This window comes from Dicentrarchus labrax, unplaced genomic scaffold (genome assembly GCF_905237075.1).
Source record: "Dicentrarchus labrax unplaced genomic scaffold, dlabrax2021, whole genome shotgun sequence".
In the NCBI taxonomy this organism is placed as follows: Eukaryota; Metazoa; Chordata; class Actinopteri; family Moronidae; genus Dicentrarchus; species Dicentrarchus labrax.
Window position 1 is genome coordinate 18536473 of NW_026136709.1, and position 121896 is coordinate 18658368.

The following is a 121896-nucleotide window of genomic DNA, read 5'->3' on the forward strand; positions in this document are numbered from 1 at the left end:
TGAATATCTGCAAAACATTCACTGTCAAACGTTTTCATTTGTTTTTCCACAATATCTGCTCTTGGAAACCAAAGCTTGGTTAACCAACCATATATTTAGTAAACTCACAGCAGTTGCTTAAATCTGTTAGCGGAAGTGGAATATAATAATTATAGTTATGTTTTCACTTGTGTATAAATAAATAAAAAATGTTTTTCTCATTTCTTAAAAATGTTTCATTAACTTAGAATGAGTTGTTTTTATTTGTATTGGTCATTTTCCACGGAGGTCACTATGTTGTTCAACGGGCATGTTTCTACAGTAGCAGAGAACGGACAAACCAAACACTCCTCTAAATAGGGCCCCTGGAACTAGTGGTTGAGGCAAGGGCATTTTAAGGACCACACAGTTGTTTGTTTTTTTGAAATAAAAATACAATACATGACAATGTGAAGACATTGTGATAATGTGAAAGGGTTCACTCTTAGTGATGAACCTACAGTGAATTTTCAGCTGCAGCTCCCCTCTACTTTATGGGGATTTATAGCGAGTTACACCTCGCTACTTATTTGCAGCTTTATTGTTTTGGTTCACTCTCATCACTCTCATATTTGATTTAATGAAAAAGCTCTAAAAGCCAACCGAACACTACCTGCTCAGCACCAAACAGTCGACATACATAGTTAGCATCTAGCTGGTGAACATAAGGTAACATTTAGTACCTGAAGTAAATATTTTTCTTAGTAGGTTTTGAAGAGCAAACACATTCATCAGGTGGCTGAAGTGCCCAAAAGCTCATGATGGGTCGTGTTGACTCTTCCAAAATTACAATGTTTCCCAAATCTTATAACAATCTACACAAGAACTTTGGATCCCAACCCTTCACTTAGACCTCCACCATATGTTTCCTTTGTCTATATAAACATGTTTTGTAGGAGATAAGATTTCCCTATTCTCAGGATGTGACATTTTAAGTTACTAAGTTAAAATGGACAACTAAAAAACAAATCTCCTTTTTATACAACCCATCATGCAGCTTAAAGTTCAGCTTGCATTGTTAGATTTCTGCTTTTATTAGAGAATAAATCTATATATATATATATACTGTATAGCATAAACGCTCTCTGTGATTAAACTGCATTTTTTTCTAGACTGGCGGCTGCAAAATTTGTCAAAGCACAGGATTGTTGGCCAGGGCACTTACAGTTCTTGCAGAAAAACTATGAAGGAGTACGTTCAAACCTGTTGTGGTCAGTAAATCCGAAACTGGCTTACTGTAGAGACAAATCAAAGGGGAGTGTTGATGCATTGTAGGAAAACAGGTGAAGTAAGGAATCTGCAGTAAAGTTGCTTACAGCCTCAAATGTGTGTAGATTATTCCCTGGCTCCTCTCCAGACTGTCACTCAGCTCTTTGTTGACTTACCCCGCTGTAATGAGAAACACTCAGCCATGGCCACCCTGTGAGTCCAGTTAGCATTTTGATTTATTGAAATCCACTGCTGGCCTGTGCTGAGTCACCAGCTCTGTGGTGAAAGCCAGACTGATACTTCACAGTTCCTGTCCCTGCTTTCACTCTACTTGGTATCATCACATTGTCAGACATTTTTTCTTTGCCTCTGCTGTAGCAAAGGGGATAGTCATTTATCCAGAGAAGCTACAATTGACAGGGGATACTTTAGTTGGGCAGCTGATGCATAAACCTGAGACATTATTATGCTTATAAATCCACTTCTTTTTCTGGCTTTAGAGAATACACCAGCAGTATCAGCCAACCATATACATATATAGTTCTTTATTATTTAATGCAGAAATCCAAAGTTGTTTTTGAAGTCACTGCGAAAGTAATTTTCCACCAATTTATTTAATGTAGCACAGTTGTTAATAGTAATAATTTCTCATCATAAAGCATTGGATGCCATTAGTCCAGCTGGCTCTGGTCATTCCACAGAACACATCACGCAGCAATAATTCAGGCTTGTCTGGAGTCTTTTGTAAAGTCATTCAGAGGCATTATTTTAAAATAGTGTGCAAATGGCAGTGGAATATAGCTAAATATGCATAGCACAGACAAAAGGCAGTGCAACAAGACCTGCAGAATTAATGAATTTCAGCAGATAAAAAAGACATGAATATATAAAGTTATCTAAACATAACTATAAATATGTCAATTATGGTGCAAGATTATATTATTTCAAAATAAATAGAACAATATTCTTAAAATAAATGAAAAGAGTCTGTATTTTTTTTTCTTTATTATGACAGCACCCGGTGAAGCCTCATGCAATTTCTGACACACTTCACTCACCAAAATGTCTTTGACTGACATTTCTGATAAATCTGTCATTTAGCATTATTTTCCTTTAAATGGGTGCTACTTGTGATCATTCTTAAAGGTATTTAAATTTCAAAAGGAGAAGGAAAATTGTTTATAAAATTGTTTATAACTCATCAATATCAACCCACTCCCAAAATATTTTCAATAGTTATAAATAGAATAAGATCTTAAAGACACCACAGTCTCATAAATGCTGAAAAACTGGATTCTCCTTCCTGCTTAATCCCATTAATTTCATTTTCTGCATTTCTGAAATGGTCCTAAACACTTGTTTATACTTTAATTCGTGTGGTGGTTTAAGTCTTAATAGCTGGAATGGTGATATTGATGCTTCTATTATGTTATGGCAGAAAGAATAAAAGCATGATTATTTCCATAGCTTATCTTTTCTTGTCTGTTATGATTCAGTTTTCACCACAGTGTAAGTCCTGGCAAAGACTTATACGTTTAGAAGCCTTATCAGAGCTTCCTTTCAGCCCTACTAAGCCTTTGTAGAAAAATCTCTCTCTGCAGTTGCCTCTTTCACTCGCTCCATCTTCCTTTAGGCTGCATCTCTGGAACATTGATGATAATCGCTAAAACCTTAGACATATGCCAGCACCATCACAATCTCCGGACATCCTGTTTTTCCATGATGACCACATAAGCATCTCCCCACCGTCCTGTTGATTTGCTTATACACAAGTTGTCAAGTTGTTATTAATTGCTTTTAGACGAGATACTTCAAAGTCCTCATTTGTTAACCTTCATTTGTCATAGACTCCCTAAGCTGATCCCAGGCAATTACTCATTGTTGAAGATGGGAAGATGAGCAGTTCATAATCAAGCAGCTGAGAGTTAAGAAACTCTTTGTGATTGATAGCGAGTTGTCATTAATGGCAAAATAATAATGGCGCAGCGTGCCACGGGGATGCCTGACAGGCAATGGAATTGAGAAAAGATGAATTAATTTCACATCTTCTCACTGAATCAGTCTATGGACCACATTGCCTCTACTCAGTCATGTTAAGAGTTTCCTTTTTGTCCTTGAAAAAGTTTCCTTTTCAAGTGTCACTGCCTGCGGTGACTCATGCCTCAGAGAGAGTACTGTTTGACACACATTCAGATATTGTGTTAGGGTTCCTTTTCAACCTTCTTAAATTGATTCTTTAAGCATGAAAACAAAAGCAAAATCAAACTTTGAATTTTCTGTTATAAGACAAAATGGTACCCAGCATACTAAAACTAACATACCACGTCTGTAATGGAATAAAATACATGATCTTTAAATACACTGAACACACACTGCTTTGTTTTTCTGACATATCACAATGAAAGAAAGGATAATAATAAGAGGAAATTTCTTCCAAATAAACCCACTGCCAGAGAACACTGTTCTCTATCTTTTTAATTTCTCATAATCACTCCTCAAAAGTGTCTTTTGGGGAAAGAATGACATAAACAAACACAGAGATTTCTGCACCATGCTGCATTAACTGTCAGTGTTGTGATTTTCTCAGGCGGAGGCGTTGGAGGAAACAGATAATTAAAATCTGAGTGCACACTGAAACATAAAAGAGATATCACCTTATGTCCTTCAATAAGACAATCGGTGAGCACGGGACTGGTTGCCTGGAGGGCTGCACTGCGAATGTCAAAACATGTAAAGTCAGACTGGGAATTTTTCAAAAATTGAATCCCACAAGAGCTCAAAATACTGGACAGCAAACTCTTTCTTTTCTTACAAATATTTTTTTTTTACTGGACAGTCTGTCTACTCTATATACAGACTACAACTGCACAAGAAGGATCCCTCTGCCGCAGTCTGCTCTTCCTGTCAAAATGTTTTTGTTTAATTGTTGGTTATTTATGTTTATGGAGGTTATTTTCTTATCCAGAATTTTATATTTTTTGTTACGTTTCCACAAAATATTTAATAAATCTTATGTTGTTTTTGGTGTTGCAAAAAAAAGCTAAATTAGTATAGATATATTGTGTCAGAGTGAACATAAAGGCTCAGTGTTGGCTCATTTTTGTTTGTTTGTTTGTTTACATAGATCCACAGCAAGATACACTTATGGACTATGGAGTCTAAATAATCCAAATAAAGTTTATTGTCTTAAACAAACCCGTTAAACTGGACAAGAAAGCTGAAAGAACATGTTGTTTGTCGATACTCCAATTTCCCCTTATGTTACGTAAAGATTGTCCAAAATCTGCAGTAAATGCTTTTGTAAATATTTTTCTGATAGAATTATCAACTTAAAAAGACATACAATTTAATGCCCTTTGCTTACAGGTAAATAATATTTGATGTTGTCAGGAAAAGTCTGTCAAGGTCAGCTATTCTAGGATGCATTTTCATTTTCATCACAGTTCATGACTGATGCTTCTCATCATTCTGTAAGTCTAAAAAACAACTGGCTTATAATAATTGGCTGTGAAGTGGAGACACATAACAAAGCCTTAATATATTTCAAAATTATGTTTCATTGTTTGCCGATAGATGTATTATAGTGAATGCCCTATCCTACAAGAGACCCACTAATGAGCAGTGTGGGTTTCCAAAAGCTTAGAATTTCCCCCTCAAAAAATGTCAAATGTAAATGACAACGGGTGTACACGTAGTTCAGCATGTGCCTTTCATCGTTGTATGACAAACAACTGAGGCACAGCAGGGGGTAAAACAAATAGTAATGTGTATGCCAGGAGGAAGTGCTCTGAGGAATACAAACTAGGATGAGAGCAAAGACTTGTGAAAGGAAAGAGGTCGAAGGAAATCTGTTTCAATTATGTCGAGAAAGGTCAACTGTTGTGATGACAGATTATTAAACATGCAATGAAAGAGCGCATTATTAATAATCTCTACATCTATATAATGAACGTCCATGAATACTAATTGTTGAAATGAAACACACTTTATATGGCTTCTTTGGGACAACATCCATTTTTTTCCTGGATGTTTTTCCCTTGATGATTTCTATACTATGACACTGTAAAGCCCCGTGACTCTGTCACAAGGAGATACACCAATTATTTTGACTTGAGTCGACATGTAGGTCACAGATCTTGTCTCAAATAAGTACTGAACTTAGTGTTGTTGAGTCATGTTGGAAGACGTGAATGATGGGTAGAGTTTGGTTCTTTTAGAATGATTTGATGTGACTATTGTATATGAGCTGAATATTTATTCATGTAGCTATGATTCTGTCTTTTTTCTCTTTTTCCTGTTTTTTTTATCTCACATTTATGTTCATTTAAGATTATCTTTGAGTCATTTTAATTTTCTTTTTTTATTTGTTATTTGTTTGTTTGTTTTTGGTCTTTGTTGTTAGTCCATAAGAAATAAAAAATACCAAAATTATCTAGGCAAGACAATTCTGATTGCTAATTGTCTTTCACCTGGTTCAGATGATAATTATTAGGGACAAAACTTGACCATCTTTAATGTATGGTGTTCCACAAGGCTCAGTTCTTGGTCTACTCCTGTTTTCTGTGTGCCTGCCCCATTTTAAATCAAAATCATTCAAAATGCAATAAAAATTTTGTTTTTTTCACCCACTTCTTGTGAGCAATGTGCTTAACTACTGCATTTTTATAAAGTTGTGAGACTACATAATTTTCACAAAAAAACAAAAAAACAAAAACAATAATGAATTCAGTGCAACAGGAACTGAGATATCTTGATTTTCTTTCGCAAAAAAACGTTACGGATACTACACTTCCAGTTTGTAACACAGGCTTTCCTCTAAGACATAGTTAGTCTCCAAGCATAAGCCGAGATAAACTTGATGTTTTTTACTAGCTCACTTAGCTGGTTGCTTTGAGTAAAAGTGAATAAAATGGCCAAAAACAAAACTAATTAACAAAAGTGGCCCCACAGCACAGCAGTAAGATGACATACAGGCCTAATTATCAGCTTATTGGGATGTGATCTCGACACTGTGCTTCTCACATTTATCAGTTGCCTTTATCTCTTCTCTAGAAGCTGTAATTAAGCAAAGCTTTGTGTATGTTTTGTCTAACAGTCATGTGAATGATGAAAATGAGCTGTACAGTTTTATATAAATCCCAGTTTTGCAGCAGTAAGTGTAAATGTTAAAGTTAAACCTGGTGTAAATGGAAATATATAGCTGAGAGATGATTACAGGAATCAAGTGAAAATCTTTCTTTAACCCTGATTATGTTTGGGATTATTTCACAGGTATGGCACTGAGAGTTAACTGGTCTGAATCTGCCTTTAGAACAATATATTAAAAACTGATTTCAGATTGGTTGAAGGAGCACATGTTCCTCCATGGGTTCAGAAATGTTGTACCTCATACGGTTGGTTCATAAAACCATTTCAAAACCTATTCAACAGTGTAAAAAAATAAATCATTTTCTCCAACCTTTCATCAAGGCTGTTTTTCTTTTCTCCTTCTCTTTATACTAGTGCAAGGTTCACAACAGTGTGGTAAAAAGAAAGGGGGGAAAAAAGCCTTCTAGATGGTAATGTTTATTTCATCAAAACATGGACAATGATAATAATAATAATAATTTTGCTTGAAGACTTTAGAAGACTGTAAGTTAGCTGGTAAAATGATTAAATACATCACCTGACAAAACATCTTAAAAACACAAAAGAAAGATAGATAATTGGCAGAGGAAATGCATTAGACCATAAACAAACAAAAGAACATCTGACATATGAAGGTTGTCAGCCTGTAAACTTGTAGTTTCATTCATCAGTAGGTTCTCCAAGGCAAACTGATCCTACCTGTGGATGGGATAAATAAATCATCATCACTTTCCTCCTGTATAACGTTGCACAGGAGCAGGATTTCTAACAAGTAACATATAAACAAGGTTTTAAATTTAGCTTTTTACATTTCTCCCTGATCTGCTTTCATTATCAGATTTAATTTTAAAACAAATGTGAATAAAATTTGACTCATCCAAGGGGCTTGAGAATTAAGCTGAAAGCGATAATGAGATGCAGGCTAAGCCTCTTGTGTGAGGCATATAGTTTGAAAGCATAATTAATATTCATGTAGTTAGTGTATAAGCTACAAATCCCTGTTGAGTAAGTGCGGCGTTCTTGTCACAACTGGCTGTTTATGCGGAGAAACGAGTGGGAAAAACAGCCACAGTCAGCATCTGCTCTTCATTCTAGTGCTTAAAATACAAAACTCAAATTATGAGCAGCTAGTTATCTCTAAACAGAGTGAGGGTAGGTTAGAAATTGTCTCTCAGAAGATTTTGTTGTTTTCTAATGCTGCCAATCAGCTCAAGGATAAACAAAAGGAACATTAGTTTTATCTGTTGAAGTCTACGTTGTATTTGAATTTGCACTGAGATGAAAACAAGGCTCGTCTCAACATCTTAGACAAGAAATATAAGTGGAAGAAGAGTGGCTGAAATGCATCTTGAAAGGTTTCCCGGTCTTAAAAGACAATCCATAATCAATCAATCAGTAATTTATGATTTAAACAACAGTTTCTGTATAGATGAGTTACTAAACTGTTTGTTTATCAGGGGAAGTTATAAAAACGAGCATTTTTTCCATTAAGAACCATCATTAATTAAAAGTTACACGGTTGAATGAAATTTGGTTAAAAATGAGTTTTGTTTCATTTTAACTTGTTTCTGTTTCCTCATTGAGTTAATGAAAGAGCCTGAGGTAACATTGCTGTAATAATTACATTTATGATTAATAATTGCATGAATAATTCATTCATTCAACTTGAGTTTTTTTAATTGCTTCAGAGAAATTGCTCCTACAAAGAGCAAAATAAAGAAATGTGTCCTTGAAGAAGTTTTTAATCATTATGTAACAGTGCTCAGGTGGGTGATATAAGCATTTAATCAACATGTGACTAAGATCAGGCAAGGTAAAGAGCCTGGAGTAGTGATCCAACATGTAAGTTTTCCTCAGAACATTGCCTGCTTTTAGTCTAGTGTATTATTCATGTTTTTCCTCAGTATTAAGCATGTTGTTCTATCAACAATTCAAGTACTTAAACGGTGTCACTATTAACATATAATTTCAGCAAGAAATAATGGCTCTTCAACCCCTAAACCTAAAATTTACTTTGCTTGAATTTGAGGCAGATGGATGCCAGATTTTAATTTTTTTTAAATGAAATAAAAAAATTACACAATAACACATTTAAGTGTGCTTTAAACATGTCCAAGCCAGTTTCTTTACACAGCCCATACTCTATATAATACTATAATAATTTGTCCAAGGCCACAAAACCTTTTCACAGAAATGGAAGTTACAAATTAGTCTTTTTTATTAGTAATTGAAAATAAATGATATAACATAGTGACATACAGTAAGCTACAAACTGCCATAGTAATGTCTACCAACAATAACAAAACACATAAAACTATCCTTCAATTTGTCCAACTTCAGTTTCTTAAAATACGTTCAAGTTTTCATTATTTTACCACATACTTTTTGCAAATGACCTACTGTAGTTTTCATTGCTCTTCTCGCTTCAATTTTCAAAGAATCTAACCTGAAATTATAGTTTTCAGAAAGTAATTTGTTTATATCTAAAAGTCCTCATGTCCTCCGATTTACAGGCTTTTTTCAAGCTTGCATTGACAACACATCCCCCCTTCTGTAATATCGAACCCACAGACCAAAACCAGCACACAGGGTATTCTTGCTACTATACAGCATTGGCCCTATTTTCTATACATTTTTTGTCAAACTAACTTTCCATTTTCTCACTTTTACAGAGCCTGTGATATTGCAGAATATTATTTTGACTGGCTACATGTTTTGAAATTTAAATCATGTCAGTATAACCTGATGATTGTTGCATGTCCAAGTGGCGTTGCAGCAAATGTGCAGCACTATGGGTAGTGCATTTTAAAGCCAAGAGGCTCGTGGCACGCAGATGAGGCTGGAAGCTAGTCAGCTAGCTGCGAGCATCACATGCCAAAAGCACCAGAAAAAGCCATTCACTACCACTGAAAGGTTCAATGGGAAAAAACAATAGCAGGCAAGCATCCTTTGACTCTCTCTTGCCCTCTGCTTTCAGGAGAATGTGTTAAAGGAAGACCTGCATGACTGCCAAAATACTACTGGCCTCTTTTCACTATCAGCTTCTGCAGAATCTGATTAAGAAGGATGTCCATGGCTTCTGCCATGACCGCTGGGAGCCCTCCTTCCAGAAGCACCTGTGCACCTGTGTGAAACCAAAAAGCAGTTTGGCTCAAATAAGAGACCATGTAGTAATGCTTGGAGATGTGCCTGCACACAAATAAAAACACTAACCACATCCCCCTCTTTACCCCCTTTGTGTTGGTCCACCATTGAAGTGCTCAGCAAGATCCTCAGTTCCTATTAGCCGTACCAAAACTAACCAAACTAACCTTTACTCCACATTAAGGGTTGCAAGTTAAAGAAAAAAACGGAACAATAACAGCCCTGAGCAGCCCTGTAAAATCACACCTAGCACAAAAGACATACTGAAAGAGGCTTTTTCAGCAATATAGCTCACCATGTATAACAGCTTTACATAATTGATTAACTTACCCTTACATTTCACCTTGACTTAATGAATGATCTCATTATGACTCTCCTTAGGGCTTGTTTTGCTAATAGATGAATCTAATGAATACAGTTGCATTAAAGGAAAAACCAATACATATAAAATATATAACTCTCTGTGTTATAGATGGTGAAACTCCGTAACGCAAAACATAAATGAAAGAATAACAGAATATTGTGGGGTTTTTTTGTGTTGTGTATTTCATAAGAAGCAGGGAGTATGATGAGTGGGACATGGCAGAAAAAGGAAGAAAATACAAAAGATTAAATTGTATATTGATGTATAAGAGACATGTGCTGTGCTTTAGCCCTCATCATTTCACACCAATCCTTTGATAAGCCCAACTGAAATTCAATAACAGATACGTATCGATTTAGCAAGACTAAAATGAGCTACGCTTTAAACAGAAACGGTTTGACCATAAAGACAAAATCTGAATGAGTCGGGGCACATAAACAAACATTCGGTATATCCATATCTGGTATACTGTACAGTATATACAGAGCAAGAAAGATATACTTCAAATGGATTCTTCAAAAACATAATTGGCTTCAGTGAAGCTCCACAAATTCAGAGTAGTCAGTCTAATGAAGCATTTTTGCTTTAGATTATGACTAGAGTATATACCATAGTGTCCTGTTTTGTCTTTATGTTTTAGCTTTCATTTATCAACATGTAGCTTGATAAAAACCCATCTAAATTTACCCAAACAAACAACTGGCCTTTGTTTTTACTACTTAATCAGCCAGCGCATGCTAGCTTGTGTGCTAATGATGACAGTGATCATTAGAGTAGCTTTAAACTAACAAACTGACATTAGCCACACATAAAATTGCTGAAACAGACTGTTTTTCACTGTGAAATGGTGTACATGCATTTATATGTGCCTTTAACTCTGACTACATGGGCACAATTCCTAACTCCTGTTTTCAGCCGAGTTAATTTTTCATCTTCAGCAACACAGAGGCATCAGAGGTAGCAAATCAGAGGTGACAAAGACTTATGCACAGGTCTTTAATATATCAAAATCAAAGCCATCCCAGGTGGGGGTTTTTTCCACACTGCAGGCAGACATAGAAATGGGAAACATACAGGGCTTGAATACCAAATCATTCTCTGTGCATTTCATAAATGGCCTTGAAAATCTTGAGGACAAATTGACAATTTCAGGTGATTTTTTTTCCTCACATCCACTGCTGACAAATAATGACACTAGCCATTACATAATCTTACTTTCTGCAGTGTGTTCAGTCATACCTAGCAGCTCCTTTGCTATTATGGGCACTCAGAAAATAGCAAAGGAGGGGAGGCAGCATTCACAACCATTAATACATATATTTTCACCATATTTTCTCATCTAAAAGTTGAATCCAATTATATTCTCTTATTCTATTATACATCCATTTGGAGTGAATGCTGTATATATTTATCAGAAATACTGTATCCTTTTCATGTTAAATTAGTTACAGACAGCTTTAAAGCCCTGGAAGATGTGTCTTTAAATATTTATAACTTCTGTAACATCAAATATTCATGACAAAATGAGCTATAATTAAAGTTTGGAAAACAACATCTTCCTATTTATTGGGTTTTTAACAGTTAAAAATTCACATTTTGTTTTAAATGATGCTAAACACTGATTGGTGCACATACAAATCACCAACTGAGACTAGCCCACTTCAAACCACTGAGAAGAGAACTGTCAAAACAAACCAAATACCGAAATCTCTCCTGTGAAATAAGCTGATGTAACTTTGACAGAAAATCTTGTGTTCATGTTGGACTCCATTGCTCACAATAAGAAGTTGCTCAAGAAAATAAGTTTTCATGACCTTTAAGACTTGAAAAAGACTAAACTGTTTTAGGTAAATTTGAGAAACAACCATCCACAAACTGGCACATGCAGAGTTTTTTTTTAAATAACACATTAAATGCCAGGTTTTACTGATATAGTTTTAACCACACGTAATTTAGTCCCAACAATCACAGTTGGACCAATTTCATGCTCCTGTGATTGAACAAAGTACTTAAATGGTTTAGCATCTGCAAAAAAAGTCCAATGAGGTGTCCATTACTGTTATCCAAAGCAATCCTGTCTGTATGAGCCACACATGTGCTCTAATGTGCAATGCAATAACGCCATGGAGAAAGAGCATGGCACATAGAAGAACAGAAACACTGCATGCAAACAAATTAACTGTCATGTACTTATGTTAATTAATTATCAAAAGGGCACGTGCAGTGCACAGCACAATCAGCCTGTCTCAGTCCCACAATGCTCCTGGCCGTGTAGTGGCCAGGAGAGTCCTGCTACTTTGTGGTGAAAAGGTCACCCTGCCTCAGTCTCTGCGGGCGCCTGTGGCAGTCACACTGCAATGGAAATATCCCTGTGTGATATGACAATTAATCTGACTGCTGTTAACAAGGTAAGTACATCAGATGTGTGCATCTGTTCAGAGGGACCTTTTTTCTTCCCTCTGTGTTTTTTTTTTTTTTTTGTTTCAGCTGGAATAGGGCTGTTGCACTGTTTACCTTCCTTTTCAAAGCCAATTATTTTGTTCATCAGGATGTAACGTTGCAAGCTATTTTTTCCAGCTCTTTGTCACTGACTGAGCACAGTTAATTCAATGCAGAGGCCAACATTTTCCTTAAGACTCCTCTTTCTCTAAACTTAATTGGAAGCGTAAATGCTTTGTAAGATGACACTGCAGCGCACTGTCAGTAAATTGGTGAACTTGAGTTTCGTGTCCGGGTGTGTGTCTACATATCTGGTTGGCTATTTGACTGTCTGTGTGTGTCTGAACCTTTGACCTGTCAATTCATACTTTTGTTTACCTCTCTTGACAAGACATCAAAATGAGAATTACTTGGAGGGGAAGGAAAACACAGTGTGAGTGAATACAGAACGCCTGTAATTGGGTCTTATTTCACAGCCAGACAACACAGAGGAGAGCGCCTTGGTTTGAATAAGAATTACAACAACTGTTGACTGTTATTTTGATGTGAACAACTTTGACTATTCAACTCCAGTGCATATGTAGTGAGCAAGCAAATAGACAAACAACCAAACGCAGTCCACAAGGGCATAGTTTGAAAAAAAAAATCTGGGCCTTTCAAAAGGAATATTAATTTGGTTTACTGATATCAGTGTTCTCTTTTGCATCCTAAAAACTTAATTGAACTCCAGTAGTGAAGCAGTGACAAATCCTTAAATGTAAAAATGAAAACTATATAGATGAAACTAAACAGAAAACTACAAGAAATTCTAAAATTGTTCAACCTGGGTCTTATTGGTGTGCTGACTATTAGGTGATGATACTTTTGTACTTGCTGCCTCCGTTGTATTGATTAGAAAGATTTGGGAAATGAGAAAAGTAAAGCTTTCCAATTCTGCAAATAATTTTACAAAGAGTTCGGTCTAGACCTGGTCTTTTTTGGAAAGTGTCCTGAGATAACTTCTGTTATGATTTGGCGCTTTACAAATAAAATTGAATTGGATTGAATTGAATTGAATTCCATTTTACATAAATCATTTCAAATGCTTTCAGTGCAAGCAATCTGGGAGAAGGATAGAAAAATCACTTCCAACTATTTATCCCGCTCATCAAGAGCACGTCACCAATTTAGCATTACACTCCTAAAACACTGTCAGACTCAGAATGGACAGTTTAAATAAAAGGAGCAAAACTGAGGCAGCAGCACCAGAGATATTTCCTTTTATTCCGCACATTCTTCTTCATTGTCAAAACCTAGCACCTACATTACCCAAGATGTAGCTCGTGTAGCAGCTAATGTAGCCTCATGCCACTAGCCTCAAGCAGAGGCGAGGAGCGGGCTGCAGAAGTCCGGTAAGCTCATGGCTTTCTAACTCCACACCCCCAGATCTTTTTTATCTTCAAACTTCAACCGACGCTGACTCAAGTGACAGTCATTAGAAATACGTCTACTATTAAACTCAGAATTCAATCTGATGGATATTAGATCACAGTATTAAGTACCTATACTTTGGGTTAATTCATATAGACATAGTAGGTATATTAAATGTATTAAGCTGAAAATATACAGAAGTATGACCTTCTGAATGTCAGGTTCAGTGTAACATAAAAAAATATCTTGCACTTGCATACTATAATATAAATCTTGATCTGTGAATATATCCCCTGAGATTTTTACTAATCAGCGTGATATAATATTACCACTGCCAAGTTCCACATAAAAGGCTTTACTCTGTTTACCTGACTTGAGGAAGAGGATCACAAGTTAGGAGCTTATGTATCGTATCTCCAAAGGCTGATACATCTATCTCAGTTTGTGACTTTGATCACACTGCTTCCTGTTGTGAAAGTCAAAAAGACACTTTATATCATTCAAACCCTCGTACTTGTTCTAACATCTGCTTTATTACTATATAGAGCCCATTCCAATGTATAAATAAAGCTTAAATGCCTAGAAAAATACGGTAGAGCTGCAGCACAAAATAAATAGATATGTCACAGTATTGTGTTATATAACAGTGTTATAATAAGAACATCCTCTTGTTATAATGAGATGCTTTCACAAGACTATAAGCACTGGATCTCATAAGCCACAGCTGAAGGTTAGACAGAGGAACAAAGATAGTGGAACATGCTGTCCCATAAAGAATAGTGCAGCTCTCAAATTTCACTTTGCTTCTCTCTCTGATAGAGTTGACAAAATCCTTTGTACTATCCGCATACTGATGACAATCCCATTAAATATTATATTGCTTAGTAGGAGCACAATCCCATTGTGTCTTAGCTCTGAAAGGAAGAAAGAGGGGAGAAGAGTTCATTAGTGGCCTCTTTCTGTTCTGTGCTGTATTGCATTTTAATCTGATCATGATACTGTAAATGCAGTATGGTGGAAACTGTTGCTGTTTATCTTGATTGTTGAACAGTTTGATTAGAGTTAGTATGATTTTACTGATGTTGTTATAACATTGCACATATTAGCTTCAGAGTTGTAATATATAGATACGATTCCAGATTGGTTTTGTGACAGTAAACACTCCTTGAGCAGCTACTTTTTTCAGAAATACAACAGAAGAATAACCTGTGCATGTGTTTACAGTGCAGCCAATCAAACTCAAACTCAACTTTATAAAGAAGTCAGTCAGTAATAACACAAGTCAATCAATTAAGCAATGAGTTAGTCAATAATGCCATGAGTCAGTCAATAATGCTACGAGTCAGTCAATAATGTCATGGACAGGTGCAATTTGATTTCATGCTGCACACACTGCATTAAGTTTTCAACTTAACAGCAGGCACAGTGGAGTTACATTTCCTGACCATTTGTCTCCTAATTAACTGAAGTAAACCTTCTACAATATTGCATCATACAATCTTAACTATAAGTTTTATATGGTGCCAGAGGCTGATGGTCTTTAGCATATATGTATATATATATCTGCAAGACCTCTAAGGGTCAAACATGAGGATTCTCTGCAGGGTGACTGCTATTCATGTCAGTAAGTCTTGCTCATGTCCCAACAGGCTGCTGTGGGTCAGTCAGCTCGGACAGAGTGCAGAGTCCATTGACAGGGACAAAGGGAAGCATGAACACATGGGGGATCCATTCAATTGAGCCTGATACCTAAAATGCATTGGTTGACATTTTTCTAACTGACCCAGCCCACACAAGCACATTTCCAACATTTAAAATATGCATAACGGTGATAAAAGCCTCCCCTGCAATGATTTTACTAAACCTGTATTCCAATGCTGATATTAGACAACACAGGCAATGCAAAAAAGGCTTTCAAGTGTATTTTCATTTTGAATTATTTGATATAATCCTTCCACCTCAAGCTCTAGATTTGTAAATGTAACCCATTTATTGTAATGAGCATTAAATCCCCTTACAGTTATGTGTGCACACTCCATTTATTTTTGATTAAAATATCCTGCACATTTTCTGCACACTCCTTGACAAAATGGTAATTAAAGAATACAAATCCTCTCATTGCTTTAATAAAGAAAATTAATTCAGTCCATAGTTTTTTTTTGTATTGTTACAAGATCCTGTGCACATCCCAATCCACACTGAAGTAGTCCTCAGCTTTGTGGGGGATGAGCTATACATTAGAGGAAGTTCATCCAATTTTAACTTATTGAAATGATTATATCCCCTCACAGAGGGCATTCTGTGATTTAATACTGAGAGGGGTCATGGACATTGGTCGTGCATACAGTATAACAGCTTAATATCACAAGAGGTAGCTATATAACTGAATTGCAATGGAAATCATTATTATGTGTTACGTTTTCTTCCCCTTATTTTCTATGTTGCTGCATGTTGCACTTGATTCTTGCCAATAAATAATGCACTAACACATATTGATTAATGCACCTCAAGAGGAAATACTTGGATGTGTGGAAAGGCCCAAAAGCCCACATGTTTTGAGCTTTGCCTCTGATTGGCTCTTTATGGCCAAAGGCAATGAGTGGTCCTTTCACATTGCTATACTAATGTGGATTTCACACCAGAGTTATGAATTATGATTCTATTTAGTTTTATACCTTACTTAATCTGCAAAACTACCAATGGCGAATACACTGAGATTCAGGTTAGTTCAGAAATGGAAAATGTGTGTCTTTGGCCGTGCAGGGGCTGCTTATCTTATACAATGAGCCCTGCCATGTCAAAAGGTTGAAATGATTGATATTTCTTATTTCAGATATTCATAAAGGGCATTCCTTTGACCTTGCAAGTCTCTTTCTGATGCACCAGCATGGCTGATAAACAGCGCAGACCTGAAACCTGACTGTGTATCGCAGTAAACATGACAGCATCTCCCGTGTTTATAGCCACATATGTATAAATCATGTCAGGTGAGACATAAATTCTTTATTTACCTGTATATCAACAACAACATCCATTAAAGTTATGCAGCATTAAACTAGGAGAAAGGTTGATTTTAAGCCAAATAACTGTTTATCAATAACGATGCCACGCATCAGTCATAGTTTATTATAGAGTGTGTTATTGGATTATAAGAAATTATGCTGGCTGCAGTTTAATTGCATCATTCTCTTTGTCAACTCTACTCTGCCCACATGCTGGCGCTTCTCTCAATCTTTTTACTATCCAAGTCTTAAGTTAGAACTCTGCAGCTTTATGAATCACCTCATTGACAGTGAGTTAGGTCATAAGCACCCCCAGGCATCGATAATTACGGTCTGACATGTCCTGCGCGGCAACACGCTGACCGTCAAGTTTAGTTAATTGCCACAAAGACCAATGTGCTATGACACTGATGACATATAACACCCAATGAGACAAAAAAACAGTGCAGTACAGTATGTTGCCAAAGCAACTTAACAAGCTTTGGTGGTTAAATTAAAAAAGAGGTAAATACACTTGGTGATAAGGTGCTAGATTTTGCTTCAAGGAAAGTTTGATCACCATTCTTAGACACCCAATGTATTCTTTTGTGACTGTAAAGCATTTTATATTGTGCCTCCCAAAGGCTTGGATGTGATCTGAAAAGTAAATTAAATTAGACAGTGCTTAAGGTGGAAACAGTGCACCAACCACGGTTATGATGAATGAATGGTGACAGTTGTCTCCAGCGCTGCGTGTTACATGAACTTGTACAGAATTTTGTCTGACAACTGCAGTCAGACGCTAATGCATCAATAACACATTATTACTTTCCTGTCTGGCACAATCAGCAATAACCTACATTTCTCAGGTGTATTTATTTAACAAATGAGAGGCAGAGAAGGAAGGATTTTGCAGGAAGCCATGTAGGTGCTATAAATCCAAAATGCCATTTAAAACTGCCACCAGAGTCACCTCTTTGGGTTCTGGGCCATGCATGAACACATTAATGCATTGTATATCGTTGATGCCTGAACAGTGTACAGAGTAAAAGATGCCCAGTTTCAGCGCTATTGACAGAGCTAGACAGCATTAAGAGTATGATACTGTTGTTTGTTTGTTTAGCATAACGATGCACATTCTTTCAGTTTCAGCACCATGTCCATGGCTAATATTGCTGTTTGTCCTAAATGTACTAAAGCCTCTCAGTTTCAGCACCATGGACAGGGCTTAGTGATTCTAAATGTGTGATACTGGTGGACATTTGTCCTAAATGTACTATTCTCCCTCAGTTTTAAGAGCTGGGTGATGTTAAGAAAATGCTACTATTGTTGGTTTGTTCTAAATTGTTCATGTTTAAGCACCATGGACAGGGCTGGAACAATATGTCATGTCCACTATTTACTATATAGTTATCTTCACAATTTTCAATGTTGTCCAAATGTCTAATAAAACTTACAGTGTATCTTGTATAGCAGACTCATAATATTCTATAGTGCAGTGACAACGGTGTTGTAGAATGAGTGGTCACACACCATGAAACAACTAGCATTATGCAAACAGAAAAAAAAAAATGTATATATATATATATATATATATAATATAATATAATAAATCCCCCCATGAAGTGCATATTGAAAGAAATTATACATTTCAGTCACAGCTTACTGTTGTGAGTTTATTTCTGTCTATTCCTCCAGTCTTCCATTGACAGGGCTAGGTGGGTTTAAGAATATGTCTTTGACTGAAATTATTCACCATTAAATATCACTTTATAGTATGTTCAGACTATCCCATAATATAATGCAGTATCTCACTAATTAACAACCAGCATCATTCATTGTGCAGACAGAATGAGATGTATATTTAAGTGTTTGCGATATTAAAGAAATTACCCCAGTAGTGTCTGAACCTTTTTTTTTTTTTAAATCCATCTGACATGTGTAGTCCCCTACATAGTGATCCTATGTGTAGTGTGAAGTGACTACATTAATCATTTTATAATTGGGAGTTGTTGAGAACATTTTCTTTGTTTGTTTGTTCTAAATATTTCTGCACTCCCTTACTTTCACACAAATAGTTTGCCTTCAATGTTTTGCACTCCCTCTGTTTCAGCAGCATGCACAGGGCTGGGAGAAGTTAAGAGTATAGTACTGTTTGTCCTAGATGTGCTACATTTCAGTTTCAGCACCATGGACAGGACTGCGTAATAATAAAAGTATAGCTGTGTCCATACTACATAGTAATTATATACAGTACTATGACACAAATTGTCTCAACATACGTAATCGTTTCATACTAACAGGCAATTATACAATATGTGCCGACAATGAATGTCAGTCAAACTGCGACTTCAGAGCCAATTACTTCCCTAACAGAGAGCAAAATGTTTTTTTCCAAAGACCTGATAATTATTTTGTTGTTGTTGTTGTTTTTAATCATTTTGTATCATCATCGGAAATGAGTTTGAATGTTTTCCAGCTGTGAGGTTCTCCTCCATTTTCTTGCATCAAAGGGAGATTCAAAATCATGCATTTTGAGCATGCATTCTGACTTGTTTGCGTGTACTTGATTAAAAATACTAAAACTTGCTTGGAATCATTAAGTAGAATGTAGTATGTAATGGGGACACAGCTACTGGCACCACTGTTTGTTCTGAACTGTACACTACAAGTACAGTTTCAGCACCATGGACAGAGCTGGGGAATATCAGATATGCTATACTGTTGCTTGATTGTCATGTTCGCCAGATTTCAGCACAACGGACAGCGCTGGCATGATACTGTGGTTTGTGTGTCCCGAACGTGCTCCTCTCCCTCGGTTTCAGCACCATGGACAGATCCGCGTGCTATTACGAGTATGATGCGGTTATCTTTTTTTTTTTTTTTTCCCCTAAATGTGCTACACCTACATACGTTGACCACCCCCACCGTAATAACCCGCACGCCTCTCCCCCTTCATTCCTCATAAGAGAACAGAAGCATGCGGTGTGTGAAAGCTTCTGCCGAATGAAATGAAAGCATGTCTGGATGCCGCCGTGGCGCTGACACCGAGTGAGCTCTGCATCTTTAAAACAGAAAAAAAAAAAAAAAAAAAAGCCAGGGGAAAACACACAACCAGCTCAGTCATAACTGTGGGATGATAAGGACTACCTCTTTTTACTTTTGGAGAGAGCCAAGCCGTTAGGAGAGCATTCAGCATCAGCTGTTCAACACTGGTCTCTCATTGCTGGAAGTCGGGGCTGAATCAGTCACATGACAGAACTGGAGGCAGAGATCTAGAGAAAAGGCACAGCATTTCGGCTTGCACCGCCATACTGTATTTTGAGCCATATCACATTTTTATTGCAACATTTTACTCCCGCTCGGTGAGTACATTTCCAATGGCTTTTTTGTAAGCATTTTTTGTCTTTTTAATTGCCCCCTTTTTTATTTTTCCTCCTTTTGCTGGTGTTTGAATTTGAGCATTGACATGGTGGTTTTGAGCGTTTTTCACATCCAGGCTTCAAGTTTTTAGCATGCAGTTATTCTGATCGAGAGTGCCAAGAGGGTAAACGGGTGCGATATCGGTCTTGAGAAAAGCCTTTACTTGCTTGCAGTTTTGTTTCGAGGGTCGAAACCAAGCAGCTTTTGTCAGTATTGAGATTTTTCAAACATTTATTGGTGGTTTTGAAACATTTTTATTTTTTGTTTCTGTCGACTTTTGCTGTTGCTATGCTTTGGTTTGCATTTTGCAGTGTTGTTTGTTGCCTTCGAGTTTTGTGATTTTGATGTCTCGGTGGATCTCACCGATCAAACCCTTTGCTTTTACTTTGTTTCCTCTTTTCTTTATAAAAAGGGAATCATTTTTAAAGCCCGGTGACATTTTAACGTGCTACTTTTCTTGCAGCTGAGCTCACAGGTTTGTTGTTTTTGTGTTTCTCTCTTTTTTCGATTTCATTATACTTTTGCTGGTGGCAGTGTCAAGTATTTTTGGATGTTATCATTTTTTTTGACTAGATGATGCTGGGTGGACGAGGGGAGTTTTGATTCTTGGGGGAGTTCAATGCGTTTTTGTTTTCTGTATCAACGAGGATGAACAGACATTTTCCCCTTTGCAGGTATATAATGAGTGGATGAGTGACACGTTTTTGTATTTACAATAAAGAATAAGGTGACAGAAATATGCACCTGTGGCTGACGTGTTATTTCGTAAGGCTGGCCAAATTGCTCATTAGAGAAGGCATTTCTTTATCAATGTTATCTGAAGGTTACCTGATCTGATCGAACTGTCCGTTTTGCCTCATAAAAAAAACAAAAACAAAACAAAACAAAAAAAGCAAGTGACGTGACCAACAATGCAAGACCAAGGATTTGGAAATCACACGCAGGTCGTTTGATCCCAATGATTTCTCTGTTTTTGAGTTCAACAATCTTCACGCCGTCGCAGCAGCTGAGGAATAAATGTAAGTAGCTGCATTCAGGTCCCTTTGGAAGGATGCACTGTAAGGACTGTAATGATCTCCCACAGATAAACTATCAAAAACTCCATCCATGTATCGACTTGGAGGAGCTGTGGCAACTATTTCCATTTTGCTGCAGCTGGCGTTTCTTTAAACTGCAGTGAGCTATGCCACCAAGTTGGGTTAAAATAATTAGGATATCCACAGTTTGCACTACAGTGTGTCATGGGCAAAGTACAGCTACACTTAAGTGCCCTCCTTATTGCTGGACAAACTCAAATCGGCTTTTTGTAGGCCTAGATTAATAAATACTCTTGGATTTGTCACATCTGATTTTGCAGGAAATGAATAGAGCCACTGACAGGACTAAAAGAGGACTTAGAGTGAATTAATCCTTCAAGAGGCAGGTTTAACTTCAGATTATTGGTGTGCTGCAGCGGGAAATGCAAACATGAGTAAATAGATGTCATGTAGTCTTCTTAGGAGAGAGGGCATGTATTGCAACCAGTACTGGAATTATTTTCCTGTGTTTTGTAGGCTACAGTACTGCTGTATCTTCTGTGACGAGATGTTTGAGCTTCTGTTACATCACTGTCTTGTCTATGAACCTTCCTCCAAGTGTTTTTTTAGGAGATGAGTCCATAGTCAAGGAGTACTGGTTCTTAACAGAAATTCATAAACCTTACTTGACTTGTTTTGGACTACTCCTGGACTAATATAACTATTTTTTTTTTTTTTAAAAAGTGTTGGTTTTAGTAATGGCTTTCAATTGTAAGAAAGAAGTTCAGCCACATGTGCATCAGAACTCATCAATTTACTCGTTTTTGATCCATATGCATTAAGTTTAGCAGATCACGGGTTTTGTCAGTGTAATATTGTAGGCCTATAAAATATATGAGAGTGGACAATTAAGTCTGAGTATGGACCATTAAGTCCCAGTGTCATTAAACAAGCCGGATCAGGATCACTACAGTTTAATGTGGCGAAATGCAATACTGATAATTATGAAAACACTCAGGTAAACTTACATTTTCAATAAGGCAAACTGATCAGGGCAATTAAGATAATACATTTCATTATGTATTGAAAAGCTGTTATCGTGCATTGATTTCCGAGAGCTGAGAGCCACAGGGAGATTTTAATGATTTTTAAGTTGTGAGACAATTTAGAAGCAGTAGTCCAATCAGGAAGACTTCTCTTATAGTCTTTGCGTACCGTTTGGTTGTATCACAGGCCCCTCAGAGACCGTCATTAGACCAGTTCAAATGTGTGAATTTACCAGCAAGCCTGGAAGTTATTGAGAGGACGGATGTACCAATTCAATCCAATGGTTCGCAATGATTGAATGCATCATCAAGTCTCATCTTTTGCCCATGATTAGATCTCATTCTACAACAAAGCTCTACAAATCTACAAAGTTGTTAAGCTGATTCAGTCATCAATAGTTACACGTTCAAGTCTTAGACAAAGTCACTAGTTAAAAGAATGACTTTAATTGTCAAGGTCTTTATTTGTAGCTTCAAACCAGCATCTCATTGTGATGATGTTTTCAGCAACTTGTTCAGGGCAACGCACTCTCCCTCCTGTTTATCTCTGCAGAATGGCGCCCCAAAATTTGCTCAATTCAATCAAGCTGAGGGTTTTACAAAACGTGTCACTGTGTAAACAGTCGTTTGTTGGCAGCATTGAAATACAAACTCCTTCAGTGGCATAACTTAAATTTTAACTTTAAATAGATTCCGATTGACTAAACATTTCAAATCTTGGCTTTCAAACCTCGAATCGCAGCATCATAACACATCGACATTTCTTCACCCTCCTAGATGAGAGGTGTTTCTGCCATGTCGCCACAGTACGAGCTCCTGGACATCTCTCCTGCTAAGCATTATGATAGCTTCTATTACGTCCTGCGGTGTTGTGTCTCCCCTCCAGGCAGGTTTCCTGTTATCTAGGCCAAGCCAGACCTGCACAGGAGACTTGCAGAGAAATATGATAGCTCATGAATGGATATAACTCTGATACCATGAATAAAACATCACGCAAGAGAAACTTGTACACACTAAGCATGTGCTTAACTATGGGATGTATGTGCATCTGCATGCATGCTTGTTGGTCTGAATGTGAGTGAAAGAACAGTTTCAGCGTGACAGAGGTGGACAAATAGAAACATAATCAGTATGCTGTGCGTTGCATCTTTTCACATGGTGTATAATTATTGTGGGGTGTTGGATTCAGTAGCACATGTTATGACCAATTATGTTACAAATGCATCTTTTGTTGTATTTTTAACAAGCATTGCTTTTGCTCAGCTTGTTTAGTCTCAGTTTTAGTACACATACACTGCAGACAATCTAAATGTCAACTATCTGACTGAAGAATATGTAGAAAAGAATCCAACTCTAAGGTTTGCTGTTTTTACATTTAATCAATGCTTCAGTTCAGACTTTTGTTTTTTTTCAGTCACTGTAAGATGTTGAAAGGAAGTCTGAAAGTTGTATAAGAAACAGCAGTGGAGCTTTAGTGGGTTTATTGGCTTTCTTCTTCAATAAATTCATACAAGTTTCATTGTGAATTCCCTGTTATGACCTAACATAATGTGCTACCTGCTAAGTCAATCTAAAGTTTACACTCATACTTATTTATTACTTATTTCTTTTGACTTGTTTTGAGTCGGAAACCACTCCGACATTGCTCAGATGTAACTAATATCTAAGGGAGTAGGTTTATACTGAGACCCATCAAAAATAATGCTGCATTTGCATCTTTACAGCAAAGAGCACTGTCCTTATTAGAATACTGTTAATTATAAATAAAAACAGATTAAATGATAGATTTTCTTCTTTTTTCTAAGACAAATACAGAAGAGGTGGAATGTTTTTTTTAGCCATAACAACCTCCATCAAGAAAAAATGGTCGCTTTATGTGTCCTGAAACACAAAATCTGGGGCAAAAAGTAAAACTAAATGACTCGTTGCTGCTCTTAAAGCACACCGTATTAGGCAACTCAAACGAGCATATCAACATTTTTATCAACTCAGAGCTTTTTTCATCGGAAATTTGGCAGCTGGATAGCCTCACCCATATCTCTATGACCTGGAGTATCAAACTAAAACTGACATGCACATCATGTTTTAGTCTCTCAATGAGGCATTCTTTTCCTGCTCCCCCCTTTAACAGATAAACAGCTTACCTTTGGCATGACTCATTCTGCTGAAACGAGTGTTAAGTACTTTACTGTCCTTTTCTGAGCTGTTAATTTGATAAGTGAGGGGATCTCACACTTCATATTCTGGGCAATTAAACCCATATCTGAAGAATAGGGTCAGGCTGAATGACTTTCCAGTGTCTATTATGGGAACCATTTGAGTTATAGTGCATCACATTAATGAGCCGTCTGCACCGACATGCTAAGACCTGATTGTACTTTTAGAATTTTAGATAAAAGCTACATTTTGTTATATTTAATTAACATTTGGTCATGGGTGTGTCATTCCTTGTAACTTGATAATGCTAATAGAAACATCAAAGAAGTTAGAAAGCAGTGATTCTTTTAACTAAAATTATTTTCTCTAACCTTTTTATTTGATTAGAATTTAGAAAACAAGACACAGAGTGAGAGCTGGTGTGTGTGTGCATGTGTTTGGGTAAACAAAGTATAAATGCAGTTTAAATATAATCAGTTAAGCAGCAATACTTTCAATTTCTCAGAGGAATATTACTTTTTCTATTTTTAGAAAGAAATGAGGTCCATGCAGTCTAATAAGGAGTATAAAGAGAAAGTGTTTATGCTGTTGTCCATCAGTGTGCAGATATCGACCCAGCCAAGCTGATAGCTTCCAGGTCACATCTGTTTCAAGTCCACATATTCAATAGAATTTGTAATCACATTGTTCATCAGTTTACATTCAGCAGCATCAAAACATTCATAGTTTTCAGATTACATATAGATTCAGCATCACTGCCCCCAATACCTACATGTATTGTTTTTCTTATCAGACGGGAATAAATCAAAATTCACCTCCTGACATTTTCTGCAGCAACGTATTTTTCCTCCAATGCCCCATTATTAAACTGTAATTTTAGTCATTGTTCGTACACAAGCTTGTTTCATGCTTTAACTTTTTTTTACATTCGTCTGTGGCGCATCATCATTAAAGTTTAACCCACAGGCAGGAAGAGGACCGTACTAAAGATGATTCGCCAGTTTTCTGCTCAAGTCTGTCTTTTCTGAAAATAATGGAAAGTCCCCTCTTGGGTCTATATAGAAATATGGAAATATGGCAATAATATTTTGGCAGAATGCAACAGTGTTGCTCCATAAATCATTATGAATATAATGCATACATATACACCAAATCACACTTATGTACATACAAATTATTAGAAAAAAAACAGGAGAATGAAACAGAGGTAAATCAATCGAAAGCAGTAAGTAACTAGTAAGAGTAAGTCATTTAGTACAGTAAGTGGAGTAGTAGAAACGTGATGCCACGTGAAAAGGCAAGCTGAAGTTAGAGATAGAAAATTACTTTTTTACTCTCCCACCAGAGTGAAAATTTTCTTTATTTTACTCAAACATAAAAAAAAACACTAAACATAGAACAGAGCAGAGCAAATAATAGTAACAGAGCACCACCAAACAAAGGGCACTATAAAAAATGTTAAAAGCAGCATTAAGGAGATAATTAATACAAATATAAAACATAAATATAACATAGAAAAGGTCTTACAGGTCGGTTTCTTGTGTTTAAAATTCTGATTGCACTTGGAATAAAACGCAAAAAAACATTCTTGGTTGCCAAAGGCATTATTAATTTAACATTAAGATGCAAAAGCGAGTACTACTGGCAATTTAGAAATGACCCGGGCATGAATATAATAAGTGTAGAAACATCATGCATGGGAAATATCTAATTGGGGAAATCATTTTTGTATACTACATAAGTAGTAGAGCATTCCCCATGGCAGCTAGGGCAGAAGAGTGCTTTATTATTTATTGGTCATATCAGGACACAGTGGCTTCAGTGAGGAGACTAAGGTTCAGACAAACAGAGATGGCCACTTGATCCATAGTTCTCAGGCACATATCTGATGTGTCTGTGTGATGTTCGCTGAGTCCGGGCGAGAAAAGTAAACAAACAAACGTAAAATAAAAAAGGGGCAGAGGAGCGACGTGAGGCCTTCAAGAGCAGGTGGCGGAGCCCTCCAGATGCTGCAGAGAAGCAGCGAAGCAGATAATGTCCTGCCTAGATTACCTCAGGGACCCCGATTACAGTGGAGCGTCCTCATCTGGGTCAGCTCCAAGCTGGTTCTGCAGGGATCAGCTGTTCTCGCTGTCATCCTGCTGGCCTCAGCTGTCTCTCACCTGCTTGTGACCAGTTGTGGATTGCATTGACACACTGAAAACCACAGTCACAGACCTGATATACTGTGCTGTACTGCATAGTGGCAGCCATATTTGCAACTTATTGACAGTGTGGATTTTGTTTTACTTCATCTGCATAAAGACACTATTGATAAGCATGAGAGGATTACTGAACAGGCCTACTGGGCTCCATGACCCCTAAGGCCCCTGGGAAAAACCCTCTGTTTAAAGTGACAGTGAGTCATCTGATCGGAAAGTCAATCAGATGACTCCACGATAATTGACCACAAATAGATCCAAACTGACTACAAAGAGACACAAAATGACTGTAAAAGGAAACAAACAACTGCAAAGAGACACAAACTTACCCCAAAGAGACAGCCACCAACTACAGAGTCCCAAAATGACCACAAAGAGACACAAACCGACCTCAAACAGACACAAAGGGACTGCTACGAGACGCCAACCAACCACAAAGACATGCCAAAATCTACAGTGCTGCCACATGGCGGAGAACAGTAAAACATTTTATGGGGGGTTGTGGTCTGGACAGACCTCTTGTTACTACTGCCGTTAAGGAGACTGTTAGGATTGCCAAAAGCACGGGTGTATCCTGTTTGTATTTCATATATAAGATATACATATATTAATACAGATATATAACTGCAGATAGACGCCATACTGCTGTATAAAATCTACATTATACCAAGAAGACGTAGACAATCGGATATATAAGATAACAGTGAATTGTGCCAAAAGTGGCTGCAAATTCACACAAAGAGCATATCCCTTATACTGTATTGGTATGTACTTATAATAGGGAGAAGGTTTGTGTGTAGAAATATCCTAAATTGATATTTCAAGGATATGTACCCTGAAACAGAGAGAGAGAAAAAGAGATATTTCAACACAGAGGCATCCTGACTCACTTACTCACGAGGATCATGACCTCAATTTTCAGTGTCTGCCACTAGGAAAGCACAGGTGCACTCAAGGAGAGACGGCTAGCTAGCTAGCTAGCTATTGAGTTTGTGTACCCCTGAGGGCAAAAACATGTCCACCGAGCAAACCTTTTATGTTTCCCTCAACAGGGAATCCTTAACTGACTATAGAATATGTACAGACTTGGGCCTTTTCATTCTGATAGGTTCACATAGTTATTTAAGTGTTGTCTGTTGTTGCTTTATTCTGCAGAACCTTTACTAACTAGAAGAAATTAATGCAGAATTCTTTACATTTCTTTATTACACTTCCCAGCTCTTAGTATGGGACACAGAGTGCACCCAACCCATATGTGATAATCCCAGTTGTGTGTTTGTGTACGTGCACACGTCCCTGCAATTATGCATCCCAAACAGGATTGTATGCTTGCCGGATTGAGATTAAGAATGGCAAATGTCTGATTACACTCAGGGTGCAGAGGCCCTCTGAGCTCAATCTGAGTTTAAAAACAAAAAAAAAAAGACAAAAACATCTGTCTGGCTAAAATGCAGTTCTACTCACCAGTGTGTTTATGGGTAAATATAGGACTCCCATCATTTAATTCCCCACTTAGCCTCAAAAAGCAATCTTCCCCTGAAACATTAATAGCTTGTTGACATCAGTGAGCCACAGTCTATCAGGTGGCGTGTGTAAATAAGGCTTCATTCTTCATATTGATTTTTCCTCCAGGTTTTGACATCAGAGGAAATCAAGGAGCTCATTGCTGTGTGTTCTCGCAGATACCGGTGGCTATTACAGCCTTTCCTTCGGTTTCCATCCACTTTCTCTAATAAACATTATGAGCATACACTTCACACTTCGTCTTTGCAAAGACCTGGTTTTGTTTTGTTTTTTCTCATTTATTGTAAATCAAAAAAAACAAAAGATCTTCTATTCAAAGCGCCTGTATCACTCTGATCTAGCATTATTAGAGGATATCAATTTTTACTTAGTTATGAATTCCCCTCCCATTGTTTCTCAAGCTATGTTAATTACTCATTTTGGTGCCAGGTTAGTGTTCACAGTGCATTGCAGAAAAACCTTTTTTCAGTTTGTATACACACATTTTGCCATTGTGATCCCTTAAACTGAAAAGAAATCTACTTGTGACCAATCATCACTGGTAACAGGAGTTATGAACAGGTCCCCTGTTTTATTTGAATCAAATTTAGAGGCCTAGAGAATTCAAATTAGCCAGTGAATCACAAAGATTATAAGAAAGTCTTCAATGAACATCTTGTGTAGTATAAATGTTTTGTTCTTGGCTTCCTATCCTGTTAATAGTCTCAGTGGGTCTCAAACACCTAGTTTGGAACCATTGCCATAAACAAAAACAAAAATATTTTTTATCAGCAGGGCAGGATAAACCTTCTGGGGCCCATTCAGTCCCCCAAAGAAGTTTGGTTAAAGTTGATTTAAGGACCAGTGTGTAGGAGTGGCATCTAGTGTTGAAGTTGCATATTGCAACCAACTGAGTACAGCTCAGCCTTCCAAATGTGTAGGAGCCAGTGTTTGGTTTGTCCATTCTGGACTACTGTAAAAACCTGCTGGTTCAACATGGCGAAATGAAGAAGTTTCTCATTTTGAGGTGATTACCCAGTAATGAAAACCTACCTATGGAATATTCCATTTCTGCCAATAGAGCCTCCTAAATGTTACACACTGGACCTTTAAAGGCTAATCTCTTTAAGAATATGATACAATAGAAAGTGTACAAGCAGGACCTTATCAGCTAAAATATTAGTGCCTCTGTTTAAATTTACATTAATCAACAAGTCAGAGTAACTGCCACACAGTGGGCATGGGGCCTTTGGGGACCCTGAAAGTCTGAAGCTACAGGGCAGTTGTTTCCTTTCTGTATTCCAGCCTTGTCCATCATGTGGCAAACCTGTCTCCTAGAAATCCTTCGCGTATGTACATCTAATTGGTTTTGCCAAGTCTGGAAAAATGTAATTGTTTTCATTTTGTAAACATTTTTGAGTGATGTAAATGCACATATTAGCAGCTATAGGGAGGTGGTTGGGATATATCAGCATACAAAGGGCAGGATTCTGATACTGACAGCAAACATTTTAATGATATGTTTTGTATCAATATTTTTGCAAATTGCGTGGGCTAATTAACAACATTTCCTCATTAATTTAATCTGGCTCGCTTGAAGTTTCTTTCAAACCTGCTGTTGCAGAGGAGACAGGGAGGTTAAATCTGTAGCTAGAGCCAACAGCTGATGTGCTTAGTTTAACATCAACAAACAACAAACAGCTAGCCTGGCTCCATCCAAACAAAATCCACTAGTGCCACTACTAATATTATGTAATATCTTGTTTGATACATCCATTCAAAAACTGAAATAGAAACAAAAAAATATATTTTATGGAGGGTTCAAATTGTTAACTAGCTTAAATAATTCAATTGGTAACACACAAATGATTCAAGTGTTTTTTAAATCAAGTTAAATTAACACATTTGCTTGTATTATAGTATTTTCTTAAGTTGGTCCAACAAGACTCTTTTTTCATTGAGGCAGGACTATATCTTAACCGTATAAATGTATCTATAAAGGACAGATGAGTGTGGTATTGTCATCAAACTCTCTGCAACAAAGAAAAGGCTTTTTTTGAAAACGCTAAACTACTCCTTTCAAGAGCATGTTGTTCCCAGTGGAAGAGGAAAGGTTTACTGCACTGCATTGCTCGACTCACCCTTATTTTAACTTAAAACGTATGAATAATTTGAGCTCTTTTTAATTCTACATTTTTCTAGAACAAGTGAAACTGCATCACAAGAGGCCTCAACTGCAGCCAATATTTTCACTATATACTAAAACTAATGAATTTAAACAATATTTCTTAAATACCAAAACACCTACCACCTCCATCTTTAATTCAATTCAATTCAGTTTTATTTGTATAGTGCCAAACAGAAGTTCTCTCGGGACACTTTTCAAATAGAGCAGGTCTCCTTATAAAATTAAAGGGCACTTTGTCCTGAGTCTTTGATAAAACAATAGTTCAAAGTTATGAAAAGATAACAAAAATATGCGACAGATCTGTTGTTTACATTATTTCATTTCATTTCTCTTTTTTTTCATTCGTTAGAGCCATAGGGAACTAACTGCAAGGAAAATCCATGTCTGTCAGTTTCTGACAAGTCAGTGGATGACAGTGAATATGTTTGTCAGGGGTAGATGTAAAGTCGTTGCAAGCCACAGGAGCTCGACAGCTCTGTAATTCAGGTAGAGCCACAGTTTCTGTATGTGCCGCAACATCCGTATGAGTTGAATGAACTAAGACATCTGCTCGGCTCTCTTCTTATTTTACAATACTGTAAAAGACACCTGTCAGTGACATCATCAGGGAATACAAACATAATTAAGTAATCAAGCAGACACATTACATATGTAAATGACATTAATTGCAGACATGGGTTTGAAATATTCATTCAAATTAGTCACATCATTTAGGCAGAGATCTCTTCCCAGTGAGTGCAATCATTGAACTAATTAGGTCAGTCAATGCAAGTTGAAACAATTTGAAAAGCAATTTCAGTTTCCAATTAATTCTTGACTAAGAGAATGAAAGTAATATGGGATGCAAGTATGTGAAGCAGTAGTAAGAATAGAAATACCTCTTCAGAAATCAACACGCCACCGTGAGCAGACCTGCAGAAACAAACTGAGAGAAATTTCACCTTCAAGCTTGAACCTCAGCTGTTATTACTTTTCAAGATGTATGGGTCAAAATGTGTGTTTGTCAAGCTGACAGCGTGTATGGATTTTGGAAGTATCTCAGGAACACTATTCAGTGCCTTAGCGCTGTAGTAAATAGTGTCAGATGAAAGCCAAACACTCTTTCACCTTTCTGATACAAAAGAAACCACTTAGAAGAGTTCATAACCAGCTGGAGAGTGTGCACCTTGTTCAGAAACACACAAAACAAATAGACCTGATGCTCTCGCTGGTGTGACACATGGTACTGGAGCACAGTTTGATATTATGACAGTTCTGTAAATCTGAATCAAGAATAACGATTAAGGTAAAAGCTCTGAGTTTGTTGGAAAAAATGAAACCTTAAAAATTCCAGTTAAAATAAAATTCTCCACCAGGATTCTTTAGGATCCAAACAAATATGAAAACAACATTCGTACAGTTGAACAGATGATGCACTGCCCCTCCTCTCCCCACTGACCTGTCAGCCAACACAAACATCACATCACTTCTCGTCAAAGTTATAGCAGCCAAATTGAAACACACAGGATCTCACAGTGTTGCTAGAAGCTGTTAGTAGCCAAAGCAACATTTAGTTTTTCATGATGCAGATGTGCCAAAATATAAATAAATAGGATAAAAACAAGGGGGTGTGCACAGTTTAGTCATTTAGCAAGGTCCATCCTCAATAGCTTTTCTTTAGTTTTCACCAAATTTGTTGTTCAGTGCAGGCTCATGTTCCCCAGGTGTTATTTTTATCTGATCAGATACTGAAACTTGGTACGTTGTGTGGCTTTACAGCAGAAACTAATGATTTGAAGTTAGGGAATAATTATGCAACACGATGTAATGTAGACCACTTCCACTTCTGGTATAAATGCAGATATTTGTGTAACATAAACAGAGGCACACTCAGCAAATTTACAATAGTTGACTAGTGCTTCAGTTGTATTTGCAGAGCACCAAATCATAACAGCAAGTAATCTCAGGACACTTTTCATATAGAGTATTAGTTCCCGCCATGTGCAAGCACTTGGTGACAGTGGCAAGGAAAAACTTCCTTTTCTTCTGCCTTCCGTTCCTTCATTCTCAGTTTGCACCTCCCCATGGTGCTGGCCATCTCTCCATCTTCAAAGATCCCACCACAAGCTTTCAGAAAGACAGACGCTTTGTCCATTCATTCAGTAATTACATTCCACTGTCAGGTCTTTTCAGGCTGATTATTTAGCTGTCTGTCTCTTTCTCTCTATCTATTGGCAAGCCACTTCTACCGTGTTAGCTCTGATTCAGGCGCTCAGGACAGCAGCACATTCACAGATAAGACTCACATCCAGTAACACAATCCTGACTGCGTTAAACAATGAAAAGAGTTGAAAGTGATTGACCTGCCAGATTTAGGTTTATTTTAGCTCCCATTCACGGAGGAAAAACAATAATCGCTTCATCGCGAGTGACAAACAAATCCAAAGTGTTGGACATAATGAATTTATTAGAGCAATACAATATGGGAAGAATCTAAACAGTAACATATGGAGGATGCTTTTTGGAGAGATGAAGCAATTCATCAATTTATGTAGCCTATACAATCCCAACTGAGTGTGTTTACTATGAAAGCATGAGGTTAGTTCTTCGAAAAATGGGAACAAATGCCTTTGGGCTTTAATTCTCCCCTTTCTTTTTCTTGCTTGATTTTTGTTTTTATATCACAGCATCTCCAGCTGTTATTGCAGATGGGCAAAGCAGCAACTGATTTAACTCCATTTCTATGCAAGCACACAAGAAACTGTCTATAGTCTCTTCTGTCGCTGCCTGTCTTACTCACTTTCTGGCTTTTGCTGTCTCATCTAAGCTGATTTCCCACTCTTTTCTGTGGAGAACCCGGTCTTACCACTCTTTGATTTTGACTCACAGATTTGCCAACATCAGCCTTCAAGTGAGATTTTGAGCATTCAGTGGCACAAAGAATAGCTGTGAGGTGCTACAGGAGGTGTTGAAGGGGTTGAAAGAGTCTTGAAATGTTATTAAAGCAAGGTGTAGCGACAAGAGTTAATGGCAGGGAGGGGAAGTTGAAGGGGGATGCTGCTGTGATTCAAAAATTGCCCAGATCAATGTTTAAAGAACACATGGTGTAATTAGTGGGAGTCTATTGTGCTTGTAAAATCTCTTTTGACTCTTTTATGCATATTCTTCCAAAGTATGCATGGGCGTTAGACTAATTGCCCAAGGAATAACTACCAAACACCTTCACTATTATCAGACAGCTAGTGCATTAACCTGTCTAGTTACTTACTGCTGTGGTAATAATGAGAAACAGTGTGGGCACACCAGCATAGGGCTGAGCTCTCCAAATGTATAATTGGAAAAGGAAATAAGAAAGGCAAAAAAATATATATATTAACAGTCAGGCTCAATGTGTTGCCATATTTTTATTGTTTTCCTCACGTCACTGCTGCTGGTGGCACCTGATAAGTTCTGACTCACACACGTATAAAGTGCACGAGTGGGAGGAAGGGTACAAGGTTACTTTAATAATATTAGTACTGACTAAGTCCTTTTAGTACAAAAAATGCTGCAAACCCAATGACACTGACAGAGTTGTTTTAATCAGTTTCAATTCAGAGACACTACAGGACATCTCCACGCTGGCAGCCGATGGAAGGCCGTTGCTTGTGCTTTGCATAAGGAACAGAAAGTGTGACCATGAGCAGTGACAGGCTATCTGAGGGTCTGCATGAGGCACCAGTGTGTAGAAAGTCGTGATGCATTTATGGCGAAAGAGTTCCAAACCCTTTTTGTAGCATGGAGGGCAGCCTATATGGCACTGCATCATGTTTTCTCCATTGAAAGGGCATCCTGGAGGGCAATGCATCACATTTTCTCCACTGCTTTTTGGTCACTTTATCATGTAAAGAAGTTAGATACCCCTCTCATTCATTAAATATGATGCTCCTGCTAGCAGACAGTTGGCTTAGCTTAGCATAAACACTGGAAACAGGGGAAATACCTAGCCTGGCTCTGTGCAAAGGTAGCAACCAGTTTACCAGTGTAAAAAACACAATGTGTAAGTTTGTTTTTTGTACAGATTAAACAAATGAGATATAATATGTTAATCAATGAGCTTATGGGGTGTTGGTAGATGGATTGTGTTACCTTTTGGACAGAGTCAAGCCATCTGCGGTTATTTTTTCCCTCCCAAAATTTCACACTGTTCTAACTCTGTAGAGGATGATGAAAGTTTAAACAAGAACTGTATATTAGCTCCAAAAGTAAATCCTGACTAGAGTACAGGAAAAAAAACAAGTTCATATTGCTGTGACAGGAAAGCAGTGAAGTGAAAAAACAGTAATGCAAATTAGACAATGGGGGCAAAGGTTGAAACAAATTATTCTTTTCTGATTTTCTTTTGTGACCAATTCCATTATCATGTGGTCGTGAAAATCAGCTGAAAGCAAACATAGGGGTCTTAAGGCTGAAGAGCACTTTGAAGGAATAATTCACATCAACTGGAGGGTCATTACATTTTCTGAGTGGTGTGTGGATACTAAATAGGCTGTTATTTCACCCAGGGCAGTGTTATATAGCCAAGAGCAGGTCCAAAAATCTGCCAGAGGGGTTGTTGGGATTGGCTCTGCCTTCTAGACACCTACAGCCTCAAACTTTGAACTGAAATAAAGTAAATATTTTTTAATAGGGACTTTATACCATAGTGTTTTTTTATTTAGCTTTTCCCTGGAAGTATTATTTACTATTATTTATTTAAGATAAGAAGTTCCTCTATTAATTTCCCATAGGGGGAATTAAAATGTATATAATTACTTGACCTCCACATAACCTTAAAATAAGACTGAGAGAAATAGAGTTAATGTTAATGGACACTGGTATTAAAGGGGTATTGCATATTAATAATCTGGGTTATGAATAATCAAATTTGTTTGCTGTGTATTAATGTACTGTAGGTAAATAGACAATTATTACATTACATAGTACACACATTACATTATGTTTCTTCTGTTAATAGTGTGGTCATCCTGCTCCAACCTCTTCCATGATGTTCCTGGTGTTTAAGAATCCCACCGGTCACCAACATTGCAAAAAGTATTTGGTCATACCCATCCAGGATTTTAAAAATACTGAGACCTGAGTCACCTCCACACCACCACCACCACCCTCAGAAAAATTCTGACCAGAAATAAAGAATAAGATGTTTTCCTTCATTACTTATACTTTTCATATTTTATTTATTCAGTATATTCTATTCAGTTATGCATTATGTAAATTTTATTTCTCAACATGAAAGTCTAAATGTTGTTTCTATGGCTTTCCCACACTTCCAGGAATACAAATGTTCAGCAATATTTATTTCTTTTTTGGCCTAAAAGTCTATAAATACTGGAATCCATACCAACTAAGTCTAAGGTTTTTGTGTAGCTTATGAACCTCTTGTACACTTCTTGCAGGGTAGCGGACTAATTCTGCTTCACTGACTCATGATAGCTAGTCCACACACTGATTCAGACTCAACAGCAGCAGCACACCAGCTGCAAATAACAACACACACAACTAGATATTGTCTATCAGGATGATCAACATTATTATAAAGATGTTCAATTAAAATAGAATAATGGTGAATAAAGTCTTAAATTCATTGCACAAAGCAAAGCTATGGCAGTGAGGTGACACTTTCCTTCTATTATCTTTTAAAAATATTGGATTTTGTTAACAGGCTTGCCGACGAAGTTTAAAATATCTCTTCAGTGCATGTGGGGACATTATATTGTACGTCTCAGCTACAATATATAATGTAATTTAGGATTATGTCAGCAATATTTTGCACTGCCCCATGGTGGAAAATGTGTTTAAAGTTGCCCACTCAACATCTGTGAGTTTATCCCTTGTTCAACCTGTAACCAGGCCTGTAAACCATGTTTGTGCTCTACACAAAAAGCTTTAATCTGTTATATAACTTTAAAATATTGACCTCCACTTACTGTAGACTTATATACAGCGCCATCAACAGACAGAATAGGAATTCATTGCATATGTAGTGATGCATAGTTTACAGTTTTGATCAGAGATGGCAATTCTGCAGCCCACATTTGTAACTCAAGCAATGCCTCTTTCTTCCAAACTGTCTCAGAAGTGGGGCAAAAATGCAAAACATTTTCAACCAGTGTTGAATCATGCTGTCTCATATGGGAAACACATTAAAAGCAACAGAAATATGCCATGTAGACTCTCAAGATGGTTTTCCATCCTTGTTGTCCTTTCAAGTGTCTTCTTCCGCTTTGGATCCCTTCCAGTGTCATAGTAATGTGTCACAATGTGTCATCGTCTTATCCAGGCAACACTTTGCAGAGGAATCTGTTCAGGCCTCCCTGTTTCTGCAGGACTGGCAGAGTGCAGCACAGACACCATCAGGAGAATGTTTATTTTTAGACTACCCAACGCTGATTGTATTTTGAGTGATTTAATAAGTGTAGAGAAATGTGGAGAAACTTTGCCGGGTTTGAGACATCACCTCGGAAAGGTCAGCAGAAATTAGTGTAGTAGGAGGGAAACTTAACCTTTCCCTGGGTTGACTGACAGAAAGACAGAAGTGGCTTGATTGCAGCCACTGTGTACTCTTGTGTTTGATGATAATTACACATCCTGTTGTTTGCCCGGCTCCATAAATATTTCATGAGCTCGTATCATGGATTTAGAAAGACTAGATTTTTACTGTCCTACAGCAGAAAATGAGTATAATATATTGGTGAGGGGGGTGTTGCTATGGTTGTTATGCAACACTAATGACTTCTTCTGGTGCCCACATTTGTGGCTCTGTGCACTGACTCTTACCCATTTTAGAAAACTTGTGGCATGTTCTTTGTTGCACATCGAGCCTGTTAAAAGTTCAATGTTACTTAAGCACCCGTTATAAAAACTTCTCCAAATTATTGCTAATGAGAACCATTCTGTAGCCTCACAACGTAACATTACAGATGCACAATGTACTGCATTTTTAACATGTGTGTTTAAGATATGTGATTCTCCAGATATACTAGAATTTTACTGGTTGTTAAAAGAATAACTTTAAATTTTTGGAAATAAGACAGCATATTTTTTTTTCAAACTGTCACAGTATTCCTTTAAAACCAAACTACTGGTTCATTTTAAAGGTACATTTTAAGGTTTAGCGGTGTGTTTACAGAATATTGCAGAGATGGAATATAATGTGCATAATTAAATTTTCATAATCACCAGAAAAAAATAAATTAAAAAAAGCCTGCCATTTTGAACTACCATGTTTCTACACTAGCCCAGAACAGAGAAAACCAAACTGGCTGTAGATAGGACTTTTCATGTTTTTCTCTGCCACTTTAGTTTCCTCTTTGCACTTGCTTGAGTCAAGCAGTTTTAGTTGGTTGCAATCTGCAATCTCAGTACTATATGCCACTAAATCCTACAAACTGGTCCTATAAGAAAAAATGCATGTTCTTGCATTTTAACATCTCAGCCAGCCTTTAAATACCAATCCCTTTAAGGAGAAATTTCCACTTCAGTTGGAAAGTCTGGAGCATCTGAATTGACATGAAATACATGGAAAATGAATGCGGTGTAATTTGACATTTTAAACTTAATGCCTGCCCCTTTGGGAACAAGTGTCAGCACTGTGTTCCCAAAACATGTGCTGTGTTGCTGTAACGTCACCATATAGTATATGTGGACACATTGCAGTGCTTACTGAAACACTGAACCGCAGGATGGTTGCAGCAGCATCAGTTTCTGCCTGCTCTGTATTGTTCAAAGAGAATTCTTTACGCCAGCAACTGGAGATTTGTGTCTACTATATACACTGCATAGTAAACATGACCCAGCGGCACAAACCAGCATACTTCAGCGCTCATATTGATTACAGACAGAGGGATAAAGAATGTAGCATCTGGAGACACAGTTGGGTTTTGATAAACATACCCCCTTTGGACACTAGCTGGTAAAGTCAGCTAAAATTCATTCCTTTTCTGATGCACTTTACAGAACAATAGTGGAATCTTTTCAAAACATGCCTCCGAAGTACTTATTTAGTGACATCCATTTCTAATGAAAACCATTAATACCACTGATAAACTATAATTCAAGTGGTCAGACTGAAGAAAGGATGGGATAGTGCCAAATTAACAGAGACACGGAGGCTTGTTTTGGGGCATGCATATGCTTGATATATAATCACAAGTATTAGCTTTAATGTTTGCAGTGGCCAAGCTGATTGTTTTCTATCCACATCATGTCCTTGTGAGGGTAGTAAAGTAATTTAATTTGTACCAAATTGAGAAAAAAGAAACAAACAACACGGATTGCTTTTCATTATTCTTTTACTTTTGGGAGTCAGAACCTGTATTCCTCCCAAACAAAGGACCCAATATAATTTTTTAGATCATTAGTGTGAAAGAAATTCTGCCTTGTACTAGAACCTGTTCATGTCATGTTTTTACTGTGAATACTGTGAAGTTAATATGTTGTTTTCAGATAATGTGAATGACCTTTTACATTTACTGACTACATCTGATATCCATAATGTCAGGATGGATAAACTCCTATATGCTTATTGTACTACCATTGTACTACAGTTTTGTGTATTCCTGGTATTAAAGGCTGCATTATCCTAGTGTGACACATATTACTGAGCTTATAAGAGTGCTGTAAATGAAATGAATAATGAGGATGTTTATGAGCCCACCAGTGTCCTATTTATGAGTCATCCAGTTTTTAACATACACATGACATTATGTTCACATAGAACATAGAGTAACCTGGTTCTTCATCTGCCTGTTTCAACTATCATGTCCATACAGAGACAGAGATTGCACAACACTGGAAGATGAACACAATTTGGTTTGGATCTGCTTGAGAGAAGAAGGGAACCTTGACACTGAGGTATTTAGAAAACCCACACACATAGACCAGTACCTCAGAGACTCTCCCCATCCTTTTTGAGCACAAACTGGATGTAATCCAAACCTTTCATTATGAGACACCATTAACAGTAAACTCAAAATCGGAAAACCAAGAACAGAAGCACATACAGCAAAAGCTGAAAGCACACAGTTAACAGCCTGGGCCACAAGCAAGGTCGACCGGAAAAAAAAACATACCCAAATATATCTCAATATCACAAAAAAAGCGAAATCACACTTCCCTAATTGGCTGGAGTTTGAAAAGTATAAGGTAAGTGGGGATTGAGGTGGTTTTCAAACCAGGCAACAAACAAAAACAATAAAGGTTGCGTGACTTAACACCAGCAAAGCAACATTGTCTATGCTGTGAATATTTAATTGCAGAGGGGAGTGAAATCTATTAGATCCAGACTCAGCGGACCCATTTAAAGGCTAAGAAACATACTTTCAAGGATTATAATGATAACATTTTAGAATAAAAGAAGACAAAGTGCTAAAGAGTCCATATACTGTATGTCAGGCTGGTGGCTGAATGGATGCTGCAACAATAGTCTGCTGCTTACAACTCTGTTACAACTCTAACAACTGCCATAAAATCAATACCTTGGCATTTTTCCAACTCACCTACTGGCCTAGTCCGAGGAAAAGGGACATGACCTGGAAATGTGACATCACATGTAAAAGGTGAGGAATTGGAGGAGGTGTCCTCCACCATGACCTCATTCAGCTGCAGTCATGGGTCATGAATACAGTGGATTTTCCCGTCTGATGTCAGATGAAGCCATTCAGAAGACAACTGCTTCTGTTTGTTCTGATGTCTTGAGACTTCTCTACACGAGCTTATTGGACTATAAGCCTGTCCTGCATTGATAAATAATACCTGTTTGACTGACAATTTTCTCTAAATTTGTATGTAAGCCTATTTTATTGCAACCATTGGGAAAGGAATAAATCTTATAAATGTGTCTTTTGAAAAAGTGACCTTAAACCCATGTAGGCCTATCTGTGAGCCTTGTTTGAGTGTTAACAGCAAACACATCACATGTCCTTCACCAGAAATTCTATGATTCAGTTTGCATGCACATGGTAAATTGATTTTTTTAGAAGGTTAGAGTCTAGAGTATTCGAGTATATACTTTTTTCACTCCCAGTTGTGGACAAATATTCAAAAACTGTAAAACTTTGTATTTGTAGCCATGCTAGCAGCTAATGGATGGCAAAGTTATTCAGTCACTTTGGTGATTGCTTGACTTGTCCTATAGCACAAAAAGAAACTTTAATTTGTCCAATAATTTGTTTTTTTACCAACCTGCAAAGTTAGTCATTGTCAGCATATTAGCATGTTGATATTAGCCTGTAGCTCAAAGCACTGTTGAGTGCCTTACAGAACTGCAAGCATGGCCATAGACTCTTAAAGTGTGTTCTGACAGCCAGCAGAGCAGATTTTCACCTTGTGTCATTAATGCTAATTTGATCACTGCACAGTAAAGTCCATGTTTACTTGCCCTAAACAGCCAATGTACCAACTGCAGATGTTAGCCGTAAGACAGCTACACAACAGACCGACTCTGTCTATGGGAGAGTTTCTGTGGGTGTGTGTGTGTTCAGTTGAAACATTTTTAACTTCTACGGACACATATTTATATCAGTTCATGTCGCCCGGGGTATTCGCGTCTTTCCATTGATTTTGTTTCTAGTTGCGTCACTTCTAAAATATGCCTCGCGTTCTGTCTGAAAGCAGTGTTCTCAAACAAGCAGCGGCACTCTGGGGGGTCTTCACAAACCCATACTGTGTAGCCCAGAATCGTTCAAACCCACAGGCCTTTATTTCAAACTCTTGTGGAGATCCCAAAGTTTCCGAAGAAAACAAAAATTCCTGATTTAATTTTAAATGTGTATTTAAAATGATGTGCAAAACATCTCTAACGTTTTCTTTGGATAGAAAGGGGCAGCCATAAAAACTTAAGTCTTGGGTTTAAATACTTCACTCAATGTAAACGTCATATAGCTCCAATGAAGAGCTGGAACAAGCAGACACAAAATATATGCTGTCAAGCAGTGTGGAATAAGACGATGTATAAACCTTAAAGCTGCTTAAAGGGATGAAGTGGTTTGTGGACATCAAACGTCTCACAATGACATTATTTAGGTACAAAATGATTAGCTACATCATCATTAAGCTGTTAAATTTGACTTTATTAAGCCAATGGAATGGCTATGGCTTCAAGTATCATCACTTGTAAATGTTGTTTCAACATTGCCCTATAGGGGGTGCTCCGTTAAGTTGGCACCATATCAGGTTTCCCTCAGTGTGAGAAAAATTACACATGCATACAAATTTATAGCTGTCAAAACCAAAGTGGGCAAACTAAACTATTAATGGGAAAAGAAAAACACTTTTGCTTTGTTATTCATGTTGTTCTGAAAGTGACATTCAATTTCACTCAAAGTATTTTTCATCATATTCTCTTTCATCTCCCGTCTATTACACCCAAATACACTTTCATCAATAAGCTCCCGGGTGAGTCATTAGTTGTAGGAGAAAGTCATTACATGTCTTCTGCATACTGAATAATGGAGATGGTGCTGGTTGTCTTTGTCATTAAAATGTTCATAACCAAGATGTACCATTACCAAGTGGATTCAGCAAAGAAACACTTCACCCATGGCTGTCTTACATTTAGTTGTTTCATAACCAAAACAGAGACATTTAAACCGATTGAAATCCCGGTATTAGCAGTGAGGTTTTCAGACTTCCTTGCCAAAATGTATGCTCATATCAGATTTTTAATAGATGTCTTGTTCATATCTTCTTGAATGTGATGAATATTTGAAGTGACAGCAATTACAAAAAGACCCACAGGGAAATACTAACAACAATACACAATTGGTTTTGTAACTTCACTTGCTTGTTTTGGACAATGTTAGAATGTTCTCTCTATTTCTGTTGTTCTGACAAAAGCTTGCCACTATCTCAGGTAAGCAGTAATGAGATTTCCTTACAGTCACTGTTGACAGAGTCAGATATGTTGTACTGCGTATGCATGTGGTATATATCAGGGTTTGACAAAGTGCAGCCCTCACTTCTTTTTTCTCAACACTCATTAGAAAGCATCATATTTTTGTCACAAGAGAGGAAAAGTCTCTCATCTTCAGTTTTTGTGTGCTGTCACTGTCTTGTGAAATAACCAGCACGCTGCTGTCATGAATGATAGACTTGAAAATGTATGTCATGTAGCCAAGGACTTATGATGACTACCTTGGAAGACAGACAACAACCAAAACACTTCCCAAGCCAGTGAGCAATGGAGAATGTGCTGCAGTTCTATTCCTTCCTATTATTACTATTTTTCTTTAGGGGAGAGGCGTGGTTTTGATAAATATTTGTATATATTGGATATCATCCTGCTTCTATGGAACATATGGAATGAAAAACCAAACTTTTTTTTAAATATGATTTTTAGCTGACAGGTCAAAATATTCCTTATAAACTAACTGACTTGATTGTTACTTGATCTGGCTAAGTTGTCTTTGTTGTTAAATTATCAATTTGTGGTTCACTTGTGCTGCATTAAAAAATACTGCCAACACCAGATACCGGAAATACACTGTAATTCATTCTCTTAGAATTAGGAAACGTTATTGAGTATCAAGCTGACAAAATAATGTTAAGTATGCTGTTAACAAGGGTTTATAAGAGTTAAGTTTATGAGAAGTCACTGTCCATGGAAAAGCATGTATCTCTAAATTTGGTGATCCTGACTTTTTAAACTCAAGGCTTACATGTTGCTTTATGGGAAAATATAATTAAAATTTAAACTAAATAAACCATTTGGATCACAAAGCTGTTTTTCATGACAATGTTGATGCTTTGGAGCTTCACAGGACAGTAACATTAAGCTTTTGAAGCTGAAGTCTTGCCATTAATTCATTCAACAACAGCACTTTTCACTGGAGACCACATTGGGTGCTCCGGCACTGCACTGTATGCTGATTACCTTCTGTGAGACAAACCAAAACTCGCCGCAGTCAGATGGAGCTCATGGTATAGCGACGATGTGTAAGCTGGAGGAGGGGTGCAGTGCAGTAGGTATCAGCAGTGATTTAGCCTGAGTAGGAGCAGAGGTGATGGAGAGAAAAAACATCAGGCCTGTCTATGCAGTACGTCCGACCTCCTCTGAGAGATGTGAGGCAGTAAACACTAAGCCGCCTGCAGCTCTGTCATACATATTATTGGGTTAGCTATGAAGGGAACCCAGGCTTAATCCTCTTCAGCTCTGCAAGGCAAAGCAGGGAATCAGCACGCAGTGATTATCACATGACAGTGTTTGTAGTTTTATTAAAGTAAAATCCATAACTTTGCAACCAGGCACTAACACCAGCTGATAAGCGGGAATTTGATTTTTTAGCTGATTCATTTTGCGGTCATTACATGATTGTAAAACACTGCGTCAAGTGGCAAACAAGAGAATCCACAAGGGAAGCTTATTATTGTGTAATACTTGTTATTACTTCACCAGCACGACAAATTAACAGGATTCACTGTTCCATGAAAAAGCTGTTTATCTATGTATTTTAAACTCCCTGAGGTTGGTGTGGCGAGGCACAAACGCCCCGTCTGTCATTTATTCCCTCACGATTCTTTGATCATTTTGTGACCTCTCTCCACTCCTCCTCCGCCGCAGTGGTTTTATTCACATGACGATTCATCCGGCACTCTATCAGCATTAATAATGCAATCTGACAGATATTGTATAAGGCTGAGTATGAGGTGTCACTCACAGCAACAAACAAGTGAGGAAATGGATGATGTGATAAGGCTTGAGAGGGAGACAGAGACAGAGAGAGGAGGATCAAAGGTTTAGCAGTTCACTTCACCTTATTAGTTATTTTAGTATTTGACAGATATAGAGTCCCTAATCCTTGTGGATAAGATTCCATGTGTCACTGTTTTTTACCAGTGCGCAAACCAATTTTTTTTTTCATTATTTACAGATATTTTTAAAAAGTAAGTAATCTTTATTCAGAATGTGGCACACTGAAGATGGATTTCACTTTGAGAATGAGAAATAGTTGTCATGCTGACAGATGACGATTGACTTAGTGCAGCTGAAAAACAGTCTTGATGGTTTTTCCATTTAAAGCAACATACCCATCATAAGACCCTATGACATTTGAGTGTTTGACTTAATGTGTTGTTCTTACTGTAGAAAGAGCGTTCTTATGTGCTCTGGCTTTTGCACAGTGCTTTAAGGCCATGTGATCCAGGATGGAAATAAAGAGTTTCAGTCATTTCAGGCTCTTAAAATGTTTTTTAAGATGTAGTTATTGCTTCTAAAACAAATATGATTCTTTGCTCAGATATAAATAAATTCTCAGATATGATGTTTAAAAGCTTTTTTTTAGCAACTTCTGAGCCTCACTTTTGTGACAGCAATCAGTCAGAGAGTAGGTGTCATATTTATTTATTTTTCCACATGATTGATGTCTTATTTTGAAAAGAAACCCTTCAAATGCTGATGATGCCATTTTCTGAACCCCGCCTCTGAGCTGGTATTTTTCTAATGTCTATTTTTGTATATTGTTTGTTTTGTCTCATGCAAGTCATGCTTCTCAAGCTTGTGTTATGCATAAAGCCATATGGTGCATGCATTTTATTAAGAGGAGAAGAAGTGTTGAGGGCAGGAGACAGGCTCCATAAGCCTTTTTCTGCTACACAAAAGACAGCATGTGCTGTCAAACTGTCAAAACTTATACTTCAAGAATTGTGATCGGTCCGCCGCGTGAGGTTCTCCGTCGCTTTTATGTCTGCGGTGTTTGTGTACAAGCGTGTGTGTTCTGTACGAATGACTGTGCATGAGCTTGTGTGTGTGTGTGTGTTTTGACACCTGTGTTCACACATGTCCTTATGTTTGTGTATTTCATGAGTGCGTCCACATTTGAGCATTTGAGCATTTATGCATGTTGTGTGTGTATATTCAGTATATCTGCTTCTTTTTGACAAACCTTCGACTCTGATCCTTTTTGGAGAAGTCTGCAGCTCTTCTATTGCACGTCAGTAGACCTGATAAATGGAAATATGCCAGGGCAAGAAAAAAAAAACTGCTACACTTCATGAAGCACAGTGACGGCTTCATTGCCCAGGGAGGCCCTTGAGGGTTCCCTTGGGCTCCAACTAGCAAATGCTTTAAAAATCTGCAACTGTGCCCTCCAATTACTGGTTGGAGTAAGAGAGCTGTGGTTTGTCTAGTTGAGAATAGGTAGAATTAGCAGCAATTACTACCTGCTGCAACTGTGTTTGTATTGCACATTTGCAAGAGACACAAAAAGAAAGAGTAAGTGAGGTATCAGCCCTTTCATCAAGCTTATCTCCTTATCTATGCAGCTCTTAATTCTGAATTGTTTAGACATCTAGTGAAAAGAGTTAAAGAGTATGGCTGTCAGCAAATATTGAGATTGTTTTAATTGTACTTTACTGTTATACTGCAAACGCTGTGCAATTAAAGGGAAATAAAATGAGGGGGCAGGATGAAATGTCTATTTACAGATAGAGAGGGTGGGAGCCATTTTTAATGGAGACAGCACATGCAGCCAGACAATTAAATAAAGCTGTTGAACATTCAGTTTTGCTCACTAACTCACATTATTTATTTTTTTCTGTCTTCTGCATGGCACTATCAATACTTCCTTTGGATTTAAATTCACAGCATGCAGTGGTGAGGATATGAGATGTGTCATAGTCTCAGTAGTAGCAGTGTTGGTGGCTCTTCTGGGACTTGTGGGTTATTGAGATTCAGCCCTTAAATGCAAGACCTGCTAAGTCTCCTTTGATTCTTGGGAACTATGCCCTTCACTACAAGAGGCCCTTCACTGCAAGAGGCTACTTTGATATGCACATTTTAAATTGAGAGAAATCAATTGAATTGAACACCTAGTGAGCTCTGCTTTTGTCTTGACTTCATTCATGCTTGCAAAAAAAGTATTTGATTTCACACATACCTGTGTATTTTTCAGATCTATACAACCAAAGAGATTGTAAAGCAAGTGCATTGATTATCCTTGGGTTACAGGAAGCTACCAATAAATATACAAAAATGCACACAGTGTACTGTGTTTGACCTTCTGAACTTATTATCAACATGAATTCTGTATGTTTCTGCAAAGTGGCTCATATTTACTATCTGTTCTTTTAGAAGGGAGGAATGGAGGAGAGGATGGTACCTGTAATGAAAGTTGCATTAACCTTTACGACCATAGGAAAGCAACATTAATATCTCAGTTTCTGAGTGCATATTGCTCTGAAGTAAAGCCATTTCACCAGAGCTCACTGCTCAGAGTTGGGCAAATTGCAGTAATTGTAAAACCCTTAAGATTCTTCATATAAAACCTCTTTTTAATACTATTCAACAACAGTGTTTTTCAGCAATAGGCATTTGATGTATTTACATTCAGTGCCTCTCTATACAGTAAAAGCACTTTTTACATAGAGTGCATATCAAGTAGTTTTCATTGTGACAAGGGGAGTCTGCCATTTCTGCATTGGGAAAATGCAAAATGTGTACCCACTCACATTCACTGGATTCACAGAAAAATATACATGCAGGTACTGGATGCGATGAAGACAAAAGCCATATATTGCACGAAATTCATAAAATGCAGAACACAGTGTGCTTCATGCAAGAATCACTTGTATAAACATATCTGTTATTTTTCACATTCGCCATGTTTTCCTGTAATTAGAACTTCTCTTAGATATGAACGAAATTTGTGAGTGGTCCAGTTCTTCCGTACAACTCTTCATAGTGAAAAAATATTTGTTGGAATTTGAATGAATTTTTAGTTAAAATATGTTTATTTTTTAACAATATTAAAGAATACAATTAAATGTACAGAGTAAAACCAATATTCGGTTTACTGTATCAGTCTGATACGGCTTGCAAGGTTTTCTGACACCTTTCATTGTTATTTTATTCGGGTGTTGCCAAAATGACCATGACTGAATATATCTTTACTGTATTTGCATCAACCAGTTACTCACCACTAAAACAGACAGTCACAGAGAAGATGTTATTAGCTGTACTACCCTGCTACTAGAACAGAGCCTTTAAAGTTCTAACAACAACTAAAGTAGTTTAGTCAAAGAGTATTTGAGCCTCTTTTGGTCAAAGGATACATCTAGTATCAATTAGTAAGGGAATATTTATTGAACAGAGAGAAACTGTAGAAACGATATAACTTATTAAGTCTATATTTCACTTAACATCTCAGCAAACTTTCTTTCCACATAATTTCTTAAGATTACTGCGATAATCAAGGCAGCAAAGAGGTAAGATAGATCAACTGTAAGCTCCACAATGACTGGAATAAACCTCCAGGATCACCAATAATTCTCCAATTTACCTTAATGTCTGGCTTCAACCTCTAATGACAAATTCATTTGACTGGTGGCAGTGGTAATTACCAAATGTCTTCAGCCAGGGGCTTTGTATTTCACACAGGCGAGGGACAGACTTTGTCTCAATTAGCTTTCGGTTTTATCTCCTCTTCTTTTCTCTACACCTCACACCTCAGTGACGCTGACAAGGATGTTTGTACCTGCTATACACAGCGGCACTATCAGTTCAATCCTTGGCATGACTTTGAAGATTAGCCACCGAACCATGAAGAAGCTTTTGAAGTGTTGGGGATTCTTTGAAGTTTGCAGTGTGAGGGTGATTCTTTTTATTTTTTTTCCCTTGTCAATGCTTTACACAAAGTTTCTGCTACCTTTGAACATTTAGCCTGGCAATAAGAGGAGGGAGCAGTCACCAGCATAAACATAACATGATGGAGATTTGTATCATCAAAGTCCATCTGAGGGGTGTTTCAAACCGATGTCTTCGGCATGTGTATCCTACAGGTCCCTTCACGCAGAATTGTCAATGTGGTTTTCTATGATTAGCATCTCCTTCTTTGGGAGTCCGCAGGAAAGAGAACTATGTGGATCCAATATATTTACTTACTGTATGTCCACATATTGTCATTTTTAAGTTGCCCTCTTTGACCAACAAGTATTTTGAGAAACTCCAGTTGCATAAAATGACTTGCCCTCGGCCCTTAACAGCAATAGTACTGAGATGTTTATTCCTGTCATGTGGGGAGCGATGAATAACTAGAATAAACTTCTCATCCATTTTGCACTTGGCAGGCAAAATGATTATGAATAAAAATTAAACTGACATTGGAGACAGCAAAGCAGGAAACCTGCTTATTGAAGCCTGATGGCCACATAAAGGAGAGCCATGGCCAAATTTTCTTGGCCAACTCTGCATGTGTAGGCAGAGTTTCCCCGGCTGCTCACCTCAATATGAAATTAATGAATTTCCGGCAACTTGATTGATTGTGTTGCTTGCGGTGTGAGCGTGTGGTCTGGCCAGCTGCACTTCACAGTAGACAGAGAGCAAGACTTCTGCCTCTCTGTGCATCCGAGCCACCCCACCCTGCTTCACCACCAGCAGAAATGTGTACACAAACCCGAGGAGGGTGATGGGCAAGCACCTTCTCATGAAACGGTTTCGGCACCAGGCGGGGTGCTACAGGCAAGGGCAGCTGCTGCTGGACGAGGCCTTCGCTGACACATAGGTCGTGGCAAGGCTACAGATGGCCGACCAGCCCCTCTGTGCAACGCCACCAGAGAAGAGGCAATGCCAAATATGTCTTCACTATGACCTCTTGGAATTTTACTCAATAAGAGAACACAGTCAACATTCATATGCATAGCCCACAGTGCGAGCAAAGTGCATATAATTTGAAAAATTAGCTTATTTTGATGACATTATAGAGATAATACTCCTGCTTTTTTGCATAGTAATTCCATAAACGAAACCTGTGAATTTTAAGGTCATTTAAATTCCACTGAGCTGTTGCCAAGCCTTTGAAGCCAAAAAATTGCCTGTCATCCTCTTACAATACAGGCTATTGAGCACAGCGCGGCTCACAGGGGCGCCCATAAATAAGAAATATCCTTCTGCAAACTGTTAATTGTGGGGAGCTGAGAACAAGATTAAATGAAATGTCCCCTACCCTGACAATACATGCTGCTGTTTGGCTACATGACTCTTGTAGATACTGAAGCTTGGGCTCCAGTTTGTGTTTTCAGCACACTTTTTAAAGTGTAGATTAATGCTCCTAATGAAGAGTTGGGACTTTGTTTTACCTCTCCTGCAGAGTAGATGTTAACAAATGCTAATTTGCCCCCATTAAAAATTTGTCCCAGCTGCAGCTGCAACTTGGAGCGCTAATGATGACACATCCAGATTTAATTAGGAGAGCATAACGGTCAACGGCCAAATACATTAGACCCACCAAATCAAAGCATACCGCTACAATATTTTAGCATGTTTAAACACAATAGTTGCAGTTATGTCATTTTACATTTTTAGTGTAGTTTGCTGATCATTATTGGTTATAATGCAATTGCACCAGATAAGATATTCATTTACAGAATAGCAATAGTAAGCAATAGGAAAGAACTGACTACAATCAAAACTGCAGTGTCCCACCTCTCTAATTGTCCTGTTAACCTTTAATTAAATGCATGTGTGGTGTTTCCACAGTATGCCCAAAGTGACAAATCCAAAGTGCAACTAAAATCTTTCCTAAACATCTGTGTTTGCGTTCCTTTCAGGTCTTCCTGTAGTAATGACCCCATAGAAAATCATCCCTCTGCAGCTCCCCTCAGCTCTACACAGCTTTATAGTTCATTCTTTTTGTTTTCCGACCCATAACTTTATTGTTCTGGTTTTGGCAGCAGGCAGCTGTTCTCAGCAATAAAGCTCTAAAAGCCCAATGCACACTACCTGCCCAGCCCAGACAGCAGACAGACAAAGTTAGTGATAGTGTAATTAGAGATAATAATCTGTTATTGCAGGTTTAAAATGAACAAACACAGACTATTCAAGTTGGTATACAGAGTGTGATACGATGAATTTATTTTGTCATACCAACAATCAGATTGAAAGTAGTTACAGTTGCAGTCAACATTTTAGTTACTTAAATTGTGATACTGCTGTTGCCCTAAACAACTGTTTCTTATAGTAGAGTGAGATAAAATGAACCTCTCATTGTATCAGTCTTTGGGAGTAGTCACGCCTTACCATAGTTTCTGTTTTAAAATGTGTCAAAGTGAATGCAATAGGCATGAAAATGTAAGAAAATTGAGTTTAGAGTGTATGCACTTCTCTTAGGTATGAACGAAACCTCTGCACATGGAATCGTGCAGAGGTGAAACGTTTTAAGTATCTTTACACTTTATTCCCATGAGAGTGTACTTATATACACTCTGCACTGGTACTTTTCCATTTTTGTTTTGTGATGCTTCATTTACACTCCACATTTACACATCTGAGAGATAATCATTTTCATTCAAAACATGATAAGTGCATGAAACATGATGCATTGCTATAGTAACCAGCAGTATATGAAGTAGTTGGACCCAGTGCCTCCTAACCTTGAGAATGTGTCATTTGTTGTTTTGCCACTCGTACTAAACTGAAGGATTGCAACAATTTTCCATGAATGCCCAAGTGTCTTTATGTTGATTTTATCCTAAAAAGACATATGCTTGATGTGCTCATAAACACCCTGATTGTGCTTCTCAGAAACAGATGCTGTTTGTCTGCCTGCCCATTTGGAGAAAATGGGAATATTTCGCTGCACTGTGGAGAGAAAGCTTTTTAAATATCCTTTGGAGCTATGTTCCATAGTGGAGAGGAAGCTTTCAAAACAATCATGCAGAGTGGGTTTTATGCCATAAAACACCCTGGTGCTATCCTTACCAATCAAATTGGATTAAGAGCAGACAGAGATTGATCTATTCTGCGCTCAACAGCTCACTGTGTTTGACCAGATTAGTTTCAACTCTGTGCTGTATATGACGACAGAAAGAAATGAAATCTTGTCATTCCAGTTGAAGTGTCTCCCTGTCCATCACAAACAGCGGACTCCCCCTGGACAATAACAAATTCCTCTCGTATATCATCCCATGTCTGCCATGCCCCGGCACACAGCAGTCTCTCCCACCTCATTTTACCCGTTTCCCCACCGCAGGTGAACAAGGGCCAACTGAGAAATGGCTCCATTTGCATCTTAGCTAATTGTATCATTGCTCCGGGCTTTCTTATAGTTAATGAATTTTCTGAGAACAGAGTGTGGAAGGACGAAAACAAAAAGGTTGGAGCTGCAGAGCATACAGCCACTATTTGAGGTAAAATGAGGTTTGCTGCAGGTAAGAAGACAAGGCCTTTCTGAGAAAGGCTGTGGTATTGAAGTTAGGTAAAATATATGAGGTAAATATGGTATAGTCTTTCTCTCAAGAGCATAAATATACAGTAAATCACCTAAGTAGGTAAAGAAGGGGAACCCTCAATTAACACTCTCTAGTATCAGTAAATGCAAGCTAGGGGAAAAGTGAGTGACAGTACTTTTCCTCAATATTTTCCCCTTTTCGAATATGTTTCTACCATTTTATGAAAATATTATAATAAGTTACATTACTGAATTGTCATTATTAATTAAATATTTGTCCATGATACATACTAGGCCTACTGGAACAACATTCTCATGCATCAAACACCAAGTTCATAACCTTAAATATTATTATTTAACTTTATCAGTAGGTTAAATTGATTGTTTGACTATTTAGCAGAATAGCTGTAAAAACTACACTGACATATTATCATGTAATGAAGTTTATGTGATCAATGTGGTACCAAACAATTGCAAACTTGAATGCTTAGCAGACACAGGGAAATGTTTGCATTTATTTGGCGTGTTGTGTCCTCGACCACCTGCCTAATGTAAGTACAAGTCCGCTCTCCTTCCAGCTCTGATTTAATCTTGTTGTTAAAACTGTGTGAGAAAAATATCACTTTCTCTCTCTCTGCTAAATGCTAGCTAGCTAATCACTAACTTTGTCAGTACGCACTTGGTGCTGGGCAAAGTTGGTTTATCAGAGCTTTTTTGCTGAAAAAACTGCCCCCCCGCAGCTGGAAATAAGTCACATGTAGTCATTTTAAAATCAAATGGTTGCAGTACAAAAGGTAACAATACAAAATACATTAGGTTAAACAACAACGACAATAAATAGTTCATTTTCATGAGGGAGAAAAAAGCTATACATTGTCGTCCCTTGATGTTGTGTCCAACTGTATTCTCACCTGCTGGCTTGTTCCTAACATCCTCCCTTAATAAAAAAAAACAAGATGATCTACTCACACTGCATGTTGATATCTAATTCGTTTTCCTCTAAAACAAGCATGGAAGATGACTATCAAAGACGTTTGACACAGTTTGAGGTCCATGGTTGTGGTTAGTAGACAAAAACACACACCCCTTAATGTCTCCTCACACCATTATAGGTTAAACTAAACACTTAACTCAAGAATTTGCTGTCTTTCTCCGTAAGTATTGTTCAGAAATAAATATCCCTCAGTTATGACTTGTGATAGTCATAAATCGTGATGTTGTGTAAATGTCCCATTCATAGTAATTCATTTATGCTTTTACAGCGCTTCAAGCACCCTTGGCAGGCAAAATTAGAGTTGTTCCTCTTGCTTTTATAGACCGTCCTTGCTGTAGCTGTCTACTTACTGAGTTGAATTCCGGCCCAACACTGTGTGCCTTGACTCATAAAGCCAAAGGGCAGCAACTGATTGGAAGTGTGGGGAAAATTAGGCTTCTTTCTCTTGAAGACTAAACACATTTTTACAAGGGCAAGGTAGAAGCATGGATTGTCTTATATGGCATTTAATTGCTTCAGGGCCATTATGTTGTTCATATTAAATTACATTTCCACAACTATTCCTCTACCTTCAAACCAGGCAAAATGTTGTGACTGCAGTTTGTCTTTGCGGGGGCAGAAAAGGACCACGCTTCACAAAAGTGCACAAATTTATGGCTGGTTGCACCACAGAAATGCTCTGCAGCCTACAATACAAATAGTGGCATTGATTTACAAATAGAGGGAATTTATTTCTCGGTGTTTCCCATTGCTTTCACAGGCAGAGAGACACATTTTAAGACAAGATATAAATGGAAGGAATCTATGAAGCAATTATTCCACCTCTGCAGTACATGGCAGCAACACCATTGAAAAAGGTGTATCAGGCTACCTTCCTCTGTTCTGTTTCACTGAGCAGCTTCTCCAGCCTTTCCTCAGCCCGTCAAGCTGCCTTGGCAACAATCAGAGCGGAGTGGCTGAGGCATGGCGAAGAGAAATGTACAATAGTGGAGTGGTAGGAAATTACAAAAGGAATCAATTCAATGAGTTCCCTCCCTCCATGAAAAAATGTCTATAAATCAGGCAGGTGGCCAGACCCAAACAACAACCTTTTAAGAGCCTGTCTACCGAAGCACAATGCATTTCAGAGCGAGGTACAACTCAGTAATATGGCTACTTTTGTATTAAATTCTTTCTTTTTTTTTCACTCAACCACTTTCCCAACACGGCAGTGCTGTCAAGCACATGACCTTGGTGCTTTTTCCAATGACCTTATCCTTATTTCTTTATCATTGACATGAGATTGTGATGCTTTTTAGTACCGTATTAGAGGCAAGGCTTCCCAGGATTTTCTGTAATGCCACAAGAGCAGTGTTTCATTCCAAAAGGAGACATCACCTTTTGAAAAATGTGACACCTATTCTGACACGACCACGCTGGCATGAAAGTGAAAATGAAGACTTATCTGTCTTCAGCTCTTTACTGACAAAAAGGCAGTACTGTAGAAGCTGTAATCATTTTTAAAGAGCGTGCTTTGAACACCAGGCTGCTCTAAAAGCAGTTTGTAGACCGCATTTCTGGAATGAAGCTCTTTTTTGATAACAAATGTCAAGTCACTCGGAACAATTATTTTGCCAATTACACTCCCGCTGCCTATCACTTCCTGTGTTGTTTTCCCATGTTACTCCTCGTGACGCTATCACCTGATAGGATGAGAAGCTTAATGGAGGTTGTAAATAAACTAAACGGCAAGGTCAGCAGGAAAACCACTGATGGAATAAATTAGTGTCCTGGTCCAAAGAAAACAACAGACAAGACAACATGAAATATAACAGTAAAAAGCGGTAAAAGGGCTCTGTGACCGTTACCCGATCCTGATTTATCTGACGACAGAGGCAATCTAACGCTTCTCCACTGATTTGTCACGTTCCCCACGACCTGTCCACGAACATCAATATGGGATGGGTGTCAGATTGTGGGTTTAAACTGCCGTTAGGTGGTCATTGTGGAGCTCATTTGAGTTAGCACATGCATGTGTGTGTGTGTGCCTTCGCCACATTAATTTTCAGTATCTGCTGCTGATAAATGTCAAGGCCACTTGAGAGATGGCGAGCAGCAGTTTATTCCCACACACACCCACACGCAGAAACAACACACACCATCGATGCGGCACTGTAAACAGCGAGCCCGTATGAGCCGTGAATCGCCATCCACCCATAGTGGGTGTCAAATAGTCATTGGAAAGCGAGTAGCATTATTGTGTAGGTGATGTAATGCTAAAAACATGTGCTGCCAAGTGAAATAATATGTGTTTATCCATGAGCAGTTGAATGTCTAGCATGGTCTCAGGTGTAATGGATGCCTGACAGAGAATCTCTTCACTGTAAATCACATGGCTGCTCTTGTATTTCCTGGATGACTGGACAGTTTCCTCCTTCATCTACTACAGTACAGAACAACTGACCTTACGACGGAATTTAACCATCACTCAGTTTGTGAATTACATCCTCTCACTGTATTTTTGACATAATCTCATACCATGCTATAATTAGTTGAACGAACCCATTATAGTATAGCACTTCACAATAAAGCTACATCGTGTAATTGTGAAGATATTGAGGCCACACGGTGTCAAATCAGGGAGGCTGAGCTGTAATCTGCAGCCTCTTGCAACGGAAAATTAAGTTGGATAAAGGAAAAAGACTGCCACTGACATAATGTGTGTGCATATGTGTGTATCTACACAATATTCCAACAACATCAGTGTTACCTTGGTTACTAATCCTATTTACTGAGGATTGGATCCATTATTCAGGTTCTTCGTCTCAAAGCTGAATAGTTGTTATCACCATATGTCAGGGACAGAGACTCAGAAGAGGCAAAAATTGAATATTCAGTGTTTTCTTCACAATATTTCACAGTATTTAATGGACTAAGTGTAATCCATTTTGGAATATAAACTGTAATGAAAACCTGGATTTCTACAGCTGTAAGAAATAAATGACATGAGTGCATACAAAGAAAATCAATGGAAAAAGCACAGAGAAATATGTGGGAGCTATCTAAATATCTGTAGACTTTATGTTAACTATGATTAAATATAGAACTTTAATTGTTCAATAGTGCATCCTTTCCTTGGGAGATATAATTTCCCTGATCATGCAGAAAGTCGTCTTCCATAAAAACTAACATTCAGGTTATGAAAAGGTCACTTAGAAATAATTGCAGGGGAGGCCTACAAAAGCTGAGGCTAATGTACGCTGATAACTTGACAGCACAAAAAGTCTGAATAAAACTGTAACATGAATTACAGCCCACGCATTCTGTGATCAGTGAAACGGCACACAAAGCATTTGGGATGCAACAATATGGGTATTGAGATAGCAAAGCTTTCCCACTGACAGCTACTGTATTTGCTTTCTCACAAAGCAGAGGAAACTGCTGCGACATTCACATATTGTTGCTCCTTCCAATTCTCTCACTCAGCCATCCGGTGGTAGCATTTCAACTATGCAAAAAATGTGGCTTAGGTAAGCAGTTGACTGGCCAGTGACCTTGAATTAAATGAGGTATACCTTCATCAACAAAAGCCTTCATAAACCAAAAAATCAATTTAGATCTATTGATGTTGATTTGAACAGCAAATTTAAATACAAACCTTGTGTTTTATGGAGCCCTAAAGTGAATGAATATGACATTATTTAATGAATAAATAAGACATTATGAAATAAATATATGAGCAAGTAGAATAACATGTAGCCTATATAAATAAATATAATAAAATAAATAAGCCAATACATTGTTAAGTAATTAAACAAGTATATTAAAACTTGAAATGTTTTATTTTATGTTTTTCTTATTTTCATATTTTATTTTATTATATAATTTATTTTACAAAATAATTAATCAGGTTTTGCCTAATTAGATTTTTATTAATTTTTATTTTTTTATTTTTACAGTGACCATTGTAATGGTCTCTTTTTACAGCCAAACACATCTACCCAATCTCTCAGCAAGCTTGGCAACTGCCAGCGAGCTAACTAGCTAATTCCTGTTGGCTAGAGAAACCACAGAGAAAGACTATCTTTCCTTATCAGAGTTCTCTTCAGTGATTTTTCTGAGAAACAGCTTTGAAATCACAATGCAGCTGAGCTCCTTCTAGTTTCTGGTGTTCAAACCAAACACTGGCTCTACAGAGCCTTTCACAGCCACCATAGTTTATCCTACACACTTGGAAGGCTGAGCTGTATTCAGTTTATTCACTGGTCCTCTAAATTATTTGATGGTTTAGAGGTTTAATGTCTTATTTATTGATTTAACATTGTAGACTTTGGGGTTCCATAGCCTTTAGTAGAGTTAGCTGGAGTTGGCCTGTCCAAAACCTCTAAAGCCATGTCCTCCCCTCCCCCCTCTGTCTGTGTCCCAGGAGGGCAACTGGTGGAGAATGACTGGTAAAACCCAGACCAGCAACGTCACCAACAAGAATGACCCACGCTCCCTCAATTCCAGAGTCTTTATCGGCAACCTCAACACAGCCATCGTCAAGAAGACCGACATAGAGGTCATCTTTGCCAAGTACGGCAAGATAGTGGGTTGCTCTGTGCACAAGGGTTACGCCTTCGTACAGTATTTGAACGAGAGGAACGCCCGAGCAGCTGTGGCGGGAGAAAACGCCCGTATCATCGCTGGACAGCCTCTTGGTGAGTGTTGTTTGCTTTTGCTTTTTCTGTCTTTAGTGAGAATTTCTACATTGCTTGTATTGCAGATGCTATTAGGCACTCATGAAGGGCCAGTAAGATACAGTCTATACAGCACTTCGCAAAAACTTTCCCCTTGAAATACAGAATGTTTTGTTAAAGCCAGTGCTTTGCTAGAGGAATGGATTGTCTCTCTCGGGAACACAAGATGCCTCAGGCATCTCTCAGACTTTTAGTTTAGAACTTCCCTTGGCTCCTAAATGCTGAAGTGACTGTGTTTGTTGTCACACTGTTTTAGAGAGATTCCCTGCTGAATGCTTTAACTGATCCACTAGTGAATGTAAGCACAGTTTGATTTTAACATTTACCAGGCAGCAACTTGTAAAAAGTATGTCAAAGTTCTTGAGACACACAACTTGAGCAGACCAGAATATGTTAAGTGGCATGGGATGCAGCTACAGTATGCTGTGCAAGCATGGATTTCTATTGTGCATGCCACTTTGCAGTGGGTTGTTTTTGTGGCAGTTGACTGTGAAATGTTTTTTATTCACATTTGTTTTGCTCAGTCAGAATTAGTTTTGTCTGTAAAGGACGTCATCTTGAGCCTTATCTTTTTAGAACTTGTTAGATCTTTGTGACACCTATTGGGAGGAATTACAAAGACACAGCAGTAGCGCATTCCTATGCATCTTAAAACATCTTTTTAGAATGATCATGACTGGACAATACTGCATACAAGCAAGAGACAGGCTTTTGATTTATTTCTCTGCAACTTTGCAACTAAGGTACAGTGTAAAGAGTGCATATATCCCTGGGGGTCAGTATATTACACAGTTAAAAATATCAGACGATCAAAGGGAGCAGTGCATGATGGACGTTAAGTGCACAACAGGAATATGTGAATGAGGAATTCATGTGGAGTGTATATTTAGGCTCTGACACCAAGCTCTCCCAGCAGAGACTGGAGAGTGACAATAATAAATTCCCCCCTGAGGAAATATAGACTCCTACAAGGGGACCCTGGGGAGGAGGTAGAGGTGCAGCAAAGTGCAACATGTTTGGTGTTACAGAATTTTAAAAATGTTAGTATGAGTTGATTAAAGAGAGTAGTGCATGATGGATGTTTAGTTAGTTATTATAATGTGGGTTTTATTATAATGTGGATATAGAATATGTACACAGTGGATATTTGACAAGGCTCTGTTCGCTCCCTACAAGAAAGCGTTCAAGCTCTACACAGCAGCGATAAGGGATGATAATATGAGAATCTACGGGTGGACACTAGCGTTGAGATGGATGCCCTGCAGACCTTTGTTGACAGAACTACCTTGCAGACTTCCTTCATTATAACGCCACTTAATTTAAGCCATTAAATGTTGTCTGTCTGATCTGAGGGAGGCTAGAGTGTTGCTTCAGCTATGAAGATATTGTCTTCATAGACATTTCAGCAGGACTCAATAAAACCAACAATCTGAGTTTAGGGCATTACCTAGAGAAAATAATATCCCCCAGACTGTTCACTCTTGTGTTAATGAACATTAGCTGTAACAAACAAAATGTATGTGCAGGATAAAAACTCAATACTTGAAGAAAGAAAGTCCAGAGCTGATTTAAAGATTATTGTGTCTCCTCTGCATCAACAGGACAGGTTATCAGTCTGCCTTTTTTCTCTCGACTGCATTCATCAACCTAAACATCAAACCAATAATCTGTCTCGTCTGTCCCAGCCTCTTCTTAAAATCCATCTGGCTGCTGAGGGACCTAGGTGGTTTCTTTATTTGCTTTCCTATTGTTAAGATGATGCTGGCTGTTTGTGAAGGCCTGTCTGTTTGGATAGATGTTTAATATCTTTCCTTTACATATATAATCTTAACTCTTAAACCTGATTTTATGATCTAACATAACTGAAAATATAGCAACAGTAGTTAATGGAACGTTTTGTGCTTCTCTGTCTTTTGTTCCATGATAGTAAAGACAAAAAGTCAACAGCAAGTGATGATGAGCTCCCTTTGCCTGATTAATGGTGGCTAATGTGCTGTTGCTCTTTAAATCTTTCATTAGTTTGATATTTGGCATTATGGATGTTTTAATCAGCGAATAAGCAGAAAAACACATCAGTCATTAAAACCTAGTTGCAACTAGGACTATCACCAGTCAGAGCCAAAAACCATCACTGAGCGCTCTACCATATCCATAACAGTGTTACAGATTTATTTTTTACCTAACTGCAAATGATTTGAGTCTCTTCACGTGTGATTGCTTGTATTTGGTTGAGAAAGCAAACATAATCGAAAGTATTTTCATTACTCCAGAGTTCGATTCAAACTGACATCGCAGCGAAGCAATCCTGCCCTCATTGTTATCACTCAATCTGTAAGTCATGTGGCAGGAGTATGATTGGGAGATACATGCTTAATTGACAATTAAGGACACCCTCAGTCTCATCCTCCCAAGCTGGTGCTTTTTATATTAACATGGTGGGGAAATGAATCAGCCACATAATGATTTGGAGTTGAGGAATGACCTCCGCAAAAGGATCTATCTTCCTGTTCGAAAACATTTCATTAAAGTGTTATTATTTGGAGGTTGATTGCACCTCAGTTCCAGAAATCACATCTGTAGGTGAGCTTATATTGCTGTGTTACTGGAGGAGTTGCATTCAAATATGTTGGTGTTTCAACAATCACTGGCTTTGTTTACTGAGATCATCTACAGTCCAAGAAGCAGAACATGTCGTTGTGGATGTTTGAAAATCATGGTTTTCTTGGCAGTGGTCACTGGAAAAGAGGTCAGTGGAATAATCACATCAAACTGTGACTGCACAGATCCACCTCAGCTGCTCAGATCCACTGGTGATGACTAATCTGTGCACTCAATGATACACAAGTGTCAAAGGTCAATGCCACCACAGAAGATGAGACTGTCTCTCTGTGCATATGGATGAAAAACAGCTGATGAAAGAATGCAAAAATTCTATAATAACACAGCTGGCAGCACGTTCCTCCCCCCGCCGCTGAGTGAAAAAAGTGGATGCTCCATTACCCTATCAGATATGAATAGGAGTTTATGAGATCACATCTACGATTGTGAGCACAGCAATCATTACTAAATAGCAGTGCATGCAATGCTATTCTGAATGGCGCGAGTGCAGCGCCTCTACGCAATTCAGAGTTACGAGCGTGAAGATATTTCTCTAAAAGCACTCCACATGAACACAGATGTTGAAGTCCTGCAGAGCACACGTGAAGAATCTTTCTTCTGCTGTCTCTCTCTACGGTACTGAAGCATTCAAACCCAGACGATGTCCCAATTAATACTATAAAGAAAAATCTGCATTGTTTTGTCAGTTAATATACAAGAAATAAATGCACTTTGCAGTAAATGATACTAGACGTAAAAACATTTATCCATGATTTTTGGGCTGCACCTGCCAATTTAAAATGTAGAAACTGAGAAGAGAAAGCAAAATGTTTAATAAGATGAGCTGCATCACCACTATTGAAAATAGGTTTTAATGTTTTGCAGCTGTGAGTAGCTCTTCCATTTTCTCTCTGAATAGCACTGTGGGAAGAAAGTGTCAATTAACACCGAAATTCATGCAAAAAAGTGAAAAAATAGATTTAGCATGCTTTTATGTCTCTCTCCATTGTGCTGAAACGTATAAACCCACGCTTTTTCCCACTTAATACTGTAAAGTATTTTTAAGTATTATTTTCTTCCGTCTTATCTCTTGTCATGGTGCTAAAACATTTAAACCCAGGCTGCATTCCAGTTAAAGCTATGAGATGTACAAATATCCATAGTGTACTCTGTCTTGGTTGTTAGTATACAGGAAATAAATACACTTTAATAGAAATTATACCAGACATGCAATCATCAATGAAATTATGAAGCACTCCAAGAAATGTAATGTCTCACCATTATCCAAAATTAGTTTTAACTTCAAACCTACATGGGTGTTTCAGTTATTCTGGCTGTACAAATAATAATGCTTGTGTATGTTGCTCAGGTGAAAAAAAGCTTACAAGCGAGTGAGGGAAATGTCAATGGCTGTGCTCCATTTAGCCACGAAAGTGCGCTGCTTGTTACATAGCAAAGCTAAACAAAACTAGCCACTTTAAATGCATGTGTTAACTAGTCTAGTGTACTGGAGTGTACCCAATGAAGCACAGATTGTACATGCAATCACAATCCAGGAAAGAGGTCTAATTAGCAGAAATGATTCTGCATGATCAATACATTTAGTGTGCATTCTGACATCTTCACATATACCTTATTATTATTGTTCCGTTTTCCAATATGAAAGGACTTAAAAAGCTTAAAATGATTGCATTGTGTGCTTTGTAAATAGGAGACAGCACCAGCCATTTTGGCGCCCAAGCTAGTTTCAATTTCCCTACAATCCCACTTACAGTCACATAAGTATTAAAGCCGTCTGAGGTCAGCTGCTCTGCTGTGGCATAAGTCACGTTAGGAACAAATATCTCTACATCTTACTTGTGTTGTTGTGTGTTCCCTACCCTCCGGCTAAAAGCTGACTGGGGGGAATTCCTCGTGACACAGTGACATGATGATTGCTGGCATCCATGAACGTCAAATGCATCCGAACAGTTTCCGTCTTCACCCACCGAGATCTATCTGCTGCATCTCTATGGCCTCGCTCTACAGTGGACTCAGTGGGCTGCAATAGAGACAAAAAGTGACAGATTTTTTGCCCTTAGCTCTCCCAGCAAGCCTGAACATGCTACTGCTGAGTCTCAAAATCTACACATATGCACTAACAGTATATAACTCATATGCTATCTGAACGCCCAGTGCTGTATATTGCAGCTAGCTAAAATCAAACGCAGGTTTTTGAAAGATTTTTGTGAGATTTTATAAAAAGTTATGATTGTCAAGCTCCTTTGAGGTGCATGTCACTCTTGACCTTTATGTGGTTAGATGAGTATCTTTCTTTTCGTGTTTTTCTCATCTACAGAAGTGGTTGTTTCAACTGTCCTGATGTGACCATGCACTTGTGTGTGTCTGCCTGTAGGCAGCAGATGTGTGTGATTGGCAGGTGGTGATTGAAGCCCTGATGGAAAAGGACAATGAAAGAATAACATCCCATATTTTTCTAAGAGAGGCGATGTATGAAGATACAAGCTGCTGTGCAACCTGGGAGCAGAGGAGAGAAGGAGAACGGCAGAGAGAGGTTAATAGCAGAGAGAGGGCGAACTAACAACATCTCTTGAGAGTCCGTCTGGTAGCAAGCACACCTGATAATCTTCCCTCTGTTGACTCTTGTTTTGAGTAGTCTGACCCTCCCAGAAGAGATCTGCATTCTCTTTCACCTGGAAGTTTCATGGTGAAGGTCCATCCCATTACAATATTAATGACCACAGTGAAGGATAATGTGTGATGGATCACCAATCATACTGCCTCCAAATGGCATTGGCAAGAGTTAGGCACATAAATAATAAAGTGATTTAGATGCAAAATCCATCCTAAGCGGATTACAAAGGCAGTGGCACTGCAATCAATCGTCATTTTGGGCCAACATGATGCATAACAAGGAGCACAGGACACACAAACTGAACTACACCGGGAAGGAGAAGAAGACTGAGCAGGCACAGGTAGAAGGAGTGTGTGTAGGGTTCTCTGCTTGAAGTGTATTTGTGTTGGCAGTGTAAAAGTAGGCCTACTGGAGGCATATGTTGTATTTGTGGATCTGATTTTATTTATTATTCTTGTTAATAACTGGCCAAATACAGTTGATGCATCGACATTTTGGAATATTTAGAGCACTCCTACTGTAGACTCTGATGGGATAAGTTTTCCTTGCTCTTTAAAGGCATTTTACACTGTCTGATTTTGCAACTCTTTTGCAAATTGTGCGAAATATGTGGTGAAAACTTGTCCAAATTGGTGGTCTTCATGATATACAGCATGTTTGGTTTAAGCGCTGGATTATTTTTCCTCTTCTTGTGTGATATGACGCCATATATTGGTCTGCCATGTGTGTCTTTGATTGTTTTTGTTGTGTAAATGGTCATTGTGTATGTTAGATTTTCTAAATACACTGAAAACCAACTGCCCTTTCTGATAATAAAGTTATCAATCAATCAAATCCACCCATCAGAATATGACAAGAAATAATGTAGATTACGCAGGAGAGTGAGGTTAATGCTGATGCTAAAAAACATACTGACCTCAAACTGACTGTAAATTCAGCATTCCTCTTGCCCTTGTAAAATTATTGGCATTGCACTATAAGTGCCTTAAAACTGTTGTTCAACAGTTCGAGAAGTACACTTATTCGCTCTATTGCAGAGAGTTACATGAGAAGCTCAATATTACTCCCATACCTGTCTGTTAAATGTGAAGCTATACAGCCAGCAACTGGTTGGCTTAGCTGCGAACAAAGCCTGAAGACAAGGAAACAGCTAACATGGCTCTGTCCAAAGGTAATGAAATCCCCCAACCAGCACCTCTAAAGCTTACTAATTAACATATTATATCTTGTTTGTTTCAGCCATAAAAAACTGTGTAAAAAAATTTGATTTATGGACTGGACTGTTTGTACTGGAATTAAACTATGGGAGTGATATGGTGATTGATTATATTTCCAAAAAATGGCAAACTACTTCCCCCATAATTAGTGCAATGGCTTCTTCGCTAGACTCCTTTTCTGTTCAAATTCCTGGAAAAAAAAGGAAATATGTAACTCATATAGACAAAATTAAGGCTGTAAAATAAATTGCACTTCCTCACAAACTGAATAAAACTATTTAAATGCTCTGAATATCACAGGCTTAACATTATAAGTGAATACCCAAGGGGGATTTTCTCTTTAATGTCTAGCCAAACCAATCCTCCTGCATCTTCTCCACCTGGCTGCTGTAATTCTCTCTATCATTCACCATTAGTATTCACGGGCTCATGTTCACTTTGAAATTTGCATAGATAATTCCAACTATGTCTACAATAACTGCACAGCTCAGTAACTTTATTTTGAGAGCCAGGTTCAGAGGCATGAACAGTCATGAGTGAGAGGCCTTATGGGTATTGCAGTATGCAACTAGATGGGCCAATTCTTCCTGATCCACTGGACTGAGCCTTGCCAAAGCTAACCCCATAAGGCCCCCTCTGTGTCTTTCATGTCCCCGTGTTTGCTTCTGAGGCTGTGAGAGTATTCAGCCTGAGCATGTGTGTGTGTGTGTGTATGTGTGTGTGTGTGTGTGTGCTTATATGTGGGCTCTATGTGTGCTTGCAGATGGGAAACGTTAGAGAATTCGGGTTTGCGCTTCACTCGGAAAACGATTTTAACCGTAACGCAAACGATAGTATCACATCAAGCAAACTGTAATATCAATACATAATCTCGCTCTCTGTCTTTGCTCTCTTATTCCCTCTCTTTCATCCCACATACCTCTCCCTGTCCTTGCGGGTGATTAGAATGCACCCTGGTTGTCCATCTCCTCCCTCATTAATCACGCTCTGAGAGACTCGGCCGGATGTTGAATGCACAGTTGGCCTGACCCAGCACTCGACAAAAGCATCCATAACACCAGGTACAGAGCAGTGCGCAGTCTCACAGTCATACAATAACATCAACAGTATAGCCCAGCCAAGGATTTATCTGAGCTATAATGTATTCAGAATATAAGAACGTGTTTCTTTTGTGGAAACAATACTGAAGAAATTTTAAGATTGTCATTGTGCACTTAATAGGCTTTAATAAAGCCACCCAGGAAAGCACATTTCCCCGGCTGCCAGGATCTCTTTCTGTCTCTCTGTCTGTCTCTTCCTCTCTCTGTGTCCCTCTCTCTCTCTCTTTCATGCATTCTGACAAATGCTTTAGTGGGGCATGAGCCACAGTGTGGACAAAGTGAGATGGATTACTGTGTGGATTTTGGCAGGGGAAACTGCAGCTAATTCTCTGATTAGAAACCTAGGTTCAGGAGGTAGAGAAACACTGAGCTGTGAATCAGAGTCAGAGCGCAGGGCTCACTGGGCTCCAGAAGGCTGTGCATGTGTGTGGGCATGTGTGTGTGTATGTGTGTGTGTGGGTGGGTGCATGCTCTTCTAAAATTCGGAAAACAAGCTTGTTTTAGTTTATGTGCATGTTCTGTTTGCAGGTGTTTGTATTTTTGTGCTATATGTAATCTGATTATCATGATATGAGCCAAAATGTAACTCTCACAAAATTGTACTTTTCATCACCTTGGCCACAAAGAAACAGGTCAGTCAACATAGTATATTTTATAACAATCACTACTGTGGTGCAGGGTGGTGTACTGGTTGTCTGGCAGGTTGCAATTTGGATTCTCACACAAACGGCAATGTGTCAAATTTAAGTGCCCTTGAGCAAAACAAAGAAACCTGCTTCCTCAGCAGAAGAGAAAATCACAAAATGAAAAATGTAATATCCACTCCATAACCATCAGACATTCTAGTGGATATCCAGAGGGTCGCATAATCCACAATGATAGCACAAGCACAAGATTTGAACCTCATATCTTCCAAATGTATTGACATTGTTATAATACAAAGGCCAACATCACACAGCAGTTAAATAGTTTAGTATATAATATATAAAAATATAATATTTTTCTATTTATCTTATATAACTATATAATTTATTTATTTATTTATGAATACTCCTTAGAATTATGTATCCAAACAGGAAAGGGGTATGTGAATGGGGCTTTAGTAATTGACCATTCTTTGCAATGCATTTCTGTACTCAGCTGCACCTTCAGTTGCATTGATTTTAATTTGATTTGTCTGTTTCAATTAAAATGGTGTTACTTTAGAAATTATTTCACAGTACATCTGTTAGCATAAATAAACTGAAAACAGCAGCCCAAAACAGAAAATCTTATGTAATCTCACACAGATGAAAGGCTGCTAATTAGAAACACAATCAAAGTCTGCTTGATGCAAACAAGACTGTTACTGTTTTTGAAAGCAGAGCAACATTCTTACGCCATATTAAAAAGAAAAGACTGACATCCCAATTGCAGACATTTTGGAAACAATAACACAAATGTACGGGTTCCAGACCCTCTTTAACAGCTCAAAATACACACATTAACATCGCTTGATACTGAATGACTTTCACTAATTTTATGAGAACAATGGATTCATATTTATGTCTGTGATTGGTGCTTACAGTATAAATGTTCAAAAGAGGTTTGACAGGGTACCAAGTAATAATAATAAGAATAATAAACTGAACATTTGTTTGTGTGGTTTTGTGTGTGTGTGTGTGTGTGTGTGTGTGTGTTCAAGCATAGCCAATATAAAATAGTTCCTTATTTTGTATGCTGCTTTAGGTTTTTCTTTCTGTGTTTTGTGACCCTCAAGCAAAGGTGCAAGCCCAGTTTGTGGTAAAAGAGAATGTTATTACTTCATTATTTTTATTAGGTTTTAATAAGAAGAAAAGAAGACAAAAAATGGCAACAAAAAAAAATAAAAACTTAAACAATGTGAAATTAATGCTATTCTTTTTACTGGGGTACTGCAGTGGGGTCTGTGATACATTAAAGTCAATGAACAAAACACAGAAGTAACCTTCCCTACCATTGGCCAATCATAACAAGTAGAGGACTTCATTCCTGACTTCCATCTGACCACCCGTCCACTCACAGTCTCAGGCTACACTTTTTGTCCTTTAGCTAGCCGAGGATCCCTGAAGCTCCTGTCCCTTCTTTTATAGCAGTTAGTAAACAACCTGATGGAAGCCCAGTTTGAGATGAACAGGGGGGACAGCGAGGCTTCAAACTAACAGGATTAGCTTGAAGCCTAACAAGCATCCTGGCTAAGATGTGTTCATTAATATTACATCCATCTACAGAGGAAGGGAGTGAGAGAAAGAGAGAGAGACACACAGACGGCAAGGGGAAGTGGCTTTGGACCACTGAAGAAGAACGGAGTTGGATAATTGTTCCCCATGCATAATCACAGATGCCTGTTTACTACTGAGAGCTTAGGTTCACATTTAGGGCATGCTGATGCAGACAGGATTGGTTGGAATTAATCGATCATTGGTTGAAATTGGAGATCTGGACTTGCAAAAAGTAAAACTTTACACTAGATATGCATGTCGGCACACTGCCTGTTAGGATTAAAAAACATATTTGGAATAAGCACATTATCTAAAGAGGCTTGTCTTCACTCTGACTTTATCTGAGTCTCAGCGACGTGTATCAAGAGTAATGAGCCTTTTGTGTAGGATTAGTGTTCTTACAGATGCTCTACTTGTGCATGCTGAGAGATAATACTTCAATAAGAAATCCGCGTGTTTGTGCTAGGTGTGCAGTCTGGCTATGACAGAGACCACTGCAGTGCGACCTTTAGTCAGAGAATCAGCTAAACAGACAGACCTTCATAACAGACCCTCCGTTTCCCCTCTGCCTCCGCCCCCCCATGAAAAATGCCCTTTAACACTTCATAATAATTGATCCAGTCAGTCGTGTCTGTCTCTTGATTCCCGCTGTAATCATATGCACCTCAGGCTGAACGACAAAAGAGAAATCCAGGCGATAAAAGGTGACGCATTGTCTGAGTAATGGTTTGTGACTTGTGATTACACATGCAGTGATAATTACTGCGACCCCGGAGGGTTTCTGCGGACCCGTGCTCCCGGGGCTCTGCAGAGTAACCCCTCTGACTCCCCCCGCTTAGTGTGCGAATTAAGAATCACTGTGACAGACTCGCTGGGGAGTTCTCCCCCTGAATGAAGATGGACAGTATAAACAAAATAACATTAAAAACAGCCCATAACCTCGCCCGGAGCAATCTCTCGCTCTCTCATGTGTTTGCTTTTCCTCTCACATTTCCTTATTTGACTCTGCATTTATTCTCCCTCCGTCTCCTCGCTCTCTCTCGCTACTTTGCCTCAACCCTTGCTCATTCCTCCATCCTCTTACTCACAAGGCCTCCTCGCCAATTACGCTGTAGTCACAAAGCTGAGGCCTTGTGAATCATTGCATCCAGTTGTTAGTGTGGAATACTGACTCACAGCGGAAGGACGGGACCCAGCCTTGGGGTCCACTGTCCGGTAAAGGTCACACCGAACATGATGGCAGTTAACTACCTCAAATTTATTGCAGTCAACACTTTGCATAACGAGTAACCTCTCTGACACCGTCCACACACAGTTTACAATCAGGCCATAACCATCCCAAGGTACTCAGAGCACTGTTTAGAGCACTGGTGCATGGCAAAACTGCCCACTTGGCCTTCTTAGACCTTAAGCCTGTGCTATTTTGGGGAGTGGGGGAACAGTTAGAGGAATTATTGCACCATTGAGAGGGCACAGATTTGTTCCTGACAAAAGATCCCCATGCAGACATGTGTCTAATTGAATATACTGTGAGAAAAACATCTGGTGAACAGTCCTGATATTTTTGCAGCCTTTTTTCACACAATCTGACTTATCTCGAAGCTTAAAACTCTTCCCTCAAACTCAGCTTCTTCTCCTTTATCTTTGTCTCCTCCTTTGTGGCTGGCATAGATTTAATTAGGGGAATCAGTAAGGGCTAATGACTTCTACCTGAATTGACCTCTTTATAAAAAGTAGCCCGAATATTTTGCATATTCAGAGAAGGATTTGATTAGAACACTGCACTGCCTGCTCGCTCGGTGAAATTCAATTTGGATTGGAGTTAAGTTGCAAGAGCCAAAGAGACACTCAATAAAAAAGGGCGCTCTGTACAGAGCTGACAGGATGACCAAACGTCTCCTCCAGCTGTTGAGGGAAAGGAAGCGTAACCCACAGCTGTCTGCTATGTGTCTCCAAGGAAAAATTGACATACACAAGCTTTGTGCACACAGGGAGGGGCTGTCTTCAATAGATAGCAGCTGGTTTGAAGTGCATTCCTGACCTTCACAACTCCTTGTGGCTTTCATCATGCATCCCTATTAGACTGTAGCCTTGGTGTGGAAGTAAGGAGAGGTAAACAAGTTGTAAAACAATAATACATGTAATACAAAAAATAACTCAGAAGCAGGATTGTTGTGTACTAGCATAGTCCTACATAATGTAAAATCAGTATCAAGGTCTTAAGCATCTTAGAGTTCAAGGCATAGTGTGCAAAAATACCTAAGTGGGCCTTTGCAGCTGATGAGTTCTGGGATTTCAAGTGCTTTAGCTGTAAAGTGTGTCACTGGTTTCTCCGTAGCCTACCTGTGTGACAGAATTATTAATGAGCTGTGTCTGTATTTATGCACCTCATCTAACAGGGGAAGATGGGCTGCCTTCATTACTTTGAGTTGTGGGAGTCGTCCTGTCAAATGAAATTTGAGTCTCTGCCAAGACGAGCGCTTGTTATAACAAAAGGGGAAATTCATTCAAGTGTTAATTTGGTTTGAAATGATGGGTCAAGACAGTGTCAGTCTCCTCTCCTCACACATGGAGTAAATTGAGATCATGGAATCAGGAGTATGTGTGGGAAAAGGCACTTCACTCTATGGTCACTGAGCACCACACTGTGGTACACAACAGTTATTACCACTTGTGACTGTCATAACCAATTCAGTGTCCATTAAGTTATAATCATGCCTCACACATTCATGTCCACTGTAGCAGTTACTGTTTCAGCTTTTCTTGCCAAAATAGTATTTTATTGAATGAATTCCCTTCTAATTGGTTTCACTTTCTTTAATTGCCTTTTTGACAGCTGCTGAGAGGACAATTATCATGTCTGAATGCGCTCAAGTGACTTTCTAAAAAGCCCTGGAAAGTCTGGATTTTGGTGCAGTTGGATTTGCCATCATATGATAATATATATTAACATTACATTATATACTTTATGATAATGAATTGAAATGTCTGTCATTTGCAAAAGCTGATCGTTGTTTTTCAGCATCTGAACAAAATGTCCATGTTTAGTATGTGCTATAGAGAGGTTTTTATGCATACGTCTATGTTAATGACAGTAAATATTGTTACAATTACTTTATTAATTGCATCATTACCTTATTACTGCTTGTTCACAAAGAGCTGCAGCCATAAATTACTTTGTATGTGTGCTCTTGTACGAGCATTCTTATGTCTTTGTGAGGACCAGTCTTTTTTAGGTTTGATTAGAATTAGAAATCACTGTTAATGGTTATGTTTATGTTTACTTAAAGCCCATACATTGAACTTTCATTATGACTTAATTCTGGCAGCCCCTGTGTGCAAAAGCTGTAGTGTTTCTACTGCCTTGTTTCATTGATTTCAAGGGGAATCTGAACCCAGTGGCAGGCATTAAGAATTGAACTTTATAGAAATCTTCACGCTGAGGGTCTTGTTTATGTAGGTCATATAGTGGCATCAGCATTAAACTGAGACTGTTTCATAACCAGTTAAAAACTCCCTGTAGTACGTTTGAGAATCCCCATTAGAAGCACATGGCTGCGCCTCTAGTCTTAGATTAACTCACCGTTAAACAGTTCAATATCCCTGACTCAGGGGTCTTCCTAACACAGCCTTGCTTGGTCCCATATGACCAGGAGGCTAACGTTAGTTAACTGACATTACTGACAACTTCCAATCTTGCCTCATCTCATAACAATTGCCAAGTGGTTATAATATGACCACAAAATAATTTATTCACAGCTATACCCACTTACTACCGTGGTATGAACTGAAAATAAAAAGATTTTGCTTTGATTTAATTGCAATAAATGGGTCATAATATGCCAAAAAAGACAAGCAACAACTAAAACAACTTTTAAAATGCCTATATTCTGAAGAGACTTTGGCTTGATCGGGGTTATGCTAACTTTAGTTCAAAGTAAAGTACAACTAACAGCCAGAATCCAATAACAGACACATACTTTCAGAACTTATCAAGTAATCCTTGCTTACTTTTTTCCAAGCAGCCCCTTTTTTTTGTCCAGTCTCAGAGAGCTCTGGGCGCCCACAGATAGCTACATTAAAACAGTACAACTGCAGTCAGGTTGAAAAGCGAGAGTGATGGCATCTTAGCTATCCACCCATCGGCAAATGGCTCTGGATCAGAGACTGCAGGTATTTACTACTCCATGCTTGTGCACCTATTCCTTTGGTTCTGCCCCCAGCTCTCTCCCCAGACCCCCCCTGGGCTGCAGCAGCTGCCTGTCAGCTAGCAGCAGCTCTTTCCATCCACTTCTTCGTCCTCTTAATGTTGGACTTGGGGCAGACTGGACGCTACAGTGACTCATGTCTCTCGAGGCACAGGTGGTAGAACAAGATAAGATGGGCCGTAGCTAATCAGACTGGCATCCTAATTTCAGTAGATCTCTTTTTTTTTTTTAAGTATTTTTTGGGGCTTTTATTGCCTTTATGATAGTGACAGCTGGAGATAGACAGGAAAGGGGGCAGAGAGAGGGGATGACACACAGCAAAGGGCCGCAGGTTGGATTCGAACCCTAACCGGGTGCCCAACACATAGACGTCTTTAACATAATGTCATAGCTGTTGTCTTGTCTTTACATTCTGTTGATAATGTAAGTTCATTTAAAACATTTATGAACGATAATTCTGGCCATATCTTACACATTGCTCTTTTAAAATTAGGGTCAAGAGCTGGTAAATATAGACATTTTTGCAACTGCTTAATGTTCCACTATGTTTAGCTGAGTTCACATTTTCAGAACTCATCAAAGTTGCAACAATCTGTGAAGCTGAAACTATAATTGATTTATGTTTCGACTAACAAGATTAAACACAGCCAAAAGGGTGTCATTTCTACTTTGCAAATGTTTGTGTACTTATTTGTGCTTGTATTTAAAAAACTGATAAATAGAGGAACAATCACACATTTTCAACTGCAGACCTTCAAAGGTGAGAAGTTGCAGTTTCATTACAATCTATGAAAAGGAGTCATCTTTGGTAGGGGTTTGTACAACAGTGACCCCTTCAGGAGAAGAGAGGAAATGCTTGTACATATCAGCTTTAGGGTTGCTATAGGAAGGGACAGACATGTGGTATAAAGAGATTATTTGCTCAGACAGAGCAGTTTAATAATGTTATATTACAGTATTAGAATCCTTGTCTTTATTACTTTTATATGTAATTGCTGTATGCAGCATGAATGTTGGTCCCCCTGTGCCTCAATGACATAGAAATATTAATCTACTATAATGCTAGCTGATGTTAGTGCAAAAGTGTACTTTATAGTAAAAAAACACTGGTGTTTTAGTAGATTGATGTGCTCTTTGTACATGCAATATGGAAGTGAAAATGAACTGTATATCCAACTGTGGTGCTTGCTGTGATTTATACTTTTCTGTTTTACACTGACGCACAGAGTTGGTGCCTTTTTCTAAATATGCCTATGTATCAGGTACCTTTGAAATGGAACATTTGTGGTTTCAAGTCAGCAAAAGTATAAAGCTCTGTGGTGTGTGCGTCTGTTTCTTCATCTGGTTTTGACTCTTTTTATGCATTTGGTATGTTAATGAAAGTTTGGAAAAGTGTTTCTGATTTGAAGGTTTCTTGTTGGATTTTGTAAAACAGGTCTGTGATGCCAGTGTAAACTACAGAAACCCTGGTGAGAGCAGATAGCTAACATTCAGTCCTCTGAACACTCACAGTTAAAGATGTGGAGCATCTTTTTATGATACACGTGTCCATTTTTAATCTACCAGCCTTGACAATCTACCATTTATCATCCTTGGAGCATTAATCACTCTGTCACTTTCCAGCTCCTGAAATAGAAATCACAGCCTTGTTCATTTCAGGTGTAGTAGGTATTATCAATGAAGTTGCATCCATCTCCTTTGCTTTCTCTTTCTTTTCCCCCCCATCGGTTAAAATCGCTCTACGTATGGGCAATCTGGCTCAGTCGTTTGTGGCTCCATTACATCCAGGAGACATTACTGTCTATGTATCAGCCTGTGTGGTTTGCATTATCTCTGCCGACTGGGTGAACGGCCGTGGCACTGATAGTGTCTGAGCTGAATTAGATTTGGCAGCCTTTAATGCCTGTATGAATAGCAATTGCAACTAGTTCAACATTTGAATACTTCTTAATGTGATTCTTTGCACTCTGCTGACCCTGACAGATGGAGTGAGAGAGGGAAGCAGAAAGAGAGACAAAACGGAGTCAGGAAGGGAAACCGGGAAAGGAAGTAAGCAGGAGGGAGGGATAATGCAGATTATAGGGCCTAAATAAAAGCTAAATGAGGTCTTACTTGAGAGGATGTATGTTGGATAAATGTAATTCATGGGTAGAGTATGAAAAGATGAGTGATTAAATGAAGGTACATTACAGGATGGGTGAACAGCCTTGAGAAAATAATCTGTCAATTTAGAGAAAAAGGTTGCTCTTATAATTAAAACAGTTTTTATGTGTGTATTTGTTTACTTATTGAGGATTTGTGGATATAAGAGGCATGGTCGAGTCCCCCCATCCCCCCCAAACAGGAACAGCTTTGCTTCAGCTGGCAGTAATTGCCGAGTTTCTGTCCAATATAAATGAGATTCCCACTACTTGTCACGTATACTGTGACAAAAATAGATAGCCGTTATTAAAATCAGCCTTACCACAGAATGTCACTACAGATGTTATCACCCCAAACAGACATTCGGTAACAAACTGGATTTACTGGAAGGATTTTGTGCTGTGTTTTTGAGACATTAATCAAATCAGTGAATCAGTGGTTACCAGTGTCACCTCACAGCAAGAAGCTCTTTTTTGTGGTTGGTCCCGGTAATTGACATTCACAAACTATCACAATTATCTCTTTGCAGTTCTGGTGTGTAACATTTTGATGAATCTATCTGCAGAAATGGAATATAATATTCATTGGTATGTTTTCATTGGTGTATAAACAGCTGAAAACAAGAATCGTTGTGTTTTTGTTACTTCAGAATGAGCTGTTTTTATCTACTCAGAGAGAGGGTCCTCTTATAAATCGTCTGTTGAAACGCCATGTTTCTACAGCAGCCCAGAACAGACACACCAAACACTGGCATTAATGATCGAATGCATGCTGGGATTGCCTCCATCAGTGGGGGAGGAAGTATTCTGATCCTTTACTTATGTAAAAGTAGGATTTTACAGTCGTTGTTGTTTGAGATTAAGTTAATTTTGAACAGTTTTGTATAGGACTGCAACTAATGATCTATTTTATTATGGATTCATCTGCTGATCAATTTCAACACATGATAATGTACAAACAGAAACAATAATCTATTTAATTTACAAACTAAAGCAAAACATTAGCTGACAAATTACTTGAGTTGGCCCATTGACATTGGTTAAAGACAATATCAGAGGGAGGTTTATTTACATGTAGAAAATAAAATAAAATAGGAAAATGCACATAAATGCATATAAAATCACCAGGGCTGCTCTTATGCTATATCTTTCATTATTCACTGTCTGTAGAGCAGCTCTAGGAGTCGCCTTTATGATTCCACCACTGTCTCTCTGATATTCAGCAAAGCCAGCAATATAGAAACAACATGTGGATCCTTTTCCCAGTGTAGATATTGATGTCCCCTCTCAGCTGAAAGCAGCCGTTGCTGTCATACTGTTTGTTCTCCACTAGAGTGTGCAATCAACACTTGAACCAGAGGGACGCTCTTGTTGAAAACCTGTTGAGAGGTTTCCTGCAGTTTTTGCTTTCAGAAGAGATACTCAGAAGCCGCTAGCAACGTATGTGTGGAATAGGATGCCTGTTTTCTTGTTAATAATGTGATTGTTTGTTTTTTAAGTGCTCTCAGTTTCTCCCAGGGGATTATTGTTTTTCCTCCCAGTATTGGGTTCCCTTTGAGCACAGTGCCCCTTTGAGTAATTATAATGAAATGTATACAAAAACACTGCTAACAAGGCACTGGTTTATAAGAGAGTTATATGAATGCAGAGGATTTAAATGAACAGATTGTGCAGTTTCCCCATAGAAAATACAACGGATAGCCAGATAGTTTGTTTTATCTCCTCTTTATCTTATCTCCCCTGTGTTTACATTTTTTTTTGACACCTTGAGCTTGACACTGATCGGTCAAATTGAACCAAATCCCAACAAGTCTTTCAGGCTTTGTAAGCATCGTATTAACAAAGAGAGACAATTTGCTGCCACAGACTGCTAAGCAGTTGCAGCAGTTGACACACTGGATACGTTTGCAATTACTCAGTGCCAGAAGCATTGCCTGTCTAATGAGCTAAGAGAGGCTGTAAGTCGTAGGCCAATGAGATTTGATGGCTTGAGCAGATTTATATCCATCATGTAGAAAATCTTCCCCGTGGGCTTCCGCAGCATCCCTCTGTCTCGGCTATAAATGAGGATCATTTGTTAACGGGGAGTGTGTTTCAAATGCCATCAGAGAATGCTGAGCACTTTAGATTAGGTTGATGCACGTACATCTTCTAGGAAGCTCTTCATATCTTAAAAAGGGTAATGATGTGCTTAGTGCTTTGAACACTTTATGAGGTTTATAGATACAAGGTATATTCTTCTCAAGGAAATCACCACTTTCAAGTTAACACTAGTTGGTAGTTTCTCGTCAATCTTCCTTCCATATAAAGGGAAATTCAGCATTCTGGGTTGTTAAATTAAATCAGTTTGACTAGATTTAACTAGCCCCATGGTGGAGCACAGCAAGGGAAATAACAGTTCAGAGAGGCTGCAATATATTACAAGCAGTGACGGATAGTCACTGTGGAAATTTGACAGCATTGTTGCCTTTTGGGAAGATGTGCATATTTACCCTTGCATCCACATAAACACCGGGGATTTAGATAATATAATGCTTACCACGAGAGCAGTGGAAACAAGCTGTGAACAGGACATTGATATATTATCCGTTTTTTGGTTAATATGGTGGGTCATCAGGTGAATTTAAGTCCAATATTCACTCTTCCCCTAACTCTGCTTTTGGTCTCCACCAATGCCCGGGGGAAATATCTGGCTCTTTAGCTGCTTAATGTTCCACTATGTTTAGCTGCTAGTGAGTAACTTTGCAATTTGGTGATGGGCAGCAAGTGTACAAAGGGGAATTAGTGCATTTTTAATAAAAACAGATGCCTGCTATAGCTGAAAATGACTCTGTGAGAGATGAGAGGGAATCAAAACATTAAAACAGTGTGTCAGTAAACCAAAACAATGAGCTGAAAGACACTTAAAGGCTCTGGTGGGGAACTGCAATACTGGGTCATAATTCTGTGGAGGTTCATCACAACTAGCAACCCCTTACATATGTTGATATAAAAATATTGATTAAAGCCGCTTTAATAGCCTGGAAATATGTCTAAAAGCATCTGTTTTGCTTAGACATTGTCATCCAAACTGCAGTGACGGATCAGGTTTGAAGCTCAGATCTGCAGTTTTGAGATATTCATCATAAAAAAACACGAATACAGTGCACAAACCACAAGGCTGCTAAAGTAAACCCTTCTTTACAAAGGGACGTTTAATTAAAAGACACAATACACATTTCTTAAAAGGAAAATATTAAAATTGTAGAATTAGGAGTCTTGCTTTGCTCAGATATTTGTCATCTGATGCGTATGAAAAAAAGGCCTCGAGTCAGGCGGGAGTATTAAACACAGCTGGCCTTGTGTAAAGTATTTATTTAATGAGCCTAAAGTGTGTCAATTCAGATTTCCTCATTTTATGCTATGTTAAATCTTTCCTATTGTATTCTTGAGGCTGTTTGTTGTATTAATCTATCATGGACAGCAGATGTCCCTGCATACTTTTAAATACAGATTTTTCTCATTTCTGGTTGCTGATAAACAGGTTCATACCTTCTTTTTTCATTACCTCATCATAAGAAATACCGTTTTAAATGGGAAGAGAAACAGTTTCAAGGTGCTAAAAAGCAAATTTTACAACAAATGACATTGACCTGTAGCCCAGTGTATGACCAGTTATCATATCCATTATATTGATTTATTTCATTCTCACAAAATTCACTTTTAGGGATTTCATCTTTTATAAGTTTCAAAGTAAAAACAGAAAGAAGACCATTTGTCATTCTGGAGCATGTGAGAGCAGCAGCAGATTCAGAGGAGAGCAATATTGATTGAATTCCTGCTACTTCCATGCAGTTGGCTTTCAGAGTTGTTTGTTTCCACTGCACAATTCATCTTGGGCCCCCCAAAAAAAGCGTTGTTATTCAACCCACACAACAATAATGTAATATAGTGGAATGAATCGCACAAAATCAACATCCAGGCCGCTTCCTTATCCTTGTCTCCTTAGCAACACAATCCCCTTTGCAAGTAAGATGAGATGCACCTTTTCTCAAGTGTGCCCAGAGGTTGTGGAGGGAGAGGAATATTATTTCCATGCCAATGTCACTGTATACTCATATGGAGTAAGAGAATAATCAGATAGAGAATTGCAGTGGAGATAGGTTTGCTGCTGGATGACACATCCTTCTTGTCTTAATACAGAAAGGATCTATCAGTGCTTTGTAGCGTGAACCACAATCAAAACAGCGTCACCTTGAAGGTCACAAACTTGATTTCATGAGCATTCAAGGGTATATGAATGAATCTGGATTTCATTATTTCCAGCAGAATACATATGTATGTGTATGCATTTGTGAAAAATAGTAGGTAGCGAAAATGGACTGTATAGTGTCAATTCATGTAGCATTTTTAGCCATGCTACCAATATGTCAGTCAGTTCGTCCACCACTTTGGTCAGACTGAAATATCTCAACAACTAATGAATGAATTGCCATGAAATGAATCCTACGGTAGTTGGTGATCCTCCAACTTTTCATTGAGTGCCATCATCAGGTCATCAAGTCTGTAATGCCCGCAAAACTAATGACATTCCCAGTATTGTCGAAGAAAAAAATCACTGAAGTCTAGTTCAGGTTTGCTGTGGTGGTGTGAGTTTATTAAAGCGTGCCGGCATCCTGGTGAACTTCCAAACACAGAGCAGATCTGAGTCGGTAAGCTGAACCAGAGCAAATTAAATAAGGTACTTTTATACACTAGACCAATGCAGTAGACGGTATGTAAATGTTAGTCATTGGTCAGGCAGTCACAAGACTCAGAGTCAAAGGGAAATAAGGCAAAAAGCAGTAATCAGACCGAATGTAGTTACCAATGGAGACAAAGGGCAGGAAAGGTGGGAGTGGGGGTTTAGTCAAGGGGGAAGGAGACAGCAAGAACACACACATTGATCAAGGGACCAAAACAATATATATAGTATATAGTATATATACATATATAAATATTTTATATGTACATAAGTAGCCTATATAGCAAGTAGCCAATAATACAATTTTTAAATACAGCTTATGTGTAAGAAAGAAAGAGAAAATACAAACTTAATGATTAATATTTAGCTCTAGATGAAACAATTTGCCCGACATAGTTAATCAGCTCAGAGCAGTCTGGCTCGTAAATGCTGATTTATGACTATAAAATGTGGTCCAAATAACAAACGCATTAATCAGGCAAACCCGAGAGGAGGAAAGAAGACAAATTCAGTGAATCCAAACAGAACGATTTTCCAAAACTAACACAAAAATGAGGGTAGATGTGATTCACATGAATCGCGTCAGAGAGCTCTAGCGCTCTTTTGTAAAGCCACGGCCACTTATTTTCCTCATTTTCTCGTTTTTGCTTCCTAATTCTGTTGATTTATGATGTTCACTCCGGCGGTGCGTTTGTGGATGCGATGCTCTGTACTCCGCCAACCCCCCCCCCCTCACCCCTCTCCAGTCTCTGAGCATGGTATGATCCTCGCTTAAGCGGCGCCTCCGTCTGAGGGGCTAATTTATACCTAGTCAGAAAGTATCGCAGCGAGCCGAAGTCCTTCCTGTCTCTGCTTCTCTGGTAAAACCCCTGAAAGCGGATCTGAAAGAGCGCAAAGCTGGACCCGTACACAATGACCATGTACAAGGGGAAGCGTCGCAACCATCGATGTAAGTTTGCACAGCATCGTTAAACGAGGGCTGTGTCTTTATGCTGATGTCGCCCGATACAAGTTGCAACATTGAGCCCGCGATGTGTGCCGAGATGCCCCCGAATCTGCGTTAACCCGCGGTGCAGGCCTGTTTTAACTTGTTGTAATTTGCATGCAGTTTGGTTTTACGCAGGCACAGTTCCAAGGTGCCAAAGTTAAATGTGAAAGCACCACTGTTTGTCGGGCTGCGTGGACGCTTTTGTCTGTTATGTTTATTTATTTATTTATTTATTTATTTTTTATTATTTTTATTATTATCTTTCAATGCCTAACTTCCCCGACTAATAGGAAGTCAGCTCACCTGCTGCACGCTGTCTGATCTCTGTTTGCGCCGAGCTATTAGTTTGGAAAGCCATGCTCGCACCTGCTCCGTTGTCTGTGGCGATATATATTCATTCTGCTGAAGTTGGCACACATTATCATAAAATGTGTCGACTCATCAAGCCTCGCCAGGTAGCTATTAACGATGAAAGCTGTCGTTTTAGCTTCAGTTCGCGTTCATCTATCACAGTGTGCTGAGAGATGTGAATACCAATAAGCAGTAGCTGTGTTCCCAAAGTGCTGTTTCATGTGAAACCTGTTCTGCTGGTGCTGTATACACACATACACACGCACAAATACACACACACACACACACACACACACACACACACATACACACTTCTCTGATGAATACACAGTTTGGACTTCCATTAATTGCTTCACTCATATGGCTAGGAATGGGAATGTTTGTGTTGATGTACACTATGAAGTCTATTTGGATTATTTGTGGTGTTAATTTTTCTTAATTGTGATGATTTTTTTGCTTGTGTAATTTGACTGTGAAATGACTGACTTTGGGAGATGGATTGTGAGTGAGACAAAAGAAGCATTTTGAAGGTCTTGAGGGATAGTGGGGAGGGGAAAAAAATTAGATTTTTCTTTATTTTCTCACATTTCATGGAGCAAATGATGTTTTAATTAAATTATTAATTGAGAAAATAATCAGCAGATTGGTTGATAATGATAGGGATGTGTTACAGCCTATGTAATCTAATTTAATGAAACCCTGTGGGAGCTGCATGGTCCAGTGCATGCGCTGGTATTTAAAGCATATGGTTATTGTGGTCCACTAATTACCTGTTAATTAACTTGTTGTTGGCACCATTTTCCAGTCACGTATAGCCACGACTTCCCTGCTTGTCTGCTTAAGATATGCAGTGTGATACAGGCACTGGTTTAAAATGGACAACCTGATTTTCTCCTCTTTTTAACAGAGGCAGTGCAAAACTAAATTGTGCACTGCACAGGCTAGAAATAGATGGCAAGAGTATAACTTTCTGCATGTACAGCTCGTACATAGACAAGGTGGGAGGAAACCCAAATATGCACAGAAGAGTCGGTGTCAAGAGACGGAGCAGGCGAAGAAATCCAGGAGCTCCTCCGCCAAAGAGCAGGCAGACGGTGAAAAACAATGAGTCTGTGCGTGGGCTCAAATTGGTGAAGATGTTGAGCTTGTTTAAGAGGCTGTTCTGGACTTTATCTGTCACATAGTAGGCCAGGAAGACTTAAAGAGACTGCATGATCCCCTAAGAAATGGTAAACACTTGCTCGCTGTAGAGTTTTGAGATGTGAATGATGGACACTAAAACCTGTTGATGATTCGGTTCATTGTGTACTGATATATTTAATAAATACCGTTAATTCAACAGCTAGCTTATGTGAAGTGCCTTGGTTAGCTCCTCACTATGTATCAAAATGCGTCATATTTGAATAATTTGGCCACGTGATGTCCACTTAGTCGTCACCATCCACTTCATCAGGCATTTCTGCCATAATGGGAACTCCCTAACCTGCAAATTCAGAGGCTCATTGTGTCCGTGCAGAGTCGAGCACTGGTGGCTGGAAAATGGTGGCCACAAACAATTGTCACAAACCACTGCAAGTGATGAAATGTCACTCCTTGGTTTGAGACTATTGCGATTTATTATTTATTTCTTTGCCCCGGCAGCTCTTATTTTGAAATGTGCTCCGCAACAGAGTGACACAGATATGATAAAAATGTAACACATTAAAAGCTTTTACAAATAGCGATTGTTTATTGATTAGAAAGTATTAATCTGGTAAAGATATCTCTTATGATGATATGAATGTTCTGTGTAAAGCCCATCCCTGTTCAGTAATGCCAATGGGGGGGGTATGTATCTTTTGTGCTATTCGCTTTGTTCTTTATCAAAAGGTGAACTCTGTTGCCTGTGAGCATGTTTAGGCTGTTGCCTTTTGTGATTAATTTAATTAGGAAAAGAAAAGCCCTTGGCCTCTTTTCTTGTGAGTCTGAGCATGAGCACAAGTATTTGAGTTGAAGTCCATTAATATTTAAGATTTTGCGGCTCAGGAATCTTTGGAGATCAAATGGGGTTCCAGCCCTCTGCACCACTGGGATTTGTTTTCAGTGCATGTGTGTATGTGTCTGTGTACAGTGTCATTCTTCAGGCAAAGGAAGACTTTGAAGCCTGATACGTGCTTATAAAAATTGATCATACAAAGAAACTTACTGTAGACACACACTCTTTAGACAGCTTTCTTTCTTTCTTTTTTTTGCACATGTCTGGGCCTGAGCTCATCTTGTTTCAGTTGCAGTTTCTTCCCTGATTGAAAGCTGCAGCGCATGACAAATGAATGTCTTTCTGTGCTGCAGATGTTGGTTTGTGTGTGCCGTGCTGCCGATGGTGGAAAGGAGGGGGAACGGGGGAGGTGGGTGCAAGAAGGCAGGCTGTTACATCTTCTGTCAGATGTCCTCCATGTATCTCAAGTCATGTGTCAAGGGCAGTTGTGGTTGTGTGCGAGTGTGAAGAGTGTTTTTTTTTTTCTGCCTTCCAGGCTAGACTTCTTTTCAGCTTAGCTCCATTTTGCCCAAAATTTCAGTTTGGACGTCCATGGGAAGGAATACAAAGCATGCGCAACACAATCCTTGGTGGAACTGTTGGAGTCTGCTGCTCTGCTTCTCTTGAATAAATCTCAAGCAATTACAGAACATAATCCGTTCCAGATACTTCAGTTGCCACCTAAGATGCAGTTGCTACAATTTGGAAAGAAATCACCAGCTGTGCCTCCACGCTTTCTTTTTGTTTTTTTTGACCTGTCCAAGCCAACCGCATCACACTCCAACTCTGTCGGGAAAGTGTGATTTTTATCTGTCAGAAAGCACCTAATGAGAGTCCTCTATCGATGATGAAATAACGTGACAGAGTTGTCACAAGATGTCGCTCCCCCAGAGTCCTCGTCTCTCCCACCAGCAGCTCCACTCGCGTTTAGTGGAGCAAAGGCTGTTTGGACTGTTGCCAGGAGAAGCGCCAATCACTGTGAAATAAAGACAAGCATTCAGTGACACACACACACACATTCAGTGACATCTGCACATGTACGAGCGCTGAAGCACGGATAAAACGCCAACCCTCACAAGTAAATGACACCTTATTATGCGTGTTCTTGTGTGCAATAGGCTTTTTCTAGGGGAGGAAATGTTGCAAAATGGCAGATTTTTTTTGTATCTTTTTTTTTTTTTTGTTCTTATTGTGAAGAAATAGAATATTTAGAGCAACACGCTCTGGTGAATGGCACGTATTAATATTGGATCTAATGTGCACAGTCGACAGATATGACTGCAGCAGCGTACCAGTCTGAAGAAGGGTGAAATTAATGTCAGTCAAGTCTCGGGGCACGCACACTGAAATAATAAGAACTTGTAACATCTCACTCCGTCTCTCTTCCCACCGCAGCGTTCATCTCACATGCACACTTACACACCTATGCAGGGATGTGTAACATTGTATCTGAAAGGCGAGTACAAAATTACATCACATTTTCTTGCATGTAGGCCAGTAGTGTGCCTGTGAAATTTCCCTCAATCAGTCATTCTTTCTTATTTCTTGGTTTAGATTAAATATAAATGCATAAGTGGGAATTATAAAGCAGAACGATGTCGGAAATAACTGAAAGGATTCTGTTGTAGGTTCAACACTAAAGAGCCAAAAAGGGACTTATTTTTAGCAGTGAGGAAAGTCGATGTCGATAACCTGATTATCAACGGTCATGATTGTTTCTCAGAGGAAACACTTGTTCTTATGTGTTTGTGACCACTCAGTGTTTGTTTTTCATGCCTCGCTCTCCACCGCTAAGCCCCCTTCCCGTGCCATGTTCATCCATGCAGCCGCCTGAATCGTCCCTTTTTTTTTAAGTGCATCATTGTTGAGACAGCTCGCTGGGTTTTACAGGTCACACAGAGGGATGTGATCTCAAACCGATGCCATGCCTTTATCTGTTCTGCCGACGCCTGAAGGGACCGGGGATTATGAGCTGATCCCCCTTGGACTATGGTCCAGGCGGCCTCAGAGAGGCACCGAGGCAGGGCAGCAGGCGGAAAGTCACACTTGAGTATTTACAGAGGGAGAGATGCTCCAGTTTTTTAATGGGATGTTCACTGAGATGTTGTAGTCATACATAATAAAATGGCTGTTTGGTGAACTTTGGTCTCTGTTGGAGTGGGGAAATGGAAGGTGGATGTGACTTGTGGCACTAGTCATTGTTGTCAAGCCAGGGAAGAGGATGAGTCTCTACAACATGGCAGCAGAACTGAAACAGACAATTAATCTGCAACTATTTTTATCATGTATTATTCATTGATGTCATTTTTCTAGGTAGAGATGCCAGAAATCCCCCGGTTACAGACACTGAAATTGTAACATTTTCTGTTTTTTAGTTTTCTGTGATACTGAATAAATAATTTTGGATTATAAGAAATTTGAAGATGTAAACTTGGGTGTTGGTGCTGTTTACCATTTAATGGACCAAGCAAATATCTAATAAATAAATAAATAATGGGTAGATGATGATAAAAAGTGCCCTATACAGATGTGCCATCAAATCCACAAAGAAAGAAAGTTACCAATTTGTTACCAATCAGTGAATTAGAATTTCCCTACCACAAGTTGATAATTGATTAATCATTGAGTAATTGCCTTACCAAAATACATTTGCTGGTTCTGAATTTGTCTAATATGAGAATTTGTTGCTCTTCTTTGTTTTATATTTTTGTAAATTGAACCTTATCCAGTTTTTAACCGGTTTTAAGGTCGGACAAAACAAGCTACCTTGGGTTTTGGGAACTTGTGATTGGCATTTGTCACATTTTTGTTATTTTTTTTGCAGTCTTTTGTCTATTAAATATTTTAATTTATAATATTTATTTTACAGATTAATCAAGAAGGAAAATCATATTTGCAATATGGAGTTTAAAGCTGATATGTGGTGCAGTGTAGCCAACTGTACATTCTCTGCACTTTGTAAGGCAATCTACTGTGAAATAACCACTGCAGATTTAAGATTCTGCAAATAATGGAATGTAGCTACTGAGAACAGCCCTGCTTCTTTTTTTACAAACGAAAAAAAGAATATTTTGAGCTCAACAAACATGCACCAGTGTCTTGAAGCTTGTGTCACCTTGAAAGTTGTGAAGCTGCAGGTTTTATGATGGCAGGAATGAATGGCTTGGAATTTTTTGTAGCTGTTTTTGCTGTTGTAGTTATTCCGAATCATTACTGAGTGTTAATCATGATACACAAATTTTAACAAACAAAGTAATGCTGGGATTTTTAATGTCACTGTGCCATTCATTACACATAAGAATAGGTGTGGAGGAGATAAAATCCTCACATCACCGTCTGTGTTATACAGGGTTGCAACTGCCAATTATTGTCATTATTGAGCTATCTGTTGACTATTCTTTTAATTAATCAATTCATATCGTCCATGTCACGTGAAAGAATATGACGGGTAAACTTACATTTTTTAATCCAAACGGAAAAATGTAGAGAGCCACCTCACCTTGAATAGCCCCGTTTCATGTTTGATCTTCAAAGGTTCCTAGAACAGCACCTTTGATATGCAGATAGCCCCCCCGTCTCCTCGCCACTCATTTTCCATGTAATTAGACAGCCGTCCACAGCATCGGACGGCTGCAACTCTCCGGTTGTTGTGAGGTGTCGGTAAACAAGCTGTGTTTCTGGCAGTGCTGAAAAAAGGCCCGGTGTCGAGAGGAAAATTGAAACGCTTATTTCTTTGTTTGGAGGGGCTGCAGTGCCTTGTGACCTTGATTGAGGGCTAATGTGAAATGTGAATGATGTTTGGAAGGAAAGGCTTTTTTTTGAAAATCAGAACCTGTCGAGGCACAGTGAGGATCTACTGTGCGTGGCATATTTGATTGTAATTCACTCTGAGATTTCGGGGAAATCTGTCAATTTACGTTGTCGGGTCTATACGTGCAGCATGGCCTTTATCAGTCCTTGGAAATATATCAGAGGAGCAGAGATGAAAGGCGTGTCTGGAGTTTTATGATGCCCACGCCAGCCAGGGCCTTGCCTGCAGGTCATGATGTACAGCCTTTGGTATTAGATGTGGCAATTCCTTCATCTCAGATCTCCCGCCTTTCCTCACAGACCTGCCCAGCCGCACAATTCAGCGAGGAGCTCAGAGACGAATTTCCCACATCCCCTACATGTCCCTTCTGCACGTCCTTCACCTGCTTGACTCAGCTCCTTCACCACCTTTTTGTCTCTTTGCTTACGTCTCTCCCGCTGAGGAACAATTTGCATGATTAGTTACTTTGTTCAATTAATTAAGACATTGGGGAGATTGCCGCCAGAGTTCCTTGCTCCATGAGGAGTTGATCGGCAGCTCCCTCTGTGCCCTGCTCTCTTATTCTATCTCTTTCTCTGTCTATGCCTTTTCATGTTCATGTTTCAAATACACAACGGTTGGCGTTTGCGAGGAGAGGAGAATGAAATGAAAGAACACGCAAAGGGAAAAAAAGTGACAAATATGTTGTAGAGCCATCAGCTCTGGTCCGTGGGGAATTTTCCTCTGTTTTTGGAAAAGAAAAGAACATATTTCTCATTCCTTCAAGGTCCTCGCTGATATGCCTGAAAGGGAGTTTATTGCAGTCAATCAACTGGTCGCTGTGCTGCACGTCTGCGATATGACTCAAAAGACGACACCAAAGCTTTTTAGGTAATCAGGAGGAAAAAAGACTTTTTGTACCTTGATGGTGACAGTGTGTTCTAGATTAGCAAGACTGCCCTATAAATTAAATATCACAGGTTTAATCCCTTTGACATAGCTGCATGACGAAGCTTGAAGTGAGATTACTGTTCCAAAATGTTATTTTAATGAAACATAGATGATGTTATGATACTGAAGGTTAATGTCACAGCCATCAGTTTTATTTATATATATATATATATATATATATATATATATATATATATATATTCCTGTTCTACCATTGGCCAATGCTACCTTGACCAATACTATGGAGAAGAAGCCAGTCAGTGGCACAAGTGAATTTAAAACGGTTCAACACGTGTTTGACCAATAATCTGAGACAAAGTTAATTTAAACAACCAAGCAGCAACCAGCAGTACATTCAGTACACACTTCAAAATGCAATATATGGATTGTCATGAATTTTTTTTTACAATCATGATTCCCAGAGGATGAATCCTGCTGAACAGTGATTTCCTGACTCTTCATCCAACGTCACAAAAGGGTCAAAGTTTTCACTTATCTCAACATCCACTGGATGGATTGGTACAACAACCAACATTCATGGTTCCCAGATGATGTGTCCTAATGACTCTCGGGATACCTTGACCTTTCATCCAGCACCATCGTCGGGTCACATTTTTAATTTTTGGTTTATAAGCAAAATGCCAGCAAAACTTGGAAAGTCCCCATCAGCCCCAGCTGTACTTTGTGTTTAGTGCTAATTGGTTAATGTTGGCACTCTTAGTCATGTTCTAAAAAGTGGCTTCTGCACATCATTAGCGGCACATGTAACATAATTTGAAGTTCAGCGATTAGATGCATTTTAACAAGTACACCTTTGGAGTTGTAGTTAACTTCTTTACTGGCATTCATATACCCAAGCTTGTACCTTCTTTCTTTCTTCCTTTTTATCAAAGACCCAGATATTCATGCAATTGGCCAGCTTTTGTGAATGCTCATCGAAGGCTTGGAGGTGGTCAAACTGGCTGGCAGTCACCTAACATACGCAGAAAATGAACTTATACTTCTGGAATCCTGGATACCCTAAATATCTTCAAACATCTCAACACAAAACACAAAAATGGTCCTGCAATATTTTGTTATAAAATAAATATCTTAGAATACGACTTATTACCAAGGTATTCTCTCAAACATAGCATATGTTGACATAATATATACTTTGTTAGGAGTCATGTGTCCTTAAGGAGAATACCGAATCCCTGCCCGTTTATTTTCAGTCTCTGAATGAGGGCCCAGACATATTTAAGGTGATAACTGGCAATAGCTGGCATCATTGTTGTTTTGTCAATTATAGCTTCTGCACTGCACCGCAGCAGGTAACCAAACAGGTCATTTGCAGCAGCAGAAACCAACAAAATCAGCTGTGTTTTGGTTGCTGGATTTTCTGTAACCGCTAAAGAAAATCTGCTGTAAAAAGCAAGGGAGTTTGACATGCAAATTACTGCTGCTGTGTTTTCCGGCACAGTTGGTGTAATTCCAAACAAGGGCATCAGTCACTTTAAGTGGGTTTTGGTCTGAGGAGCTTGCACCAAATTTGTGCTCTAGATGTAAATGGTATTGAGGCTGTATTTATTAACGATAAACACATTTTGAATGTCGGTTTATCTTGATGAGGACTGACTACACTGATGGATGTGGCTTGCCACATGTTTAGACAATAGTCTTTATCATCCCATTTTAAAGAAAAGCCTTTGCAAAATGAGCTATTGAAAGCTGAGTGATTGAATTGTCATTATTCCAATAGCAAAGAGTTATGGCTAACGTGAACAGCGTCTTGCAGAAAAATAGATTTTCAGGAACCTGCCCTTCTGTCCATCTTCCAACACTCTGCCCACACTAATACAAAGAGGGTTTTTGTCTCACGTGGCACAATCTATCCGTCTCTCCCTCTCTCTGACCTTGCGGTGACCCCTGTTGCCTGTTAGCTTTCTTCTGAAGCCTTGGGCTATTAGCTGGTTTTCCCTCCTCAGTCTGTCTCTTTCAGGTAGAAACAGAGAGCGAAATAGACAGAAAGATTACAGTCCAATTTGTTGTGGCTTCCGCAGGACCAGCAAGTTTTGTTGCTGCTCCAGGAGTTTGTTCATATTCCTTCCAGGAATATAAGGGTGTCCTCCTGTTCCTTGCATTCTTACAAGACTCACTCTCTCCTTATGTTTTTGCATCCTGTTGATTTTCACAGAAGTGCTTTCACATCCCAGTGATTCCCCTGCAATATGTTGCCATATGGCTCAGTTTATAGCCTTGATTTATTCAAAGCCCTGACTTCTATTGCTCTGCCGTTATTCATTCCTTGCTAATGAAAGGAGGGGAGAAGTTAGACTCGCGGAGCTTTCGTTGGCGGCACAGGTCTCGAACACAAAAGGCCCCACAGGTGATGCTTGGCACTGAAATGTCTCATAATGAGCTTCCTCGGCGCACAGAGACACAGGAAGAAATATGGGATGTGTGTGAGAGAGAGAGCGAGAGAGTGACGGATGGCAAGGTGGGGTTAGATATCGTCTTGTGCGAGTTCATGTGCGAGGGAAGGGAAGGTGATGGAGGGGAGGGAAAGGGGAGGGCGAATGGAGATGGAGAAAGATGTTGAGGGATAGGGTGAGGCCGAGGGCAGAACAGGAAGCATGAGCAAGAGTAGGGAGGGAGACAGATGTAAGGCAACAAATGAGACCAATAAAACACATGGGCAGGTTCCTTCGGGGAGTCACGGATCCTTGTTTTCTTGACAGAGGAACACAGGTCTGTCCTCAGTGATTACTTATGCTCTGTGTCTCTGTCTTTTCACAGCAATTTACCTCCAGAACCCCCCCCTCCGATTCCCTCCGATTCCCTCAGCCAATAACAGTGTTACCTTAAATATTAATACATAGCCAGATTGTGTTTGTTTCATTATCTATAGACCGACAGACACTCTCCCTCTCTGAGAGATAGAAAATGGGAGTCCAGCTCAAATGTATCTATAAATAATTTCAGGGTTGCGAAATTCAAATTGCATCATGTGTAGGTTCGCGCAGCTGCAAGGTCGAGCCCTTTTGTTTTACTCGCTGCTCAGAAAAAAGCAGCGCAGCCTTTAAAAAAAACCCTCGTTCAGCACCACAGACAGCTCCGCCCTAACCGCTGTCTGCAGATTGCGCGAGCAGACCAACAGATGGTACAAACCAAAAAGAGGAAGAATAACTGACAAATTAAACTAAATAAAGTGCAAAGTTTTTGTCCCTGACCCAAAGTACTTATCATTCATACCGAACTGTAGAGCTGCACCAACACAAGGTGTTCTGCCAAAAGCTGCATCAGAGATGATAACGTTGCAGCATGCTATGCAATTAGTTCCTCTTAGGCCAGAGATATACTCAACTTACAAATATTTATCAAATTAATAAACATTAAAAGACCCATTACTCATCTTTAAATTCTTATCAACTAAATTAACATTGGGATGACATTAGCCTTAACTGACAGACACATCCAATATTTCATTAAAAGCTGCAACTGCATTTTAGTTTTAAATGCCAGAACCTCTTCCATTATACAAGCACTCAAATGACTGATGAACATAAACTACTAGGCATATTTTTAGTGTGTGTAACCCAATATGCAACCTCCCAAGTAACACCCAAGGGACATTATTCAACATTTGGTTATTGGTATAAACAAACAATAAAGAGTGTCAATCATTTTATTTTCATTGTGAATTAGAAAATGGTCGGCGTGCCACCTGGCACCCCATCACATGCCGATCGAAAGTGTTCTAGAGTTTTTTGTGAAGTAGGCTGGCAAAAGTGTTTTTGTAGCAAGGCTGCTGGGAGCGCTTATTATGTGCAACTACTCAGTGCCTTTGACATTTTACACATCAAAAACTAAAAGTGGTCAGTATTATTGGATACTTTTGTCTGAGAAAAACATTGATCATAAAGTCCTCCTTCAGATTAGTGCTGAAACTATGAATGTTTGGATGGATTCATGTGAATTCAATGTAAATTCAACTCATTAAAAATGATGATTTGTTGTTTTTACTAACTACTAACTAACTACTATTTTGGACAGTTGGACTCACAAAACAAGCAAAAAAATGGCACATTGTTGGATAGGGAATTGTGTTTTCATTATTTTCTGAGATGATCTATACTAAACATTAATTTACAATTGGAAAAGCAACTGACTGATTAATTAGTGATGAAAATAATCTTTTATTTTAGTCATGATCAAGTCCAAACTGTCTATGAAATGTGAATGAGTTTCCCAAAGCCCAAGGTGACATTTTCAAATATTCAGTTTAAAATTATGTAAAACAGAGAAAAAAATAATAATAAAAATAACTTTTGAAGTAACAGCAGATGTTTGGCATTTTCCTTTGGCAAGTGACTTAAATGATTATGATTATCAAAATGGCAGATTCATTTTCTGTTGAATGAATAGTTGATGGATGATTTTAGCTCTAAACCTAACTTTCACCATGCAGAACATGTGGTATTGATTGCTCCAGTGTACTCAACTCTTGAACCAGACTTATCCTGACAATCTCAGACATATCTCCTCTGGCAGATGGAAACCTAAAAACCTTGCCAGGTTCAGCTTGAATGGCAGGGCTGTATCACAAAAATAAGATCTGGGATCAGGAATTTTATTAGATTTGCTTGATGTTTTAGATGGCAATTATATTTAGTTGGATTGATTGTGGGCTAATTAAATGTGTGGTCTTAACATGACTCAAAGTAAACCTTCAGGTTAACGAGCAAAATCATAATTATCTCATAAATCAGCTTCACGGTCAGTCAAGTGTGCACACTCACCCGTACACAAATACACACTCATTTGGTCATGCGGCTCTGAGTAAAAAGTCTGTGTTTTAGCATGTCTAAGTAGGTAGTATACAAACAGACCAGGGTTTAATCCTATTTCTCATGAGAGCAGCCACTGGGAGAAGGAGGCAAGAGTTTGCCAGAAGCTTATTTTCACCCCAGTGCAATTCCACTCCCAGGGATTGGGGCGCTTCCACTTGTTTGGTGTTTGGAGGGGGGGGGGGGCAGGGCAGATGCATAAATTATTTAAGCAAATGTGTATCGCTGGAGGGGACAAATGATAGTGAGAACAGGGCCGCATGGAAAAAACAACAATTTGTCAGAAAGTGCCTTTTAAGTGATCTATGTACCACTTATCCAGAGTGAGTTCACAACACAGAGGAGGGTTTAGACTCTCAAGGGCACCTTGTTCATTGGTATATTGTTCTCGGTCTTAAACTTTTATCCTGCCAGTTATGAAATGCCTGTCTGAGTACCTCGCTGTTTATAAGCATGCAGATGCTAGGGAAATATGGATGTGATATGAAAGACGATGTAAAATAGCAGATAATGTGATTCTGCTGCCGTTGGTCAGACTGTGTACTTAAAGTACTTTTTTTCCCCTTTACTTTTTGCCTCAAGTGATCCAAAGTCCTTTGTGTCTTTTTCGAGAGTAATGTCTGTACAGCTCATACTTGACGTCAGATAAAGAGGTTATGTTCAATATTGACGCTAAAGTTAAAGGTGTTATTCTCATGCACTGTCCTCTGCTTAGCTTCATGGATATAACCTCATGTCCACATCAATAAAGTTTCTGGACCATTTTCCATGCCTTTTATTTTTGAGTGTTTTACTTTGAACCGGGTGCTAATTTTGACCCACTGGCTCATCTCCCGGAAGCCACTCAGACTGTGCACAAAATACAAGGACCTTGCAGCACCCTTGGCAATGCACAGATTGTGATTTTAAACAAATTCCGCATCACTGACTGGCTTGGTCTCAGAACTGTACACCTGATGGTAACATTTTCTTTTTTTTTTGTTTTTTTACACAAAGAACAAACAGCGGGCTATAAATCAAAGCTCCCCTAACATCCTGCTTTAGCTGAAGTTTTTCTTTATATGCTTTTATTCTTTTTCATTGTTTTTGTTTTCAAGGATTCTCTCCTGCCTTGCAACAAGAATTTAATTTTGTAATCTTACCAGTGCACTGTAGCAAGGTCTCCAGTCTTGCCTTGGAAAATTGGCTCTCGCAATGCACCTTGACATAAGTGGATGTGTCCTACAGTACTGCAGCTTTGTGTGTTGCATATTTAAATCTTGCATGAAAAGTTCCATTCTACAGTGGAAATAGCGCAGAGCTTTCTGGACAGCTTGAATTGATATTTTACTCTTTTATTATGAAGTAGTACCTTTATGCTCTTTTGTGCTCAGGGCCTGCTTTGAGCTGTACTATCCCTACCATGAGCCATCTCTCTGTTCGAAGAAAGGAAGTTGTTTAACTTTCATTGACACAGTTATCTGCTTTTATATTGGGTCAGACAGCAATGTAAGAGACATTTGTGTTGATAGACATTGAAGGAAATCATATGATAATCCTTCATACTGTAGGGTAATGTTTAGTAGACAATGTTCATGAATAATAACTCTTTAACCTCCATACATTTTGTAAGTGTGTATTAATCCAACACTTAGAACTTTTCATATGAATCACCTGAAGCTGTGTGTAGATTATAAGTGTATATGATAAGAATCTTAACTCAAGGGCCACTTACTAGATTCATATTGTGGCTTTCAGACACATCTTATGGTTTTCATCAGCACATATCTGGAAGGCATTTATACATAAATAAATAATAGAAAAGATAATTGATTTAATGTATGTAATTATACATTTCATGTTCGTATAAGATATGATGACAGCTTAATATGTTTACAACTGTGCAGTATTATATTGTATGGAACAAAGCTGTAAAGATTTGAATCATATTACCACTAAACTATAGTGTGTTTCATCTTGTGTATTAATTGTTAATTTACAGCTCGTGAATGCTACATGAAGTGTTACCAGTAAATCTTTATTTATGAATGGAATTTACAAGAATGACTTGACAAGCGATTTTGTTTGTGTTTGTGTTTTTGCAGACATAAACATGGCGGGTGAGCCCAAGCCATACAGGCCTAAAGCAGGCTCCAAACGGCCACTCTCAGCTGTTTATAGGTAAGAATTTTCCCTCCTTTACATGCAGAGGTGCAGCCCTTTCGGCATAAACATTAACAATCTTTCACATCCTGCTGCTCCCGCTGATGTAAATATGGAGTAATATTTGGAATATGAGGATTCCTGTTATATTCATTCTTTTATTTTTTCCTTTGAACCTTGAATTTCTAATTGAGTTTTGAAAGCTCTCCACATTTCCCAGCCTCGACTGGAGTTCGCTCGGCACGAGCCTGTAAAGCTCAAAGGAGATGCTGTTGTATAAGCTTCATTAAGCATGACCCTGATTTTCTGCCCTGTACACATCTCCTGGTCACAAACAGATCAAAGCAGTGCTTGTTTACTGCAGTCTAATGTGACAGAGGGCCAGACATGTTTTTTCTATTCACTGGGACGCGTTTATTTTTTTATTTTTTTGGGTACTCTGATAATTTCTCCATTAGCAAAGCTAACATTCCCACCAATTTACTCCTTTCTGAATTGTTGGTTTCTTGCATTGCACATCTTATTTTACTAATTCATTAGTTTGTGCATTGTGTTATTATGAACCCTCATTTGCGTTTTATAGCTGCAGCTGAAAACAGCCAGGATGTAATATGGTAATTATGGACCAGGAACAGGAAAGGCAAAAAACCAACACAACAGCCCTCTAAATTGAAATAGTAATACATTAATCCTAATGAATATTCCTGTGAGAATAACAACTTTTCAAAACAGCTCCTTCTTTGCTCCTCTTCTTTTATTTTATTTCTCTCCCTGAATTCTAAATTAGTTGCCATCCTGAGCGTGTACTTACCATTGATTTTCCTCTCCAGGGTCTAAGAAAAGATTTTTCTTTCATTCTCTGACTGTATTTCCCCTCAGAAACTTTTTTTTCTCTTTTGTTGATCTGTGTTCTTTGGATGCCAGCGTGGCTTAGACTTGCTTCATAACCTGCAGTGAGCTTTAGGCATAAACTAGACCGTGTCCATTTGAGTCAAAACAGCTAGAGTTTGATCTGCTTACTTTTGACGGATCCAGAATGGCTCTTTTTAAATGCAACCCATCCCTTTCTTCATCTCTTTCTCCCTGTCTCTCCGCGCACCCCCCCTTGTTTGTCTCTCTCATAGTGGTTATGAATTTGATTACGAGTACTACAGGGATGATTTCTACAGCAGGTATGTATCATTTACATTATGTTTTCAAATTTAACAAGGATGCGATTTACCGTTAGTTAATCCCCACCCCCCCTAGTTACTGTTGCTATGCCTGTCAAGCTTTCTGTTCTCACACCACACATATGCAGTTTGCAATGATAATGGAGGCAGATTTAGAAACAATAGGTACTTCATCTCAGACAGAAGAGGCTTCTCAAATCTAACCGGCAACTGGCTGAACTGGGCTAGCTGATTTGGTTAAAAACAAAGTGTCTCTGGCTTACTTTAGAATATATCTAGCTTACTAGTTTTAAAATGAGAATCCTGTAGGCTACATTAAATATGATTGCTACATAAATATTTCTGTGTTAAAAGAGTAAGGCTAAAGCTCAACTTCCAGGCTGAAGCTCCTCACCAGCTGCTGATCCACACTGAAGGCATGGCAATAAAGAAACAGCATTGCTTTTGTTTTGCAGTGTAAAACTAATTAGTCCCAGTATTGTAGATATGATAAGGAAAAATTTAATTTCATGCTAAAATAATCCTGTAAAAAAAAAAATTCAATAAAAACCAGGACAGGAGTTGCTAACATTACGTTTAATAAACTGTGATAGCTTCCAGGACCAGCCTCCACACAGTGCGGAAATACACAGTGGATCTGGTTCTGATCTGTTTAAGGTCATTTAGTAACATGTGAAATGTTCTAAATGACCTTAAAATCCAAATTTTGACAGACGTCACATGCCTAGTCATAGTTCCTAAGGTCTGACTGAACACGGTTCAGGGAGGAGTTTAGCGAAGGGTCAATAAGACATCCCTCCTGGATTTATGACTGTTCCTGATTAAAAGTTTTCCTTGTCAGATGTAATTCGGTAACGTTCCCACAGAGGCATCTTCAAATAGTCAACTTGTCAAAATGGCTGAACAGATCAAGCAGGCGACTCAAACGCGCTGATGAAGGGAACACTTGTTTTCTCTCTCATTCATCCGCCAGTGATCAGAGTGCTTATCTGTGGAGACATTTTCTAAATGTCAAACTTGTTGAGAGCCAGGACGGACATCTGCTGTCACCGAGAACAGTCGAGGCTGACACCTTCATTTGACATTTAACAACCTCTTCTCTTTCATCCTCTTCGTTTTCAAATGATATATGAAGGGATTACTGTATATGCATGCATGTAATGGTCTTGGTAGTTGTACAGAAAGAGGGATATTGGTAGAATCAACCTGTAATGTCTGTCTTTTATCTTTTGTGTGCTATTTGAGAGGAAGAACCCAAGAGAAATCCATGTGAAATCTATCCTGAAATGCAATTCTGGGAACAGATAATAGGCTTTCAAAAGAGGTGATGAAGAAATACAGGGAAAAAACCTTTTAGCTAGTAGACGGACACCTTCTGAATGCTATAGGTCCTCTTATAAAAGACAGTGACCTTATAGAAAAAGTGTAAGAAGTAAAGTGTAATATCTTTTCTTCTTTTCTCGAGGCTTTTTGACTACCACGGCAGAGTGGCCCCCCCACCCAGAGCCGTGATCCCCCTCAAACGCTCCAGGGTGCTTGCTCCCTCCTCCCGCCGTGGGAAGACCTCCTTCCCCATCAAAACATCCTCCTCTTCCTCCTCCTCATCCTCCAGACCTCCCACATCATCCTCCTCCTCCGGGCTCAAACGTACGTACAATAAGGTGCTTTTTACTTGTCTTGTCTACACTGTACGAGTCAGATTTGACATTATTTAATTTTTTTGTTTGCAAAAGAACGCTGGCTAATTACGCTAATGGCATTCTGTCCTTTTAAAGAAAAAAAACATAGGCTTAATGCAAATCTAAAAAAAATGCCGCTCGGAGAGAGAAAGCAGTGGCGTGATTCAGCTCCGCTACTTATGCCCTGCTGCTATAAAAAGCTATTTAATTCACTCCAGCAGCTCAGAACAAGCCACACTGCAATGTAGAGCGAAACACAAAATCGCAAACACAAATATAATCCGAGCTTTGCGAGCAGCACCCATTCAGCAAACAGCGCTATTGCTGTCATCTAGGATCCATCTGGATCTCATTTGGTCCTCTGATTAACTGGTGATGCATTACAACATCCTGAATGTAATTAATGTGAGATTGGGGCCATCTCTGTGGAGCTGTGGTCAGCTGTGTTTTCCTAAACGCAAGTCTCTATCCGTAGCCTGTGTAATTGGCTACAGTGTTTGTTTCATTGTTGCCTGTCTAGGCCGGTGTTATCAGCGCGAGCAGCTTGGTAAGGTCTGTCAGGAGGACCCAGTTGCAGTTGGTATTATAGAGAAGGGGAGAAAAAAAAGCCCATCTCCCATCCTCTTTTTGGACAGAGTCAATGCATTCTCTCCTCTGTCTAAGCAGTGCTGCTGTATGTTTGGGAGACTAATTTGCCCCTGCCAGTACTGTGAAAAATCACTGTTTCTATTGACTTTGGCCTAGATAGATTGGACAGCAAAATAAGGTTAGCTTGTCCAAACAACGAGGTGGGTTAGTGTGGGCAGTTTGAACCACTTGGGCTGTACGAGCAATAATTCACTTGAGGGGAAAATAAAAGAAAACACATGGATAAGAAGATGGATAGTTTTTGTGTTTTCCACATTAAACCTGGTTTGACGTACAGTGTCAGTTAATGAAGAAAGGGATTTGGCCTTTTTTACCAGTTTTGTCAATTAAGGATAGACGGGGAAGTTGTACTACTTATTTTTTAAAGTCATAGGCCCTTTTGTTATATATAGTGTTTAAGTATGAGTAGTTTTCATGATGTGTCTTTGCTCTTCGCTTCTAATGTTTCCCTTTATTCTCTTACTCAGCTGTCAGAATATCTAGAAAATGAAAAATAAAAGGATTAACCTTTTTTCTTCTTCTTACCTTATTAAACAAATTACCGACATGTTCCCTTTTACAAGCTCACATAACTGTTTGAAGTTCACTTTCAAAAAAGCAAGAATTGGTCTTGAAAGTAATAACAATGGTTGAAATATCAGGTTTTCTTCCATCATGTCTTAAAAGTCTGACTCATAAATCCCTCCAGCCTAGTAACTTCAACAACTATTAAGAGTCATCACCAGCCCCAAAAGTCTTTGTCCAGTTTAATCTTCATAGACCAGTGATTCAAGAGATCCTCACTATCCCCAAGAGAAAATCTTTGCGGTTCATCATGAGGTCCTAAAATTAGATCCATTACTCATTCCCTAAATCTTTCCTAATGCTTATTAAATAACAATGGCTTTTTTCTTCTTCTCCCTTTTCCTTTAACCCGAGCTATTAAAAGATGCTGCGTTGATGAAAACGATGTTTGATTAGGATGTGTATGTTTTCTCTCTCCGGCTTATGTGACTGATAGCACAAAAGGAAAAAAGGCCTGGAGGCGCCGATAAATTAGAAACTGTTCCACCCTTTCTTATCATCAAAGCTGCCCAGAGCGAGCTCAGATAATGCTGGAATAAGAAAGCGAGTGTATATGTGTGTGCATTCATGTACGAATGGAAGCAGGTGATACTGAGAAGGAGATAGAGACACTTCAGTGTGTTCCACCATCGAGATATCATTGTGTATTCCCTGTTTTCTCTCCTTTTTGCCCCCCAGAAAGGTCGATTTTCTGCTTCTATGGAGCTTTAGGGTTGTTGATGGCTGCTTTACAAAACAACATGAGACTCGTTCTTGTGAATTCCACACACATTCTACGGGTGTATTGCCTTGAGTGGGGCATTATATACCCCCTTTTCTCTCTTTCTCATGCACACATTAATCTTCCTGCTCCGTTTTTGAAGATGCATTGACAAATACCGTACAGTACGCATTGAATCTCACCTGGGCTACATGCGTTCTTTATCAGCATGAATTGTGTTGAAATATTAAAATGTCCTTTTTAGGGGAATCCAGCTCAGAGAGAGCTGATGTATGAGATTTTTTTTTATCATGTGCTGACATCTTCTCTAACCGTTTATGTTTTATGCATGTCTTTATGCTCATACATACATAATAGCACAGAGACATATGAGGGTCTCTGCATTGTGATGGGGTGGGCGTGTAAATATACATAAAATATAATAACTTAAAGAGCCGCGTGCAGACATGATACCAATGTTTTGATTCTGTGCCTGTCTCCTGCCTCTGATTTTCCTGCTGAAGCTTTACAGGAACTCGTGGGTTTGTTTACCGAGCACTCATCCATCCTCTTTGCAGCCCTGACAGAATCCGATAGGTGTCAAAGAGAATTTTATGTTTTCTCCTCAACTTCTGGTGTCTGCTTGTCCTTCCTCTCAAAAGATGACACATTTCAGCTGCTGAGGGTTAAGGAATGCGATTATCTTATTACTTTATGGTCTAAATTCTTTAATCTGCTCAGTTCAAGCTGCTAAGAAGTACACCCTCATTTCAGCAAACCATGAAACAGGCCAGATTGAATTAATGGTGACGTCCTTCAGATGAATATATATATATATATATATATATATATATAATTTATTTTATTTTCAACATTGGTTATTTGCACATGATATTTCAAGGTTAAGACTCAAACTTAGACATGATATGGCTACGCTTCATTTACCCAAAAGCTCAGATATGTATTGTAAGACCCGAAGCAAAGCAGCAAGGGGGGAGTAATTATTCATAAGGCAGTAAACAGAAGTTGAGGGAGGGCAAATTGTGCCCCCTGTTTCTCATGAAGTACTGTTAGTGAGGCAATAATCAGGCAAAGTTGCAGTGGGTGTATGAAGTGTAGAAACACAATGATATACTTTATTAATCCAGTTTAGTGGATGGACTGGATTAACAGACAAAAGTACTGTTTTGCATTATATTAAAATACATGCCACTTGTTATTCACATTTCGGCTGCAAAATAACCTTTAGCAAGGTTTTTGCAAATAAAATCTATGTGGATATTTCAAGTAGTGAATGAGCTGCTTTCCCTCTGCGATTCAATCGTTTGTTCATTTGACTGAACTCTGTGTGCTACATTTGAATTTGTTTGGATTTCAGTTACATTCTCAGTGGTGAGATCCTTTGGTAGTGCTTTATTTCATGGGTCCCATCATTTTATCATAATTTCTTGGAAAAAAATATGTAATTTGGTACTTCAGAGACCATCTTCGGAGACAGAATTATTTGTGTTGAGTTTATGAGCAGCTGTCTAAAATCTTTAAGTCTGGAACAAAACTGGCAAATATTTTTAAACCTAAGTCAATATTCATTTATATTTGGAACATTGGAACAACCATTTTTTTTAATGGTTGTTGCACTGTATAATACTTTTCCTTTTTTTTTTTGTATCTTCAGCACCTGCTGTGCACTGAATAAAAGACTCTAGATTATTACTTATTGAACACTGTCTCCATTTACCCAGTAATTAGTTACAAATTGCATAGTCCCTTCCTTTTACAGCTTAAATTCTTCAAAAACAATGACGGATTCAAAAAGTGCATTGGCAATCATGAAAAGAATAACTGGTAATTGTGTTAGATATTAGAATAATGAAAAGCTTTTAAAAAATGTTTAAAGTTAGGAAGATTTCAGTCCTGGTTGATTTGAACTATGATTACTGGTTATTGGTCAGTTCTTAAGCAGCTACTTTATCAGAAATAAATAAGAGAAAATACAAATTTTCTGCGACGGCTTCAAAATAAACCTGTGCTTTTAATGTGAAGCAGCAACAGAAGAAATCTATTTGCATTAACAGTAACTTAATAGCTCTAATATGGCTGTAGGGGAGTAAACTGTAAAGCGTGAGGCTGATATCAATGAGAAAAAACTGTAACGCTGGACTGAATACTGCATAATGTCCTGTGAATTCCTTGCGCATTTGAAGACAATTTGCATCCAGCATGGGAATGGCGAACTCCGCCACTGTCAATTAAAGCTATTATATAGAGAGATGATAATGGACGGTTGAATGTCTATTTATGAAAGAATAGAGACTAAAAGTACTTATCACTTCCAGTATTTGATTTCATGAAAACGTAAAAAAAATAAAATAAAATGTAAGGCTTTTCAACATTTTATATGCACCCAGCTGAGCAGATACTATCCTAAAGTGTAAACAATCTCCAAACGTCATATAATCATCTAATGCCAACTGAAAGATAGCATACAGTTTGTTCAGATATTGGCATTATTGAGCAAAACTTGAGCAGCACTGCACAGCATGGTGGGCGTAAGCTGTGCACTAATCTTCAAATTGAAAGCAGCAGGTCCACAGTTTCAGCTGGGTAACTTTGCAGTTGGCCAGATTGAGATGTTCTTCCCTGGGGAAAGTGTGACTCAGAGTGATGATATGATATCCAAAACTTAAAGACTAAGAGTATTAACAAATGACAGCATGCAGTCTGTGCTAAACTGTATGAAGCAGCATCATTAAAATGTGTGTACAAATGAAATGAGGACAAACTAAACGCTGCTTAAAGTAGCTATAAACGAATCTGTGTTTGTGTTTCTGTGCCTTAGCAGTGAAGACGGACCAGCTTCAGACTATTAAACGGGAGCTGACTCAGATCAAGATGAAGATTGACTCTTTGCTGGGACGCCTGGAGAAGATCGAGAAGCAGCAGAGAGTCGATTCTGGTGAGAAACAGACAGAAGAACTAGAGCTGGTCGGGAGAGAACGGGAAAAGGACACTGACCACTGAGGGAGGGAAATTAAGAGCACACACAGGCTATAAGTCTTAGTGACACTGTGGGAGATAAGAGCAGTAGAGCTCTCCGTCATAACAGCAGACAGGTGTCAACGCCACGCTGACTCAGTTTATATGAGAGGTCTTTATAGATGCCCTACACTACAGAACAGTCTCAGAGGGCAGCTCCCTGTGAAGGTCATTCAGACATTAAGCCACATTGTGCATGCCTAGTTTTTCCACCATGTTTGTGGTGGTGTATTCAAACCCTCTACAAGAGAGTCTTTTAACTCCATGATAGTTGAACACCAAACACATCACACCGCATCTTGGTTGTCCTCCAGACAAACTGTGATTTGTTCGAAGTGAGAATGAAAACTAACAATGAAAAATACAAGGTTTTCTGGTCAGAAGGCAATGGTTGTTTGTATCTAACAGCCAGCAACCAGGTTGTGTACAAGGTTGTGTACCATTTACCCAGCTTTTAAATTGTCCAAAAATCTTCTTATTGGTTGATACGTTTGGTCTCTCCCATCTGTACTTGAATATAACCTGGGGCTGGGTCCTTCAGGGCTTTAAAATTAATCAGAAAGATTTTGTGAACAGTTCACTGGTAGCCAGTGAAATGATGCCAGGATTGGTGAAGGGTTCAGTTCAAACCAAAGGACCTGGGTTTTGAATTTGTTTACTCTACTTACTCAGATGTACAAACGTATAACTTGAGCAATTATAATGGTGTAATTGATTAATTAAATAACTGTGTTCGGCAAATTTTTGAGACGACTGCATGCAAAGTCAGTGGATATATGAGAATTTATCCATGGCTGCACAAATTGACACCAATGAGCAAAACATGTATGAAGCTAAAGGAAAAAAACAGAACTGAAGTTTCTAGTGATTTCTGAACACAAGCACTTGGTGTGTCTGTTGCTAGGTATCTTAAGATAAGATATTCCTTTTAAAGCTAACATACAGTTGGTGCATTGGCTGAAACTGTTATATTTGTACATGTGACACATAATCTGTGAAAAAATCGTGTCCCTGTGGCTCCCTCCAAGTGCTCCTAATGGCATTTGTAAGAATCCACTGCACTTGAACGAAAACAACCAATCAAAGCCAGGAGTCGTCTCTAACATACTGTCAGTCACTGCTCTGCTGCACAGGCTCTGTAAGTCCCCCTTCCCCTTCCACTCAGTCAAGCTCATTATCTTCTGCGCGCGGTTTCAAGAGAAGCTTCGCAAACACAGAAAAAAGCCACCAGCAATGAAACAACTGCAAGTCCTCCTTTGCTTACAACGGCATTTAGTGCAAAACATGTGTGCACATGTTCCAGCTCCACACAAAGCTTTGGGCTCATTATGTCAGACGCCATGGCGCTCATATCAACGAGAGGCAAAAAGGCATGATGACAAACCGTGGGGAATAACGTTTGAGGGGATATAGTGGTGTGTGTGTCTGTGTGAGTGTGATGTTAGCTGCACAAAGCAGAGCATGTACAATTTATTTTTCTGTGTTATTAGAAGTTGATGTAACTTAATAATAAAACGGCACTCCCCTCCCGTAGAAGTATCCCCTGTTTCTTGCCTCTTACCGTCGAAGCAGCGTTGCTAAGGCAGTCTAGACCATCCTCTCATCCCGCTGTATACGGCGTTGCAGCTGCTTCTGAAGCCTGGGGCGCTCTGCCCTGAGGCCGCAGAGTGCTGGAGGGGTGTCTTTGAGAAGACGAGTCACGGGAGAGGACCTGGGTCTTGGCAAGGCTCACGTCGTGGAGAGAGAGTCCACTGAGGCATGAGGCTTCGTAGGGCACCCGGCGCCTTCTGCTCTGCTGTGGGTTTAATGGAAGAGGCTTAGCAGATTGAGTAGAGTATAGTAGCATATCTTCTAAAATTCTAGCATTTAGAGAAAATTCCAAAAAATTGTAGCCTCGCTTAGCACAGAGCTCTAACACCCTGCCTACACAGTTAAAGCAGCACATTAGCAGCTTCAATCCTCCGTCAGTATCTGCACTCTTTTAATTCAGTCTTGCTTGGGTGAAGTGGAAAGCTAAAAATAGACGCTTCGGGTTGCAGTTATGCTTGTAAAGCTTGAGTGAAATATAATAATTTGGCAGCTGATGCAGACAGCTGCATTGGTTATAATGAGAGTGTGTCTGTTGATGATGATGGATCACTGAAAGGTTAGTCTGGAATATGTTTGGAGGTGATGGCCAAGTAAACTTCTTATGTACTGCAAACCAAAGAAAACGGGGACTGTGATCAATCTCTGAATTGAATCTCTGTGCCCTCCTTTCTCTCTCAGAGGCTCAAAGAAAGTACGAGGACAACTGTGACTCCCTGCATGAGGAGTCCGTGTCAGAGACGGCAGAAAACTCCGGGGAGGAGGCCGGCGAGGGGGCGCTGGACGTGGAGGCAGGAGAGATGACCGATGGAGGCGAGGACGACTACGACGAGGAGGGCAGCCACCATCTGGTAAGAGAAACGGTTGAAAGGGCTGACGGGGAGGGAGAGTGCAAGGCACTTTGGGAGATCTCAAGCGGGCAGACAGTCTCTGCCTTCTGAAAGTTAATTTTCCAGAATTATTCATGGCCACAGATCTGAGAGAGCGGGTCTTCACATGAGTGAATGGTGAGGGCGCCTGGACTGACAGTTTTTCCCTGTCGACCCCAGCTCAAACAGTGAAAGCAGGGCCCTTCACAGGCCCACACAAAGGCACAAGCTCACACACGTCGTACACCCCCTTACAGGCTATAATTAAAGCTGCTCAAGACGCATGAAAGAGCGTTTAAGACCGGACCTGCATGGACTGGTGTGGATCTGACCGTGAAGTAGCGGGTATGGAGCAGTACGAGGAACTTTTCTTTCACAAGGTCGCCGAAGAGGTAGCGCCAATGTAGAAAAGCCAACAGAAGCTGTTATCTCAAAGATTAAATTATTTTTATTTTTCGTTCTTTTTTTTTTTAAATGGTTATTTAATCTGTAAAATGTCAGGGAAAAAATGCCCATTACAAATTCCACGAGCCCAAGGTGATGTCTGCAAATTGCTTGTTTTTTCCAACCGACTGTCTAAAACTCTTTGGAGAAAAGCAGCAAATTTCAAGCTGGAACCCACAAATATTTTTTTCGCTTGAAGGTGATTAAAAACAATTCAGTCAAATTGTCTGACACTCCAATACTGTAATCTGAAGATTGTTTCTTGTCACAATGCTTGGTGTCGTCACATCGATGAAATGATCCATACTTTTCAGGATTGCTGAGCTGAATGGTTTATAACAGACTTTAAAATTCAGTTTAGACCTTCGGGGAGTCACTTTTGGCTAAAATAAAATTTTCTGTGATAATCACTAGTCTATTCACCCATATTTCACTGCAACTAATGACTTCTTCTTAACATTGCAGAGACAGTTTGACTCAGATTACGCAGAGTTTAAGGAATGAAACCAATATTTTCTCCAAGGCAGCAACTGATTATTTTTTCTTAATTATCAATTAATTATTCGTTAATGGATTCATCATTTTGTCTGTAAAACTGTGAAAAAATGTCCATCACAATTTATCAGCGCTCAAGGTGATTTCATCAACTTGCTTTTCTTAAATCAACAAAATCCAAAGATTTTCAGCCATTCTCCCAACTAAGAAGATAGGAAACTAGGGAACGTTGGCCATTTTTTATAGAAAATGACACTGATCCATCAAAATAGCTGAATATTTTTTTCACCAATCAACTCATCGATAATCAAAACCCGAAATTTTTCTCCGCATTCATTTCTATGTGGGGCAGGATGAGACACGTTCACTTCCCATCGCGAATTTACCCGCCTACTTCCATCTGATTGAACTTTGCAAAATCACAATGTCATCTAATGTTTAGCCAGATTGAGAGTTCTTGTTCTCATTCAGGAAACATTGTTTGTTTATATTCATGTGTTATAGCTGCATGGTGAAAAGCAGCAGAGAAGGAGGGATGCTGATTGTCTGTAGAGTGTAAGGACAGTGACAGCAATGACTGACAGTAACCGTTTGATAAAATCCTGTATAATCCTATACCCCTTGACTGCAGCATAATTGTTTAAACTTTATTTTAGGTGTTTAACTCAGAAGCTCATACAAAAGCTTTTTATCGGCTGTATTCAGTCGACCATTCACAATCGGCTGATCTCAGTCACCTACCTATTACATGATCAGTGCTCAAAAATGCACTTTAATTGGATAAATGGGATCGAAGATGAAAAACTAACTTGAAGTGGTGTCTAATGAGACACTCAAAATGTTATGTTTACATTGTTTTTCATTGAAAATAAAGTGGGTTTCTTCCACTTAAAAATAACATTGTAGCATTCAAAGTAAAAAATCAAATGACTGTCTCCTTTACACTGTTGTGTTCAAATGTCTGACCCTTTTTTAACTTTATGAAATTATTTGTAGCTATTATTTGCACACTGGAGGCTTTGAAGCACCCACGGTGGTCCATAGTGTTAAGTAATCCATATGGCCATTTCAGTTTATTTCACAACGCACCATTTTTCAAGTTCAAGAATTGACATCGCAGTAATTATCCTCGGTTTCATGTGGGTTGAGCTGTGCAGTGTGGCCATGCTTTTAACCTGCTATGCTATATTTATTAGCCATTAACCAGCTGAGCTTGGGTATGCTATCCTCGATGAAAGCTTGGTGCCCTCACTAATAGAAGACATCATTTTTCAGAGACGAGGTGGAAGAGATTTATTTGTTTCCTGAAGGTCACGTTGATCACAGATGGTGATAATGTACCACAAAGTCTGTTCCACAGGTCGGCTTCACTGTTCTTGTTGAGCGTATATCAGCAACGACCTTTTTTAGAAAAGGTTAAATACAAGCTGTGTGCTCAGTTTAAAATGCTACAATGTATCTGTGATTTTACCTTCCTCTCTCTCTCTCCTTTCCAGATAGAGAACCATGTATCGGATATTGACAACTGAGATCAGGTAAGAGCTCTGGACTTCTGTTTAATCCAAGTGTCCATTACAGCAGCTGTGAGGTTGTTCTACAAGACTGCTTAAGGTCCTGCCGGCTCTTACAGCCAGTCCTCATTAAAGGGTCTTACATCCGGTCCTCGTTAAAAGCTGTAACCACTGAACTGTGTCTTGAGCATCTCTAAACATTCGTTAATCATCACCTAAGTCATAAGCTCTATGACATTTAGAAAGACCAGCTCCACTGAAGGGCGGCTAATGCCGAATTCAACAGAGGGAGCAATAATGGCATTCCAATGGGCCAGAACTGCCTATAAACAACATTCATCTAATTGAATTGTGTGGAAGGGGGTATGAATGGCGAGGCCCAAGGTAAAGAGTTTCCTGCCTCCTGCCTCTCGGGGTGTGGGTAATGATGCAGCCGCATCATCAGTTGGCTCGGCACTGGCTGGCTCTTCATAGCGGGGGTGCTTAGCTGTGTTTATGAGTTGCGCACTGTTGATGTAACTTTGAGTTAATCTCTGTTACAGTCTTCTTTTTGCTTCTGGCTGAGCAAAATAAAATCCCAAAAGTGGCTCTGTTCATTGGAGACTGTAAAGCCGGGTTCATTTTTGGATTTAGTGTTAGTATTTTGACACATATGTATATCAGTTTTGGTCACATTTGGGTCCCTTTGATCAGCAGTTTTAATCTGCTTTTAGTCAGCAAAAACTAGTCTAGTTATCACCAGTGAAGTCTTATTCATGCATGTTTTAATGTTTAAGGCTTTTAAGCTTTTCTAAGCTGTCACCATCTTTAATGTGTAGTTACCATGGTTACAGGTGTTGTCCATTGCGAGGTTGGCAGAAAAGGCGCTATTTTCCTCTTTGTACGAGAGTGAAATTCACACAGAGTATTTGTTATTCTCCCAAACATCTATTTCTAAACTCTGCAGCTAAAAGGTAGATGGTATTAGGGCCATTATTCCTACCCTGACTGTCCGACATTAAGAAAATCTGCTTACCAGCACTAATAAACACATTATTATACCATGTTTGCTTAATCCACACAAAAAAGAAATGATGATAATGATAAGCAAATTTCTCAAAATGTCAAAGTATGTCTTCAAGAGTAGAATTAGAATAGAACATTTAGTCAGTTTTTGAATCATGTATGCATGTTTCCTGTTTCCATGCTTCTGAGCCATTCATTTGTCACTTCCTGTTCAATTTCCAGTGGGATTGTGGATGCATTTATTCCATAAATGTGTTCCTCTTTCAAAGAACATCCGCTAACACTGCATACAACAAGTCAAGCCTTTGCTTTTGAGCTGCATTTTACCACTACTGAGCACGCAATGTACCCCAATGTAATAATCATAGTTTTTGTTAGTTTAGTTTTAGTCCTGTCTTTGTCATGGCTAAAAGTTTGCCAACAAATAGTTTTGTCACAGTTTTATTGACAAAATCAACCCCATGTTTTTTGGGGGGGTTTTATGTGAGTACTAGCAAAAAAGTTCAAAGCAAATACCACACTTTCTCCCCATCTGCCTGTCCAGGCATCTGGTGTCCCAGTTCTTTCCACCTCTTAAGAAACCGTATGTTACACTTCAGTTTTCTATTTCCTTTCCATATGTCTCCCTTTTTTAAAATTCTATCAGCAGCCAAGTCACAAAGCCTCCTCACAGCACATACATTTAAAAACCTGAAAATCCCACTCGAGCTTGTGGAGAATATATGAATGTTTGGCTTGCAGGCCTACTAAGGGTAGAAAATCACTGTGAGAAAAACCTCAATAAGTCGTGTCCAGAAGGATTAGGGCAGCAGCTGCGGCTACCAGCAAATATTTCTGCACTTCCCAAGATATTTCTGAGGCCATTCAGAACGGACAAGCTTTAAAACTCAGGCTAATCCTCATCAGATTTACAGCATTATAAATAGCCACCATGTTTAAGGAGGAGACACAATCCTATAATGTGTTTTCATCAGTTTTCTCCTTTATCACTTCAGGATGAGGCAGCAGACACCCCCGGTCGGTGGTATTAGAATTCATCATCACCTTCAAGAGACAGAAAAGGATCTCTGAGGGCTCAAGACACCCATTCTGGACTGTAAGTTGTGTTCAAGAGATGCTGAATCACATTTAGATCCCCAACTGCGCAGCACAAGCCAAATGTGATGTGCTCTCTAAAGAAAATGTATTCAAGACCCATTTTAATGCATCGGCCTGAGTTTGCCTCATGGATATTCTGCGCAATTTATATTTCATTGCAAGAGGCTGACGGTATCATGTGCTAATCCTGTTCCTGAAAAAATAAAAAGAGGAAAATAAAGGGTTTTATTCTGATTTCTAAATTGAATTAGGTGGAGAGAAGAGAACATGACATTGTTGATCAATTGTTGCTGCTTTTATGAAATGTGTTTTTGCTGTAATTTCACAAACAGTTTTTCATTGAATTTCTGTTGTTGCTTAAAAATCGAATGAATAAATGACAGCCAGAACAATCTGCAGTATGATATTGAGAAAATGAATGAAACTTCGGCGCCGTCTGGTTCGGATTTGACTCCTATATATAAGCCAATAGCTGTGAGCATAACTTTATCCAGCTTTATCCATTTATCACACAAATACCCTGTAGGGCTGTTCCATCATATATTCCAACTCCTGCCAAGTTTCAGAAGCAGAAAGAGCTTCCTGTGGTAGAGAGCCAACACTGGCACAGGCCTCCTGCCAGGGAGCAGTGCCCTAACGTCTCAATGCGCTGCTCCCCGCTCAGCCTGTGCATCCCAACATGGACTGCTGCTGTTTGGGAGCCAACGCCCTTTTTCCTCCTCCTCTAACATCTCCCTCCGCATCCAGCATTGATTCTGTCTCATGTAGGCAAAGGAGCGAGGCCAGTTTTTCTAGAAACTGGGAAGCTGTATTATCTTTATTTATACATTAAAAGGCTTTGAGATTATCTAAAGTATGTGATCCGTGTTTCAGATCGCTTAAATTACGGAATAAAAATGTAATCTAACATGACACAATGGCAAATGCTTCGTCAAAACAGCCTAAATAAGTAGTGAAACAATACAAACCAGCACCCCATTTCTCTTAAAATATCCATAAAAGTTAATATTGTGGTCAGATGAACTGGCCAGGAGTGGATGATTCAGTTGGTTACAGTTTACTAACATGTTCATGATTTCTACCAGTTCAGATCTGTTATGTGAAGCAGCTAACATGCAAACATTTCAAATGCAGCTTAAGCTCCAGCTGAGCCATTATAATTAACCTGATTATAAATACATTTCTGAAGTGAATTATGTCACCAGTGACTGGATGTCGGCATGTTGTACTGTTAATTATTCAGATCATATTTGCCCTTCTTTTTTTTTTCCCTCAATATGTGACACAGTATATTTTCTCCAAACAATAACATACGCGTGTTTGTTGTCTCTGGCGTTCAGTTTCATTTAAAAGCCGTTCTCAGAAGGGGGTAGGTGTTGGGGAACTACAGCTAATATGCACCAGGTGTGCCAGCTGATTGGCCAGTAGCATCAGTTTGGCTCATTATGTGTATCAGCAACAACTTCAGTGCTTTAAAAGCTTTTAGGCGACTATTCAAACAGATTTAATAGTGTGGACGTTGTTTGTTACAGCCTAATTTATGTTTCTGAACAGTCAGCTGGCACACCTGGTATGTACGAGCTGTAACAACACCTCTAAAGGTGCAGTCGGGTTGGATTCCGCGAGGCAAAATCTTGCAGGTGCGGCAGGAAATGGTGTAGATGGGGTGTAAAACTGCAAGAGCTAGCAAGGCTAATGTTCAACAAATTATACAACAATAAATTATACAGCTTCATACCAAATACTTAACTGTCATTAACTTCCGTCACTGTCCTTGCACTCTCTGCTGCTAAATAACATCTCTCCTTCCCTGCCGCTTGTACAACATCACAGTGCAGTGATACATAAACAGTCAGTATGTCCTGAATTGGAGGTCAATTCCACCGCATCTCTTAAACTAGCTGGACATAGGAGAGCCTCGCAGTTTCAGTGTCAAGAGTTCAATCCGATCAAACTCTTCCTCTTTTACTTCAACCTCGTGCTCTGAAGCATAAACGTCCGGTGTGACCGCATCACGATTCCTCCTGAGGGTGTTTTTTTTTTTTTTTGGAAGAAGTGAAAGCATGAAAGCAAACAAAACATTGGAATAACTTACTGAATATCAGTAGAGAAGTCCTGAATTTATGTAAAAGTTGAATCATTGGATTCAGTGCTGTTGGTAGTTTAATGAGTTGTTTCACACAAATTGCAAAAAAAAAAAACAACTAAAATAAACATGTCCCTCTCTCAAAGCTTAGTGGTGTCCATTCAAGCAGATAGGTGTGGTTTTATTTGCACAGGCTTTGAGATATCTGCCCCAGAGACTTGCAGGCAACCCAGTACAATCAAAGTAAAATATATTTAATTTGCAGCACTTGAAGCATTAAAAATGGCATTTGGAAAATTCGACAGCAATCTTTCCATCCGGGAACAATGTCCTAATCACTCTGAAGAATCCACAAATACCTCTGTATACATTTTTCACTATTTACTTTGACCTTTGGTAAAAAGGAAAAATTAAAAAATTAAAAATTGTTGATTAATAAACTGAATAATGGTGTTTTTTATGTATGTACGTCACAAATAAAATTGTATTCACTCCTATTATATCTTATAAGCTCAAAGCCTGGGCAAATAAAACCAAACCACCAGGGGTAAGTAAGAAAATATTGTTCTGATTTGGTTGAACTAACCCTTTACACACAGAATTCATTATTTTGCACAGTTTCATGAAAACAGTCCACCCTGGCAGTGCTGCCTGAAAAAATACATGAAATAAAATGTCTGTCCTGCAGCTCATTCAAAATAAGTGTCTGGTGAATGATGATAATGTGTAATATTTAGCACTATTTTTGTATCCAAAAAACATGTCTAAGGGAAATGGCTCTGCTACATGTTTATCTTTTTGCTGGTAGCCTGTTATTTAATGAACAGTATGGTGATGTGTCAAATATTTTGCAAAAATGCTTAAAAAAAAAAAACTTCATTGCTTTTAACTGTTGTAATTTATCTGGGTCACTTTAAAACGTTTCTGGCTCGACGCTTCCTTTTAGTTTGCCCTGTAAATAGTCAAATTTATCACGTTTATTTCAAATAATAGATTGGAAAAAAGAATTTTATTAAGTTTAAAATAACACTGAAATGATATACTGACAGTTTGTTGGGACCGTTGCAGGTTTTGCGGGGCTTGTAGAGATGTGTAACTGACAACTGTTGTATAGAAATGTACATTTTTTTGTAAAGATATTTTTATCAAAAGGCATGTTTACTGTAACTTTGTATTTTCAGTTCATGTATAAAAACAGTATATTCCAACTGTTGTAAGGCTAGAAAACTCATCGTCATTGTAGATAACTATTTGTGTTCTTATCAGTCAATAAAATGTTTGTGTCATATTCAACTAGTCAAATGTTTCAATGATCAACACTTTATTTTACAAATAAATATGAACTGAAGGACAAAGACAACCTTTTGGCTTTATTGCAAAGTCGTACATAAATACAGATGCCATAATTGCTTACAGATGGTTTGCAGACATATGTAAATATTTGGTGCATCATTAAGGCATGCCACTTAAAAATCCATTCTCTCCACTCATTACCAGGCATCTTCCTTCAATGCAGAATGCTCATTTAAGCATGATTTATATAGTTGTTTATGCAGCCCATGTGCCACACTTGCCATCAAAATGACACTTTAACAAGTTGCACAGCTTCAGTGTTTGAATACATGTCAAATTAATGTCAGTCAACAGAAAACTGGACACCATAACGGCAGCTTGTCATCTTGTGTTTCACTAATGGCATCAGTCTCGCTGGCTGCCAGTTGATATCACTGTGTACCTAACGCAATCTGACCATAGCAGCATGCCCACCTGTGGCAGGTCATTTTACACCCGACTAATAACAGTAAATGATTGTAAGAATGCACCAACCCGATCAAAACGTATGCATTTCTGATCTAAAGATTATGTTACTGAACTTCAGAACTGGATGTGAAGTTTATTTTCCCACTTTGTTTAATTTAGCACAAATACTCAACATAATTAAATTGGCCTGCCTGGGCTAAATCTGACACATGTACTCAGATCATACTGATTTCAGTTCATTAGTAAGTATAACTACAGTGTAGAAGGGGAGAAGTAACGAAACACTATTTTCATAACTAACTCTTCTCACTTAAATTTGTATTTCTAGTGAAAACTATTCATCTCCAGTGATTAGTGATTTTACATTTTTATAATAAACTAAGAGATTAAGTGATCCTGTATGGGTTGAGAAATCTGTCTGATTTCTTAAAGGCCCTCAAAATGTGTTTTGGAGGAGTTTCTTCTGAAATCAGTGACCATCTCTTTAGTTGTGAAGGTCCAATGTGTAACATTTAGGAGGATCTCTTGACAGAAATAGAATATAATATTAATGGGTCCATTTTCATTGTGTATAATCACCTGAATATATGAATTGTTGTGTTTTTGTTACCTTAAAATTAGCCATTTTTATCTATAGACATCGCGGGCTGCCTTCCATGGAGTCCACCATGTTTCCCAGAATGGACAAACCAATGTTCTGGCCACCATAGTTTCTTCATCATGCTTGGAAGGGGAGCGTGAAGCGACAGTGTTGCGATCTACAACTACATGGCTAGATGCAACTAAATGCTACTGGACTGGACTGTTACTCTTAACATAAATAATACTAATAATAAGATTTTTATTTTTATTTTGTTTTACTTATTAGCTTGTTGTGAAGGTTTAATGTTATAACAACATTCTTAAGATTTTAAACCAAGTTTTTTGGGGGGTTTGAAGCTAAAATGGAAATAAATTAAAGTTGCACATACTCCACAAATATTTGCCATCATGTAATCAATACCGTTGTTATGGCTGAAAAATGATAATAGTGTAACTATTTAAATTGTGGAAGAACATATGAAACCATAGATTTGTTGTTCATTGACACACAACCCTCATACCTTTCACATGTTTTTGACAGTTAAATCAATGTCCAGAAAATTGTATCCTTCTTGACAGGTAATGGAAATAAGGTGAGAGTTCTATTGATCCATGGGGGGAAATATTGTATTGGTCAGAGTTCGGGATCAGCTCCAACCCAGAGGTGCCACTAGAGCTGCTGAGTAATTGCTGTCACGCTGAAGGACATTCAGGCAGGACATTGGGGACTTGTACTTGTGTCCTCTGGTCAAGCAATAGTCTCCAAACTCATTCCACTTGCCCTCAGTTAGATTAAGAAACAGCCCAGCTCATGTTCTTCACTTGGGAACACAACGTGATTTAAAGGTTGATTTTGACCCTGATTTGGCCTTGCGTATTTTTTTTTTGCACTTGACTGTGCAAAACTCAGAGCACAATCAATCTGCAGACATTGTACTGTCCCTTATTTCCCAAATTGGTCTCAGAGCTGTTACAGCTGGGACTAACATTTTTTTTCTGTAGTTTGAGCAGGGTTCACTGAAATCACTGTTCTGCAAGTCAGTTCAGTGTGTGATTTACAGCCTTTTCACAGTTGGATAGTTTTTCTAGTCCACATGGACCATTCTGTTTTGATTGTGTCTACTCCTGAAAATCATTTCTGAGCTGCCTGTCCCTGAAATCATTGTTCAAGCCATGTAATGAGTCCACTCCTATAATCTCAAGGGCAGTGTCTTAAAATAACACACGCAATTAATCATAAAGAAAGCTTGATTCATGCAGGATTTTCTATATAACATATAAGGTATTTTGCAGAGGATCTAAAACAGCTGCTGCAATGAAGACAAGAAATTACATTAAAGCAAGTCCTTGTTGAGGTTGAGTGTTTGTAGTGAGTTTAACGCCTCAACCTGCTGTGTGTGTGTGTGTGTGTGTGTGTGTGTGTGTGTGTGTGTGTGTGTGTGTGTGTGTGTGTGTGTGTGTGTGTGGTTAGAGATGTCCTCCTTGTTGAACTACAACATTCATGTCCTTGAAAGGTTTCAGGATGTCACTTCCACTCTTTTAGTGACTCAGTAAAGGTAGCTGGGCAGCAACAGATGGCCGATTTAAAGCCCCCCATTTATCCACAGTAAAAGGTAATGCAGTAAGGTTAATGAGGGCCAACGTCAATGCCACACACAATTAGCCTGCTGTATTAAGTCCACAACACCAGTGGCTGGCATGATTGCACACAGCTGTTCCCGTTTAACCTATATATGGGCAAACATTTCACCCCGGCTTAATGCGCTGGAGTTTATTCATTTATACAGAAATGACTGAAGCTTCTGAAGTGAAGAATAAAAAAATTCTGCCATGATAGTGATGAAAATGACTACACGATTTTTATTCCAGTGGAGCTGTTAAGCTTCTGCAATATTGATTTTTTTCACAGCTGTGGAAATAAAAAATAGATTATTGGTGCTGCTGCTGGCCACTCGGTCATCTCTGGGAATGTGTGTATATATTTTTAATTCAAACAAATGTGCTACTCAGTCTGGCCCACAACCATCAACTCGTATGTGTTTACAGTCTCTTTCCATTTGGGAAATAAATCTTTGCATATAGATTTGAACCTCTGAATTATCTCAACAGTGGCAACCACATGGATTACTGTGATGGAAAATATATTTAGAAGCAGCATTGGGGTGATAACTCATACTCTAGATTTGTATCTCTTTCTATATATGTGTGTGTGTGTGTGTGTGTGTGTGTGTATTTACAGTATAAAACCCCTAATATTGTACTAAATTCCAGAAGTTTTAGGGCATTTTCTTTATTGCAAATATTCATTTCCCCAGCTCGCTAAACAAATCTTAATTAACATTTATATTATATTAGCTCAGGGGTGCATGATGAGCATACTTTCCTCGTCTGATTTGAAAAATATTTAAATGAATCTACATGTGTTGCCAATAATCCAAATGTCGAGCTGCAAGAGCAGAATGAAGAGTCACGATTTTCATCTCTGCACCAGGCTTTAATGAAATCAGGGGAATTTGTGAAGGAAACAATGAAGGATGAGGTGTCACAAAGTCATTTAGTTTGGTTCGAGGCTAGCAGGCTAACATTAGCCTTTAGCTCTTCAAGGTGAATGATATCAGCCATTTTGGGTTTGACTGGAAAGTACAGTTGATGTTAGTTGATCTATCAGTGTCTGATTCATATTTTTCAGATGATTACAAAGTCAAATGGTTGTAACAGTTCTACTAACGTTACATGAACAGACATTTACAGCATGTACAGCGGCTTGGTGAGGAATGAAAGCATCTGAATTCTACAGTACATCTTCCACAAATTGTTTTATTGCAATGATATTACATTGATTTAGGAGCAGGAGAGAACAATCACTCCTCCCGTCCTCGAGCTGGGAAAGTCATCGGGTTCTTTAGATGACATCCATCATGGGGTAATTTAAGATTGAAAACATGTCACTGTGATGTATAGTGAAGGTATAGTGGGGAGCAGCTTGCATTGTAAAGGTTAATCCAGTTAAATCTAAGTCAGAAACAGACAGCTGTGCTCTATGTGTGGTTTGGATTTGCAGTTTCAGCAGAAACAAAATGTCAGACACGAACTGAGAATCAAAAAGACAAAATGTACAGCTGAAAGTTTATTGATTCTTATGCAGAAATTAGAGAAGCGAAAGCAGCATGACATACAGAATATGAAGTATAGTGGTAGTGCTCATGAAATAAAATGTATGTGTACATTCACGGATTCTCACTCAATGCATTATTCGTCAAGAAAATCAGTTTCTAAAGCTGATTTGTTAATATATTAAACGGTGCCCTTTTTTTTTACATCCATGTTTACTTTGTATAATAATTATCTGTGACTTCATCATTACAAGTGACACCTTTCACATTACATTTAGTCTACTTATTTTGGATTTTGTGGATGTTTGATATCAGTTTATTGATGCTGAGTTTCATACATTTCAAAAATGCAACTTACAGAATTTGAGAAATCTGCAACTTAAGACCCTTACTGTTAACCATGTTCATGTTTTTGGCATCTATTTTTATACTTACTGTTTTTATATCTGCACTCTTTCCTACTGTACATCAACTGCTGCTGCTTAACTCAAATAAAATGGCAACAGCCAGTACAAAAAGTGGAAAGAGGATGAAACACATCTCCCCATGCAGTGGAAGATCTGACTGCTGGAAACAAGAAGGAAGTAATCCTCATTACCTATGCAGCTGTGTGGGCTGAGTTATCCCTTCGGTTCTGCACTAATTGCTCTGAATCAATAAAACTGTATAATCCAAAGGAAAAGTTCTCAGTCACATTCAGGGCATCATGACCTTGGGAGCTCTTTACGTACTAGAGACGATGCATTTATCTGTGTTTTATGCTTTCCAGAGGAGCACATTAGGAGTCACCGTCTTGAGAGAGAGAGGGTGAGACAGGCAGGCAGACAGAGGGAGATAAAGAGAGAGGATATATTTTGAGTGATCTCTTTTGAAGCGGCGTGCTTTTGCTACATGCCTCAAGGTGTCACTTCATAATTGAATCCCTTCCTTTGTACTGCGGTGAGGCCAAGGAGGCTTGAGGACAGCCCGAGGACAGCAACGTGAACACCTCCAGGGCCCGCAGGCCATGGTTTCCCCCGCTGATAATACTGTATATGAGCAGTATCCCCCAACTGATAACTCTCCATGGAGACAGACTCCTAATGGAAAAAAGTTATTATTCATCTCAATGGGAAAATGATAACATAGTACAGAGAATTGTCACATTATAATTATGAGCAGTGAGTGGGTAGAAAAGGAACCCTTCAGGTTTCATGACTGAATCTGCCCCTGCTCCAATTACATTCTCGAGAGGCTGCTGTCCATTCATGCATAGCCACAAATTATTGTCATTTTAGTCAACTGTCATTATTATCATTCACATTGTGACAAAACTTTAAAATAAGGTGAAAAGGGTAAAATGGTGTTTGAAAAGGGAGGAATGACTGCTTTTTTACTATGTAGAAAGTGGGGTTTTCTAGTGATGTACTGGGATACAAGTACAAGAGGCTAAAACGCTCAAATTCCTACTAAGGTAAAAGTATTATCAGCAAAATCTACTTAAAAATATCAAAGTAAAAGTATTCATTATGCAGGAAAAATATGAGTGATGTATTATTATATATTATTAGATTGTAAAAAGTATACTTTTACTGTTATAGCTGGGCGAGGTGCAGCCAGTTTTAATAACTTTACATACAGTTAGTTTTGCCCAGTGTTTCCCAACCTACTGGTCAGGTTCCATCTGAGGGATCGTGAGATGATTAACGAATTAGGAGAGGAGAAAAAACTAAGTCTATAATAAATGTTGGACGATTTTATGTCTTTTGGTGTCAATTATTTAAATGATTCCATCTTAGAAGTTTAGAGGCAAAATCGCTGTTAAAGCCCCAGTGAATTTCATCCCAACTGCTTTTCCGGTGGTTAAACAGCTTTAGAAACCTCTCCCCCGACACCTCTCTGTTTATATGCCAGGAGCTCTATCCAACTATAGCTATAACCTTCCCAAAACAACAATCCGACATTCACTCATTAATTTATCAAAAATCTGAGTGAGTACAGTGGAGTAAAAAGTACAATATTTCCCACTGAAATGTAGTGGAGTAGAAGTATGAAGTAGAATCAAATATAAATACTGAAGTTTAGGACAAATAGTACCTCAAAATTGTGCAGTATTTGAGGAAATGCTCTTCCCCCAACTAGGTTTTTCACTCTCCCTGAAGGGGAAATGAGAATTTAGTCAGAAGTCAGAAGAAATTAGTTGGAACATACACTATGCATTACGAATTGTATGGCTTTTTCTCAGCACATTATACATGGCACATACCAAAACTGCAGATCACAAATAAGTAATCTTACAGTCTTATCTGCACTACCAAGGTTAGTCATATACGGCCGATGAATGAATAACTTTTTTACTGTAGTAGTCTTGAATGTTCATCATACTTTTCCCGGCTCCTCTGGGCTGAGAATAGGAGAATAAAATGAATTTTCCTTGATCTATTCTAGCCTCATTCCAAGGCCAAATTGGCTATTGATCTCCGTCTCTTTGTCTATTAAGGGAGAGTCTTGCATGCCAAAAATCGGTCACTGCCGTGACGGCTGCCCATATCTCAATGCTGATTGATTCTGTGCAAGCTGTGGCCGGCCGGGCCAAACCAAGGTTGATGGGAGAGGGGATGAGGATGATTGTCTGAGGTTGCTGTCAGCCTGGCAGTCGATGCACATGATCAGTGGAGCAGGAATCCACATAGACCGATCCTTTTGCTTCATTTCTTTGGCTCGACATTACCCACACCCTCTGTGTTTCTGCCATCAGTTGAAAAGGAAATGGATACAGAGAGGAAGGTTATTCTATTCATCCGTTTGGAGGGACTTGATGCAATCAATACTGGCAGAGTGGAATGATGGAGCAGTGACTATGGCAGTGCAAATACTTAACTGTGGTATTGTATAAGGAAGCAGAAGAAAGGAAAGTCCCCCTACTGTGACCCAGTGAGAGAACAACAGTCGCTTTGATTGCTCTTTTTTCTGAAAGAGTTTTCAACTGTGCCTTGTGGCTTTCACTGGTTTGAATGAGAATTGATCGATTTTCAAAAAATCCCTCTGAACTTAGAGCTATTTTCTTTCTGTTAAAATCCAACTATCTGACACATCTGGACATTTGATGGCAGAACAGAGATTTTCCGAAATAGTTTTTTTTTACTTTTTACACAACACATAGATTTTTTTAAAGTAGCCCGAGTCCTGTAATTTAAGGTGAGGCTATACTGTCTTAGTAGTTCTCCTCCTGAATTCACGCTCAAGTTGCAACAGCAAAAATGTGATCAGTGGTACAAGAAATCTGATCTTATCCAGACATGTGGTTGGTATTTTATAAATTTTACAGACACAGAATCATGAAATGGAATTAGCTTGTGTGTTTATTGGATACACCTCATGATATTGGCTAATAACAAAACTCATTTGCAGGATTAAAATGTGTTTTTGTCTGGCTGGTTAATGCAACATTACTCAATTAAAAAGTCCTGTGAGGAAAGTACCTGGTGCACTTGTTACTGTACTAATTGTGAGTTGTTGTTTTTTTAGTTTACTTTTCTATTTTACATTGATTCTTATCCATTGTATTTCATAGGGAAATATACTTTTTACTCCACTACATTTAGTAGTAACTATGCCAACAAAAAAAGCTGCATATAAAATAGAATACGAGGAAAGGTTGTCTTGATACGTCTGCACTTCATTGTAGTTTGGTAAGACGCTAATTTTGAGGGATTAAAAGAAAATGTCTTTACTAATGATGTAAATGTAAATGTCTTGTGTTTCTTTGTGTTTTCTTTTGCCTTCTAACATCTTTGCACCATGTTGGAAATAAGTCTTCACTTTAACATGTAAATCATTGGATTTGTGTTGTTTCTGTTCCTTTGTCCAATAATCTATAAATAAAATCAATTAATGGTAGCCTGACTAATTAAAAAAAATTGGTTTCTCCAGGATGTCCCGTGCTGCGCGACCAATCAGTCGTCAGCAATGTTTTTGTGTCACCTTTTAGTGTAAACTCAGCTAACTCGGAACCTCAACCGAGGCGGTACAAAAAAGTTCAAGGTATCAGGTACTATCCATAATGGAAAACCAAAAAAGAGCGTTTCAGGCCGTACCATGTGCTGGAAATGAGTTCACCAGCTAGAAGCTAACTTCATCTGCTGTTTGATGCTGGTCAGGGAGTGTACAAGTGCCCGCTGCTATTGATGAGAGCAGTAAGAGTGAACCAAAACAGTCAAGTTGTGGGGCTGATTATTGAGCTGAAAGACGCTAAAACGCTTTGCAGAGCTGAGAGGAACTGCAGGGTCATTGTGATTATTAAAGTTTTATCTGAGGGTTCGTCACTATAAGCAACACTTTCAACTGTGTGTAGTCATTAAGATTTCATGCAGCCTTAAGTCCTAAAGTTACGTGACAATGAAGTTATCAAGGGTGTGGTCAACTCTGGTCCACGCTTCATAATTCCTGTTGAGCTGTTATGATGGAACATGTTTATTTTGTGAAGCAAAGTTATTTCTTTCCAACTGTGCTGCTCCAAAAACATCCATGCTCAAACAAGTGCAATTAGAAAGTGTCATTGTAGCCTTGCTCTCAAAACGACAACAGGCAAGAAAGAGAGTGCTAATACGGTATTGAGACAAAACATTTTCATCAACAATTTGTTTTGCCACCTTGAGATTAATATTTTTTCAATTACCGGCTACAACAGCATCTAGTAAATTCTTGAACTATGGTATTTTATCATTAAAGAACGTTAATCACCAAAAATAAGAGGGTATTGCTTTGAAAAACTCCAACAACTGCCAACCCACAAAATGTTTCTCTTGTTCCAGGTTTCGCAGCACGTCGAAGAAAGAAGTTATGTCATTCAGTGATGGCGTGCCTGTCGAAGCAAATAGGCTGTTTCTGAAATGTCAGATGAAACGGTGTAACCTTTCGAAAGGTTAGGCATAACAAGAGAAGCCCTACTGTACAAACCCCACTGCCTGACAATCAGTGTGGCCCCAATACAAGATTAACCTCCCTGTAAACTGACAGAAAGATAATAAAGACATCGGAATGGAAGCCGATCATAAATTGAGTCAGATGAGTCTTCGTCATAACGACAATATTAATGTCTGCTCCAAAGTATCAATAAATCATGAGTTACACTGAGGATGGCTGCTGAATTTAAATTTTATCTCCATGCATAATTTGATTTTCCCAAACAGCTGCTCGGGGTAATATGCAGGACTTTATGGGAAGGTGATGGAGTGAGCTCTGGAGGATCCAACAAGGGAGGAGGGATCCAAGAGATTGTCCACAGCTCAATGAGAATGCCTTGAATACTGGTCTGATTTAATGACTTTTTTTTAAATTAAAGGATGTGGCGCGATCGATCCGAGGCCGTCTACGTGTGAAGTGGCTGTTGTTTTAAATGAGGTGGAATTAAACCGGAGTAGTTGGAATGCTGCAGGTCAAATTTTCACATTACCCTTCCCATTTCAAAACAAACACCTGGAATCACTTTGCGGTGTCAAAGGAAATAATAAGGTTTGTTTTCGATGTCCGACACTGTGCTGCCATGTTTGCAAAACCCCTTAAAGAAAAAAATCAATTGATAAGTTTAGTTCTAAAGTGAGACATTCACTATTTGTATTTTGTTTTGTCATAAAGCTGCATTAATAAATAGATAATGTTTTTTTTTATATTAACATTGTGTCAAATAAAAGGAGTTGTAGTGATAAACCTACAAATAATCATCACCCAGCCCTGGAATTACAAAGTGTTTTTGCATCTTTCAGCGCATTGTTTTGGTGTTATGGCTCATACTGCAATGTTTTGATCTACTCTAACCTTGTTTCCAGCATCAGCAGCAGCTGTTTTTAGCAAAAAAGAAAGCCTACATTTTGGATTGGAGAAATATTCATGGGTTGGTAAGAGGTGTCAGGGAGACTTTAAGGGTTGGCAGAAATATAGGCTGATGTAAACAATTACATTATTTAGCCCTGAAATGAAGACATTTTAACTCAAAAACATTACATTATTGTGGCAAATTAGTAACGCATTGAACAGAAATATCTAAAGGTGGCAGTAAATTGTTTAATTCCAAATATTCAGACATTAAATACATGTCTTACAAATACAGATAATTAAATGTGATGGGTTTTTTTACACATTATTTCTAAAATTAATCTAAATCATTGTGTTAAATGTGACAGGCATCTTTTTTTTTTTGCCAGATGCCAACTTTAAAGTATAATTTTTCACCAAAGCCTTGAGCTCCATAGAGGCTTTATTATTTAGCATTTTAAATACATTTTAATAAATCGTTACTCATTTTTCCTCCAAATGTAATAAGTGAATATAACCCCTGCTCTGTTGCTCTGTGTGGGATCAACAAATTCTTGATTATATCCTGATTTTTTGTAATGTTGCATGAGGAATTGATTTTCTGCCAACATTAAAGATAACAGTATCGCCTCAATGAATCTAGCTGGACATAAACAAATCAATGTCAAGCAGTCGACTCATTTTCAAAAGTCTCAGAATACTCTTAGATTGG

At 38.7% G+C, this 121896-nt stretch overlaps 1 protein-coding gene across 3 annotated transcripts; it reads left to right on the forward strand.

Moving 5' to 3' along the window:
- Window positions 1-19856: 19856 nt before the first annotated feature.
- On the forward strand, window positions 19857-111223 carry LOC127369556 (RNA-binding Raly-like protein). Of its 3 annotated transcripts, XM_051411039.1 has the most exons (10): window positions 20065-20590; window positions 20689-20789; window positions 56802-57075; window positions 92984-93059; window positions 94166-94213; window positions 95679-95860; window positions 100644-100760; window positions 103109-103278; window positions 105732-105770; window positions 107747-111223. In XM_051411039.1, the coding sequence occupies exons 3-9, from the start codon at window positions 56820-56822 to the stop codon at window positions 105762-105764; spliced, it is 882 nt and encodes a 293-aa protein (XP_051266999.1). In that variant the 5' UTR covers window positions 20065-20590; window positions 20689-20789; window positions 56802-56819; the 3' UTR covers window positions 105765-105770; window positions 107747-111223. The 3 variants fall into 3 exon arrangements, with proteins under 3 accessions (XP_051267002.1, XP_051266999.1, XP_051267001.1); XM_051411042.1 differs by lacking the exons at window positions 20065-20590; window positions 20689-20789 and adding an exon at window positions 19857-20057; XM_051411041.1 differs by having other exon boundaries at window positions 20065-20789; window positions 100647-100760.
- The last annotated feature ends 10673 nt before the right edge of the window (window positions 111224-121896 follow it).

Coding starts and splice junctions, on each gene's coding strand:
- LOC127369556 (XM_051411042.1), top strand. CDS start 56,820: ATGACTGGTAAAACCCAGACCAGCAACGTCACCAACAAGAATGACCCA. Junction 94,214..95,678: donor AGGGATGATTTCTACAGCAG/GTATGTATCATT, acceptor TCTTTTCTCGAG/GCTTTTTGACTACCACGGCA. Junction 95,861..100,643: donor CTCCTCCTCCGGGCTCAAAC/GTACGTACAATA, acceptor TCTGTGCCTTAG/CAGTGAAGACGGACCAGCTT.